Below are 144,179 nucleotides of genomic sequence, written 5' to 3'. Positions count from 1 at the left end.
TGCTTTGAGAAAGGGTCTCGTTATGGAGCCCAGGCTGGCCTCATACTCATGACAATCCTCTTGCCTCAGTCTCCCAAGTGGTGAGATTACAGGTGTGTACTGCTAGGCCCGGATAGGCCAACATTGAAAAAAAGTTTTAGGTGATTTGCTGTAATTCAGTCTAATGAAGAATGATATAGTAAATAAAAGAATGATACATAGATGACCACAAGTAATACAAAAACCTAATGTTTAAATGTATGCATTTGCTATAATACATCACACAATATTGGTGAAAATTCCCATTAAAAATGGTTATATAGGGGAAAATACTATTTTGTATTTTACAAAGAAAGAATGTAGCAGAGTAGGTTACCTGATTAATGTATGTAATATTGTAAGGTAAATAGCATAATTTTGATAACATAGGTTTACATTGACTTCTTAAATTTGGCAGACATATGAGGTGTGGAGCCTAATTCAGCATAATTAATAACTGTGTGTACTCTGAGCACATCTGCACATACAGATACACAATTACACTTTTTAAGGACCCAATTCTGCTTGTGACTCTGGGAAATTCAATTTAGAGCAAAATTTGACTATTACTGTCAAGCAAGCAATAAAAGAAAATGCAGAAATGCCATCCCAGTCAAGTAGTAACCCAAGTTAACTGTATATAAATTTAGAACAGTGTTGGCTGTGAAAGTAAGCAAATTCAAACAAGAAGCTTCTTTAGTAACAGACTGGCAAGGGTCCATCTCCTCCTCTGTCTTTCTCCTATTCTCTCTCTAGAAGACGTTACTTGACTTCCCATCTATAAACTTGAGTTCATTAGAGAAGTGAAGCTAGAAGATAACTGTCTAGAATTCCAGCTCCTTGAGGAGCAGTGATATGTGATCTCAATACTCTAACACAAAGATAAATGACTTAGCTAGACTAGGGATCACAGCTACTGCAAGGTAACTGATAGGTACAGTCAGTTACTTTCAGTTTACTTCAGAAACTGCAAAATACTGTAACTTAAAAATGACATGGGGTTAATTAAAGTATGTTTTGCTATTTACTTATAGAAAGATTTCTAGTAAGTTTTTGTTTGTGTGTCTTTTTGAAACAGGTCTCACTATGCAGTACTGGCTGGCCTTGAACTCACTATGTAGGCCAGGCTGGCCTTACACTCACAGTGATCCTCCTGTCTCAGCTTCCTAAGAGCTGAGATAACAGGCATGTGCCACCATACCCAATATTTTTTCATTTTTTGAGACAGGGCATTGGTATATAGTTCAAACTCATTTTGAGCTCACTGTGTAGCCCAGGCTGGCTTTGAACTCAAGGCTATCATCCTGCCCCAGCTTCCCAAGTGCTGGGATTACAGATGTGCTCAGTGACCTCACCCAGCTCTGGTAGCATTTTAAAGTAAAAAATACTTAGTGGATCCAGAAGTGGTGGTGCATGCCTATAATCTCAGCACTCGAGAGGCTGAGGCAGGAGGACTGCCTGAGTTCAAGACCAATATGAACTGCACAGACACCCTGTCTCAAAAAACCAAAATGAACAGTGGAATTTAAGTATTAAACATTTTCTTTACAATTTCTAACATTTTATTACATAACCTTTACTGAAAACAAAATATTCAATAAAAACGGCAGTATTCTATAAATAGCCATACAGTAATCTTAAACTTAATCTGGGGAAGAATTTGGTTCTCCAAAAAAAGTGTTCATTTTCAACCTTGAGCAAAGTTGGGTAAGTACATGAATGTCTGTGTAGTGGGAGTGCACATGTTTACCCAAAGTGTCTGCATTTTTCAGGGCTTACTCTCATGTATCATTCATCAGCACGTCTAACTTTTGTTTTGAATACTTGGAATTGAACCCAGATCCTCATACTGATCTACATCCTTGGCATTTTTTGATTTTTTGAGATAGGGTTTCACCAAGTTTAGGCTGGCGGTGTATTTCCAGTACTCCTCCCTGACCTCCTGAGTGCTTCAGATTATGGATAGGAACCACTGCCAGCATGCCTAGTTGCCAGAATAACTTTTGAGGGTACATTTTTTTTTGAGACCAGGGATCAAACTCACAACCTCATGCTTGCCAGGCAGGTTGAGGGTACATTTTAAAAATATCTTTTTAAAAGATGTTTTGATTTTATTCTGTAAAATAGATAATGAAACATGACATTTTTTATTTCAAAGATAGTAAAATCCAACAAAATCAGGCAGAACAAAGCTAATCAAGACAGTGCAGTGAAATTGGTACAGAACTTCAGAACAGGATACTAGGATAACAGTAACAGGTTCCATAGTATATCTTGTTATCTTCACAAAAGTTGTTTATTCCATCAGGTATAGCAAAATCAAACCAAAAACAGAACACTATAAAACTAATCAAAACAGAATATTGAAAAAAGCAAAAACAATTCATCAGAACAATGCAAAAGACTGAAAACACTATTGGACTTCAAAGACAAGATAGAAGGAAATCCCCCATATTTGCTATATTACCTACGATCATCCTCCCAAGACATGCTCAGACCTCTGGCCCCAGGCTTGCATAATCAACCAAACTATACAAGCATTTAATTGCTTTATGTACTCTAGCTACTATCAACTCAGCCTGTTCTCTGAACCACCTAGTTGCTAAGGGGGTGGGGGATGGATGATTATGATTCTCAGCCCGCTTGCTGGTAGACTCACTGGAGGTGCTGTCTTTTCTTTCCCTGGAAAGTGCATGGCTCACACAGCTTACCAGGAAGGCTGGCTGGTTGATTACTTGGTTGGTTCCCCAAGTCCTGGAGTGGTAGGTTCTCAGGAGATGCTGAATTTTCTCTCCATGACATATATTTATTATAAGAACCAAGTAACCTTTATTAATTAATGCTGGGTAAAAGAGTGTGTCAACTTTGAAGTCAACATAGTAAACTATTAGCCCTCATCTGTCACTGTTGTGGTTCGTTTAAAAATCTCCCCAAAGCCTCACGCAGTCATGGAGGTGGCTGAATCTAGCATCTGTGATTGGCTTGTTGTCTAGCCCTGGTATTGGCAGCATGAGTGGACATAGCCAGCGTATAATATAAAGGAGGGAAGGAGGTGTGCTTTTCTCTCTTTTGCTCTTTTACTTATGGCTGCCATGAATGGCTGCCCTCAGCCATACCACACTGCCTTGGAGCCAACCGAATACGGATTGAAACCTCCAAATACTGTAAGTTAAACAAACCTTTCCTCCTCTAGTTTTAGGTGTCAGATATTTTATCTCAACTATGAGAGAAAAGTAACCAAAACAATCACTTTCAAATAATTTTTATTTGCTAAATCAGCAACTTTTAAAGTCAATTGTATATATGTCAGAGAATCTTCTAGAATATTGTCTAAAATACAAGAAAAAATAGTAAAATTTGCATTTTGGTATCTTTTTATTTAGAAATAAGTGACTACCCCCACGAGGGGCAGTGTTGGGGAGTGGAAACCCTTACCTTCTGTTCTGATGAAGAGGACGAAAGGGTCCTGGGGCAACCTATGGGGCCCTTGTCCATGGACATCTCTGTCTCCTGTGAGAAACCCTTGGTGACCCTGGGTGTCATGGGTAAGCAATTTTAATTCCTTTACCTGCTGTTTTAACTTCTGTCCCTAAAAGTCCTCCTTCAGATCTACAGCCACAATTGGGGTTGAGGAGCACCCTAGTCATAGCTTCTTTATTCCTGCTTTGATACAACAATTTGAAGGTCAAACATTCAGCCATGAGTTTTTCACTGTCCTGCAGTGTCCTACTTCCTTACTGTGAAGAGAATTAGTGTTAAAATCAGATGCAGCCTATCATCCTACACAGTTTGCTGTCATTCATTACAAGGTATGCCGAAGAGACACGTCTAAAATCTCCCTGGGAAATCAAAAGGCTCATAGCATGGCAAGAGGGGCAGCCTTGTGTCCCCCAGTACTACAGCTTTAGCCCTTGTTCCTGAGGAACTCCTTCTTGAGGGGTACAGGTAAAATGCTATAAAGACCTAGCAAGTCCGCAAAGCTTGTCTACTCTATGTTTATGATAACTTTGGCACACCTGGCCCACTTCCTGTGCTTAAAAAATAAAAGCTACTCCTGTAAACCTCTGGAAGACCTGTGGTTCCTGTTCAAAAAAAGAGGCTTCCGTTCTTCTTCAAGCGTAGATAAGTAGAGTCACAAAAAATGGGCACTGGTAGTCTATGTGACAGCTCCTCCCCCCTTTTTGCATACTTTCTCCTGCACAGGAAGTATGGACTGACTTTCTCATACTTGAGATCTACTCTCCCAACCTAATAGTAAAGTTCTTCTTTTGGCAAATTCTCCAAGCTTTCTCCCATTGAACAGACAATAATTCTTCATGCAGACACTAGCTCCTTTCTCATCATCTCCTGACAGATTTCCTTTTGTTTCCCCAACCTAGCCACTGAGCCACAAACATCCCATGGTAACTAGCAAGTACACAATCCCCAACATGTAGGCCCCCCCAGCCCTTTTCAGCAGGAAGCAGTCATAGCGAGCCAGAGACCACCACACCCACAGCACCCAAAAAGTCATGAGGATTTGTGTCTCTCAGGGAAATGAAGCTGGAGATTAGGATGTGCAAACCAGCTGAGCAAGTGGGTGTGAACTGTCAGTCATGGAGATTCAGGAGACAAGTGCCCCTGTCCTGTAACAAGAACCAGTCAGAAAGTGCTGTCTTTAATTCTGCTGGTGAGAAGAAGTATGATTTAGCCTTAAAATCAACCTGAGGAGACGGGGACACAAAAGATGGCTGCCATTAAGCTCCCAGCCACTGTGTTTTCTTTCACATTGGCTCTCATCCTGTAGAATGCACTTCTTTTCCTACTTTTAATTGACCTGCTCTCACTCTGCAGGACACGTTTCTTTTTTTTAGCCTCTTGCATGTATCTGGATCAAGTCTTTGGGGGGTTTTTTTGTTTTAGTTTAGTTTGGCTTTGTTTTTTTTCACACAGGGTCTCGCTATGTAATTCAGACTGGCTTTGAACTCACAGTGATCCTCCTGCCTGAGCCTCCTAAGTGCTAGGAATACATACCCTGCTTAATCAGTTCTTTGTTCAGGATAGAAAGAATCTAGAAAACACCTCCAAAATGAGACCCTGGAATTCCAGAACTCCATAACACTGAATGTTCTAAACGTAAGACCATGGAACAAATTAAGATTAGATATAATCATCTGACAGTGAATCTCAGTACTCAGAACATTTATTGACAAAACCATTTACAAGAACTGAAGATTTTGGAAATATGCATCAAACTAAGCAAACAATTCAAATGAAGACTTTGATATATTAATTTATAAGGGACATCATGTGTCTGATGGGAAATGATCAGGAAACATCAACATAATCAAAACTTTAATAAATAAGCTGTACCACTAGTGAATTTACATCTATTTTGGACTGTAGTTTATCAATTGTACACATAAACATGATTTGTTACAGAAAAGTAAAATTCCAATTTGAATACTTTTTGCACATTATTTTTATTGATATAATCAGAATAAAATACATATGCATATGTAAACTATGAAATATGAAGCAATCTCAGTGGCTTAGCACATAAATTAAAGGACTTTATATTGACATCTCAATCTGGTATTATACTTTATGATAATGAATGGCAACATCCTTTCTAATAATTAAAATGTTTTTAGTTACAACAATATTAAGTAGCAAATAAAAAGACAAGGAAAGACCACAGTAGAAGGGTAAAACCTTGATAAGTTAGTATTTTTTTCTAGAACAAGAATTGAACTCAGGACTTTGTGTTTCCATGCAGGCTCTGTGCTGCTGAGCTATTTCCCTGGTCATAGGTTAGTACTTTCAGTGGACATTTTTGTGCTTTGTGTACAAAGGAGCCTATATTGTACTTTGGATCTTGAATGTCCCCCAAGGACATTCCCCCATGTGTGGAAGGTTTCATTCCTGAGGGAGGTGCTAGTGGGAGGTGGTGGGACCTCAGTGAAGGAGGTTAGGTCATTAGAGGTGAGTGCCCTTTAATGGAATGTTGGGACCTTCCTGGTTCTCTCTTTATACCTCTCCAGGAGGTATAAAGTAAACAGCTTCCTCTAGTGCCTGCTGTCACTACCATGACGTATGCACTGTCACAGGCCCCGCGCTACGAGGATAAACTCATTAGGGACTGGAACCTACGAAGCCATGAGCCAAAATAAGCCTTTCCTCTTTTTAAGTCGATTTTCTCTACTATTCCGTAACAGTAATGAAAAGCCAGCTGACACGGACTGGCATTTATATTTTGTTCTGGGTCCTGAAGACTGTGGAGCCGTCCCTGCCCATTGAGGCAGATCCTGAAGAAGATGCCACATCCACAATGAGGTCAGCGAGGCTGTCTTCCAAGTGCTGCTGCAGATAATTATCTGTAACTATCATTTCTGTCTCCCTCATTGTGGTAAACTTTTCCAAATGTTCTTTGCTAGCTTGCTGGAGCCAAATCATTTGGTTTTACACTGCTTCCAGGATCTACTCAAATCCTGGGCTGTTTACTTGCTCCACTAAAAAAAAGGGTTTGTAGCTCCAAAAGAGGATTTTTTCAAGCATCGCTGGGACAATAGAACACTTTTTCTTTGGCTAAGGAGCGCCGCTGAACCACAAACAGATGGAGACTATAATTCATTCAGTCAAATCCAGGACGGTATTGAAATCTTGCAGTATTTACTCTGTACCTGGCTTTTCTGTGTGCTCTACGATCCAAATGAACTTACTGGTCAGTTTTCAGTGACCAACTTTGCTGATGGCTTTATCTGTACTATGTATTTCTGGCCTCCTGAAAGAAGCCATGGACTGAGAACTGTGTTATTTGGAGCCTAGTGAGAAAGCTGTGAAACTTCGAAAGACTATATTATTATCCAGAATTTTTTCTCATCGGTACCAGGGATCAAACTCATGACCACATGCTTGCAAGGCAGGTGCTTATGCTGCTGAGCTAAATCCCCAGGCCCTTTCCAGAGTTTTAAGACTACACTTAAGCAGTTTTTGTGTTATCCCAACTACATCCCACCCTCTATTGTTTTAAAGGGTTCTTTATATTTTGATTTGATCTCTTGATGTTTTTTAAATACTGCAAATATTAACCCTTTGTGGATGATACACATTCCCCTCATCTACATTTTGCTTTTACTTTGTGATGTCTTTTTTTTTTTTTTTCTTTTTGGGTTTGGTTTGGTTTGGTTTTTAAGACAGGGTCTTACTCTGTAGTTAACCTGGCTTTGAATCACTGTGTAGCCCAGGCTGGTCTCAAACTCGTAACAATTCTTATGACACCTTGAGGATCCAAGTGCTGGGATTACAGGCATGTGCCACCACACCTGGCTGAAATTCATTGTTTAAAACAGTGAGATAATGGTCTAAATTTACTTATGAAAATATATGCTTAGTGAATTGAAAGGCCACTTCTTAGATAGTCTATTTCTTCTCTATCTTTTCACTTTTTTTTTTTTTTTTTTTTGTCTTTTAGGGACAAGTTCTTGATATTCAGTTCAGGCTGACCTTGAGCTCACTTTGTAGCCCAGGCTGGTCTGGAACTTGCAACGGTCCTCCTACTTCAGCCTCCTGCATGCTGGGTTTACAGGTTTGGCCACCAGACCCAGCTCTTTTCACTTTTTTGAAATATATGTGCTGTATAATAAATTCCTTTGTATATCTTCTTTTGTCTCTATTCTTCATTAGATCATTTGTTTTCTTTTATTAGTACTGCATTATTAAAGTTCTTATATGTTCATAATATATTGTGCTCTATAAAAGGACAAATTCTCAATTAATAATCTTCCAAATGTTCCTGGTGATTTTTTGATTTATATATTACTGTTACTTTTGAATCAACTTTCTGTAATCAAAAATCCTCCCAGAGTTTAAATAGTGTAATGAAATGATAGATTAACTTTGAAAAGATTTGGCTTCTTTGAAAAGTCAATTCTTTTATATTTTGTCATCTAAGAAAATTTTAACTTCTTTTAGATTTTATGCAGTTTTAGTTAAGTGTATTCATAAGTGTATATACACATATTTTTTTCTTCTGTTAAGAACATTTTGGAAATAGGCATGATGGTACACACCTATAATCCCAGCACTTGGGAGGCTGAGATAGGAGGATCATTGTTGCAAATTCAAGGCTACCCTGGGCTACAAAGTAAGCTCAAGGCCAGCCTGAACTCAGAGTGAGACCCTGTCTCAAAAAGACCAAAAACAATTTTTTTAAAAAATGAGTACTTGGAAGTGCATCTCCATGACAAAAGGCAGAATGTGAGATTTGAATTTTAGGGGACCCAGCATTCCGGGGACCCCACTGTTGTCACTGGATTGTCTGCCTAGAAGAATGGGTGTAAGTGAGAGCACTGGTGGTCATGGAGACTCGTAAGGGCCTTCTTGAGACTGGCCGGGTTTTGGGGACCGCAGCACCTACAGTCCTCCCCTGCCAGTCCTCTCTCTCCTGAGCCATCTGACTGGGCCTTAGAACCTTGGAAGAGTTTATGAGCAAGAAGATCTGGCTAGTGATTAGAGAGCAAGGACTGCCCTGGACCACTCACATCTAGTGCATTTGAATGCGGAACTGGAAGCAAAAACAACTCGTCCCTTTCCAAGCAAAAGAAGAAATAAAAGATCAGCAAAATGTGCAATCTAGGCCTTTTTCAACAAAAATAAATTATATGAAGAGAAAGATGATTGTAGCATAAGAGGTCTGGTATTGTCCAGAGGGATTGCTTGTCTACATTCAGAAACTAAGCTGGAGACCAAAAACATTGATCTCATAAACAAGGTTCAAAACAAGCTACAGTCTGCAGATAAAAGAAGGAAAAGAGATTTGTGTTAAATTGAAGTATTACAATGTGCAAACTGCCAATATTTCCATTCCAGAGGGTTTCTCAGACTTTTCTCTTGTGAACTCAGCTAGCAGAATTGAAGGACCACCACAGGAAGAAAGCTTCCCTGAATGTACAGATGATGATACTTTGATTTCCAACTTTGCTTCTAATCTCCTCCTCTTATTCTATTTCTCTATTTTTTCTCCTTGACACCTTTTAAATTTTCTGTCCTGAGGGTAAAATTGGCATACTGAGGTCTTACTTACTGCATACAACTTTACGGTTCAGTTTACTTGTTGGTTTGATTGTTTGGTTGTTCCTTTGTTTGTGACAGGGTCTATCCATGTGGTTCAGGCTGACTTTGAATTCACTACGTAGCCCAGGCTGGCTCAAACGCACAGTGATCCTCATGCCTCAGCATCCCACATGCTGGGATTACAGGTGTGTGCCATCATGCCCAGCAGTTTTAGATTTTGCCATATTATAATATATCTGGTGCATATGGTTATAGGTGGTAAATTAGTAGTTATCCTGTAATTTTCTAGACTGTTTGATGCTACTGGTATGGGCATTGTACCACGGTAGCCAAAGTGACATAATTCTTCTAACAAGTTGTTCTTCCTGGAATACTAAATCTAAGATTGCTAAGAGTCATAAAAAATACTGTAGGACAACAACAAAGAACCAGTGACTGGGCCAAGTGGGCAGAAACTTCTTTTTTTTTTATTTTTTAATTTTTTTTAAGCCAGTCAAATTTAGCAGTGGGGGTGGTGGTGGTATACCAACTTTAGTGACACTAATGTTAATAAGTTCTGATAACCCACTGCCATCGGACCAGCCGGGCAGCAACTTCTCATCACCAATCAATTGAAAAGGTAGGATCTTGTAACAGACTCAGGACCCAGAAGTCAGCTACACCTAGAAGATACCTCTGAGAAGTAGTCACTTCATAATGGTTTTAAGTACTTGCAATAAAACTATTCACTGTTGGCAATTTACAAGCATCAACTCAGGGACTAACCTAAAGAAAGAAAAAACAGAAAATGAGAAGATGCCAGGCATGCTGGCAGGAGGATTGCCAAAAGCTTGAGGCCATGCTGGGTTCCAATGACTTTAAGATCAGTCTAAAATACATAGTGAGACACTGTCTCAAAAAAAAAAAAAAAGAAAAGAAAAAAAAAACACCAAGAAAACAAGAACACACTTAAACAAGACATAACCCCAGACCTCAACCTTACTAAAGGCAAATCCAGAAGACAATGAGGTAGCACAATCTGAAAGTCACCAATTTGGACTCTCTTGGATAATAACAGTGACAGTAACAAGACAAATTAATGTGACTAGAATAAACCAAGTCATAAATTCTCAGGTAATTACAGAAATGGTTAACATAATGAAAGACATGCTTAGTGACTCTAGAACAGATGAAGATTGAAAAAAATATCTTTGGAAAATGATGCAAACCATGAATGCCCAATATAGAAATGAAATGGAATCCATAAAACAGTTTCAAACAGATATCCAGGAGATTAAAAATTCCACTGAAAATATATGCAGTGTACACATACTGATATTCTGTGGTCAAGGTGGCCACCGACCACATTGACCACAGAATATCAGATATAGAAGACAAAATTGCAGCTAACGACCATGAAAAGAAAGGTTTCTTAAAAGTAACAAAGGACCATATGAAATTCATCCAGTAGCTGCTATGTGATGCAAAGAATAACATAAGATTGGCTGGAGTCAAAGAAAAAGCAAGAAATAATACAGATCATATGAAAAGCCTGATCACAGACATCATGTCAGAAAACTTCCCTGTCAAGGAAAAAGAATTTGACATACAGATAAATGGGGGATAGAGGTTTTCAGAAAAATGGTGGAGTGGTGAGCAGCAGAGAAAGAGCCTCTCCAAGATTTGGTGTTTAGACATTGGAATAAACAACATGAGGAAGAGAAAAAGGAGGGAAGTGGGTCCCCGGGACCCAGGAAAGATCCAGAGTGAGACTTGAAGCCCATAGAGAGAGAGAGATAATCCAGGAATCCAGCAAAAATAAGAAAACCAGGTCTGCCACTGTGAGCCTGAGAAGAAGAAGCCATGTCCTCCAGTGAGCCCAGTTATTGCAGGTCCAGAGGGGAAGAAGCCATGCCCCCCGGCAGGCTTGCCACCGTGGGCCCAGAGGAAAGGAAGTCACATCCCAGGGAGGTCAGTGGGGCACTGTTTGTGCCTTCCTGCCACCCAAGAGACCTTGGACCAGGAAGCTCAGTTGCCTGCTCCAGTTCTCAGCACCATGGGTCAGGCAGCCAGTGCAAGAGGTGCCTGGGACTCAGCAGTCAGCTGATTTGAAGAAACACAGGAAAATGTCAGGACCAAAGAGCAGGTGCAGTCTTGGACCTGCAGCCCACCCAGAACAAGTCCAGGAGACATAGACACAAAAGAAATGAGAAGTCAAACACCTGAAATTTTAGAAGTGATAGCAACTGAAGTAAAAAAACAACAGTGCTTGTATTGTTTAATTTTGCATGCCTTTATCTCTCCCAGAACAAGACCAAGAATTATATAGACATAGAAGAAATTAGAAGCCACTCACCTGAGATTTCTGAAAGATAGCAACTGAAGTAAAGAAACAACTTAGGGCTTATATTGGTTGATTAACTTTGCATATCTTATCTGGTAATCAGAGCAACTATTTAGAGGATAACAATGTGCAATGTAGTAACTATTGTTGCTCTCCTATTGTCTTGTTTTTGAAATCTAAGATTGTTCTCATTGTTTTGTTTTGTTTCATTTTATTTATTCACTTATTTTTAGTACCAGGGATTGAATTCATGACCTCACACTTGCCAGGGAGGTGCTTGTACTGTGAGCTAAGTCCCCCCATTATTATTTTGTTTTGTTTTATTCTTTTTTAAAAAAAAATGAGCTATATAGTATTTGAATTAGTGATGGTTGAAAAAAAAACCTACATCAAGGCATATAATGGTCAATATTCCAGAAATTCAACACAAGAACAGAATATTAAAAGCTATTAGAGACAAGAAACAAATCACCTATAGAGGAAAGTCATCAGAATCACAGCAGACTTCATATCACAAACCTGCAACTCAAGGAGAGGTTGAAGTGAAGTATTTCAAGCCACAAAAGAAAACAACCTCCAAGCCATATTGATGAACCTTGCAAAACTGTCTTACAAAGTTGATGGAGAAATAAAGTGACAGAGAACACCTGAGGAAATTCAGGAACACCAAACCAGCACTCCAAAATGTCCTGAAGAACATTCTAGAAAGAGATAACAATGATTACAACTCCATGAATCCCAACAGAATGAATTCAACAGACAAAGCAAGCAACTAAATGGGGAAATAAAACAAGCCAACAATAAGAAGTTAACCTGAGAAGGATAACTATATACATATCAGTTATAACTATCAATATTAATTGATATTGATATTGATAATATTGATTGGTTTCAATTCATCAATCAAAAGAAATCAACTGGCAGATTATATCAAGAATCAAGATCCAACAATATTCTTCATACAAGAAAGATATTTAAAGGGCCAGGGATTTAGCTTAGTGGCATAAGCACCTGCCTGGCAAGCATGAGTTCAGTCCACAGAAACACACATTTAATTCAAAAATTAATTCATGGATTAAAAGTCAAAGAATGGAAACAACTCTGCATGCAACAGGAATCCAGGAAAAAGTCAGGGTAGTTATTCTACAAAGTGGATTTTGAACCAAAACTGATTAAGAGAAACCTACAAAAGGTCACTACATTCTTGTAAAGGGAACAATAGAAGAGAAAGAGTGCTGGGGATTTAGCTCAGTGGCATAAGTGCCTGCCTGGCCTGGCTAGTGCAAGGTTGTGAGTTCAATCCCCAGTACCAAAAAAAAAAAAAAATGGAAGAGATAACAATCATTACTATGTAAAGAATATAAAAAGACAGTTATATGGAAAACTACAGTATTCTAAAAAAGAAGATTGAAGAAGATGTCTTGGTTACTTTTTACTCGCTGCTGAGACAAAATACCTGAAGGCCAAAGTTGGGAAAGGAAAGGTTTATTTCTTACAGTTTCTGGAAGTTTCAGTCCATCCTCTGTTGGCTCCAAGGCAGGGTGGCATGGCAGGGCCACAGTTCATGGCGGCTGCAAACAGCAAGGCAGAAACCAGCAAAAGAGCAAGACACACTTCTTCCTGCCTTACATTATATCCTGGCTCCACCCCTAGGCAATTGCAGCACTCACACCCCCAATCCAAGCACTAGACAATGAACCAATCACAAATACACAATGCAAATGCATGAGGCCTGAGGGCCAATGACATAAACCATGACAAAATGGAAAGATGGAGACTCAAAAAAAAGCAGAGGTAGCTTGCCCATCACCTATGAAATGGAAATCTACTCAGCTGTAAGAAGGATAACCTTGAGGCTTTGCATGTAAGTGGATGCAACTTGAGATCATGCTCAAGAATGAAATGGTTTGGACTAACATGAGTGAATATCGTGTTGTCTCCCTAGTATAAAAATCTGAAGGAGTAGGTGGGATCCAAAATGTACAATAGATATTGTGAAGGTGGAAGGGGAGGAAATGTCTAAAAAGGGAAGGTGGTATTCATTGTTAATTTTCTATTGTTTTGAAGTCTTGTATCATTTTCATTTAGTTTGAAGTCCTGTGTCACTTTCATTATTTTGTTTTGATTGGTTTCATTTTGTTGTTTTGTTTGATTTTATTATGTCTGATGGTATGGGCAGCTATTTTGAAGATAACATGAATCATTATGGTAGCCATTGTTGATTTCCTATTACCTTGTTTTGAAATCTTATATCTCTCTTTTTTTGTATTGGCTTTATTCTGTTTCATTTTGTTTGGTTTTATTCTCTTTAAAATAAAATTTAAAAAAATGAAAATGGTCCCTGCCAGAAATAGTGAGTGGAGCAGCAGTGCAGAATCCCACCCCAGCCTGGGGGAACTCTCTTTCTTGCCTGGGGACCAAGTGGTAGTTCCCTGCCAGGAACCGGTGAGTGGAGCAGCAGCGCGGAATCCACCGCAACCTGGGGGAACTCTCTTTCTTGCCTGGGGACCAGGCGGCAGGTTGCTGCCTGGACCGGTGAGTGGAGCAGCGGCTCAGAATCCCGCCCCAGCCTGGCAGAACACTCTTCCTGGCCAGGGGACTAGGTCGCAGTTCCCCGCCTGGTCCAGTGAGTGGGGCCGCTGCAGGGAACCCCATGCCAGGCTGGCGAAACTCTCTCCCACACTTGGAACACCACTTGAAGCTCAAAAATATAGGAAAATGACAAAACAAAAGACCAAAATGCAATCTCAAACATCCAGCCCATCCCAAGAAAGCCTAGGAGCCATGTGCATGGAAGAAAACACATGCCACATAACTGAAATACCTGAAATAATAGTAACTGAAATAAAGAAGCAACTCTGGGAAGCCTTAAAGGAATTCAAACTAGAAATAATCTCTCAGGTAAAAGAAGAAATGATAAAAGAAATGAAGGAGATGCTGAACATAGCTAAAGAAGACACAGTTAAAAAAATTGGAGGAACTAAGCAAAAAGATAGAATCCCAGGATGAACAATATAAGAAACAAACAGAATACGTAAAACAGATGCAAAGAGATATATAGTAAATCAAAAACTCATTTGAAAGTTGTAAAAACCACCTCAATGAATGTGAAGATAGAATCTCAGACCTCGAAGACAAGATTGCAGCCAGTGAACAGGAAAGGAAAGATCTTTTAAAAATAACAAGAAATCAGGAAATAACAATTCAACACCTGCAAGATGATGCAAAGAGGAACAACATGAGGTTGATAGGGATAAATGAAAAAGAAGGGGACAATATAAAGGATGTCAAGAGGATATTTAGAGAAGTAATAGCTGAAAATTTCCCAAACACGAGATTGGAAACTGATATCAAGATCAACGAAGCATACAAAACACCAAATAGCTATAACCAAAATAAATCTGCACCCAGACATATAATAATGACCACCCCAGAAATTGAACAAAAGAATGGAATATTAAAAGCTGTCAGAGAAAAAAAAAACAGATCACCTATAAAGGAAAACCTATCAGAAGCACAGCAGACTTCTCAGCACAAACAATAAAGTCAAGAAGAGCATGGAGTGAAGTATTTCAGATCCTAAAGGAAAATGATTTCCAACCTACGCTGATGTACCCTGCAAAACTGTCCTTCAAAACTGATGGAGAAATAAGGTACTTCCATGACAAAGAACAGCTGAAAAACTTCATGATCACCAAGAATACTGAAAGAAAGCCTAGATACATTAAGGAAAAAACCACTACACAAAGAAGACAATTAAACAGAGCAGAAAGATAAAGATGCAACAGCAGAAAGATAACATGTCAACAATAAACCAATATATAACGGTTATAACCATTAATGTAAATTGTATCAATGCACCAATTAAAAGAAACAGACTGGCAGAATGGATCAACAAACAAAATCCAACCATATCCTGTCTACAAGAAACCCATCTATCCCAAAAGGATACTTACAGACTGAAAGTCAAAGGATAGAAAACAATACTTCATGGAACAGGAACCCCCCCTAAAAAAAAAGCAGGGGTAGCTATTCTGTTTGCAGACAAAATGAACTTCAAGCCAATAATGATCAGAAGGGATAAAAAAGGTCACTACATGCTGGTTAGGGGAAAACTTCAAGAGGAAGAGCTAACTATCTTAAATATATATGCACCAAACTCCAGAGCGCCCAGTTATATAAAACAACTATTAATAGAAATGAAAAACCAAATTAGCAGTAACACAATTCTAACAGATCTTAACACACACTGACACCAATGGACAGATCAACCAGACAGAAAATCAGCAAAGAAATAAAAGAACTGAATCGCACTTGTGAACAAATGGACTTAATAGACATATACAGAGTATTCCACCCAACATCAACAGAATACCCATTCTTCTCAGCAGTACATAGAACATTCTCTAAAATAGACCATATATTAACTCACAGAACATATTTAAATAAATGCACAAGAGTTGAAATTATCCCGTGCATGCTATCAGACCATAGCACTATGAAATTAGAAATTAATGATAAAAGATACTTCAAAATTCCCACAAACACATGGAAACTGATTAACACACTCTTGAGTAATCAGTGGGTCACAGAGGAAATTAAAGAAGAAATTAAACAATATCTACAAGAAAATGAAAATACAAATACAACTTACTGGAATCAGTGGGATGCAATGAAAGCCGTCCTCCGAGTAAAATTTATTGCACTGAGTTTCCACATCAGGAAGACAGAATGAATACAAATAAATCACCTGATGCTACACCTCAAACAGCTAGAAAAAGAAGAGCAAGTCAAGCCCAAAGCCAAAAGAAGAGAGGAAAGTATAAAAATCAGAGCAGAAAGTAACGCAATAGAGACTAAGAAAACAATGCAAAGAATCAATGAATCAAAAAGTTGGTTCTTTGAAAGAACAAATAAAATCATTAACCCCTAGCCAACCTTATTTTAAAAAAAGGGAAGAAAAAGCTCAAATTCATGCAATAAGAAATGAAAAAGATGAAATCACTACAGACTCTACAGAAATACAGAAGATCATCAACACCTATTTCGAAAACCTCTACTCTCAAAGGTTTGATAACACAGAAGAAATAGACAGATTCTTAGGAATATATGAAGTACCAAAGCTAGATTAAGAGGATGTAAAACTGCTGAATAACCCAATCTCTATCAATGAAATTGAAAATGTAATTAAGTCCTTACCTGTAAAGAAGAGCCCAGGCCCAGATGGATTCACTGCAGAATTCTACAAGAAATACAAAGAAGACCTAATGCTGGCACTCCTCAAACTATTCAATGAAATTGAAAGGGAAGTAATCCTTCCTAAGTCAATCCTGGAAGCAAATATTACTCTAGTACCAAAACCTGAGAAAGACCCAACTAAAAAAGAGAACTATAGACTAATCTCCCTAATGAACACAGATGCAAAAATTCTCAATAGAATATTGGCAAATAGGAAGCAGCAAATCATCAAGAGGATTATACACCATGACCAAGTGGGATTCATCCCAGGCATGCAGGGATGGTTCAACATACATAATTCAATAAATGTAATCCACCATATCAATAAAGCCAAAAGTAAGAATCACATGATCATTTCTATAGATGCAGAAAAAGCCTTTGATAAGGTCCAACATTCATTCATAATAAGAACTTTATAAAAAATTAGAATAGATGGTCTTTACCTCATTATAATAAAGGCCATCTATGACAAACCAACAGCCAATATCATACTAAATGGCCAAAAATTGAAAGCCTTTACTTTAAAATCAGGCACAAGACAAGGATGTTCTTTATCACCACTCCTATTTAATATAGTAATGGAAGCACTAGCCAGAGCCGTTAGACAAGAGAGAGAAATAAAAGGGGGAAAGATAGGAAAAGAAGTTAAATTATCATTGTTTGCAGATGACATGATACTCTACATAGAAGACCCCCTAAACTCCATTGAAAGACTCTTAGACATAATAAATAAATTCAGTAATGTAGCTGGATACAAAATCAATACTCAGAAATCAATAGCATTCCTATACACTAACAACAATAACACAGAGAGAGAAATAAGCCACACTCGTCACACTAGCGAGCAAAAAAATGAAATATTTAGGAATTACTCTTATGAAAGAAGTGAGAGACCTATACAGGGAAAATTATAATATACTGAAAAAAGAAATTGAAGATGATCTCAGAAAATGGAAAGACATCCCATGCTCATGGATAGGAAGAACAAACATTGTGAAAATGGCCATTCTCCCAAAACTGTTATACAGATTCAATGCAATCCCAATAAAAATACCATCAACATACCTTATACATCTAGAGAAATCACTCCTAAAATTCATCTGGAACCAGAAGAGACCTAGAATAACAAAGGCAATTCTAAGCAGCAAAGGCAAGGCAGGAGGCATCACAATCCCTGACTTGAAGTTATACTACAAAGAAACAGTAGTAAAATCAACATGGTACTGGAATCACAACAGAGCTGAAGATCAATGGAATAGATTAGAAGATACAACCACAACTACAAATACACTCAACCACCTTATCTTTGATAAAGGAGCCAAGCAGGTTCACTGGAAGAAGGACAGTCTCTTTAATAAATTGTGTTGGAAAAACTGGCTCTCCATATGCCAAAAACTAAAACTAGACCCATGTCTATCACCATGTGCTAAATTAAAATCTAAATGGATCAAAGATCCGAATATTAAAACAGAAACACTAAATCTATTGGAAGACAAACTAGATAGAAACCTTGAAGACATAGGGGTAGGTAGAGAATTCATCAACAGGACTCAAACTGCACAGGAAATACTTCCCAGAATCAATAACTGGGATCAACTCTTATTAAAAAGTTTCTGCATGTCAAAAAAAATCTCCAGCATAGGGAAAAGAAAACCCACAACCTGAGAAAAGATCTTAGTGAACTCCCCCTCAGACAAGGGACTTTTGTCTAAAACATATAAAGAATTAAAAAAACTCAGACCCCAAAAATTCAAAGACCCAATCCAAAAATGGGCTTCTGAGATGAATACACACTTCTCTGATGAAGAAATACAAATGGAAAATAAATACATGAAAAAATGTTCATCATCATTGGTCATTAGGGAAATGCAAATTAAAACCACACAGATTCCATCTCACTCCTGAAAGAATGGCTAGGATCAAGAAAACCAACAACAACAAGTGCTGGAGAGGCTGTGGGGAAAAAGGAACTCTCCTACACTGTTGGTGGGAGTGTAGACTGTTACAACCTTTTGGAGGTCAATCTGGAGATTTCTCAAAAAACTGGGATTGGAAGTCCCATTTGTTCCAGCTATTCCACTTCTAGGCATATTCCCAGAACTGAAAGCATCATACCACAGTGATATATGTGCACCTATGTTTATAACAGCACAATTTGTAATCGCCCTATCTTGGAAACAACCCAAGTGTCCATCAACTGTGGAATAGATAAAAAAGTTATGGTGTTTCTATACAATGGAGTACTACTCAGCTACAAAGAAGGATCACATTGAGATATTTATCAATAAATGGGTGCAACTTGAAGCCATACTCATATGTGAAATAAATCAAACTCGCATGTGTGAATACCGAATAGTTCCCCTAGTGTAGGAAATGATTCAAATGTATAAAAGTATGTGGTAATCATGATTCCCCATTATGTAGCCTTGAAGCCTTATAAAGTTTTCACTTATTAATTGGAATGGCTTTATTCTGGGCTGCTTGATACTATTGCCTGTGATGAAATGAACAGCTATTTTGAAGAAAACAAGACATCATAATAGCTAGTGCTGATTTAATACTATCTTGTTTTGAAGCCCCACCAAACTATGGCTCTTCTGTCTCCATTGGTTTTATCATGTTGTATCTTGCTGGATTTTATTATATGCGATAGTATAAACAAAAATTGTTATAGCCAAAGAGATAATATAGAAACCATTGTTTGTTTTCTGTTCGCTGGTTCTAAATACCCTACAAATGCTTTCATCCACTTAAATGGTTCTACATTGTCTTGATATGTTTGATGTTATCGTATATGAAGTTACATTCAAATATTTCAAGGAAAAAGACACTATGGTAACTGCTATTAAGTCGGGTTATTTGGTGGTGAAGCACTAGGTTGCTGAAACTGTCATACTTTGACCTGTATTGTTATGTTGTTATGTCCTCTTTCATCTCAATCTCTCCCTTATTCATTAAAAAATTTATTTAATTATTTTTTATTACTTTTTTAACTAAGGGGGAATAATCAAAAAAAAATAGCAGGGTATATATGATAGTAACTTTTTAAATTTCCTATTAACTTGATTTGAAGTCCTGTAATACTCCCGCTATCTTGTTTTGACTGATTCTACTCTGTGCCGTTCTGTAAGATAGTATCAAGTTTGAGGGTATAGGCAACTACTTTGAAGGCAATAAGATTCACTATGATGCCCATTCTGGTTTGACTATTATCCTCTTTTCAAGTCCTGTAATGTTTACAATGTTTAGGTTTTACTGGTCTTGTTCTCTACTGTTTTGTTTAACTTTATAATACCTAAAGAGATAGACAGTTCTTCTTAAGGAAGCAAGAGGCATTATGGTAACCATTGTTGATAACCTTGTACTCTGTTTTTACATCATGTGCTATGTCTATCCTTGGTTTTGACTGACAGCTTTGTTTTGTCATGTTTTATTTTATTTTCTTCTAAAAAAAGTAATAAGAACTATGGGAGTAATAAAACCCAAAATGTGTAAATTTTGTTGTAATAGAGCGGAAAAAAAGTGCTCTAAAGGATACAACAGCAAGTGTGTTTATGTGTGTTAAATAGATGACCATGTTAATGCTTTTGATTGGATCATTGAACACAATTGTTTGCAGTCTCACTGTTTGAATGTCCACTTTGTGTGCTTTGATCCTGTGACTTGGACCACTGTCTCTGGGATGATAGTATGTGATCTGTTAACTGGTGATTTCTTACTGGTTTTTTGTTTTTTTGTTTGTTTGTTTGTTTGTTTTGTAGTTCTGTATTTCTTATACCCTTACACTCTTTTGTTTTGTTCTTTTTTTTCTTTTTCCTTTTAAATAAAAATTTTTTAAAAATTTAAAATGAAATGATATACCTTGCTCTTGAGTAGGAAGAACCAATATAGTGAAATTGTCCACACTTTCAAAATTTTCATACAGATTTAATGTAACCCAAATCAAAATTTCAATAGCATAACTCATAGAATTAAAAAAAAAATCTTAAAATTCATTACAAACCAGATGAGACCTAGAATAACAGCAAAGACAATTCTGGACAACAGTGGCAAGGCAGGAAGCATCTCAATCCATGATTTGAAATTACAGTCACAAAGTTACTGTGATTTTAAAAAATCGGTGGAACAGATTAGGAGATACAGAAACAATTCTAAACACACTCAGCTACCTTATCTTTGAAATGGTGCTAGAAAAGCTGGCTTGCCACAAATTGAAGATTAAAACTAGACTCATGGGCTGGGGGTTTAGCTTGGTGATGTAAACGCCTGCCTGAAGGTTGTGAATTCACTGGCACAAAAAAGAAACCAAAGCAAACAAACAAAAAAACAACTAAAACTAGACTCATCTTTCACCATGCACTAAAATAAAATTTAAATGGATCAAAGAGCTAAATATTAAAATAGAAACATTAAATCTGCTCGAAGTATTGTAGAACTCTTGAAGACACTGGGATAGATAGACAAAATCCCAATTAATTCCAATTGCTCAGGAAATATCACAAAGAATCAACAAGTAAGATTTTATCTTTTTTAAAGGTTTTGTACAACATAAAAGATTTTTTCAGAGAAATTGCCAATACAGTGAAGAGACAACTCATGTGTGAAAAATAATTTTGCCAGGCGTTCCTCAGATGATGGACTAATATCTAGAAAATACAAAGAATTAAAAAAAATCAGACCCTCAAATTTAAAGACCCAATCCAAAATTGAGCATCTGAATAGACTTCTATTTAATAGAAAGTAAAAACAGCAAATAAGTACATGAATAAATGTGCAACATATTTATTTGCATTTAAGAAATGCAAATTAAAACAACACTGAGATTCCATGTCATCCCAGAAAAAATGGCTACTATCAAGAAATCAACCCGTAATAAATATTGATGGGGCTGTGAAGAAAAAGGAAACTTTCTCCAACTGTGGGGAGTGTAGTCTGGTGCAACCACTGTGGAAATCAGGATGGAGATTCCTTAAAGAACTAGGACAAAAAAAAGATCTATTAATAGAGATTCCATTTGACCCAGGTCTTCCTCTTCTAGGTATCTTCCCTAAAGATTTAAAGCATTATACCACAGCCATATATGCATACCCATGTTTATAGTGGCACAGTTTATAATCATTAAATCTTAGAAATTGCTCACACACCCATCAATGTTGAATAGACAAATAAAATGTGTTTTCTTTTGTACTAGAAATTGAACTCAGGGGGCTGGGGATTTAGCTCAGCGGCATAAGTGCCTGCCTTGCAAGCAGGCAGTCGTGAGCTCGATCCCCGGTACCGATAAAAAGGAAAAAGACAAAAAAAAAAAAAAAAAAAAAAAAAGAAATTGAACTCAGGACCTCACACTTGCCAGATAGATGCTGTGCCACTGAGCTATGTCCCCAGTCAGGATGTGTTTCTTTTGAAACAATGGAGTACTGCCTTGCCGTAAAGAAGGATACGCTTCAGAGTTGTCTATCTAAATGAATGTACCTTAAGAACACACTTGTAAGTGAAATAAATTGAACACACATATGTAAATACATTGTTTCTCTGGTGTGAGAAACCAGATGCTTAATTAAGGATGATTAATTAAAATATGTAATAGATATTGAAAAATAGTAAATATTCAAAATGGGAAGGGAACCTGGGAAGGAGAAGGAGAAAAGAAAAAGAAAAAGGTGACCAAAAAAGAGAGAAAATGGAAACAAAGCTTTTGCAAATATGTAGAGGAAGAAGAGTTAAAGGAAAGGCAGGGGAACCAGACAAAAGAATGAATCAAGTTATATCATGTATAGGTACAAATTCCCTTTGATGAACGTGATCATTATGTATACATAAAATGTGCCAATAAACTTAATAATATTTGAAAAAGAAGCAGGCTACCTGATAACAACTTCTAACAACAGAGTACTTAGAAGTGGTTATCTTTGGTAAAAGGAAAAGATAAAAACTACTTCAAAAGAAAGCTAGAGAAATACATTTGAAACACAGATAACTAATCAGCACTAGAAACAAAGTACTGTAATTCTGTACTGGTGAATGTGTTACTGTTATTGCTGTTGATCAATTGGAACCACAGTTCACATCACCTGTACCAGCACTGACAGTGGCACCTCCACTGGTACTGCTGCCATCTCAGTTCTTGGCAATCCATGCTTGCTTGTCTGACCATGCTTCATTGTGTTATTTTCTCATTCAATTTTTGTTTGAGTGTGGCTCATGTCATACGAATACCACTCTGGCAAGCAAAGTTGAAAAACATGTATTTTTTGACATTTTATCTTTCTTCAATTAATGGAAAATTTCCAAATGATAGGACTGGAGTTTATATGTTAAGTAAAATAAATAAATATTACAGTAATATAGTCATAAAAATACATTGAATACTGTAGTAGCAATGAAAGTGTGGTTCATTTTACTTCTTTAGTGGGAATTCTTACAGACTTATTTTTTGTTGTGCGTAGATACCCATAGTTTGTAGGTAACATCCACCTTGGTTGAAAGTTGTTTTCTTCTAGGAATGAAACACTTCCCTGAAAACTCTGCTGACCTTTAAATTGAGAAGTCTGCTATAATTCTAGTGAATTTAGCTTTATGAATGATTGGTTGCTTTTTTAACTGCTTTTAAGATTCTGTTGGACATCTGGCATTTTAACTGTGTGTGGAGAAGCTCTTTTCTGATTGTGGCTATTTGAGTTTCTATCTGCTTTATCAGTTTGTTCTGTTTTGGTTTTTGAGACAGTGTCTCACTACACAGGTCAGGCTGGATGTGAATTCACTATGTAGCTCAGGTTGGGCTCAAACTTTTGTACTTTCCTTATATGTATGTTAAATTCTTTCCCCATATTTGGAACATTATCCAATATTAGTCTTATAAATAGGTTTTTTTTTTTAAACCAGGTCAGACCTCCAAGATATAAATAGGTTTTTAATGCTGGTGGTTCTTTTTGTCTTCTGATTTTTTCCTAATGTCAGCTATTCTTTGGTTGTCTTTGTTGTCATTTAAAAGTCATTGGGTTAATTTTTTTCTGTTCTCTTATAGTTTTTAAGGTATCTGGGCATGTGATCACCTGCATCAGTTCTACCTTCTAGTTCAGACATTCTGTTCTGACTCTGGTCATTTCTCTTGTCCACACTTTCAGTAGAATTTTTAATCTCATGGTTCTTTTTTATAGGCTCTGTTTGTTTTATAGGCTCGTCTTTCATATTTTGTACCATTTTGTTTACCTCAGCTATGTCTTTATTAGTATCTTTTGCAAGCTCACTCATCATTTTGTTTAAATCCATGTCTGTTTAGTTAAATCTTCAGTGACTACTCCAATCACCTTATTGATCTGTGCTTTTGTCTCTTTTTTTCATCATTTTATACAGTTTGGGATTTTGGATTTTGATTTCCTCATTGTTGGGGTCCTTTGGGTCAGCTTTGTGGGAGTTAGGAGTTTTGGGAAGCATTGGTTGCTTATCTTCTGTTTCTCTTGTGGGGTTTTTTCCCCAGGGCACCTGTGTGTGTGTGTGTGTGTGTGTGTGTGTGTGTGTGTGTGTCTGTCGGTCTGTCTGTCTGTCTCTCTATCCTGAAGATAATGAGTCAATTATAATTGAAAGACTATTGCTACTATAGAGATCTCTCTAGCTAATGTCTACTTTTCAGTGTTGTGCTTCAGGAATGGGTAATTATATGCTTTGCCTTTGTTCAAAGATCCAGCTCCCTCTGATAATTTGGGAGGGAGAGGGCAGTGTAACTGGCCCAGCTCCTATATCTAATGAAATCAACTGGAGTATTGTTGATGACACAAAGACAAACCAGATATTGGTATAGGATAAAAAATAATTCATGACAAAAATGATGCCATCCTGGCAATAGTGACAAAATTAGCAAAAATAACAGTTAAAGACAAAGTGGATATTGATCTACCATAAGAACCAGTAAAAGCTATCACTGTACCATGTTTAACCATATAAAGAATGAAAAATGCAAACCAAATATTAGCACATAGTAAAGATGTACCAACTGCAATGTCTATACTACTATTACCAACTAAAAAGAATTCAATAGGCTGGGTGTGGTGGCACAATTCAGCAATCTGGAAGCTGAGCCAGGAGGATTTTTATGAGTTTGAGGTCAGTCTGGGCTACAAAATAAGCTCAAGACCAGCCTGCACTAAGTATCAAGACCCTGTCTCAAAAAAAAAAGAATTCAACAATGATAGTATGGTTACCTAAATAGCTAAAAATTAATAAAGCTTAACATATTAGTGAGAATAAAAGGTAGGGAATTGGAAAATGAATGAAGTAATAAATCAAAGAAAGCTGAGAATGAGAAAAGAATAGTGAGATGCACAAATGTAGTAAGAATTAAAAGAGAATTAATAGAATCAGATAAAAGTAACAGAAAAAAACAAGAAAAATTAAAAAGAAAAAGAAATAAAAAAATATAAAAGGAAAAATTTAAACTCCAATCTTCTAAATAAAATGACATAAAAAGAGCGAAGGAGAGAGAAAGAAAAATGAATTCAAACATTTCCTAGGTTTTTTTTTTTTTTTTTTTTTTTTTTTTTTTTTTTTTTTTGGTACCAGGGATTGAACTCACAACCACGCGCTTGCTAGGCAGGCACTTATGCCGCTGAGCCAAATCTCCGGCTTACCTCCATAATTTTTAATGAATGTTTTCTTTCCAGGGTCTGAGTACAGGAATCTACCAGATATAGAGGAGGGGTATCAAGTCAGTGCTGAGGCCTGTTTTTTTTCTATAGTCACATTTTTTAGTGTGAATACTGAATCTTGCCCTGCTTTTTCTATCAGGCATGGTCGCTTAATGGTATTTGCCCAAAAGCTGTTGTCACTCCAGCAGCTCCCAATTTCTGTGTTCTGTGCACCTCAAGCCAAGGCATTCTTCACCTACCTTTATGGCCTGTGGGTCTGTGAGATGCCCTTCCTGCTCCAGAGAACCCTCTGTCCGTTCATCCCAAGGTATGACCTCTGTCTTAGCTGAGAAATACCCTTACTCCTGTTGGTAGGGAGAAAGAGCGAACAGACCGCTGGGTCTGTGCTGGATATACGTAGCAGGGAAGGGGTTCGAGCAGACCACTGGGCTCAGTGCCAGTGCTTTCAGACCCAAACTACTCCAGAAGCTACGCATCACTTGGCTTCTCATCACAGAAGGCAGCGTCCCAGTGTCCTTCCAGACCTGAGCTGCAGCTTCTCATGGGGATCTATGCTTGGTCCATCCTTTCTCTGCAACTGTCTCTTGTGACCATCTCCCACCCAGTCGCTGTAGGAAAGTGACATCAAAAACCCTGAAGTATGGTTTTTCTACGGTTGCTGTGTGGTTCAGTCTTAAACAACTAACCCGTTCTCCAGTGGTTCCTGATTAAACCTCTACCCTGGATTTCTCCTCTATCTCTAGCCTGCCATGCAGGAGTCACTTGCAGAGTAAAAAGCTCACACTGTGTTTCCGCAGTCTACAGTAACTCTGGGCTTTCCTTAGGTTAGCAGTCCCAGCCCAGTGTGTTGTTTCTCCCTTGAGCAGCAGAGATAGGTCCTTTTTCCCAGGAGTCAGAGGGAGTTTTTCAGACTGTTTTGTTCTCCTCTTCCCATGTTGCTCTGTTTCTCCAGCTTCTCTGTGGTTTCTAGTTTTTCTGTCAATTTCATTCTGACTCCTAGAGGTCTACTTTTTTCTTAATTTCTTTTTTCCAGGTGTCTCAGTTCCAGGTCCTACAGAGGCTGTATTACTCTGCCACTAGGTATCTCATCATTTTAAATGTTTAAATGTTTAAAAATTTGTTTTAAGTTTAAAATTTTTCATGAAACATTAAAGTGCCACATGAAGTAATCTTTTTGTTCTATTTTTTATATGAAACCATCTGCATAACTCAAAAATTTGGATAAAAATTGACTTTTAATTTACTGATTGCAGAAATTGTTATCTTCCCCCTCCATGGGAAGAAATTGTTATCTTCCCCCTCCATGGGAAGAAATTGTTATCTTCACCCTCCACTTTTGCATTGTGAAGAGTCTGATAAAATTTCCTGTGTAAGGGCTTTGGAATCTCTGATTTTACTTCTATAAATTGCTTCATCTTAAAATACAGGCATGAACTAGGTCTCTTGAAATTCAGATCAGCAAAAACCTATTAATTCCATTAGGATTAACATTCAGTTTCTTTAATTTTCCTTTCCTATTCATATATTTGGTTAACCACTTTTTCCCATTTCTTTAATTAGAGTTGAGAATATTTAGAAATGAATTATTCATTTAAATAACCGAATTACTTGGTAACTCAAAATGCAAACACAACATGAAATTCTAAATTAAAAGATGGTTCAACTTGATGGAAATTGAATCATAATTATTAGACATAATTTGGCAGCCAGGCATGGTGATGCACACCTGTAATCTCAGCACTGGGGAGGCTGAAGCAGAAGGACTACTGCAAGCTTCAGGACAGCCTGAGCTCTGTGGTGAGTTGAAACCCAGCCTAAACTGTACAGCAAGACCCTGTCTCAAAAAAAAAACCCATAAATTAAAATAAAAAATGATATATATTGGCAAACATATCAAATAATTTAAAAAGAAAAAATACTGGAAGAAAATATAGGGTACTTTTATTTGATTTTATTTTTGGTACCAGCAATTGAACTCAGTACCTTGTGCTTGCCAGGCAGGCCCTGTGCTGCTGAGCTGTATTCCTGACCACTTTTTTTTTTTTTTTTTAAGAGGGACTGGTTCTTTATTTCAAAAAGACACTTGTCAATATTCAGTAACAAAACAGTTACACTGATGGTTCTTTCTCCTGAGTGGTCCCAAAGAGAGACCACAGCACAAAAGAAGCATACATCTTAAGCTAATAAGCTGCAGGATGTACACCTAACAGACATCACGGAAACCTCACCTAAAAGTGGGGATTGGGGCGGGGGGTACTTCAAAGGATCAGCACACTGCCAGCCCAATTACTGTAAAGAACTCTTCACAGCCAGATGGAGTAGCCACATACTCCAATCCTTAGGAAGCAAAATTTCAAAATAATATAAAATTTTAAAAGTTTTGTACATAGGCTATTAAAGATTTCTCCAGCACTAACTGATACAAAGCACAATGAGACGGCATCTTTAGGAACAGCAAATTCAGAGGGTGAGATGAAGGCTGAATCAGTGGCAAAAACATCATTTTCCTTTTCTTTCAAACAGGTAAGAGAGCAATTAAGTGATTATCTCAACATCAAGAGAGGGACACGTGTTGCATTCAATAAGTAGCTCAGAAAGGCATAGAAATGGGACAAAAATTTGGTCTCAGGGCTGGGGATGAGGTTCAGTGGAAGAGCCCTGGCCCTAACATGCATCCCTGGTTTCTTTTTTTTTTTTATTTAAGGAGAAAAGAAAAAAAACAGTGAAAGGGTACAAGTTATACAGATTTACAGAAAAAAAAAAGAACAGTAGGAAATCACTAGTTAATGGATTACATATTGCCATCTTAGAAATAATTGTTCAAGTCACAAAATTAAAGCTTGTAGAGTGGACATTCCAACAATGAAACTGCAAACAGTTCTGTTCAATGATCCAATAAATCTCTGTGATATCATTTTCTATCTTATACACTTAAATACACATGCAGTTATATAGTTTAGAGCACTTTCTTTTCCTCTCTTTTGTACAATGACTATTACACATTTTGGGTTTCATTGCTCCCACAGTTCTTATTGCTTTTTTGGAAGAGAGTAAAACCAAATGTGACATAACAAAACAGAATCAGTCAAGTCAAAAGGGTGGACATAATAGATAATGTAAAAACATAATAAAAGGTGATCAATAGTGGTTACCATAATGCCTCCCGCTATCTCTAATAGAATTGCCTATATCATTAGTTATAATACAATTGAACAAAACAGTGAAGAACAAAACCGATAAAACCAAACCATTGGAGACATTGTAGGTCTTCAAAAGTAGATAAAAGTCAACGAGAATGGGCGTTATAATGAATCTCATTATCTTCACAGCTGATGCCTAAACTTTCCAACCTGATACTATCCAGCAAAACAGAATAGGGGAACATCAGTCAAAAACAAGATGGTGAGAGTAATACAGGGCTTCAAATCGAGATAATAGAAAGTCAAAGTGGGTTACTATAATATATCCTGCTATTTTTTCCCTTTAATTAAATGGCTAAAAATAAAAAAGTAAATAATGGAGTGGAGATTGGGATAAAAGAGGGCATAACAGCGAAACAGCGCAGATCAAAACATAACCATTTAAGCAGAATAGTGTTTCACCACCAGATAATTCCGACCCCAAAGTAGTTACCTTATTGACTCTTTCCTTGAAGTCCTTGAGTACAACTTCGTATACTGTAGCATTAAGTATATCAAAACAATGTAAAACCATTTAAGAGAATGACAGCATTACAGAGTATTTAGAATCGACTAACAGAAAATGAACAATGGTTTCTGTATAATCTCCTTGTCTTTAAAAAGTTTTTGCTTATACTATCGTACATAATAAAATCCAATAAGATACAATCTATTTAGACCATTGGAGACAGAAGAACAAAAGCTAGATGAGACTTCAAAACAAGATGATACTAAATCAGTATTACCTATTAAGATGTCATTTTCTCCAAAATAACTGTTCCTATCATCCAGTCTTCTCTGTCTCATTTCTGTTGAGCTCTTTTTCTGTCAGTAGCTGTCAGTTTGTCTTCTTCATTTTGTTCTCTGCTCCATTCGTTGTGGCTTCCCCGCCACTATTTCTGGATTCTTTGTATTTTTCTTTTTTTAGAATATCCTGCAATACTTTCTGTAGAGTTGAATTGGTGGTTGCAAATTCCCCCAGTTCCTCTTTATCCTGGAAGCACCTTGTTTTTCCATCAATTTCCAGGGACAGTTGTGAAGGATATCTCAATCTTGGCTGGAGATTATTATCTTTCAAAGCTTGAATTATTTCCCCCCACGCTCTTCGTGATTTGATGGTTTGTGCAGAGAAATCTGCTGTAATTCTGATGGGTGTTCCCTTGTAAGTGGTCTGTTTCTTGTCTCTGACAGCTTTTAATATTCTGTTCTTGTATTGAATTTCTGGAATTTTTATTATTATATGCCTGGGTGTTGCCCTGTTTGGGTTGTAGGTTAGCTGGGGTTCTGTATGCCTCATACATCTGAGTATCTTTACCTTTTGCTAAATTAGGAAAATTCTCCTGGATTATTTCTGTGAGTAGCTTTTGTAGTTCACTTGTTTGTGTCCCTACTTCTTCTTTTATGTTCTTAATCCTTAATTTATGGCTCCTCTTATCAGCTTCTTGTCTTTGTATTATTGCTGTTTGTTCCTTTGTTATTTTTAAGAAGTTTTTCATTTCATTCTCCCATATTACAAGTCTGCCCTCCAGTTCAGATAGTCTGTCCTTAGTTTCTTTCAAGCTGTTATGCCAGTCTTGGATAGACTTCTTAGTTTCTTGATAGTCCCTTTGAACCTGCTTCACGTACTCTATGTTTTCTCTGTTTTCTCCATCAAACAATTCTCCCCTCTTTTTCTGTTCTTCCATTCCACCATCTGTTTTTTCCTGGGTGGTGCTTAGCATTTCTCTCACTATTCTGCATACTTCTAGCTTCAGGTCATTGATAACTTCATTCCTGAATTGGTCTATGAGGCTCTCTATATGGTGCTTTATGTCTATTGGTACGGTGTCCGCTATTGCCTGTTTCTCAGAATTGGGAGCTGAGGAGCCTTTCTTGTTGCTGCCTTTTCCCATATTCTCTGTTCCTTATATATGCAAGCTTACACAGGAGGCCCAGCTTCCCTCCCTGTCAGCCACAGCCTGATCGAATTGCACTGGCTAGGTGTTCCCACCCACCGCAGCACACCAGGGAGTTATGGACTAGGCAGCCTATGCGGGAGTCGCCCCTCCGGGCCACCATCAGGCTCTGGGATCTGGGTTGGGCCGGCCTACCGAGTCCGCCAGCAGCGTCAAGCAGGCCAGGCACTTTTCACCAATCCCGTCCGAGAGGGGAATGTGTGGCTGGAGTCGCCACCGCGCCCTGCTCCCGCAGGACTGCCCGAGCCCAGAAAGTCCTCCGCTGGAGTCAAACTGTGGTAGAGATCAGTTTCTCTCACTCATCTCACCACAAGTCAGTGTACGCCTCCCTGGCCATCCTGTTTTCGACTACATTCACAGACTCCCGTTCTCAGAGCTTCTGCGCGTCTTTCTCCTTGCTGAGCCGCTGTAGAGGTAGTCAGCCGCAGCGCGGCGGGAAACCCAAATCGCGGCTTCCAGTGGCGTGGGGTCTAGCCTCCACACCGAGGCTTTTCTGTTCCTGTTTTAGCACCAGGACTGCATTCCAAGTTGGTTTCTCTCAGCCCATTTTGTTCCTGAGTCAGCAGAGCATATCTTTACCGGCTTATGTCTCCTTAGTCCGCACCATTCCTGACTTCTGAACCAAGCCTTTCAGAGAGCCTCCGTAGTATCTGCTATCTGTCCGCCATGTTCTCCCGGAAGTTTGCATCCCTGGTTTCAATTCTCAGTATCACCAAAAAAAAAAAAAAAAAAAAAAAAAAAAATTTTTTTTAAGTGTCTCAAAAGTCTCACCATCTTATTTTACTCACTTATGAATTTTTTAAAAAGTAAAAATAAATAAATAAATAAAGTTGTCCAAAAATACCTTGAAACTCAAAACCTGAGCAGCACAGTTCTTGACTGGCCAGCTCCTCCTGGAATCACCTTTCAAGTTTGATTGGTACTTCATACAGAGAAGTAAGGATTTCACAGTGGCGTCTTTCCTGGGCCTCTGTTTGGCTCTCAGTAAGACATGCCCATACTTCTTTTCCGTCTCTATGGAGAGAGCACTGTGCATTAGGCTGAAAAATTATCTTCCAAAGTGAGAAAAGAATTAGACTGCTGCTTCAGAGCTGCAGAAGTATTTGGAATGTTTTACAAATGGTTGCTACAACAAAAAGTTATTACAAATATGTACATTGGCTAGGGATATAGCTCTGTGGCATAGGCACCTGCCTGGCAAGCACAAAGACCTGAGTTTGATTCCCAGTACCAAAAACCCAAAACAAACAAACAAAAAAACCAAATGTGTACATCACAACATGCTTTTAAAGACACTTTGCAGTGTGCTCACCTTCCCTAAAATGTTGTCCCCAAAGGTGCTCGGCCTCTGGTCCAGCTGGGATCTCTGGGGAAAGCCACAGACAGTCTGATAAAAAGACAAAGTGAGTGTGGGGCAGAGGCAGTGGGTAAAGAACAAAGAAAGGAGAAAGCATGGAGCAGGGTCTGGTCCAGCATCCTTTGTGTACAGAGGTAGAGGTGCTTCTCTTTAGTGCTTTTCCGCTTATCTTCCAAGTCATCAACTGTGTTTTCCATTTTGGTTATTTGATCTCTCATCAAACAGTGCAGTCTCTGCCTCCTTGAATTTATCAGTAAGAATCTTTATCTCTTCCTCATTGTTGTTCTTTCTGAGAGTACCGTCCTTCAGCAGCATTCATCTTCAGGTTCTGTTCCATTGGTCTGATCTGCTCATCCATCTCCCAGCAACAACCGGCCTGACTCTGCCAGTTCAGGTTGCTCCTCTGTGTGTTCCAAATCTCCTTCAATGACCACCAGTTACAGGCCACCTCTTCATATTTCCTGCCTGCCTCTTGTGCAATGTGTTTAGCTTCTTTAAGTTGGATTTTCTGGAGTTCCATCTTTTCTTCATCTTTTACGGCCTGGTTTTCATACTCTCTCACTCTCACCGGCCGCTTTCTCACCTTACCCCAGCTTTTGCAGGGCAGTGGTGCTCCTGTGCCTGGTCCAGCTCCTCTTCAACCAGCTGGACCCCACGGTTCAGGGAGACCACCTCTGCCTCAACCTGTTCCCCAGCCAGCCTTTCTCCCTCCACTTTCCGATGGAGGCATTCAGCCCTCCCTGCATCATCTGCCTGCTGCTGAAGAATCTTGCAATTCACAGGCTCAGTGGAGATGATTCCGGCCCTAGTGTCTACCCAACAACCTCTCAGTCTTGATTTCTACTTTCTCAGTTCTGCCATGCAGCTGCTTCTCTCACTTTTATTTTTTTAAATGAAGTTTTTCTACATTTGACAAAAACAAATAAATTTTTAAAAGACTTTAATCTGACTGTATATCAATTTTAGTGATAAACTGTCACAGACAAAATGCATAGTGGGGAAAATTTATACAAGAAGCTAAACAGTAGACAAAAAGTTCATATGAAAGGAAATACACACTATATTATATGCATTTGTCCTATTCTTGGCTTCCTGTCATATTTCAATAGCTTCCTCTATTTTGAGAAATATCTATTAGAAGAGGTCTTCTCAGTCAACCTGCAGGAGAGAGTGATTGGCTGAGAGCCATCTTAGAGATGGGACAGCTGAGCTCAGAACCCAGAACTGCTGCTGGCTGAATGTAGTGTCCCCCTCTGGGCTCAGACCCATATAAATCTCTCAGATGGTGGTGAGCCCAATACATCTGGTCTCAGGACACGTCTGCTGAGATTATCCACTACCCTGCAAAAAAGCTACGGCTGGTATGCTAGATAGATCTGCATGAATTGAGACTCTGTCTTCACAGGTTGTCTCCTAGTGAAACTAGAGAGAACCCTAGAAGTAGACTTTTTCTTTTCTTTTTTTTCTTCTTTCTCCTTCATTGTTTGATCTTGTTTTTAATATGATACTGAACGTGTTTCCAAGCCTCTTTGTGGTTGTGGTTCTGCTCTGTTCTTTTTATCTCATCCATCTCACTTTTCCTTCAGTATTCTGTACTAGTTTCCCAAAGTTGACAAGATGCCCTTTTGTCTTCGAACTTTCTAATCTCTTCCTCTTCTTCCACTTCCTTATTTTCTCTTTAATTCACTTAAAATTTTAACTCTCAAGGGTAAAATTGACATATTAAGGATTCACATGCTGCATATAATTTTCTGGTTTGTTTTAGATTTTGTTATAGAATCACAAATCTAGTTCATATGGTTAACAGTAGCATAGTAAGGGTTAGCTCAGTTTGTCACTTTCCAGGCTGTGTTTGATGCTATTGGTACCACGATAACCAAAATCAACCGAATTGTTCTAAACATCTGTTGGTCCTGGTATTGCATGACTAAGGATCACAGAAAATATTGTGGAACAATGCCAAGAAGCCATGGACTGGACCAAACAAGCAACAACCAGTTACCAACAAACTGAAGAGGTAAGATCTTTCAACAGACTCAAAACTCAAATAACTACACCTGGAAAATACCCCAGAGAAATAGTCACCACCTAAGGGTCCTAAATACTACCAACAAAACAAGCCAGTGTAGCAATTTACTAGCATCACCCCAGGAACTAAACTAAAAAAGAAAGAAAAGAAAAGAAAAAGGCACAAACAAAATGCAACCGCACACATTCAGTTCACCAAAGTCAAATAAAGGGGACAATAGGGTGGGACAATCCAAAAGCTTCCTACCAGGCCTCTCAGCAAGTGGTAACAACAAAACAATTGAATAAAGTTATAGAAAAAAATGAAATCTCTCAGGTAACTACAGAGGTGGTGTTCAAAATGAAGACCATGTTTAGTGATGTTAGACAAAATAAAGACCATGCTTAGTGACACTAGACAAAATAAATAAATAAGCAAGCTTAAGAAAATTATGGAAGCTCAGCTCAGGAAAGAAGTGGAATCTATAAAACGTATTCAAGCAGATATCCAGGAGAATAAAAATTCCATTGAAAGTATTTGAAGCAGATTAGTTCATTATGAGAACAGGGTCTCAGATATTGAAGACAGGATGGCAGTTAGCAGCCAGGAAGAAAAAGATTCTCAGAACTAGCAAGGGACCATAAGAAATCAGTCCAGAGAAGCTCCTTCCTTTGTCTGAAGGACTGAATATTTCTGCAAGCAGGGAGGGATCGCAGGTTCCTGAGGCACCTCAGCCTGTGGTGAGTGCCCAGCACAGTCTGCCCAAATCTCAGACTGTTCCGGACCCCCCAGGCTTCTGGGTGCAGTGAAGTGGAGCAGTGGGTTAGAGGCCACTACAGCTGCCTCCCCATCCCTCCAGGCTACACTTGGAGCTCTGCTGAGCTCCCGACGGATGGGTGGGCCTACACTATCCCCCGAGCCCAGCCGCGCCTAGCCATCTGCGTGCAGAGGAGGAACTGGGCGGATCCGGAGTGCCTGCAGAAGCCCCTTCCTTTGTCTGAAGGACTGAATATTTCTGCAAGCAGGGAGGGATCGCAGGTTCCTGAGGCACCTCTGCCTGTGGTGAGTGCCCAGCACAGTCTGCCCAAATCTCAGACTATTCCGGACCCCCAGGCTTCTGGGTGCAGTGAAGTGGAGCAGTGGGTTAGAGGCCACTACAGCTGCCTCCCCATCCCTCCCGGCTACACTTGGAAGTCTGCTGAGCTCCCGACAGATGGGCAGGCCTACACTATCCCCCGAACCCAGCCGTGCCTAGCCATCTGCGTGCAGAGGAGGAGCTGGGCAGATCTGGAGTGCCTACAGAAGTCCCTTCCTTTGTCGGGAGGACTGTGGATATCTCTGCAAGCAGGGAGGGATCACAGGCTCCTGAGGCACTGCGGCCTGTGGTGAGCACCCTAACCCAGCTGCGATTGAAGAGCTGTGGATCTTCCAAGGGGCAGGTGGGCGCACAGTGTCCCTGAGCCCCAGCTTGTCTGGAACTGCGGAGTTCTGAGCAGGCAGAGGAGGGCCACTGGTTCTGTAGGCCCAATGGCTTGGGGTAGCGCGGTGCCAGAGTCTCAGTAGCTCCAAACATAGAAGGGGATTTTCAACAGATCCGGAGGAAGCTTTCAAATAACACTTGAAACACAGAAATATAGAAAATGACAAAATGAAAGACCAAATTACAACCTCAAACCTACAGCCCATCTCAGGAAACCCTAGGAGCGATGTATATAGAAGAAAATATATCCCATTCACCTCATATATCGGACATAATAGCTACTGAAGTTGATAAGCAACTCCAGGAAGCTTTAAAGAAATTCAAACTCGAAATAATCTCCCAGATAAAAGAAGAAATGATAAAAGAAATGAAAGAGATTCTAAATATATCTAAAGAAAACACAGATAAAAAATTGGAGGAACTAAACAAAAAGATAGAATCCCTAGATGAGCAATATAAGAAACAAACAGAATACATAATGCAGATGCACAGAGATATACAGGAAATAAAAAACTCCACTGAAAGTTGTAAAAACCGCCTTAATGAAAGTGAAGATAGAATTTCAGACCTTGAAGACATGATTGCAGCTAGTGAACAGGAAAGGAAAGATCTTTTGAAAATAACAAGGAATCAGGAAACAACAATTCAACAACTGCAAGACGATGCAAAGAAGAATAACATAAGAATGATAGGGATTAATGAAAGAGAGGGAGACAACATAAAGGATGTCAAGAGGATATTTAGAGAAGTAATAGCTGAAAATTTCCCAAGCATGAGATCAGAAACTGACATCAGGATCAGTGAAGCATATAGAACTCCAAACAGTCATAACCAAAATAAAACTACACCCAGACATATAATAATCACCATCCCAGAAATCCATCATAAGAATAGATTATTAAAAGATGTCAGAGAGAAAAGACAGATCACTTATAAAGGAAAACCTATCAGAATCACAGCAGACTGCTCAGCACAAACGATAAAGTCAAGAAGAGCATGGAGTGAAGTATTCCAGATCCTAAAGCAAAATGATTTCCAACCAAGACTGATATATCCTGCAAAACTATCATTCAAAATAGATGGTGCAATACGATACTTCCATGACAAAGAACAGCTGAAGAACTTCATGAACACCAAACCGACCCTGCAAAAAATATTGAAAGACAGTTTAGATACACAAAGGAAAAAACCACTAAGCAAAGCAAATAATTAAACAGAACAGAAAGATAAAGATGCAGCAGCAGAGAGATAACATTCCTACAATTAACCAGCATTTAACAGTAATAACCATTAATGTAAATGGTCTAAATGCACCAATCAAAAGAAACAGACTAGCAGAATGGATCAAGAAACAAAAGCCAACCATATGCTGTTTACAAGAAACCCATCTAACCCAGAAGGATACTCACAGACTGAAAGTCAAAGGATGGAAAACAATTCTTCATGCAGCAGGAATCCAAAAAAAGGCAGGAGTAGCCATTCTGTTTGCAGACAATGTGAACTTTAAACCAACAATGACCATAAAGGACAAAGAAGGTCGCTACATACTCGTAAGGGGAAAACTCCAAGAGGAAGAGATAACTATCTTAAATATATATGCACCAAACTCCAGAGCACCCAGTTATATAAAATAATTATTAACAGAAATGAAAACTCAAATTATCAGTAACACAATTGTAACAGGAGACCTTAATACACCACTGACACCAAGGGACAGATCAACCAGACAGAAAATGAGCAAAGAAATAACAGAACTGAATCACACCTGTGAACAAATGGGTTTGATAGATATATACAGAATGTTCCAGCCAACAACATCAGAATACACATTCTTCTCAGCAGTACATGGATCATTTTCTAAAATAGACCATATATTAGCTCACAGAACATATTTAAACAAGTGCGAAAGAGCTGAAATCATCCCTTGCATGTTATCGGATCATAGCGCTCTGAAATTAGAAATTAATGATAAAAGATACTGCAAAAATCCCACAAAACATGGAAACTGAATAACACACTCTTGAGTAATCAGTGGGTCACAGAAGAAATTAAAGAAGAAATTAAACAATACCTAAAAGAAAATGAAAATGCAGATACAACTTACCGGAATCTGTGGGATGCAATGAAAGCCGTTCTGAGAGGAAAATTTATTGCACTGAGTTCCCACATCAGGAAAACAGAACGAATACAAATAAATAACTTGATGCTACACCTCAAACAGCTAGAAAAAGAAGAGCAAGTCAAGCCCAAAGCCAAAAGAAGAGAGGAAATTATAAAAATCAGAGCAGAAATCAATGCAATAGAGACTAAGAAAACAATCCAAAGAATCAACGAATCAAAGAGTTGGTTCTTTGAAAGAATAAATAAAATCGATAAGCCCCTAGCCAACCTTATTAAAAAAAGGAAAGAAAAAGCTCAAATTCATGCAATAAGAAATGAAAAAGGAGAAATCACTACAGACCCAATAGAAATACAGAGGATCATCAACACCTATTTCGAAAACCTCTACTCTCAAAAGTTTGATAACACAGAAGAAATAGACAGATTCTTAGAAGCATATGAAGTACCAAAGCTAGATCAAGAGGATATAAAACTGTTGAATAACCCAATCTCTGCTAATGAAATTGAGAATGTAATTGGGTCCTTACCCACCAAGAAGAGCCCAGGCCCAGATGGATTCACTGCAGAATTCAACAAGAAATACAAAGAAGACCTAATGCCGACACTCCTCAAACTATTCAATGAAATTGAAAGGGAAGCAATCCTTCCTAAGTCATTCCTGGAAGCAAATATTACTCTAGTACCAAAACCTGAGAAAGACCCAACTAAAAAAGAGAACTATAGACCGATCTCCCTAATGAACACAGATGCAAAAATCCTCAATAAAATATTGGCAAATAGGATCCAGCAAATCATCAAGAAGATTATACACCATGACCAAGTGGGATTCATCCCAGGAATGCAAGGATGGTTCAACATATGCAAATCAATAAATGTAATCCACCATATCAATAAAGCCAAAAATAAGAATCACATGATCATTTCTATAGAGGCAGAAAAAGCCTTCAATAAGGTCCAACATTTATTCATGATAAAAACTCTACAGAAAATTGGAATAGATGGTCTTTACCTCAATATAATAAAGGCCATTTATGACAAACCAACAGCCAGCATCATACTAAATGGCCAAAAATTGAAAGCCTTTACTTTAAAATCAGGCACAAGACAAGGATGTCCTTTATCACCACTCCTATTTAATATAGCACTGGAAGTACTAGCCAGAGCAATTAGGCAAGAAAGAGAAATAAAAGGGGGAAAGATAGGAAAAGAAGAAGTTAAGTTGTCATTGTTTGCAGATGACATGATACTCTACATAGAAGACCCCCTAAGCTTCATTGAAAGACTCTTAGATACAATAAATAAATTCAGTAATGTGGCTGGATACAAAATCAATACTCAGAAATCAATAGCATTCCTATACTCAAACAACAAAATCACAGAGAGGGAAATAAGAGAAACTAGATTATTCACATTAGCAAGCAAAAAAATGAAATATTTAGGAATTACTCTTACGAAAGAAGTGAAAGACTTATACAGTGAAAACTATAATACACTGAAAAAGGAAATTGAAGATGATCTCAGAAAATGGAAAGACATCCCTTGCTCATGGATAGGAAGAACAAACATTGTGAAGATGGCCATTCTCCCAAAACTCTTATACAGATTCAATGCAATCCCAATAGAAATACCATCAACATACCTTATAGATCTAGAGAAATCACTCCTAAATTTCATCTGGAACCAGAAGAGACCTAGAATCGCAAAGGCAATTCTAAGCGGCAAAGGCAAAGCAGGAGGCATCACAATCCCTGACTTGAAATTATACTACAAAGCAACAGTAGTAAAATCAACATGGTATTGGAATCAAAACAGAACCGAAGATCAATGGAATAGATTAGAAGATACAACCACAACTACAAACACACTCAACCACCTTATCTTTGATAAAGGAGCCAAGCAGGTTCACTGGAAGAACGACAGTCTCTTTAATAAATGGTGCTGGAAAAACTGGCTCTCCATTTGCCGAAAACTAAAGCTAGACCCATGTCTATCACCATGTACTAAATTAAAATCTAAATGGGTCAAAGATATGAATATTAAAACAGAAACACTAAATTTATTGGAAGACAAATTGGGTAGAAAACTTGGAGACGTAGGAGTAGGTAGAGAATTCATGAGCAGGACTCAAACCGCACGGGAAATACTTCCCAGAATCAATAACTGGGACCACTTCTTATTAAAAAGTTTCTGCATGTCAAAAGAAATCTCCAGCATAGTGAAAAGAAAACCCACAAGCTGGGAAAAGATTTTAGTGAACTCTCTCTCAGACAAGGGCCTCTTGTCTAAAACATATAAAGAATTAAAAAAACTCAGACCTCCAAAATTCAAAGATCCAATCCAAAAATGGGCATCTGAGATGAATACGCAATTCTCAGATGAAGAAATGCAAATGCCAAATAAATACATGAAAAAATGCTCATCATCATTGGTCATTAGAGAAATGCAAATTAAAACCACACTGAGATACCATCTCACTCCTGAAAGAATGGCCAGGATCAAGAAAACCAGCAACAACAAATGCTGGAGAGGCTGTGGGGAAAAAGGAACTCTCCTGCACTGTTGGTGGGAGTGTAGACTGGTACAGCCTTTGTGGAGGTCTGTCTGGAGGTTTCTCAAAAAGTTGGGATTGGAAATCCCATTTATTCCAGCTATTCCACTTCTAGGCATATTCCCAGAAGAACTGAAAGCATCATACCACAGTGATATATGTGCACCTATGTTTATAGCAGCACAATTTGTAATCGCCAGATCTTGGAAACAACCCAAGTGTCCATCAACTGAGGAATGGATAAAAAAGTTGTGGTATTTCTATACAATGGAGTATTATTCAGCTATAAAGAAGGATCACATTGAGATATTTATCAATAAATGGGCGCAGCTTGAGACCATACTCATAAGTGAAATAAATCAATCTCGCATGTATGAATACCGAATAGTTTCCCTAATGTAAGTAATGATTCAAATATATAAAAATATGTGGCAATCATGATTCCCCATTATGTGGCCTTGAAGCCTTATAAAATTTTCACTTATTAATTAGAAAGGCTTTATTCTGGGCTTCTTGATATGGAAATATTTGAAGCTATAGTATATGAAGTTTTATCCAAATATTTCAAGGAAAAAGACAGACACTATGGTAACTACTATTCTTTAAAAAAATTATTTAGTTATTTCTTATGTTTATTTTAATTAAGGGAAAAATTTTAAAAATTAGGATATATAATAGTAACTCTTTTCGATTTCCTATTAACTTGTTTTGAAGTCCTGTAATACTCCCACGATCTTGTTTTGACTGATTAGACTCTGTTCCATTCTGTGTGATAGTATCAAGTCTGAGGGTATAGGCAACTACTTTGAAGGCAATAAGATTCACTAAGATGCCCATTCTGGTTTGACTATTGTCTCCTTTGGAAGTCCTGTATTGTTTACAATGCCTAAGTTTTATTGGTCTTGTTCTCTACTGTTTTGTCCAACTTTATAATATCTAATGAGATAGACAAATCTTTTTAAGGAAACAAGAGACAACGCTGATAACCATTGTTAATAACCTTGTACTCTGTTCCACATCATGTGCTATGTCTATCCTTGGTTTTGGCTGACAGCTTTGTTTTGCCATATTTGACTTTATTCTCTCCCCCCCCAAAAAAAGTAATAAGAACTAAGGAGTAATAAAATCCAAAATGTGTAAATTTTGTTGTAAAAAAGAGAGGAAGGGAAAAAAAAGAGCTCTAACGGATATAACAGCAAGTGTGTATAGGGGTGTTAAATAGCTGACTATATTAATGTTTTTGGATCATTGAACACAGCTGTTTGCAGTCTCACTGTTTGAATGTCTACTTTGTATTCTTTGATACTGTGATTTGAGCAACTATTTCCAAGATGATAATATGTAATCTATTAACAGGTGATTTCTTACTGTTATGTTTTTTTTGTAGTTCTGTATTATGTGTAACCTTACACTGCTTTGTTTTGTTTTGTGTTTTTCTGTTTTTCCTCTTAAATTAAAAAAAAAAAGAAATCAGTCCAACAGCTGCTAGCTAAGACAAAGAATAAATTAGGATTGGTTAGAGTTAATGAAAAAGCAGGAGATATCATAAATAAAATTTTCCTGGTAAAGAAAAAGAATTTGACATACAGATAACTGAGGCATACAGAACTCCATTAGCTATGATAAAAAAAAAAATATTCAAGATTCCAGAAATTCAACACAAGAATAGAGCCTTAAAGGCAGGAGGCATCACAATCCCTGACGTGAAGTTACACCACAAATCTACTGTAATAAAATCAACATGGTACTAGAATAAAAACAGATCTGAAGGTCAATGGAATAGAACCACAACTACAAACACACTCAACCACCTTGTCTTTGATAAAGGGGCCAAATATATTCACTGGAAGAATAACAGTCTCTTTAATAAATGGTGCTGGAAAAATTGGCTCTCCATATGCCAAAAACAACCCGTGCCTATCACCATGTACTGAACTAAAATCTAAAAGGATCAAAGATCTGAATATAAAACAGAAACACTAAACATGTTGGAAGACAAAGTAGGTAAAAATCTTGAAGACAGGGGCTGGGGATTTAGCTCAGTGGCATAAGCGCTTTGCCTTGCAAGTGTGTGGTTGTGAGTTCGATCCCCAGTACTGATAAAAAAAGAAAAAGACAAAAAAAAAATCTTGAAGACATAGGGGTAGAGAATTCATGAAAAGGAATCAAACTGCATGGGAAATACTTCCCAGAATCAATAACTGGGATCACATCTTATTAAAGAGTTTCTGTATGTTGAAAGAAATCTCCAGCATAGTGAAAAGAAAAACCACAAACTGGGAGAAAATCTTAGTGAACTGTCCTTCAGACATAGGACTTCTGTCTAAAACATATAAAGAATTTTAAAAAATCAGATCCCTGAAATTCAAAGACCCAATCTAAAACTGGGCATCTGAGATGAATGCACGGTTCTCAGATGAAGAAATATAAATGGCAAATAAATACATGAAAAAATGTTTATCATCATTAGTCATTAGAGAAATGCAAATTAAAACCACACCGAGATTTCATCTCACTCCCAAAGAATGGCCAGGATCAAAAAAAAATGCCAACAACAAATGCTGGACTGTGGGGGAAAAGGAACTCTCCTGCACTGTTGGTGGGAGTGTAGACTGGTGCAACCATTGTGGAGGTCAGTCTGGAGATTTACCAAAAAGCTGGGATTGGAAGTCCCATTTGTTCCAACTATTCGACTTCTAGGCATATTCCCAGAAGAACTGAAAGCCTCGTACCACAGAGATATATGTGCACCCATGTTAATAGCAGCACAATTTGTAATAGCCAGATCTTGGAAATAACCTAAGTGCCCATCAACTGAGGAATGGATAAAAAAGATGTGGTATTTTTATACAATGGAGTACTACTCAGCTATAAAGAATGATCACATTGAGATAATTATAAATAAATGGACACAACTTGAGACCATACTCATAAGCAAAATAAATCAAACTCACATGAATAAACATCATATAGTCTCCCTAGTGTAAGAAATGGTAACAGTACATAAGATTTTATGGTAATCATGATTCCCCATTCCATTGCTTTGATTCCTTATAATGTTTTCATTCATTATTTGGAATGATTTTATTCTGGTTTGTATGATTTTATTATCTGTGATGGTATGAACAGCTATTTTGAAGAAAACAAGACATTATAATAGCCACTGCTGATTTAATAGCATCTTGCTTTGAAGTCTTACCAGCTTTTGTTCTTCTGTTTCCATTGGTTCTATCATGTTGTATCTTATTGAATTTTAATATGTGTGATAGTATAAACAAGTTTTTTATGGAAAAGGAGATAATATAGTAGCCATATTCATTTTCTGTTATTTGATTCTGAATGCCCTGTGATATTTTCATTCTCTTGAATGGTTTTATGCTATTTTGTTATGTTTGATACTATTGTATATAAAAGGTACACTCAACTATTTCAAAGAAAGAAACATTATTGTAGCTACTGTTAATATCAGATTGTCTTGTGGTGAAGTACTGTGTTGCTTACATTGTTCTGTTCTGATCTGCTTTGTTCTGTCCTCTTTTGTCTTAATCTTTTTTTTTAAAGAATAGAGCCTTAAAATTTATTAGGGAAAAGAAACAATCACTTATAAAGAAAAACCCATCAGAATCACAGATGACTTCTCAGCACAAACTCTCAAAGTAAGGAGAGCTCAGAGTCAAGTATCCAGATTTCTAAAGGAGAACAACTTTCATTTAGACTCATGTACCCCACAAAATCGTCTTTCAAAACTGATAGAGAAATAAGGTACATCCATGACATAGAAAGTGTGAGGAAATTTATATATACCAAACCAGCACTCCAAAGTGTTCTGAAGGACATTCTAGAAAGAAATAATAAAGAGTACAGCTCCATGAACCCCAACAGAAAGAATCCACCAAGCAAAACAAGGCAAAACAAATAATTAGATGGGAATAAAAAGGGAGCCACAAGAAACTAATGTGACAAGGATACATATCAATTATCACTATCAAATGTTAGTGTCTGAATTCACCAACCAAAAACAGACTGACAGAATGGATCAAGAAGCAAGATCCAACAATATGCTGCATACAAATAACACATTTAATTCAAAAAAATTCATAGGCTGAAAGTCAAAGGATGGTAAACAATATTCCATGTAATAGAAACCCAGAAAAAAAAACAGGAGCAGCTATTCTATTTGCAGACAAAGTGAATTTCAAGCCAAGACTAAGAGAGATAAAGAAGGTCACCACACCCTTGCAAAGGGAACAATCCAAGAGGAAGAGATAACAATCATAAATATATATGTGACAAATACCAGTGCACTCGGAACAAACTAATGAACATGGTATAGGCAACTACTTTGAAGACAATAAAATGCATTATGATACCTATTGTAGTTTTACTACTATCTTCTTTTGAAGTCTTATGCTGCTTCTATTGTTCTGTTTTTATTGGTTTTATTCTGTATGATTTTGTTTGATTTTATTATTCCTGATGGTATGGGCAATTCTTTTGAAGATAACAAGAGGCATTATAGTAGCCATTATAGATCTCCTTGTATTTTGTTTTTAAGTTATATACCATGTCATCCTTTTGTTTTGATTGACTTTATTCTGTTTTGTTTCATTTGGTTTTATTCTCTTCAAAGTAAAAAAAATGGTAATGGCCATGAAAATTAAATAAGCCCCACTACAATTGTATTGGGAGGTCTCAATACCCACTGATACAAAAAGACAGATTGAAAAAAATCAATAACAAAATACTAGGACTGGACCAAACTTTTGAACACATGGATTTAGTGGATGTCTATACTGTCCCAACACATGACATTAGAATACCCATTCTTCTCAGCTGTACACAGAACATTCTCCAAAACAGGTCACATACTGGCTCATAGAACATGCTTAAGTAAATACAAAGGAACTGAAATTATCCCATGCATACTATCAGACCACAGTGCATTGAAATTGGAAATCCATGGCAAAAGAAACCACAAGAACTTTATGAACACATGGAAATTAAATAGCACCCTACTGAACAACCACTGGGTCACTGGTGAAATTAAAGAAGAAATTAGACAGGATTTACAGTTGAATGATAATGACAATAAAACATACTGGAACTTATGGGACATGATGAAAGCCTTTTTTTAAAAGCACTATTAAGAGGAAATTTTAAAGCAGTAAATATCCATATCAAGAAAACAGAGCAAGTGTATAAAAACAACTTAATTGTGAAATCTCAGACTTCTAGAAAAAGAAGAGCAGGTTAAGCCAAAAGCTCATTTGAAGAAGGAAATGATAAAGATCCAAGCAGAAATTAACACATTGGAGACAAAAAAAAATCCCACAAAGAATCAATAAATTGAAGAGTTGGTTCTTTAAAAGATTAAATAAAATTGACAAACCCTTATCCAAACTTATCAAAAAAAGAAAAAAATTCAAATCCATACAGTTGAAAAAAATTCAAATCCAAACAAAAAAGGGTGAAATCACAATGGACCCTACAGAAATCTAGAAGATTGTCTATACCTTCTTGTATTCTAATAAGATGGAAAAATACAGAAGGCATGGACAGGTTCCTGAATGCATATGAACTACCAAAGCTGAATCATGAAGATATAAAAATCTTAACTCAATATCTATCAATGACATTGAAGATGTAATTAAAAACCTATTAACAAAGAAAAGCCTGGGCCCTGACAGATTCATTGCTGAATTCTACAAGAAAGCAAAGAAGACTTAATAATACCAATACTCCCAAACTTCTTTAATGAAATTGAAAGGGAAGCAGTACTTCCAAATTCATTCCTGAAATCAAGCATTATCCTGATATGAAAATCAGAGAAGGACCTACTTAAGAAAGAGAATTAAAGACCAATTTCCCTAATAAACATAGATGCAAAAATCCTCAATAAGATACTGATAAACAGATTGCACTAAATTATCAAGAAAATGATGCATGGAGCTAGGAATTTAACTCAGTGGCATAAATACCTGCCTGCAAGCATGAGGTCATGAATTTGATCCCTGGTACAAAAAGAAGAAGAAGAAAAAGAAGAAGAAGAAGGAGGAGGAGGAGGAGGAGGAGGAGGAGGAGGAGGAGGAGGAGGAAGAGGAGGAGGAGGAGAAGAAGAAGAAGGAAAAGGAGAAGGAGGAGAAGAAGAAGAAGGAGAAGGAGGAGGAGGACAAGAAGAAGAAGAAGAAGAAGAAAAAGAAGAAGAAGAAGGAGAAAGGAAAAGGAGGAGAAGAAGAAGAAGGAGAAGGAGGAGGAGAAGAAGGAGAAGAAGGAGGAGGAGGAGAAGAAGAAGAAGAAGGTACACCATGATCAAGTGGGATTAATCCCAAGAAAATGTTCAACACACATAAATCAATAAATATAATACCCCATATTAAGAGTTAAGGATGAAAAATTATATGACCATCTCAATAGTTGCAAAAAAAGCTTTTGATAAAGCCCAGCACCCACTCATGATAAAAACAACCCCAACAGAAAATTGGGATAGATGGTTTTTATCTCAATCTGATAAAAGCCATCTATGATAAACCAACAGCCAGCATCATGTTAAAAGGACAAAACTGAAAACTATCTCTCTAAAATCAGGAACAAGACAAGGATATCCACTGTTTCCACTCTCAGTTAACGTAGTCCTGGAAAATTTAGCAGGATCAATTAGACAAAAGAAAGAAATAAAAGGAATAATGATAGGAAAGGAAGAATTTAAACTATCGTTATTTGCAGATGACATGATACTCTACATAGAAGGCCCCTAAAATCCCCAAGAAACTGAATTCAGTTGCATAGCTATATATAGTGTCAACACTTGAAAATCAACAGCCTTCCTGTACACAAATAACAAACTCACTGAGAGAAATCTGAGAAATAATACCTTTCACAATAGCGTCCAAAAAAAAAAAATGGAATACCTAGGGATCAGTCTCCAAAGGATGTAAAGGGCCTACACACTGAAAATTATACTACTCTAAAAAAGGAGATTGAAGAGGATATTAGAAAATGGAAAGGCATCCCTTGATCTTTGGTAGGAAGAACCAATATAGTGAAAATGGCCATATTTCCAAAACTGATATACAGATTCAATGCAATCCAAAATAAACTTACAGTAGCATATCTCAGAGAATTAAAGAAAACCAAAAATTCACCTGGAATTGGAAGAGACCTAAAATAGTAAAGGCAACAAAGGTAAGACAGGGTACATCATAATTCCTGATTTGAAATTATACTACAAAGCTACTGTGATGAAAACAACATGGTACTGGTTTTAAACAAACAAACAAACAAAAACCCCACCAGACTCAAAGATCAATGAAACAGATTAGGGTACCTAGAAATAAGACATACTCAGTCATCTTATTTTTTACAAAGGTGCCAAACACATTCACTTTAAGGAAACTAGCCTCTAATAAATGGTGCTGGAAAAACTGGCTCTACCCATGCCAAAGATTAAAGTTGAACCCATATCTTTCACCATGCACTAAACTAAATTCAGGATGGATCAAAGATCTAAATATTAGAATAAAAATATTAAATCTGCTAGAAGATAGAGTAGGTAAAACTCTTGAAGACTTCGGTATAGGCAAAGATTTATGAACAAAATCCTGACTCACAGGAATTATCACAAAGAATCAACAACTAGAATCTCATCTTATTGAAAAGCTTTTGCACAGCAAGACAAACCACCAACATAGTGAAGAGACAACCCACAACATGGGGGAAAATTTTTGCCAGCTGTTTCTCAAAGGATTATTAGTGAGACCATATAAAAAATTTTTAAAAAATTAGTCCTCCAAGGTTTAAAGATCCAATCCAAAAATGGACATCTGAGATAAATACACACTTTTCAGATGAGGAAATACAAACAGAAAATAAATATGTGAGAAAATATTCAACATCACTGGTCATTTAAGAGATATAAATGAAAACCACACTGAACCAAGACATAGCTCAACAGCATAAGTGCCTGCCTGGCAAGTGCAAGGTCCTAAATTCAATCCTGGGTACAAACAAAAAAATTTAAAACAACACTGAGATTACACCCCAGAAAGAATGGCTAGTATCAAGAAATCAACCAATAACAAATGCTGGAGGGGGTGGGTAAAAAGGACCCTTTTCCACTGTTGGTGAGAATGTAGACTGGTGCAACCACTGTGGAAATCGGGGTGGAGATTCCTCAAAAAACTATGATTGGAGGTCCCATTCAACTCACATATTGTCCTACTGGGTATCTTCCCAAAAGAATTAAAAACAGCCTGGGGTTCACTGGTCATGTTACATTTGCATTACCCAGAAGACATCATACCACAGTGATATATGTGCATCTATGTTTTTAGCAGCACAGTTTTTAATAGCCAGATCTTAGAAACAACCTAAATGCCTGTCAGCTGAGGGATGAATAAAAAAAGTGTGTTATTTTTTACAATGGAGTACTACTCAACCATAACGAATGATAAAGTTGAGACTTTTATAGGTAAATGGGTAGAACGTGAGACCGTGCTCATAAATGAAATAAATCAGACATGTGTGTGTTAACATTGTGTTATCTCACTAGCGTGAGAAGCTGAAAGAAACAATATATGCATATATATGGTAATTAAGATAGTTCTACTATTGATTTTTCTCTTAGTTCATTGAAGAGAAAGGTTTGTGCTAGTATTGTTTGAACAATTAAATTCAGATATCTTGTATTCTGAGTGATTGATTTGAAGATAACAGTACGTGATACATATACCATTGTTACTCTTTAATTATTGTGTCTTGAAATTTTTGTCTTTAAAATAAAATGGATTTGGACAACATAAAAAAAAACATAGTAAAAAAAAATCACATCCTACTGCCATGCAAAAGTTCCTGCCATTCCTGTGATCTTCAGTGTATTCCTTTTAGTTTACCAGTCTGCCCACCACCTCCAAAAAAAAAAAATGAAACAAACAAAAATATATAGTTTCTGGAGAATGTCAGTGCGCTGGACCTCACTTAGCTAAGAAGTGTCAGGTGAAGAAATTGCTGAGCCGGTTGTGGTGTCCTGTCTATAGCAGATTTATGCACCTTAGCTACACAGTACGTGGCTATTTATATTAGGCTTCAGGAGCTCCAAAATACCAAAGACTGGCTCCTTTAACCACAGCAGTTTGTTTTTACATTTTGGGGGGGCTGGGAAGGCAAAATCAAAATGATTGGCCTCGATTTTGCTTTCTCCTGAAGCCTCTGTCTTTGGCCAGCAGATGGCTGCCTTGTCTCTTTTGTGTTTGGATTTTTCTTCCAGTGGGTAACCCTGGTGTCTTAAGGAAAGCCATGTGCAAACACACTACGAGATCGTATTGGATTAGGGTCCATCATTATGGCCGCCTTTAATCTTAATTACCTGTTCAAATACCCCATATCATTCTAGTATGATCTCGTCTGAACTAATTCATAAGGTCATTTTCTGAGCAACTGGTTCCTAGGGCTCTAACATATGAGTTTTGGAGAACACAGCTCAACCTACAATCATAAGGATGACCACGGGGTGTGGTGATGCTTATTTGTAACCAGCACTTGGGAGACTGAGGCAGGAGGATCCTTATGAGTTTGAGGTCAGATGAGTCTACATAGTGAATTCAAGACCAGCCTAAGCTATACAGTAAGAGACTGTCACAGAAACAAGCAAGCAAAGAAACAGAAAAAAAAAAAAAAATCACCAATGACAACAAAACAAAATCATAAGGTGACCAACCAATCTTTTACTGATGCTAAATTTTCTATCTGCTAACACAGAGATTGATACTGAATTTCTGCCATGGAACAACCACTTAAAGGAGCCAATCAACTCAATTGTACTTTCTACTTCATTTGACAGACTCATTTGAGTCTGTCATAGACTCATTTGAACAGAATCAGGCCTGCATTCTTAGTATGATTTGTCCTATCACACAAGAGTCCTAGTCTACACCTGTCTCTCATTTCTTTTCTTTCTTTCTTTCTTTCTTTCTTTCTTTCTTTCTTTCTTTCTTTTCTTTCTTTCTTCTTTCTTTCTTTCTTTCTTTTGTACCAGGGATCAAACCTGTGACCTCCTGCTTGCCAGACAGGCGCTTGTGCTGCTGAGCTAAACCCCTGGCCCTCCCATTTCTTACTGCATGACGCTCTAGTCTAGAATTCCACACACTATGACAGATCAAGGGATTCATTCTCTTGCAAAGGAGATGCAGGCATGGGAACATCAGCCTGGAGTTCACTGGTCATGTTACATCTGCATCACCCAGAAGACACCAGTGTGACAAAGAGGCAGGTCTACCTGTTGAAGCTGTGGCTAAAAGTGATAGATCAGAACTAATATTTTGAGAGTCAGGGGAATAACTTTAAGGACACAGTAAATACGTTAAGTAAATGTCTTCAACAAATTTATACAGACACAGGAATCAAGCCAAAGAAATTAGAGAATTACTGTTTCTTATCCCTACAACTCTGAGTTCTATGGGTCTATAGTCCCTGGTTCCTTAAGATGGAACACGTCCCATAGAAAGATATTGCTGCCAACTGGACCCTTTGCCTTCATGACAAAGAACCAGAAGACAAGAAGAGGGCAACCATCTCTGAAGGGCTGGTATTCAATGATCCATTTATGGTGGATGGACTATAATCAAATCGTAAAGTCTAAGAAGGGCCTGGTGACCACAGACTCTGCCTCCTCTAAGCTGAGAGTTTACATTATGTATTCAAGTAAGGAATTAGAATCAGAAAACATGGCAACCAGTGACCATAGAAAACACATTGAATAGATACACGGGAACCCACCAGTGTCAAGTATATGGCCAAGACCAGCTTTGGTATAGCAAGTACTAACTGTGCTACCCTGATTTCTTCCCTGTGACACTATTATCATCATAATAAAAAGTCATAGCAAATTTGTTTTATTTAAAGAAATACTAAACAAAACAGAAAATGGGTAGAAATAATCCATACTTCCAAAGAAAAAAATAAACAGTAATTAATCACTAGTTGATGGTTACAGATTGTACTCTTACAAATAGTTATTCAAGAGACTAAAGTGAAGCATATAAAGTGGGGATTCAAACAGTGAGACTACAACCAGTTCTGTTTAACTATCCAACAAAAACTTAGAAATATGGTTATCAATCCTATACACTTAAACATACATGCAGTTATCCATATCTTAAATTATGTTGAGATTGAACAAACCCAAGCAGGCTAATATCACTGTGAACAAAGAATAATACTATTGCTGGGTTTCACATTATGACACTCCAGGATCAGCACTGGGTACTTTAATGTCTCTTTTTCTTCAAAGTGTCTGTTCATTTCATCATGTGTCATAAGATCAGTTCTCATAAACTGTTTATAGGTTCTACACATGCCTGAGTCTTAACATGTATTTCTATCCTTTATATATGAGAGGGAGAAACAAAACAAAGAAAGACAAAACAAAACATATTCCTATAAACATATGAAACAAAAAAGACATTTAAGACCACTGTAAAAGGAGTTCTATCATAGTTCCTGTGTTGTCTCTTGTTATCTTCAATAGAATTGGCCATATCATCAGACATAGTATAATTGAATATATCAGTACATAACAGTATTAATAAAAACACAACTCTGTATGTATTATAAAACTTCAAAAACATGCAGTAATCAAACCATAATGTGTATCTTAGAGTCTTGTCATCTTCAGTATAATTGCCTATACACTCAGAATTGATACCATCAATCATATCAGTTTTGAATAAAATCTGTTGATATCAAACATACCAGATTTAACTAAGTCATGATAAAGCAGTATAAGTCATACAGGGCTCCAGAATAAGTTTATAGAAAGTTAAAGATGATTACTGTGCTATACCCTGATGTTTTTGGGATAGCTGTCTGTGCCTTCAAATCTAATGCAAGTAGACAAACTGGAACACAATAAAATCTATCTAAGCACAGTGGTGTGAGTAATGTTAAATCCTGATACACTATTAACAATACCTTCTGCCATCCTTTTTAGACTCTTCCCTTTCTCTTCCCCAGGTACGCTGTGCATTTTTGGGTCTCATCAAGACCCTTGGTTTTAAATTGGGGGGGGGGGTAACCTGCTATTAACCTAAGTGGGTCTGAACCTTCTCTCTCATAGACCCGATCTCTAATTGTATTCCTTTACCTATTAAAGCCTGTCTTTCCAACCTATCCACAAATACTGGTCTACTTGCCCCTATTACTCTCTAGTTCTCTGTCACATAGAACATTGCTTTCTCATATTTGATTTTTAGTCCATGTACTCTTTTTAATGTTAATTATATTTCCTATAAATAGCATCTCAGTGGACCCTACCTCCTGATCTACTCTACATGTGCTTCTTTTTTTTTTAATTTAATATATCAAGGCCATCTATATTAGAGCTTATAACCAATCTTCTCTGCCTCATTTCTGTTATGCTGTGTTTTTGCCATCAGTTGTCTGCTTGTCTTCTTCATTCTGTTTTCTGCTCCACTCCTTTAAGGCCTCTCTGCCACTGTTCCTGAAATCCTAGTACTTTTCTCTCTCTCTAGAATGCCCTGCAGTATTCTCTGTAGAGTTGGATTGGTGGTTGCAAATTTCCCAAGTTCCTCTTTGTCTTGGAAGCATCTTGTTTCTCCATTAATTTCTAGAGACCACTTAGCAGGGTATATCAACCTGGAATGGAGGTTATTTTCTTTCAGGGCTTGGAATATTTCACTCCAGGCTCTTCCTGACTTGATGGTTTGTGTTGAGAAGTCTGTTGTTATTCTGATGGGCCTTCCTTTGCAGGTTATCTGTTTCTTGTCTCTAACACTCTGTTCTTATATTCAATTTCTGTTCTTATATTGAATTTCTGGGATCTTGATTAATATTTTAATATTCTGTTTTTATATTGAATTTCTGGGATCTTGATTATTATATGCCTGGGTGTAGCTCTGTTTTGGTTGTAGGTGGTGAATTGTGCCTCATACATCTGAATATCATTTCCTTTTCCTATGTTTGGGAAGTTTTCTTTAATCATTTCTGTGAATAGCCTTTGTAGTTCCTTTGTACCTCTGCTTCTTCATTCACATTCTTTATTCTCAAGTTATAGATCCTCTTGTCATCTTCTAGCCTTTGTATTGTTACTGCTTGTTTCCTTGTTATTTTTAAAAAGTTTTTCCTTTCATAATCCCACACTGCAAACCTGTCCTCCAGTTTGGATAATCTATCCTTAGTTTCTTTCAAGCAGATTTGCCATCTTTCCATAGAGTTTTTAATTTCCTGGTAACCTCTTTAAATCTGCTCCATGTATTCTGTATTTTCTTTATATTCTTCATCAAATAGTTCTCTCCTTTTTTGAGTTCCTCCCTTCTTGCATCTGTGTCTGCTTGAGGGGTGCCTAGCATCTCTTTTATTAATCTTCTGATATATTGGTTTACTTGGTTAAATATTTCCCTTTTGAACTCATCTATGAGGTCCTGAAGATATCTCTTTATGTCCACTGGTGCCATGTCTGATATTGCATGTTTGCTGTCCTCATTCTCCTTTATATTTACTTGTCCTGGATCAATGTTCTCAGGGTTGGGACCCGGGGACTTTTTTGTTGCTTCCTCTTCCCATTTTTTTTTTCCAGGAGGCCCCAGTTTCTTTCTTTGTTGGATACAATTCTTCTGGCTAGGCAGCTAGGCTAGCACACTACAGTGTGCTAGTGAGTTGCAAACAGGTGCAGTGTATGCTGGCCCCTCCATTCTGGGTCAGTCAACCTGCTGAGCCTTCACTGCGTTAGTGTGTGATGCCGCTGTAGAGACTTGATTTCAGATAACCTATTGGGTCTCAGCCAGGTCATGTGACCCAGGCCTAACTCACTTCACCAATTGGGTTCAGGAAGGGAACAATTGACTGAAGTCATTGCTGCCCCTTGTGCTTGCCAGTCCTGCCCAGTCCCAGAATGTCATCCATTGGAGCCCCTTTCTCTGTGGAATGGTTTTATTCCTGTCACTCACCACAGGTCAATGTTGGTTCCCTGCTAGCTCAGCTCTCTGTTTGGCTCGCCAACCTCTGACCTCTGTGTGACTGTGTTTCCGTGAAGTCGCTGCCACACGAGTTCAGACACTGCATCGGAAGCACTGAATCTTTAGCTGTTCCAATAGTAGCACCGGGACTGTATGTTTGATTGATTTTTCTCACCTCAGTTTCTTCTTGGGACAAGAGAATTTATCTCCCTCTGTTCCGGACTCCCCACACTGTATTATGTTGAATTCTAAGTGGACTATCTCAGGGAGCCTCTGTAGCCTGCTGTTATCTATCTGCCATCTTTGCTCGATTCCCCAGTCATAGAAAATTTGAAATCAAATATGTTGAATTACAAAACATACCCCAGTAGGACAAATATCACTTCTGACTAAATATTGGTAATAAATTGAAAAGTTGCCTTACACTGACTTTGTCAGATGGTTGAAAAAATTTTCAGGGACCAGCACTTGGCTCCATACATCTGTAACCTGGCATCTCCTTTACTCTATACACCTCTGGTGTCAAATGATACCAGGATATGAGGACCTCTTCCTGGGCACTTCAAGTTGGAATGCCTGGCCACAGTGCTAGGGATACCACATAGCAGAAGCTCTGTATTCCTTGGAATCATTTCTACACTGAAATAGGTAGCAATACCTGGCCTCTACACAAAACTATAGTAATTTTTTGGCATTTTTTATTTTACCATATATATATATGTATGTATATAATCATAACATTCATCATAGGGATTTTGTGGCAGTATATGGTACATCTTGTTTCTTTAACTATATTAAAGTCTGTCTATACTAAAGGTGTCTTAATCACTGCCTTGTCACTAAACACAATATGTGTAGTTGGAGTTTTTTTGTTTTTCTTTTTTCCTTTGCTACTGACAATCTCATGCTTGCCAAGCAGATGCTATTCTGTTACTACATGCCAGGTAAGACAAAATATCTAACAACCTCAGCTACAAGGAGCAGAGATTGATGTTGGCTTATGGTTTTCAGAGGTCCCAGTCCATGTTTGGCTGGCCCCAAGGAAGAAATGGCATGGAAGAAGGGTCTGGAGGAGGAAAGCTGCGCAAAGCATGGAGGCCAAGAAGCAGAGAGAGGAGGGAGGAGCTGGAGAGAGAGAGACTCAGCTTTCCACGTCAGGTCCTCAGCGAGCAGCCTCTTCCTACCAGGTCCGAGCTTCTCACACTGCATTCACCTATAGCACGCCATGATCCCAACTCCTTCCTGCACCCCCCCCCAAGCACATGAGAGCTTCAGGGGTCATTTTTGACCTAAACTATATGACTTTTTTAGGGAGAAGAAGGAAATGAGAGGTGCATGTAGGATATTGAGGGGAGCCTCTTCTTTCATTTCAGAAAACTAGGAAGATTGATTGCCTATCAATGGTCTACAGTATTGGGGTGGAGTTTTTCATACAGTCAAGACTTCTTGCCATAGCTTGAATATCTTCCTACATTTGGGGAAATTTTCACATTATGAACTTTGCCTTCCCTCACTGATATTAGAACTTGATCACCAGTTTCTCTTCCAGCTGCAGCTAGGATGCAGTTTTGACTTTGGCCAACAGACACACCCTGAGACTGCTTTAGAGATGAGCAAAGCAGGCTTCTTATTTTGTTGGTATAAGTGACATGAGAAAGTGCAACCACGACTCCCTAATTACAGGTGGCATCAAGGGTGAAGGCAGTAGTGGCCACAAGGGTGCTGAGTCTCTGGTATTTCATGTTGGATGGAGGAGGTAGTAGCAGTGTCAAAATCAGGATAGCTTATTACATGGCTCTGGGTGTCCTGGAACTTTATCTTTAATTCCATTTCTTCAACAACCTTGAGTAGGAGTGCATAATCACCTCTAAGAGATTATTGTTCTGGCTAAACTAGCCAGACTAGATTTTGTTGTTGGCAGCAAGACGTGTATATTTAACAGATAGTGTGCTCAGTTTATAATAGCCAGAGCTCGGAAACAAATGCCCAGTGACAGAAATGGATAAAAAAAGATGTAGTATATTTATATAATGGAGTACTACTCAGCATTAAGAATGATAAACTGGGGGCTGGGGATTTAGCTCAGCAGCATAAGCGCCTGCCTTGCAAGTGCGTAGTCATGAGTTCAATCCCTGGTACTGATAACAAAGAAAAAGACAAAAAAAACGATAAACTGGACACTTTTATGGAAAATGGATGTATCTTGAGAACATGCTCACTAGTGAAATAAATAAGACACACATGTATGGGGGGAAAAAGCATATAATGTACTCACCATATAAGACAATAAAAATAGTTGGGCACAGTGGCATATGTCTGTAATCCTAGCATTTGGGATACTGAGGCAGGAGGATTGCTGTGAGTTCAGCCCAGTCTGAACTACATGGTAAGAACCTGTCACAAACAATCAAACAAACAAAACCCAAATGAAACTCAAAGCTAAGTTTGGGATGTAGAAATTGATCTGCAGGCATTGGCATGAGGAAAGAGGCCCTCTCACTGCTGATGAGAAGGTGAGATCGATTCTGAAGGAAAATAATAATGTGGCAATAGTATTGGAATACTGTGGAAGATGTGAGGAGAAAACACAGATTTTTTTCAGGAAAATATCTTTTATAGACATATTCCTGTGACTGATTCCACTTGTGTTTTCATTTGAACCTAATAAATGTACAATGACTAAATTTTTCATTAATTTGTGTGTGGAGAGTATGAAAGCCAGCATAAATGCTGTCAGTTGGGAACTGGTGGATGCGAGGTGGGACAGCCTCAGGATGGAGTAGTATTTAGCAGTTTAAAGGGAAAAGGCTCAGAATGGGAATTCGTAGCAGTAATATTAAAGTAGAGAAGCTAGGGGTGGCCGAGTGCGCAAGACTGCCACGCCTGTGGGAAAGATACGGGCAGACAGAAATGTTGCAGAGATTAGAACGTTTCTGGGGGAAGGCAGCAAGTGATAAGGCTCATGTCTGTGGGTGAGGATGTTTTAGGAGATGGCTGGTCTCCTGAGAATACAGGCTGGTAGCTTTTGCATTTCTTCACTCATTTATGCAACAAATGTCTATGTAGTCACACAGTGTGCTGGATATTATGGCACAGAAGCCATTTCCACATTTAGGGAACTTGGGCCAGGATCCAGCTCAGCAGTGCACGCCTGTTTGGCAAGCATGAGGTCTAAGTTTGATTCCTGGTAACAAAAAAGAAAAAGTTAAAAAAAAAACTTCTAAAAAACAATATACATAGCTCCTGAAAACACATTTAGGGAGCTAGATGAAAAGAGGTCACACTGAGGACCTCAAGAGAGAAACGTATTAGCTGACTGTGGGGGGAATTCAAACATTTCTGGGTAAGTAGAGCTTGTGTGAGGGAGATGTTAAAAGATAGTTCAGGGGGCTGGGGATTTAGCTCAGCGGCATAAGGGTCTGCCTTGCAAGCAGGCAGTCGTGAGTTTGATCCCCGGTACCGATTAAAAAAGAAAAAAACTAAAACATAGTTCAACAGTTACTTAAAGTTGTGTTATGAAAAAGTTTAGATACTACATATTATCCTCATAGCAAGAATGAATCATTTCAATTCTTGGTATCAAAAAAAAAAAGTGAGTCATTAAAGCAAAGACATAGAAAGTTTCTGTGTGGAGAGTTAATGGGAATTCTGAGGCACAGAGTTAGGTTTTTACATTTAGAATAAGGCAAGCCATAGCAGGTCCTGGAACAGATAGAAATGTATTCAGCTGTCATTAACCCAAACTCCAAACAGCGCTACATTCATAGTAATTTTATGTAAGTCTGGAGGTAGGCATCTGGAGGCTGATCCAGTAGCTCCATAGCGTTACTAAGAAAACCAGGTTTCTTTGTGCTTTTTATTCTATTATTCTTGGAGAAGTTGGTTCGTCCTTAAATGATTGCAAATTTGCCCCTGCCAGTGTTGGCATCGTTGCTGTATGCAAGGAACGAAAAAGAGACAAAGGGCAAGTGGGAAAAGTCTTTTCCATCTGAGATCTTTTTCTTTCTCTAATGAGGAAACATCTCCAAAGGGCATTTACTCTTGTATCTCATTGGCTATACATGCTCCTGTCTCAAACCACTGCTAAAGGGAATCAAATTACACTGACTGGTTTAGGCAAGTTACGATTTATTGCCTAAGATATGCAAAAGATTGTCAACCCTGAGATTAATGCTTCTTCACACACTTTATATATAATTAGTCAAAACTCTCAGTTTAGAAATACTGCTATCATAGTAGTTTTCCTATTGGTTCTTATCCATTTCTGATCTTAAGACTTTATCAATATAGAGACATTTTCTCATAGTACCATTAGAATCACAGCTGATGGACAACTGTGTTAATTTTCTTATTTACATAGACACAGGGTCTTGCTCTTAGTTCAGGCTAGCTTTGAATTCATTCTGTAGCCCAGGCTGGCCTTGAATTTGAGGCAATCCTCCTGCCTCAGCCTGCCAAGTGCTGGGATAACAGGCATGTGCCACTACCTCTGGCTGTTAGTTTTCTATCGCTGTATAACAAAGTATCACAAATTTAGTGATTTACAGCAACAGAAATGTGTGATCTGACAACTTACCTGAATTAAGACTTCCAGCACCATTGCTGGGTTTTCTGCACATGGTCTCGGAAGGCTGCACTCATGGTGGTCCCAGGGCTGCATTCTCATCTGAGCCTTGAGGCTTTGTCCAGGTCTATCATCAGCAGAGCTGACTCCTGTGGTTTTAGGTCTAAATGGTTGCCTCTTTCCATGAACCATTCACATTGTAGTTGTTTACTTCTTTGAGAAAAGCAGGAGGGCAGCTGTGTTTCTGTAGCAATCTCCCCTTCCAGTTGGCCAGACTAGTCTCATCAAATGCCACCTAATTGAAGTGGCGACTGCCTCATCTTACTCACAATCTGCCCATGCGCAGTCAGAGGGAACTGTAGAAGGTATATGTACCAGTGGGCAGGTATGCTGGAGGCCATTGCAGAAACTTGCCTGGACTTCTTGTATTTGTTATAACTTGGGCCCCGGTATAAAATCCAAGGAGGCAAGAGACCGAAAATTTAGGTGGCAAAGGCTTTATTTCCAGGCCTGGCGACCAGTCTCCGGGAGCCAATTTGGAGACTGTGTCCCAGAGACTGAAGGGAGGACTTTAAAAAGAGGCTGGAGGAAAAGGGTGGGGGGAGAAACAAAGAAACTTGCAGGGCCATCAAACTTGTTGACCCAAGTCTGGAAACTATTGCTGTCCACTTAGCTCTGACAATCTCGGGAGTTCCTGGTGTTTCTCAAATTACTCCCATCCTACAGACTGACATTATCTCAGAGTGGCACATCTGCAGCAATATTTGGAGAAGAAAGTGGACAGTTAATTATCCCAGGACAGCTCGTTTTCGCTAGTGGGTGCGAAGGGGTCAAGAGTTACAAGAAGCTGAAACTTAAGTTTTACAAAGATCTGATATCTAACTCATTTGATGCATACAGAACAAAAGGAAAGCACCGATTGGGGTTTGGGCCATAGTATTTCCTGGTAGTTTCTTTGAAGCTAAACAGTTCTTAAAATTTGGGGCAGGCTCATTCTATGACAGATCATCACCGGGTTGGGAGGAGGTCACCAGAAACCCAAATTCTTTATGGCCTAGATAGATAGGTGAGGGGAGAGGGAGGCAATAAGGTGCCATACAGAAGAGAAAACGGCGGTTATGTGTCAAGGTCAGGGTAAAGGGTTAAACTCATACGCAAATCTCTCTGCACACAAGCAGGTTACTTTAAACAAGTATAAATTAGTGGGCCATTCTAGTTTTCTTTAGCTCTTTAGCGGAGAATAGAGGCGCCTAACAGTGATTAACAACCCTTGTTAGCTTGTTTTAGCACAACTTCTGTAGTTTGTAGAGGGCAACAATGGTTAACATATCAATTAGGTGAGATTCTTGCAATTCTTTACAGAGGAGAGTGCTGTTCAACATATCAATTAGGTCACTTAACATATCAGTTAGGGAAAAAGGATAAAAAAAACCATTTAGTAATCCACTTTACAGGTTTGCTATAATACACATGTAATGAAGCTATTTTCTTAGAGTACAACAGTATTTGCCTTTTTTGTTTATTTATTTTTTATACTAATGACCACTAGTAAGTCTTTTTTTTTTTTTTTTTTTTTTTTTTTTTGAGATAGGGTCTCATTACCCAGATCAGGCTGGCCTTGAGCTCACTTTTTAGCCCAGGCTTGTCTCAAATTTGAAATGCTTCCCCTGACTCAGCCTCCTGTGTGCTGGTATGGGTGTGTGTCACCACATCCAGCTCACTAGTAAATTCTTACCTCTATTTTTGTACCTTTGTACCAATTACTATTTCATACATGTTTTTCTCTAGTAATTAAAAAATAAAATATTTTCATTAAGAGGCAACCTATGCACATAAATTCCCTTATAATTTTCATATCTTCCCTGGACTCTGTTATACATTTTTCATTCAAGAACAGCTTATATACTGAGAGGGGGAGAAAGATTTTATAGAATTCTTTTGAAGACACAATATAAATTTTAGCAAAAAAGAAGCAAATGTTTTGTTTACACTAACTTTCTAGTAAATAAAATGCAGTACCTTGGGAATGGTATTTATATGATAGTTTGGAGATACATAAAAATACATTCTAATTGGTACAGAAGATACAATTATCTCACAAATTGAATGACAGAGAAATATTTAAATTGAAATGTAAGTCAGCAATAAACATTGAGTTGCAAGATTATAAATTATTAGTTGTCAAATTAATTTTACAGACAGCACAAGGTCAGAGGAGAGGGTTTGGATTACTTATTGTAGTAACACTAGTTACTCCAAAACCTAGTGACTTAAAACAGCAATAACTTAAAAAAGCAAAACAACAACAACAACAATAATTTTACATGTATCATAATTTTCTGGGCCAGGAGTTCAGGCAGGGCTTAGCTGGGCAGTTCTTCTGTTCAAAGAGAACCGTCTGGAATCAATGAGTGTCACTCAGCAGGGGCAGGCCTTTCCTAGGGGTCCAAGAATGGTTCCTCATAAAAAATAAAATAAAAAAATACCAATTGAAAACAAAAGAAAGGTCCTTCACAAATCTGCTACTTCATTGCTCCTTGGCCTCTACCTCTCTGCATATCTTATCATTCAGACTTTTTAAAAATAAACCACACTGATTGACGTATTTTAAAATTTCATTTTAGCTTTTTTCTTTTTTCTTCTTTTTTTTTTGGTACTGGGGATTGAACTTACAACCTTGCATTTGCCAGCAGGCACTAATGCCACTGAGCTAAATCCCTGGCCCTTCCTTTTTTCTTTTTCTCCTGGAAATAAAATAAATTTTTAAAAAAATACATGAAAATAAACCAAAATGAGCAAGGTGTGGTGGGACTCACGTGTAATCCCAGCACTCAGGAAAGCTGAGGCAAAAGGACCTGAGTTCAAGGCCAGCCTGGGCTACAAAGTGAGTTCCAGGTCAGTCTGAACTACATAGAGAAACATTGTCTTAAAAAAAATTACCAAAAACAAAAACATTTACAATTTGGGAACACCCCTAAAACAACCACCCCATAACTGATCCTTGAGCTCTCCTGATTTCCACAAAACACAAGCTCTAACTATAAACAAAGTTTAAGCTTTTTTTTTCTTGTCAATTTGATAAAATCAAACCAATCAATTCCTAAAAACCAATTTCCTAAAAGGAAATGAGACAGGAAATTAGGGGATGGCAAGATGGCAGGCCAGTTGGGTATAGCTGTCAGTCATGGAGACCTATCCATCCCACCAGGACACATGTACAGGGAGTGGGGATTCCTGCTCTGGGGAGATTGCCAGGATCTGATAATAGTAGTAACTCAAAGGTAATATCGGATGAGTGCAAAAGAAATGCATAAGAGTGTGTTGTGCACGTGGAAGAGCAGACTGTGAACTGGAGTCTCCACTGGATGCCTTAGGAAACCTCTGCAAGGAGCTCTATTGATCTGGACCATGACTGGCTATGTGATTCTGTTACTGGATGCTGTGCCCAGTATTCCTTTCCATGCTCTTATTGTCCTATTCAGAGAATTACATGGGACATATAAGTTTTACTGATGGCAAAAAAAAAAAGAAAAAAGGAAAAAAGTTCCAGGAACCACAGAGCCCACTGCATGCAGCGCTTTCTTGCTGACAGTGGAGTTTGAGGGTAAAGTCTCTTTGAGATCCAAGCTCTGCTTGAAGCACTTGGAATTTTTCAGCCTTGATGAATATACCTGCACTTTGTTGAAACTTCTTGACAAGTTACCCTTTTGTCTGTAACATGAGAAAGCCAATTATTCCCTGGGTTTCTGGACAGCAGTAGAATCACCAGACAACTGATGAGTATAGTCATTTTAAGGATTTTATTGTTATTATCATCATTTCTACTACTACTAATAATACTAGTATTGTAGTGCTGGGGATTGAACCCTGGGTCCTTGTCCTGAGCCACATCCCTAGCTCTTCTTTAAATTTTTTATGCTGAAGCAGGACCTTGCTACGTTGCTTATGTTAGGCTCAAACTCATGATCTTACTGACTCAGGTTCATGAAATTTAAGACAAAAATAGGCTCCACTGGTTCATTACCCTTTTTCAACTTCCCTCTAAACTCTTGCTTCCTTTGTGTGTTCCAGGTATGGATCAGAGTTTTTATGATATAAAATCAAAGATATCAAATCAAATTTACAGAAGAATTTAATACTTTTCTAAGAGCCAGTATTAGTCAGCTCTTCGTCACCATAATAAAATAGCTGGCATAAAGGAAAAAGAATTTCATTCAACTCACAGTCTCGGAGGTTCACAGACCAAAATCAGGAGACTCCATTCTCTTGGCATCTTGTGAAGTCAGAAGATCCTGGAAATCCTGGAGCTGTTTTATGTTTGTTCGTTTGTGTTTTGTTTTAATTATTATTTTTTATTTTCAATAAAACGCTCGTGAAGAACCATGAGCTAGATATAGGAGAAAATGTTCAGTATTTTCTAAAACTTAAGAATTATGTTCTAAAATTTAAGAATGAATTCTAGGAACAACAGAGGCTAAGAACATAATATATTTATTGGGGGAAAGAAAGCTTCTGTCTAAGACAGAGAGAGAGAGAAAACAGATCTAGTGTCTGGCTTGGCTGAGCACCCTGCTTTTTCTAGGGATTTTTATAGAGCAAAATCAAAGCTGAGATGTGTCAATCAATAAGATCCAGGAGTATAATCACTCAGGAGATATTCATTAAAAGGGAATCAAATGGGAAGCAAGTCACATAGCAACCAAGGAATGAACAGGGGCTCTTCCTATAGCGGGTGGGTCAGAGGCTCTTCCAAGCATCCCCAAAGCGATAAATACTAATATAAAATATCAATCTCTGTTGTTTATCCTTAGGGGAAGTATGCGGGTGCATTGTTTCATCTTTTGTCTTGAGGCCTGACCCTCAGTGGATGTGTCTGTGTCTCACTCCCAGATGCAAGGTATCCAGTCTTCTGCACTGGCTCCTTCGAGGACCCAGGCCTGTCTAACTGCCTGTAATATTTCTACCCAATTTATCTGTCTGTAACAGTATCACTATCATTACTGGCCTCTTACAGTATTTTATATTTCTATTTTCTGAGTCTACCTGTGTGAATCTCTTGGGTAGAGACTCCTTACCCCAACAGGAGGCGAAATAAAACTTTCCTGGGGAGAAATCGCCTTAGAAATTGCAGATTCGTCAGGCACTGAAACACTCCAAGCTCAAATTGATTGTCTCAAGGAAATTGTTACACACACTGTCCGTCTTTTTTTTTTTTAGACAAGGTCTCACTGTGTCACTCAAACCGGCCTTGAGAGCTCACTATGTAGTCCAGGCTGGTCTCAGAACTCCTGCCTCACTTTCCTGGGTGATAGGATTACAGGCATAGGCCACCATGCCCAGGGAGCTCTTAAATTTAGTAAACAAACAGGTATGCAGTGTTGTGAAATCCCTGACCCTCTATGGACTTCCTGTTCTACAGACGTGTGAAACATCAAAAGTACCAAACCATTGCAATTCTGATTGGCCTTCTCTTTTGTTTTCTTGAGCAATGCTGGAATGCTGATGGAACCCCCTTTCCTCATACATGCTAGATAAGCACTCTACCACTGAACAATACCTCCCAGCCCTTTTCATTTCTTCCTAAGTTACTCAAACACTTCTTCATCTAACAAGGACTCAAAATATTTGTTTTAACACTGGCTTATTGGAGGCTTAACACATACTGAAATAAACTTTAATCCTTACAAGAGGTAGTAGATTATATAAATTCTAGCTTTTTTTCTTTAAAATAAGTCTGTTTTCAGAAGAAATAAATACTTTCTAGTACAGGGAGCATGAGGGGGGTTGGGTGACCAGTCCTTCAAACCCACTTGAGTTTGGTCAACATCTCAGCACCAATTCTCCTTCCCTTGTTCTGAGAGAAGCAGAAAACAAAATAATGAAGACCCAGGAAATCCAGGCAGCCCCAGGCCAGCCTGACCTGTAGCAACCTTTTCCCCACTGGAAATTTTTTGATGGTTCATAAAAATGGACTGGATCTCATGCTTATAAATTAGTCAGATTGAATTCCGTGACACATGTGCTCATTGCAAGCCCCTGAGATGACTCAGCAGCCTGTCAATCACTTCTGTCAATCTTACCTAAAGACTCAAAGCCAGGCTTATGAGCTGGGGTGCATGTCCTTTAAAAATCTTAAATCCTGGCCAGGGTTATAGAGACACAGTGCCTCCCTGGAAGGCACTAAGTCCTGGATTCTATTCCTCATACAAAAAAAAAAAATCCTAATGCCTGATACAGTTGTGTGCTGTGTGTGCTTTTTATCTCTGTTATCCTAGACATCACTGCAGTGTTTGTGTGCCACCCTTTTTATTTCTGCTGGCACTGACCTTCCCTGAGCACATCTTCCTGTGATCTTCAAGTAATGCAAATGCTAAAAACAAACAAACAAACAACAACAACAACAAAAAAAAACAGATACTTTTCTTCTACCACCACTGGATATGCACCTGCAATCCATTTCTCTAGTACACCAGAGCCTGGAATCTGTCTGTCAGATCCACCATGCAGTAACACTAATGCTTTCCAAACTTGTCCTAGACGTGACCAAAATACAGCTTGGGCTTATAGAATATTGCAGTTACTAGCTCTTCAGTTTTTCTTTCCCGTCTTCTATGGTCAATGAAAAAAAATAACCCTCAGTAACTTGCTGTTTGGTAAACAAACCATCAGAAGTTCCTTCTGAATTTAAATCACTACGGGAAAATTCTCCTGGGTGAGAATTTCCCAGCTTGCTTTATTTATTTATTATTTATTTACTTATTGAGACAAGGTCTCCCTATGTAGTCCAGGATCAAACTCAAGGAAACAATTAAGCTAGAAGTCTTTATTCAAAAGCATGCAGGAAAAAATATATAGCTTCACATCTTAGAGTTCTGCAAGGTCAGATCCAGATGTCCTACCTGATAAAGAAGGCACAATCAATTGATCTACTTAGTTGGTTAACTCTTGCTTAGGGGTACTTTTCATTCCTGGTATTGTCCCTTTGGTCATATTGATAACATTCCTCTGCGCTGTGTTCTCATAAGTATCTTCTGCATCTGTCAGTTGGCCCCTGGCACATCAAATGATCTCCATCTGAACTGAACAACAAAAATGATATGAATTTGACTGTTTGTAAGAGCCTATGGAAGTTCTGGTTTGTGATCTGAACAGGAAAAAAGAATACCATGAGCTAATGAGAGGAAGGCTGAAATTTGAATATTCTATTAAAGATTCTATTAAAATTCTGGTTTGTGATCTTCAGATGAACAGGAAAGGAGAAGCAACATGTGCTAATGAGTGAGAAGCATGAATCATGCCTAACACCTAGTCACCCTCTTGGCTAAAGAAAGTGATCCAAAGTGTGTGTGGGGGGGGCATCTTAAAATGCAATTAAGATAGAAATCACACTCTGGGTATACTCTAGGGTATAATCTAGGTTAGATCAGCCAGGATCTCCCAATAGAAACAAGCTATCCTGGTTTTCTTGGAAATCCAAGCTTACAAACAAAGAAAAAGCTTTTCTTTATTGTTAGTAAGACAAAGCTGAACATTAACAGCCATAGATCAATATATACCTTGACTTTTGGTGGAATTTCCAAAGTTAGATGCTTTTTCTTTTAGAGACAATCAACCTCTCCAAACTTCTTCCTGCTGAGCAAATAACCAACCCTCTCTCTTCTCAAACCAAAAGAAGTGACAGAGTTTGTAGATGCTGATCATGAAGGCCTGGAACCTGTTTCCTTTCCACAAGAAAAAGGACCTGAGAAGCAGAAGAAAATCAGAAGTGATAAGGCAGCTGTGGGGATCTGCATTGTCCCTCTGGGTCCCCCTCACCTCTGTGTCTTACTAGCAAGGAGCCTGACTGATCAGTACAGGAGAAATGGTGATCAGAGGCAAATAGAGCCCTCCGTCTCCTCCTGGGAGCTGGCAAGCAAAGGAACTCGTGCTTATGAAGCTCAGCAGCAGGACACATCCTACCTAAATGGAATACCGTACAAGTTCCACAACCAGTCACTGTACTTCCTCATCCGTGCCTTATAAATGCCCTGTAACTCCACTTTTGGTTTGGAGTCTCGCAGTTCACAAAACTCTTCCTTTTTGTAACAGCAGACTCTTACATTTCTTTTCTTTCTTGACCTGATTTTATTTTGACAAGGTCCTCCGTGTACCTTGGGCTTCTCACAGCTTGGCAATCTCCTCAGGGTAATAGTATTTTTCACTGGGTAACTGTCCGTTAAGGTGGAAGTGGCCAGCAGAAGGGAAGTGGATGTTCTTGTGGTTTGGATCCACAGCTCACACAATGTTACTTCAACAACATTTGCAGGCAGAGGAGTCATAAAGCCCACCTAACTCAAGGAGCAGGGAAACAGGATGCACAGTACCTCCTTCTCAGTACCCCACACAGGGCTGGGGCGGTTGTGGCTGTATTTAATTCAGCGTGCAAGGAAAGGTCAATTTAGAATAAAAAGATTAGAAAAAGGCTGTACAGGGAAGGTAGTAGTAGACGAGCAGGTTTAAAAAGGTATAGAGTATTTAAAATAGAGGAGTGAGAATAAAGCCAAAACTATCAAATATCAAGTATAAAACTGTAACGGTTTTGATAAGACTTTCTAAATGCTCAACAAAACAAGAATTATACTTCTTTCTCAACTTGTTTTCCTTCAACCACAAAGTTAAAGTGAGAGTTGGTTTCAGTTTGAGCAAGTCACTTTTTCCTGTTCACAAACAGAGTGATTCAACTGAAAAGACAAATTTTCTCTCAATGAGGTGATTTGTGGAAAGGTGAATATGAGATTAAAGATTTAAAACTAACCAGGAAAGGTCAGTCAGAGTTCAGTTTGTGTTGAGAGGTGTTTACTGTTAAAATTCTCCCAAGGTGGAGGGAAGTATTTGTAGTTAGCACGGAAATAAGATACAGGGGAGCAAGCCAGGGGCATGATTCAGCAACTGTGGACCAGGCTGTGTGAGTTTAGCAAGCCCAGCTAAGGCCCTGGGAGGCTCACGGCTCTATGTTTTAGTTTTTCAGGGTCTCATAAAGCTTTGCTCAGAAAGGTTTAATTATGAGCATTAATCGTCTGAGCAAGCAGAGGTTTTCCCCTGGATTTGTAGCTTGCAGATCACTACGTTGGTCATACTGTGTGTGTTTGTGTGTGTGTGTATCTGTGTGCATGTTTATTTATACTTGTAGCCCATGTTGAGCGTGGTGTTTAACACTTAATAGGTGCTCAATATTGCTGAATGAATTGTATCCATCACATTCCCTCAACTGGAACACACTATATTCTTTTCCATAGTTTTGTTCGTATAGTATTAAGTGGGAGGGCTGGGGATATAGCTCAGTGGTGCAGTTTTGGTCTGGCAAATGTGAGATCCTTAGTTTGATTCCTGATATAAAAAAAAAATAAGTGGAGATGAGAGCTGGGTATCGTTGCATGTGCCTGCAATCTCAGCACTGAGGAGGTTAAGGCAGGAGGATTGTTGCCAGTTCGAGACCAGCAGAGGTTCCATAGTGGAATAGGGGAAATGCTAGATGTCAGACATGCTGCGTTCATGTTCCCAGAAACTGAAGAACAAAATCTGTTTTGTTTGTTTCTTTGAAACAGAGTCTCATTATAAACATAGACTGGTTTTGAACTTACGTATTTAGCCCTGGCTGGCCTTGAATTCACAGTGATCCTCCTGCCTCAGTCTCTGGAGCTCTGGGCTTACACGTGTGCACCACCACACCTGGCTTGAAGAATGAATTCTAAGAACAATGGAGGTTCAGTATGAAAGCTTATGGGAGAAAAGGAACAGGGAATAGGAATAGCTCCTGAGAGACAGGAGGGATCCCGAATGGATTGCCAACAAGCCCCTTTCTCAAAGAAAGTCTCATGGAGCAAAACCATGAGTACCAGGTACAAGGTAGGTCAAAATTATGATCAACCAACAAGATTACAAGTATAGTGGCTTAGGTAATATTGATCCAGCGGTAGCAAGGGTGTATGGTGACATCACTAACCTTGATGGAAAATCTATAGTTTCGCTTTTAGTCTTAGTCTTAATGGTCTTAGATTTAGTAGTTTTAGTTTTAGTGGACTGAGAAGATGGCCTAGCCCTACTGAGATAAGGGGAAATCTAGGGCCAGGGACTTAGCTCAGTACCATAAGCACCTGCCTGACAAGCAAGGGAGTCATGAGTTTGATCCCCAGTACTAAAACAAAACAAAACAAAACAAAAAATTGCTTCTTGGCTTTTTGGCTAAGATTAAGTGGAGATAATGGGAAATCTCAAGGGGCTGACACCAAGAATCTCAAGCTTCTGTTTCTAAAAGGATTTTGCCCCAGATGGGACACTGTAGCAGGTGGGAGGCTGGGAGGCGGAACCAAGGGGCTCTATCTTGAGGTCACCTTTCCCACCCCTAGGCAATTTACCGTGGCATGAAATGAATACCAATGGGCTACCTGTGCATCACTAATGCCCCTTAGGCTCCACCCCAAACCTAAGCTACATGTATGCCCCCATACCACGTGTCGCAGAGAGAATGCCAGACTCCGGAGGGTCATGGAGTCTCCCCCCACATTCTTAAAATAAAAGCCACTTTTATTCCATACTTCTTATCTTTTTAGGCGCCCCAAAAATTCTATCAATTTCTCCATAGGGGAAGAAGACAAATCTGGCCATAGTGACTTTGGCTTTCTTCAAATGCGTCTCCAGCCACAGTTGTGATGGGTTCCCATTATCTGCACCAACTTCCTCCAGGGCCCAGCACCGACTACCTACAATATTGCCACCTAATTTAGCTGTCTATAGTTAAAAAGTCGTTACTTAACAATAAAAAAAATAAGATTTTAAAAAGTGATTACCTATAATAAAAAGTGACTACTTACAAAATAACTATTCCTGTCTGGAGTAAGCACAGTTCTAGTGTGTTTGGTGGTTCAGTCAGTAAAAATTTAACATTCTCAGGTTGAGGATTTAGCTCAGCAGGCATTAAGTGCCTGCCTTATAAGCTGGAGATCGTGAGTTTGATCCCTGTACCAAAAAAAAAAAAAAACAAAAAAACAAAACCCTAACATTCTTTTCTTCTTTCCATCTCCTCCTCTGTTTTCCTTTTTGACACTGATCAGCTTTGGATTTACCAATATCTAATGAAACAAACTTCCTGAGAAATAGTTTTTTTCTTTTGAGAAACCATTTTTTTCTTTTTGGTATTGGGGACTGAACTCATGACCTTGTGCTTCCTTACACCGCTGAGCTAAATCTCGGCCCCACAAATATATAAATATATATCTTTCCCCTAAGGGCCATAGTAGAGTGGTAGAGTGCTTGCCTAGCATTTGCGATATAGAGGATAGAAACTCCCAACACGCTAGATGTTCAGTACAAGTTTGTGTTCTCTAAAAATTGAAGAATGACTTTTAGAAACAAACAGTGGAGGTTAAGAATAGGACACATTTAAGAGAGAAAGAAACTTCTTCGGAGCAAGAGTCCTGGGTTGCCAAGGACTCTATCTTTTCTAGGGATTTTTATAGAGCAAATCCACAAGGTGGGGCAGGTCCAAGGTGGGGAAAAATGGGAAATCACAAGGTGGATATGAGGGGGACAAAACTATGATCAACCAATGAGATCAACCAATAAAATTACTAGTGTAATTGCTCAGGTAAAATTGATTAATTTGGGATCAAATGGGAAGCCAGTGGGCATGAATACTAAATAAGGGCTTTTCTGTAGGGGATCTATGCAGTGGCTCTTCCTGGCTTCCACAAGGTAATAGGTACCTATTTAGAATATCAATCCCTAATGTTTATCTTTAGGAAGTATATGGGTGCATTTGTTTGATCTTTTGTCCTGAGATCTGGCCTCAATGGAGGCATCAGGTGTAAGGTATCTGGTCACCTGCACTGGCTCCTTCAAGGGCCCAGCTCCATCTGGCTGCCTATGATATTTCTAACTTAGCTGCCTATAACATTTGCCCCTCCATGAGTTTGTAGGGACAGAGAGTCATAGGCAAAAACAAAACAAAACAAACCCCAATTCATTAAGCATTATTAAAGAAATTAAGAAGAAATTAGTAAGAAACCTTAAGAAGAAATTAATAAAGGCAGTTTTGCCTCTAGGTTACAGCAATCAGAATAACAAAGGAGGGGCAGAGAAGCTAGGCCAGTGAGAGGGATCAGGTAACACAAGCACGGTAAGAATTTATCAAGAAGGGTTAACAGAACACCAAAGAAGCCAGAAACACAAAAGACCAAGAAAACCAGCTCCTTGGGTTTCTCCTCAGGGCTGTAATACTGCCTGGCCTCCCGGTTTCCCAGAATAACCCGATAGGAAAACATCCCCATTTTTCTGGCTGTGATAGTAGGCATTGGGATTCTTGTCTGTTACAGGAGTCACTGTTGTGGACTAACATCTTGTAGAGCCTTGCCCTCTCTTCAGACTATTCTCTTCCATTCAGAAGATGGAACCTGGTATTCCTAGGTCTCCTTTAGTCGGGGCGAGACTTTTGGTCTCTGGCTAGGCAGGATCCAGGTCCCTCCTCAGCCTGAAGCAGTTGCTTGTGCAACCCCTTGAGAATAAGGGATCAACCTGTCTGTGTAGGGGATGAGGTAGGATAAAAGAAATAAAGTTAGCTGGAAAGGAGACAGGGAAATTAAAATTGTGCAAGTTATATTTTAAAGAGAATTTGTAGCTTCAAAACAAAAGCCCAGAGTTTTTTGTTGTTATTGTTCTTGTTTTCCTTCTGACCAAACAGCAAACCTGGGTCACTCCTTTTCAGGGCCAATGGGTCTGCCCATTCCCTTATATTTCAAAATTGTCCTCTTGGACTCATGAAGGGACCACCCTTCTGGGATTTCCCATAGAGATAACTCATTAGGGCCACCCTTCCCACCCTCTAAAATTGAGACTGAGACTAAAACTATAGATTATAGATTATTGAATTTCACAGATTTCCACCTCCCAAAACATGAAAAAGCTGGGCACCTGTAATCCCAGCACTTAGAGGTTGACGTAGGAAGATTGTGGCAGGTTTGAGGTCAGCCTAAATTGCGTAGGGAAACCTTGTGTCAAAAAAACAAAACAAACAAACAAACAAAAAAAACCCCCAGGGATTTAGAACCTGCGAGGCAAGCACAAATTCCTAAATTTGATTCCACTTCCAAAAAACAAGACAAAAAAAAAAAAAGAAAGAAAAAAGAAAATAAAATTATCTCCTGATAGACTGTAAAGGTGAGACATGATAGTCACCTAAAGGTTTTTATTTATTTATTCATTTATTTACTTATTTATTGGTATCAGTAACTGAACTTAGGACCCCACATTTGCCAGGCAGGTCCTGTGCCACTAAGCTATACTCCCAGCCCCTAAAAACTCTTTCTTAGTGTGTAAGTTATGCATGTCAAGTCTCCGAACTAGACCTCCACCCAACTAGGAGACAAAAAATCTCCCTGAACAGATCTGTTATTCTGTTATTCGTAGCTGGAGGAGTGTGGCATTCAACAGGAAGCCAGCAGTTGCTCCCACAAAGCTCAGCCTGCAGACAGCTGGTTCCATGGAAAACCACAAGAGACATGCTGTGCCTGCCAGCATCCCCTGTACCCTATCACCTAGCCTTAGACCCCTTCCTCAGAGACCCAAAATTTTGCACCTCCTGGGCAATATCTCCTTCCCCAACTAAACTCCCTTATAAAAACAAGCCCTGGGGGCTAGGCATTTAGCTCAGCGGCATAAGCACCTCCCTTGCAAGCAGGTGGTCTTGAGTTCGATCCCAGTGCTGGAAAAAAGGAAAAAAAAAAAAAAAAACAAAAACCCAAAAAACAAGCCCTCACCACTTGCTTTTTGCCCTTGGCCCAGCTGTACCCTGTCTGCAATAAAGTTCTCAGACATTGCTTGAATTGTGCTTGTCTCAGTGGTCCCATTGTGCCTCAGTTTACCTAACAGTGCACCCACATATTCTTACACACTCTTATGTATATACATACACCCATATGTTCCACTTTAACACCACTATGTTATTGCATGATATACACATATCCCCTTTGTTTGATCACTAACTCTAAATTACTTTTCTATCAGCCCCCGCCCCATACTTATCTATCATGAAGGGACTGAAAAAAATCTAACTGCCAATGCAGGCACACAGGCTAGGTTAGGATCAAAGACAGCCAAGATGGGGACAACCTTCAGGTACCACATTGAGGATGATAAAGGCACCAGTTTTGGATGAAAGGGAGCTAAAGATAAAGATCCCACAAGCATTTCACTTTTGAATACTCCCTATTCATCCCGAGTAGCTGTCTGTCATCTCTTTTTCTTCCCCCTTTCTCCATCTTCAAATAAATCATCTTCTTGTATTCTAATTTTTTTTTTTTGGTACCAGGGATCAAACTCACGACCTCATGCTTGCCAAGCAGGTGCTCATGCCGCTGAGATAAACCCTCAGCTCTTCTTCTTGTATTTTAATATCCGCTTTTTTAGTTCTGTACTGGCTCCAGGTTTAAGATCACCAGAAGACGCATTTTCCAGCAAGCAGTAGCTTGCTATCCACTCCTGCACATGACAAGTTCCACATCCGACACCACAAACAAAATAAAACCAGTAAAAAATATCTTTGGCATTGTGGCTTGCACTGGTAATCTTGCCACTTAGGTTGATAAGTGCAACTTTGTTTTTTTGCTGCTAAGCAAATCAAAGGCAGCTATTTACTTTGATAAAAAGAAAGAAATGATTTGTTCAAGCATGGCTCCAAGGAGATGGAGGGACTTTGCTTTAAATCACCTCCTCCCTGTGAACAGGTGTGTTGGGTCTTTCATAGCAAGGGACAATGGAGGAGAGAATGCAGTGAATTTTTTTTTTTTTTCTTTTTTATTGGTACCGAGGATTGAACTCTCGACTGCCTACTTGCAAGGCAGGCGCTTATGCCACTGAGGTAAATCCAATGCAGTGAATTAATAGATGTTTTCAGGCTTGTTCAACCTTTAGAGCCCCAGACTTCCCGTAGCCTAAGAAAATGAAAGTGGGTTTGACTCTTGGTGTTAGTAGGATCTGTATACTCCCCTGGGTTTAGAAGTGTGGCAGCCTTGTGTATGCCCTAGGCTTAACACAATTTGGAGAGGCCATTGTTTTAAAAATTTTTTTACTGAACAAATTTGTATTAACTTAATAAAAGGCTTTCAGCAAGAGAGAAGAGGGGTGATCTTTTTTTTTTTTTTTTTTTTTGGTCTTTTTCCTTTTTATTGGTATCGGGGATCAAACTCACGACTGCCTGCTTGCAAGGCAGGCGTTTATGCTGCTGAGCTAAATCCCCAGCCCAGATGGGTGATCTTTGAGTAAACACTTTTCTGTAACAGTCTTTGCCACCAGATACGGGGTGGGGTTAAGTTTATCAACGTCCCTGCTCCACATTCAGCTGGCACATACTAAACAGGACAAGGAAACACAGGTTCTTAAAGCATTTCCTCCGGAAATGGTCATTTTTACAACATCCTAGATAATTTAGCAATTATATATATTGGGACACAATTACAGTGTAAGAACACATTTATAAAATAGCAAACTTATAGGTATTTCATGATACAAATTAGAGAGCAATTAGAGGTTTCTGACCAAGTTTTCTGCTTTTCTACTGAATGCAAAGGATCTTGACAGCGTCCAAAGCCCAGCTGCATACCTCTGATACCCTAAGGCACCCTGGGCTAGTTCTGTAAGGAACCCTGCCCTTGCTCCTAGAATGTTCCTATATTATGATAAACAACTCCTTTGTTTCAACAAACCTGTTCAAGACTAGCCTGCCTATCATATGATTAAATGCATGTAACATGTTGTCATTTGCTGTATACTTCTCACTTCTTTTTGGTACGGGGATGGAACTCATGACCTGGGGCTTGCCAGGCAGGCACTTATGCTGCTGAGCTAAATACTATGGCCCGAATTCCCATAAATGTTAAATAAACTAAACTTTTTTTTTTTTTCTAGAAAGGGTCTTGCTATGTGGTTCAGGCTGGCGTTGAGCTCACTTTGTGTAGCCCAGGCTGGTCTGATACTCACAATGATCCTCCCACCTCAGCCTCCTAAGTGTTGGGATTACAGGCGTGAGCCACCACACCCAGCAGCTAAACTAAATTCTTTGTAAATTCAGGGCTGTTGCCTTTGGGAATGATCCTGCAACAGTCTGCTGGCCTAAATATTAAAGGCTGCCTTCTTATCTCCTTGGTGCAAAGAGTCTTCAGTTTCACTTGAAAATTTTCCTGCAACATATATTCTATATGAAATGTGGCCCATGCCTGTCTGTAATCCCAACACTCAGGAGACTGAGGCAGGAGGATCGTTATGAGTTCAAGACCAGCCTGAGCTGCATAGCGAGACCGGACTTAAAAACAAAAAACCTCCATATATTCTATATCAGCTAAAACACACATATTTGTTATTGTACATTTCAAAACTGCAAGGACAAAAAAAAAAAAAAAAAACAAGCGTTGGGGATTTACCTCAATGGCATAAGCACCTACCTGGCAAGTGTGAGGTCATGAGTTCGATCCCCAGTAACAAAAGAAACAAAGCTGCAAGGGCCTTTTTTAAAAGGTGAATTTTAGCTTGTGGCACACACCTGTGATCCCAGCATGTGAGAGTCTGATGAAGGAAGATCCTTATGATTCAAGGCCAACCTGGGCTACAAACTGAGCTGAAGGAAAATATGAACTGCATAGCAAGACTCTTGTCTCTTTAGGGATTGTGATGCCTCCTGTTTTGCCTTTGCTGCTTAGAACTATCTTTGCTATTCTAGGTCTCTTCTTGTTCCAGATGCATTTTAGGAGTGATTTCTCTAGATCTATAAGGTATGTTGATGGTATTTTCATTGGGATTGCATTGAATCTGTATAAGAGTTTTGGGAGAATGGTCATTTTCACAATATTTATTCTTCCTATCCATGAGCAAGGGATGTCTTGCCATTTTTTGAGATCCTCTTCAATTTCTTTTTTCAGTGTATTATAATTTTCCCTGTATAGATCTTTCTCTTCTTTCGTGAGAATAATTCCTAAATATTTAATTTTTTTGGTTGCTAGTATGAAGGGTTGACTTCTCTTATTTCTCTCTCTGTGATCTTGTTGTTAGTGTATAGGAATGCTATTGATTTTTGAGGATTGATTTTGTATCCAACTACATTGCTGAATTTTTCATTCTCTTGAATGGTTTTACACTGTCTTGTTGTATTTGATACTATAATATATGGAGGTATACTCAAATATTTCAAGGAAACAGACACTATGGTAACTACTGTTATGTCGAGTTGTCTTGTGGTGAAACACTATGTTGCTCAAATTGTTCTGTTCTGACCTGTATTGTTATGTCCTCTTTTATCTTAATCTTTAAAAAAAAAAAAAGACTCTGTCTCACAAAGACCAAACCAAAAAAAAAAAAAAAAAAAAGGTGGTGAGAAGGATGAACTTTAGAGTGGAAAATGGTACTTTTCAATTCTTTGGCTCAAAAATGGGCACTAACCGAGGCAGCTTAGTACTAAAAACACATGTTTTAAAACAAACTTTTGAATGTCAAAGCCCATGGCAACTTTAGCATCAGGAACAGTGCACATGCCACCTTGCTCTCCAGTTGAATGTCCAAGCTGAGTTATCAGCTGTGTCTCTAAGCCTGTGACCAGGCCTGGCCATGGCTGGGAAGGTATGTGGGGGCGCAGCTCTGGAGTCAGAATGTGCCAGGTTTCCTGCAGCAGTTCTTGGAAGGGAGTGATCCTGGAACCAGAGGAGTGTGGGTGGTAACTGCAAAGCACCAAACCTGGAGGCCTAAATGGTGTCCTGGACGACTCCCACAGGTGGTGAGGCTGCCTTGCAGGTGGATACTGGTGCGGAGCCCCGAGGGCCTCGCGGTGGACTCTAGCCAGTTCCACATTCAGAGCAAGGCTCGGGAAGCAGCGAGGCCTGCAGAGCAGAGTGGAGGCTAACACGTCCATTTTAACACGCCTGGCCCATGAGTGGCATCCTTGGGAAAGAGGGGACTCTCTCCTGCCCATGTTTTCTTAGCTCTCATCCATCACCTTCCAAGCTGTTTATTTCTAAAAGGGGAACCCCAAAATATTCCCCCAAACCTCCTAAATTTAAGTTTCATTTTATGGTGCAGGTTACAGTCCCAATTAGTTGAAAAGCTGAACCCTGAGTCTGGCCCATGCAGAAGCTGGCAAGAGAAAAAATAAAGTTAAAAGTATTTACATTATGACATAGATTCCCATTCTTTCTAATAAAGCAGTGATTTTTATGTTTTATTATTTATTTATTTTTAGGGGGTACCGGGGATCAAACAACCTTTCGCTTGCCAGGCAGGCACTTGTGACGAAAGCGCTAATTTTTAAATGTAATTTTATATTTTTAGAGATAGTATCTATTTTGTTTGTTTCTTTTTGAAACACAATCTCGATATGTAGTCCAGTCAGGCCTTGAACTCACAGTGATCCCCCTGCTTCAGCCTCTCTAGTGCTGGGATTACAGGCAAGCACCACCACACCCAGTACAGTTGGTGGGAGCATAAATGTTTCCAAACTGGGAGCTAAGGTGGGTGAGGGATACAGCATCTTCTGTGCTGCTCACTGTTCAAACTGAATACAGGTCAACATCTTTGTGCAGTTTAGGCAGCACAGGGCTGCTACTTTGACGCAGCAGTTTTTGTTTCTTGAGTTCTTGTCCCCTCCTGGAAAACTATCAGGTTAAGGAAGCAAAGGAAAATAAAAACAGGTACAGGAGGGGCCTTGGGACTCTGAAATCCTAATCCAGAGAGAACAGGTTAAACGTTCAAGGCTGCTAGGGCGGCCGTGCGAGACTGCAGGAAGAGACGGGAGAGCGGAGTGCAGGGTGTGGGGGCAGAGCGGACCTAAAGGGGAAACCGGCGCATCTCGCGTGCCCCGTCCGCCCTAGGCGGGACCTCGCCGGCGCGCGGCCCCCACCCAGCAGGGCGGCGCGCAGAGGGCGCAGCGGGCGCGGCGCGCATCCCCCGGGCGCGGCGTCACGGATGCGGCCCCGCCCCGCCGCCTTTCCCGGCCTGCGCCGCCCGCGGGCTGGCAGTGCGCGCTGGTCGCCGGCGAGGGTGCGCACGACTGAGAGCCGTCGCGGCTTCCCCGAGAGCGGCAGCCTGCGCGGGACTGGTGGGCAGCGGCCCGCCGGCGCCATGCTTCCCGGCGCGGGGCTCTTCGGCGCGCCCGCAGCCCGGCCGCCGCTGTGGCTGCTGCTGCTGCTGCTGTGCGTCGTGGCCGCGGCCCGCGGAGACCCGACGAACGGCGGACCCGCAGGTGGGTCGGGGCGCGGGCCGGAGTCGGGTCGGGCTCAGGGAGAGCCGGGGTGGGCGACGGCAGGCCCGGCCTCTGCAGGCGGCGCGGTGCCCGGGTCCTCGCCGGAGTGCGCGGAGAGGCCCGGGTGTCGCCTTCCCCCGCAGGTGTGGATTCTGCGGATGCGTGGTTAAGAGTCGAGGAGGAAAAACATCCCGACTAAGCAAACCAAGCACAGGCCCGCATTTTACGGGGCTGTGGGCTTCTTTTTTTGTTTTTTATCGTGGTCTTTGAAAACAAAGTTTTTTTTTGTGGCTGTGGTTTCTTTAACGGAGGGATTTTGTGGACAAACACTACCCAAGCCAAGTTGTTTTGCCTCGCTAGTTCTGCTCCTAGTTACATTTTCCGTTGAAAGCGTTTCACCTAACCTGCTCCCTGTGCAAGCTGCTGCGATAGTAACCTCCGGAGCGTCAGCGCTGGCGAGGCTGAGACAGCTCCACCGCCTGGAGAGCGGGCCGAGTCCGGTTGCCAGGGACAGAGTCAGGACGCTGACCTGCACAAAGGCGCTCCGCTTTCTTTCCTTGGGAACTTACGCTCCTGAGATAGTGTTTAGATTTTTTGCAACACACCGAAAAGGAAAGGTAATCAGGGTGAGATGATTCAAAAGATTTAGTTAGTCTGGGGAAGTCGTGGCGGGATGTTTCAGCCTTTACATTTCCGTGTCTTCCTTCCTAACACTTACACTTAAAAAAGAACAGTGCAGAACCTTTTGCCCCAAGCAGCGATTCTATTTCCGTTCACTCACAGAGACTCACCTTGACACTTTGAAGCTTTTCTTTCTCTCTTTTCTTTTTTTCTTTCGTTCTTCTTGTTTCTTTCTTTGGTCTTTTTTTGAGAAAGGGTTTCGCTATGCAGTTCAGGCTGGCTCACTTTGAACTCACTTTGTAGCCCAGGGTGGCTTTGAACTGGGGAGTGACCCTCCTGCCTCACCTTCAGAGTGTAGGGATTACAAGGCCTGTGCCACCATGCCTGGCTTCAAGGTTCGTTAGTTCTTTCTTTAGTCTTTTTGAGATAGGGTCTCACTATGCAGTTCAGGCTGGCCTTGGGCTCACTTTGTGGCTCAGGCTGGTCTCAAACTCACAAGGATCCTCCTGTCTCAGCCTCCCAAGTGCTGGGATTACAGGTGTGAGTCACCACACCCGGCTTCAAAGTTCTTTCAATTGAGAAATTAAAATATCTTAGTAAGGGAGAAATACTTGTAAGTGGGACTTGCCAAATTCTTTTATTATTGTTACATGGAACAATGATAAAACAAATGTTAATAATAAAACATGTTACATGGAACAAATTAGAGGAATTGGGCATGTTTATTTTCTGAAAAATATTTGTAGTGGAGTCATTTGAAATTAGCATTTAACTTTCAGAGCACAAGATTGATCAACCGTCTCCTGGTTTCTCCTCCCACAGAAACTGCCGGGCAATAACTATTTTGCATGAATATTATTCAAGTGCCTGACCTTACGTTAGTCTCGTCCTCAGTTGAAATGCTAGCAGTTTTTATCATTAACAACTTGGAAGCTGCTTAAGGGAACAGTTACTATCAGCCTACTACTTTTTTTTTCCAGTGTTAGGGAATTTATTGAGGAATCCTCATGGGGCATGGGAATGGGGAATTAGGAGTAGCTCTTGAGAAACCAGAGGGGTCTAGAGTGGGTCACCTTGAGCCTATCTTTTATAGTGATATTTCCGAGGTATCGACATTTTTACACTAAATTTATCATCAAAATTAAAATTCCTTTATATTGTTAGGTTCACTGTATTTGTTAAGAACTGGTTCAATGGGTTTTCTCTTGTTGGTCTTCTACCAGCTTTCCCTTGTTCCCCCTTTTCTGAATACTCTGTTCTCTAGCCCCTGGGGGATGGGGCAGAGGTACCCTCACCTGCTGGGTGCAGATGGTACCTGGCAACAGGACCACTCAGGAGCCATTGCACAGTGAGGAGCGTGTGGCTGCAAAGGGCTGGCCCCTTCAGGGTCCCAGCCGAGCCACAGACATTCAGACAGGCAGAGCAGAGCAGGAGCTGGGGCCAGGCAAGTAGGACAACTCACAAGGAGTTTAGTTGTGCATAATCAAATAAGTGATTAATCTGTCAGGAATAATAGGTCCTAGGTCTCTCACTAGAGGAGAAGGAATAAAAAGACAGGAGCCAAATAGAATGAACCCTGTGGTGTTAAGTCGCAGAGGCAGTATCACTGAAACTAGCACTATAAATTCTCATCTCTTTACCTGTGTCAGCATATATATGTGTAAGTGCAGCTGTAATGTGGATCTGCCATGCTTATTATGTACATGTGTGTCACCTGTGTTTGAGGGTTTGTGCATGTTTTCTTAGCTCTGTCCAGTGAGATGGAGAGTGATTCTCATGAAATGAATATGCCTTAGCATCCATACTTTGTAATGAAATACCATTCTTTACTAACAGGACTTCTGGGATATAGGACTGATTTCTGAGGCTGGGAAACCATAAGTAGATCTGGGACGTTTTGTGCCAGAAGACAAGGAGTATGCAAAAGAATGGTGACCCTTTTGAAAGGGCAGTGGGCTAAGCAAAGGTTCCCACAGACAAATCTGGGACAACTGAGCATCAAAATTAGTAATGATCCCACTGGATTATAAGTAGCTGATAAGACAGGAATTGTTGAGTGCATAATGATAAAAATTCATTAAAATTAGTGAATGAGATGTTTTTGAGGTGCAGAGTTGCGTAGTTTAAAAATAACTCCTCACAAAATTCTTAGGAACGCAGAGTGAAAAATCAGTTTTACAGTGGAGAAGGCTGAGAAACACCACTTTGATCAGATGGTGGAAGAAAAAAAATTATCAATCGGGATGCAGAAAGCTTTGATAAGATACAGTAACACAGCCATTTCTCTGTGATGTCTGCCAAAAAATGCCTCCCCAAATCTCAGTTCTTATGGAGACAGAACTCTCCTGGATTTTCATGAGTGCCCAGTCACAAAGTCGGGGCAGCCTAGAGTAGTTCCAGAGGGACGAAGGGAACCAGAGACATAAGGCAGCTCAAGGCGGCCTGTGATTCTAAGCTGGGTCTTTGGCTAAAAGATGCATTAACTGGGAGACTTGACTGGAGTTTGGAGATGAGCTGGCAATGTATGAATATCAGTTCCCTGTCGTTATTCAGGTCTGATGTCGTGGTTTTTCCCTTGTAGGAAACATATAGTAGTGTCTGAGGGCCATTGGTCATGAGGGTAACATCTTCCCCTTGCTCAGGGGGAAAAAATGGTTTGGTCTTGAACTTTTCTGTTAATTTGAGATTATTTAAAAAGAAACAAAAAGAGTCCAAAAATCTTGATTTAGCTGGTTGTGGTGGCACATAATCTCAAACCAAAAGCTTGAGGCCACCTTTGGCTCCATATCGAGTTCAAGTCCAGCCTGGACTGGACAGTGACATCGTGTCTCAGCAAAAAAACAAAAAAGAAAACCAACATGCTTGATTTAATATATGCATTAGTTTTCTGGCTGGGGATTTAGTTCAGCAGCATAAGCGCCTGCCTTGCAAGTGTACAGTCTTGAGTTTGATCCCCATACCGAGTTAAAAAAAAAAAAAAAAGAAAGTCTAAACCAATAATTGAGATGTGATTAAGTGTTTATGTCCTTTGATACCATTTTCCAAAGACTTACGTCTTTATTTTTGGAACAAGAGTCTCACTGTATTGGCCAGGCTAGCCTTAAACTCTTGGTGATTCTCTTGCCTCAGCCTCCTGAGTTGCTAGAATTACAAGCGTGCACCACCATACCTGAAAATAATTTTATTTTTAAAACAGAAACAGATTAATATGCAGAGTCTGTTTGTCCTAGACTGTAATCTTTTTTTGTTTTACTTTTTATTTTAAAAAGCAAAACAAAAAAAAAGAATAGAAATGATACAGAATTTTAAAAATAGTGAATTAACACTAGTTAATATATTACATATTGTTATCTCAGAACGAGTTGTTCAGGTTGGAAAATCTAAATGCAAAAGTGATCAATCAGTGATAGCACAAACTGTTCTTTTTAATGAACGAAGAGATTAATAGTATAGTTATCTAGCGTACATATACATAAATTTGTGTTTACCAACATACATATAATCTCCTTTTTCCTTTCTTCTATTCCGATAGTTTCGTCCTTTTGAGCACTTTCTTTCTCTTGCGTTGGTACAATATCTTGTATGTTTTGGATTTTACTACTCTTTCAGATTTTAATTTTTTATTATTTTTTGAATGCCCATCAACCACAGAATGGATAAAAAAGATGTGGTATTTTTATGCAATGGAATATTACTTAGCTATAAAAAGGATGATCTTGAGCTTTCCTAGGGAAATGGAGGCCACTTGACCATATTCAAGTGAAATAAATCAAACTCACATTTATAAATAGCATATTATCTCCCTAGATTGTAATGTTTTGATGCTAGGTGTATAGAGCTGATTTCATGTATCGCACAAAATAAGGAGAACCTTAGAACTAAACAATTTAGTATACGTGAACTAATGTAGGAGTAAAATCTTATAAAATTTTATTAAAAATAAACTTTCTACTCCTAATAAGACTTAATATTCAAGCATAACAAAATATTTTAGTAATATTAGTACATAAATAAAAGGTGTTATTTTTATTTTTATTTTTGGTACTGGGTGTCGAACTCAGCAACCTTATACTTGCCAGGCAGGTGCTTATGCTGCTGAGCTAAATCTGTGGCTCATTTTTATTTTGTTTTAATTAATTAATTTTATTTTTGTCTTCTAGAGACAGGGTCTCGCTATGCAGTTCAGGCTGGCCTTGAGTTCACTTTATAACCCAGGCTCGTCTCGAACTGGCAACAATCCCCTTGCCTCAGCCTCCTGAGTGCTGAGATTACAGAGAGGGGGCCACCACCCTGTCTAATAGATGTTATTTATTTATTTATTTATTTATTTATTTTTGTCTTTTTCCTTTTTATCGGTACTGGGGATCGAACTCAAACTCACGACTGCCTGCTCGCAAGGCAGGCGCTTATGCCGCTGAGCTAAAGCCCCAGCCCCTAATAGATGTTATTTTTAAAAGTGTTAACTTTTTGTTGGTTTGTTTGTTTTTCTAGTACTTGAAACTGAGTTCAGGATCTTGTGCTTACAAGGAAGGTGCATGTGCTGCTGAGCTATATCCACTGCCTAAGTATTATTATTATTTTTTGTCTTTGAGCAGGAGGCAGTGTTTCATAATGTTGTTCAGGCTGACCTTAAACTCACTTTGTAGTCCAGCCTGGCATCAAAGAGCAATGCTTCTGCCTCAGCCTCCCAAGTGCTGGAATTACAAACATGTGCCGCTGTGCCTGGCTTTTTGGACTTTTCAAGACAGAGTTTAGGGTTAGGCTGGCCTTCACCTCATCTTTTGAATGCAGCCATCCTGCTTCAGCCTGCTGAGTGCTGGGATTACAGGTGTGTGCCACATTTGTTTTGTTTTGTTTTGTTTTTTGTCTTTTTCCTTTTTATCAGTACCAGGGGTCGAACTCATGACTGCCTGCTTGCAAAGGCAGGCGCTTATGTCGCTGAGCTAAATCCCCAGCCCCTTGTTTTGTTTTTTGAGATAGGCTCTCACTGTGTAGTCCAGGCTGGCCTTGAATTCCCTGTGTATCCTATGCTGGCTTTGAACTCCTTTGATCCTCTTGCCTCAACCTCTTAAGTGCTGGGATTACAGGCATGCTACAAGCCTTTTTCTGGTGTTTTTAAAGTTTTTTTTTAGGAATTGAATTCAGGACTTTGTGCTTGACAGGCAGGTGCTTATGCCACTGAGCTATATCCCTGGCCCTATTTTTCAAGTTTTAAGCTATCATAACTAATTAGCCTTAGTCCGAAAGCATGGCCTTTTTATCATCTTTAAATTATACAGCTCTTAGAACCTGAGAGAGAATTTTTATTTGAACTTGAAGCCCATAGGGCTTTGTAGCTTAGCCAAAAGTGATAAGCTGACTAGAACCTGGTTTTCTGCCCTGCATTTTAGTGGTCCCTTTATTTTTTTCTCTGAAAGGCCCTCACAGTAGAGTCCTAGTGGGAAGGTGGTGGTTGTACAGGAAGGGTGGCAAGAAATGCTCATGCTTTAAATATTTGCATTTAAATTGTGCACAACAGGGCTCTTTGAAGATTTATTAAAAACCATGTTGAAGAATCAGAGTTGAAGATGGATCTGTTAAAAAGCAGGGTTTCTCAGCTTTGTGATTATTGACTTTGTGGGCTGGAAAGTTAAGAGGACTGTTACTGTAGGAAGTTTTTATTGGATTGAAAAAGTGCATGTTGTACTTTTTTTAGGCATTAAAAAAAGTTGCTGTATTATGTGAAAAATACCAGTTCCTTATTTGAACTGTTTGACTTATAAAAATTAACATAGATGATGGTATTAGAATAATTGTGTTTTCTTGACAAATCTTTTTTTCTTTTGGTACTGGTGATTGAACTCATGACCTTGTGCTTGCCAGGCAGGCACTTGTGCCACTTGGCTATGTCCCTTCCCCCCACTTTTTTTGTGACAAATTCTCTGTAGAATACAATGCCTAGCACTCTTAAAGTATTCTTATTCTTCCTATTTTCCCCATCTACAAGTGATTGGAACAGATTCCTGGAATCCAGAAATACAGTTCTAACTACACCCTTTAATAAGGGTTAGCCATATCGTGGCATAAATGCATTTGCCACAAGATCTTACTGACTACAAATTTTGCTTCATGAAGAAGTATATTCTGATTTCCAGGCCTTAACATGTATTCCTAAATTGTAATATTTTCATAATTCAGTGACATATTTATAATGCTACCTGTCAGAAAGTTACAATGAAGATTCATTAAAATTTTAATTGTGAGTATTGATAGGAAGCAATATACAGATGTGATATAATTATATTTATTTTTAATAATAACCTACACTCTTATTGGTGGATGTGTGGTGCTGGAGGTCAGATCCGGGATCTGGTGCTTGCTAAGCAGCCGCAACCACTGAACTACACTCTCAGCTTGACTGCAACATTTTATAAATGAAGTCTAGACTCTTGCAGAAATACTATAGTGCAGTGAAGAGATTTGAAGGTGTTCTTACAGAAACCACAGTGAAATTCTTTTAAATAAAAGCAAATCTTTTTTACTGTTTCTTATCATTTTTTCTTCTTCTTAGTTTGCTTCAATTCAATGAAATCCCAAAGTTAAAGTTTAAATGTGAAAATATTACCTTAAAACTTTCAGTAGCTACTGAGGCAGTTTTATTTCATGTCAAAGAGTTAGTAGCATACATTATAATCCCCCTTTCGCAATGTCTGCTTTAAAATGCAGTGTGTGAAAATGTCTCAAGTGGAGACCATTTTGATGTTTTGCACGCAGTGATCTAGGTGAAAAGTAGGGTGTTACACAGTTCTTTGATGCCAGTCTCTTCATGTGCCCTCTCCCCTACAGTGGGAGAAAAGGAATTTTTAATGTCTGCAACAATTAGTAGATGCTACTCTTCTCTTGTATGTTGGTAGTTTTAATGTAAAAGAATGCCGGGTGTAACATTTACTTTGTAGTTGGGGATGATTGAAACTTGTTTTAAGCTGCTGTATTAGCAGAGTGTGCACTACCAAAGCTGCAAGAGGGGTGATTAACCCTTTGGAACACAGCCTACTGTAGAGCTCTGTTTTGAGGTGCATGTTTGTATTAGATAGCGCTGTACACACCATGTGCAAGGAGCTGATTAAGAGAGGTCATTACGGTGACTGGGAACAAACCTTGGCCCTGACTCTTAATGTTTATGTGACTGCACTGGCCCTTTTTCTCTTACGAATTTTATGGTGAAGACATACTGTCATCAAAATACTGAGTTGGGCGTATCACATATTGAAACTCCAAGTAATTGGCAGAAAGAACTTGGATGAGGGTTCAAATTCCTGCCTTTGCATTTTATTCTTCTTTTTGTGATACTCAGCCTGATGACTTTCCTGGAACTGTTCAGGCCACATCTGCCTGTACCAACCACTATGCCTGGCAGAAGACAAGTGTTCTATTCTTTGTAACATATTGAAACACTCAAGACATACTTTTCTTTGTAATCAGTGTCAGAGATGGATTGATGTAAGCATGTCTGAAAATGCTGTGTCATAAGAAGGCGCACTCCTTCTTCCAAAGCTGCATTAGGGGAGATTAACACGTTGAAACACAGCCTGCCATGGAGCTCTGCTCTGTGAGGCGTGTGTTTGTGTTAGATAGTGTTGTAAAAACCATGCGTGAAGCTAAAGCAACAAAGGCAGTCAGCTTTCATACATGTGAGAAAAGGACTGGAAATCTAATCTTGCAGTAGGAATAACTTCCTGAACAGAGTAGTATTCTTTGAAGAATAACAAAATTTCAGATTTAATTTATCCAGTGGAAGGTTTTTACAATGCAGTCAGGGTTACAATAATGAGTCCTTTTTCCGTCCCTTCCTTGGCTGATGGAGTTGGGTTTGTTTTTGTGGGGGGTAAGGTCTGGTGCCCTGAATCAAAGGAGCAGTAAGTTGTGTAAAGACAAAAACAAAAACTACTTTGTGGACAGGGAGAGAAAAACCAGAATTTTCAAAAAGAGAAGTGGCAAGAGGAAAGGGACAGGGGCCACGAGAAGGAAGTACGCTGCTGTAACCGCAGGTAAAAACAACAGCGCAGGTCCCCGTGTAGCCCTCTTGTCAGCTCAGTCCCCAGCTGGCCAGAGCTTTCATCCGTCTTTGTTCTGTCTTTGCCTCTCCCTGTCTTTCTCTTTTGCTCACCCTTCTCTAATTCCTCAGTGTCTGCATTCATTTAAGTTTTGTAAAGAGACTAATTGTAGAATAAAAATCGCTGATGTTTATTGAGGAAAAAATTTTTTTCAAGACAGGGTCTCACTGTCACTGCACTACAGTGCAGGCTGGCCTTGAATTCATGGCAGTCCTCCTGCCTCAGCCTCCTGAGTGCGGGAATGACAGTGTGCTCCACTGTGCCTGGCAAAAATCAGAATTTTTTCAGGTAAATAAGGAACATAGGAAGAAAAGGTCAGCAGTTTGGTCGCATTGGGTGATCCAGTGTATTCTTGAATATCTTCGAGCTGTATAAGGCTTAAGTTCCTGGAAATTGATTTTCATTGCCAGCACACACTAGCATTTTAGCTGTTGCTAACTGGCTTTTAGATGGTTGCTTTAGTCTTGGCGAGGGTGTATAATCCAATTTTCTTTCTCTTACAGGTTCGCCTGGAGTGATGGCCTTGGAGAGTCATAACATATCACTAAATGGTAAATAGCGTATTTAAAATACTACAATGCTAAAATAGAAGTTTTTTTCTTTCTTTCTTTTGTTAAAATCTAAGCCACTGTTTATTGTCTCATCAAGTACCATCCCTGTTCACAGTCTGGTAGGAGATGCATACCAGTAGCTTATATAACACAGCTTGGTAGACTGATACAGTGAAGATGCTGGGCAGGTTTGCTGAGGAAGAGAAAGCCATTCCAGGGCTGCTTGGGCCAAGAGAGGAGCCTTGGAGGGGGGAGGTGAGAGGGAGGGTTTTGGTTTGCAGCTACTCTGGATGCTCTTGTCTCTTCCTGCTGATAGTCCAGTAATCTACTCAGATGGAGAGAACTCATGTGTTCACTTGGGAACCCTTCACCCAAAGCAAGTAAGGATGGTCAGTCAGTGGCAATATTATGGGAAAATAGGTAAAGAATTTTAAAATTAAACTCTGGTCTACTTTCACAGTGGTGGATTCCAATATTTCAAAAGAAATTGCAGAGTTCTTTAATAAGAGTAACCGTGTTAGTGACAATATTAAAATAACAGTTGTATAATTGGAATTTAAAATGTTGAGCCGGGGATTTAGCTCAGTGGTATAAGCACCTGCTTGGCAAGCCCGAGGTTGTGACTTTGATCCCTGGTACCAAAAAAAAAAAAAAAAAGAAAGAAAGAATTTAAAATGTTTTAAATTTGTTCATTAAATCTGGAACTAGTAGTTTTTAGTTTTTGTCCAGTTTGTAACTGTTTCCTAGCCTTAAGAAGTATTTCTCTGCTTCTGATCATATGACTAGGAGTAAATGTATGTGTGTTTCTCAATTTGAGGCCAATGGAAAGGTTTTTGGTAGAACGTGATTATGATTTTGTGCAGCTATTGTCTCCAATCCAATATTTGGAATGTATTCTTTTTATTTATTTTTTAATGCATTCTTGTAAGAAATTAACATTTCTGGGTTATTTGTTCTCTTTTTGCGGTGTTGTGTTGGTTGACTGCTTTAGAGGAAGGGCTTTCTTTTTTTTTTACACTTTTTTTTTTCTTTTTTCTTTTTATCGGTACCGGGGAGCGAACTCACGACCTGCCTGCTTGCAAGGCAGGTGCTTATGCCGCTGAGCTAAATCCCCAGCCCCAGGAAGGGCTTTCTTAAGAGAGTTGTGCGCACCGGAGAGGCTGCAGGTTCTGTGACCTGTCTGGCGGAATGGGTTGTATTCCTCCCCTGCCTGCCCAGTCTAGGAACCAAAGAGTCCACGCTCTAGGCAACAGTGACAAGTCATGTTTTGTATTTTCCTAACCTTCAGGTTGGAATATTTAGATTGTAACTGTTCTTTTGCTCTAATAATACAGTTAAAACCAGTTTTATCACCATTATAAGGAGAACAGTTGTCCATTATTTACCAGCTGCCTTGGTTGGTTGGAATTTCAGCCTGGCTTTTCTCTTTGTCACAAAGGACCCCTCAATCACAGCTTGCCCCAAGTCTGAGTAAGTGCAGAATGCAGATGGCATCTGGGTGGGTGTGGCACAGCTTGACTGCACTGTATGCCATGCACTCCCTCTTTTGCCCAGTGTCCCCCGGGTCTGCTGGTCTACTTCCCCCCTGCAATGGCAAAAAAGTCCTCTTTTGTTTGGATTTGAAGCAGCTGAAGATCTTCAGGTTGAACTTTTCCCCTACTGCAGTAGTCTTTTTGAAATAGTCTTTTTAAAAAAGTCTTAATGTGTTTTCATATGGCCAAAGAAAAGTTCCAACATTAATTTTGAAGCACTGGATCTCTGGAATGAGCCAGCAGTTGAATCTCTTGTGGGTTGCCACTGTAGTTGCTTTTGCTTCTTGTGCTTGTGATCCCAGTGCTCTGGGGTTTTGAAGCAGGAAGATCACAAGTTCGAACCCAGGCAGGGCAATTTAGTGAGACCCTGTCTCAAAATAAGAAATAAAAAAGGAAAAAAAGACTGGGGATGTAGCTCAATGTGAAGATGCTGGGTTTAATCCCTCGGTTTGTATTAGGACCCTCCTTTTTTTTTGAGACAGAGTCTGTCTCTGTAGAGCAGGTTGGCCTCGCTTGAACTCAAGACAATCATCAGCCTGCAGAGTGCTGGGATTACAGGTGTGCACCATCTCGCCTGGCTAGGGACTATGTTTATTGGAATTTAGAGTCTCACTTTGAAGGCATACTGCTGATTGTTGGGAACCGTAGCTTGCTTCTTATTACTGCCATTAAGATTTTTAATATACTTCATGGAGGGAATGCATTTATATAGTCACATCATTTAATGTGCCTCTATTTTTTTTTTTTTTTTGTTCTCGGGAATTGAACTCAGGACCTTGCACTTGCCAGGCAGGCACTTGTGCTCCTGAGCTATCCCCAGGCCCTAATATGCCAATATTGAGTTTATCATTACTATTGTTTGTCTATAAATGCTTCTTATAACATTGCTATGATGTGTCTTACTTTTTTCTTTCTCTCTGACCACTTTAGAAGTTGATCTTTCTCTTAGGTTAAAATGTTATCTTTATTTTACTGGAACATTTTAAATATATATATTGATTATATTCTCGGCAATTTGAACTTGTGCAAGATATATCTGCTTTTTCCCCCATTCCCCTCACCTCCTTTGAACCCTTCTTCTCCTTATTTATAAAAGCTTTGTTTCCATTTTTTCCTTCTATTATTTTTTTCCTTGTCCCCTTCTCTTTTCCTCCTCCCTTACTTTGATCCCAATCTTGAACATTTTATTCCTATTTCCCAATATCTGTTGTACAGATTGGTCCTTGTATAATAGGAACTCAGTGTCTCACACCAGAGAAACAAAGCAATATTTAAACACATGTCTGATTTATTTCACTTAAGAATATGGTCTTAGAGTGCATGCATTTAGCTAGAAATGGCTCAAATTTATCCTTTTTGTGGCAGAGTAGCACTCCATCATATTAAAAAACTTTATCTTTTAATATCTGTTCATTGGTTGATGGGCATTTTGTATGTTTCCAAGATTTAGCTATTAAAAAATTGCTACAGAGCCAGAGATATAGCTCAGTATCACAGATGTCTGCCTGGCAAGTACCAGGTCGAGTTCGATTCTTGGTACTCCGTCTACAAAACAAAACAAAATGAAACTGCTGCTGTAAACATGAGTATTGCATGTATCACTGTGGTGTGATGCTTTTATCTTTCGAGAAGATACTAAGAGGAGGACTAGCTGGGTCAAATGGAACCTCTAGACCTAGTCTTTTGAATAATCTCCAAACTGATTTCCACATTGGTTATTTCAGTCTACACAGCCAACAAGTGGATAAGGATTCCTTTTTCCTCCAACATTTGTTATTGGTTGATTTCTTGATAATAGTCACTCTTTCTGGAATAAGATGGAATTTCAGCATTGTTTTAATTTGTATCTCTCAAATGATCAGGAATGTTGAACATTTAAAAAATACATTTATTTGCTGTTTTTATGTCATCTAAGAAGTATCTTGTTCATTTCAGATGCCCATTTTTGGTTGGTTCTTCAAATTTGGAGAGAGTCTAATTTTTTTGAGGTTTTTTTTTTTTTGTGTATTTTGATCTTAGACCATTGTCTGAGGAATAGTTGGCAAAATTTTTTTCTCATACTGTCTCTTTTGACTCTGCAAAACCTTTTTAATAAGATCAGATCCCAGCTGATTCTTTGTGATGTTTCCTGTGCAGTTGTGGTTCTGTATATAGTCTTTTCCTTCACCATTGTCTTCAAGAGTTCTACCTATTTTATTCTTCTAGTGGATTTAGTGTTTTTATTTTCATATTTATGTTTTTGATCCATTTCAATTTTAGTTTAGCACACAGTGAGAGATATGGGTCTAGTTTTAATGTCCAGCACCATTTATTAAAGAGGACATCTTTCTTTCAGTGAAGGTATTTGGCTTCTTTGTTAAAAGATTAGGTGGCCGAGTGTATTTGGAGTTGTTTCTGTATCTTCTAACCTATTCCACTGATCTGATCCTCAGGTGTTTTTTAGGGGAGGGCCAGTAGTATACTGGTTTTTTTGGCCAGAAGTATGCTGTTGTTTTTTTTTTTTTTAAATCAGTACCGGGGATCGAACTCGTCACCACACACTTGCAAGGCAGATGCTTATGCTGCTGAGCTAAATCCCCAGTCCTTAGTATGCTTTTTTGTTTATAGTAGCTTTGCGGTATAATTTCAAGTTTCTGTTTAGTGAATTTGTTATTTTTGTGTACTGGAATGCTATTGATTTTTGAGTGTTGATTTTGAATCCAGTTAAGCTACTAAATTTGATTTTGTCTGTTTGATTGAGACAAGATCTCAATATGCAGTTTAGGCTGGCTGTGAGCTCACTTTGTAGCCTAGGCTGGTCTCCAGTTTGCAAAGATCCTACTGCGTCAGCCTCCCAAGTGCTGAGATTATAGGCGTGTGTCACCATGCACAGCTACCTAAATTTGATCCTTAAATCTACAAATTTTTCGGTGCAGTTTTTCGAGTCTTTTATGTAGAATATGTCACTCACAAAAAATGATAATTTAACTTTTTCCTTTCTTATCCTTACTCCTTTTATTTCTTTTATCTAATTGCTCTGGCATTAGCCAGAAACATTAGTTTCCAAAACTATATTGAATACGAGTGGTAACAGTGAACATCCTTGTCTTGTTCTGATTTTAGGGTGAAAGTTTTCAGTTTTTGTCCATTTACTGTGATGTTGGCTATTGGTTTGTTGTAAATGGCTTTTATCAGATAGAGATAATAAAGACCATTCTCTAACACCCATTTATGATAAAACTGTAGAGTTTTATCATAAATGGATGTTAGACTTTGTCAAACACTTTTTCTGTGTCTGTTGAGATGATCATGTGTTTTGTCCTTGGCTCTGTTCTTAGGTGTATTACATTTATTGATTTGTGTTACGTTGAGCTATCCCAGCATCCCTGGGATGACTCCTACTTGGTCATGCTGTGTAATCTTGATGATTTGCTGCATTCCATTTGCCTGTACCTTATTTAGGATTTCTGTGTATGTATTCATTAATGAGATTGGCCTTAGTTCTTTTTTTATTTCTGTCATTTCTGTGAACGACAGGTTTTTATGCCATTTGTGCTGTCTCCTGCTTTTTCATTGGCTTGTCAGTTTTGTGTTTTTCTTTGTATATCTAGAAAAGTGGTTGGACTGATGTTTTTTTTTTTTTGTGGTACCTTGCCTTTTTTTTTTTTTTTTTGGAGACAGGATCTTGCTATATGAAATATACTTTCTGTATGGTGCTGGGGATTGAACCTAGGGCCTTGTGTATGCAAGACAAGGACTCTGCCACTGAGCCACAATCCCCAGTCTCCCTTGCTATTTTTAAAGAAATCTTTCACTTTATGATCATTAAGTACGGTCCTGTCTTCTGTGTCTGATGCTTTGTGCTCACATTGACTCATTCTGCTGTGTGTGATTTCAGTGTAATTTTTAATCTCCTGGATATGTTTGTTTGTGCTTGATGATTTCCATGTCTTTCCTGTGTTGAGGGTTCATGGTTTCCATTGTTTTCCTAAGCGTCTCTATCTTTTCATCCATATGTGTTTCAAGTCATTAACCGTCTTTAACTATGGCCAGCCCCTCCCTAGTTCTCTGAGATATTGTTTCTGATTTGATTTTCTTCCTAGAGCCTCATTCATCTGCTTTGTTACGTCACTGTTACGGCTTCAGAGAGTCCAGGTGGGTGGCTTTCAGATGGTTCCGCTCATGGCCCCAGCTTTGCCATTGGTGAACTGGATGTCTGGTATTGATCTTGCTTAAATGTCTTCTGATTTTCTTTAAGGTAAATTCCTGGATTGATGCTTATAAATTGCTTATGGCAAGCAGCTTTATTGCTAGTATTTAGAACCCTTAGGAAATGACTACTTCTCAGAGGCGTGGCTTTGGGGTTTTGAGTCTGTTGCAAGATCCGGTCTCTTCAGTTTATTGGGGATGAGAAGTTGCTGCCTGTTTGGCATAGTCTCTGCTTCCTTTCCACTAGCCATAGTGTTTTTTATGACCCTTAGACAAATCAGTCCTGAATTACCAGGAAGAACAATTGATTAGAGGAGTTATTTCACCTTGGCTAAAGTAGTACGGTCAGCAATAACAATAGCATCAACACAGCCTAGAAGATGAAAAAACTGTGTTAAATAGTTATTTGCCACCTTTAACCATATGAACTAGATTTTGGTTATATAACAATCTAAAGCGATCCAGAAAATTTCATACAGTAAATGTGCCCTCTATGGCTATTTTACCCTCAAGGGAGAAAATTTAAAAGGTGTTGGGGGAAAATAGAGAAATAGAAGTAGGAGAAAAGATTAGAAGCAAGACTGGAGGACAGGGGAAGATTATTCAAACTTTGGGAACAGTGAAGACAGGAGGGAAAGAGAAGGAAGAAAGAAAGAGCAAAACAACAACAAAAGCTAGAAACAGTGTTCACACTCATCAAATCAAAACAATCACAAAGCAAAACAAAAGAGAAAAATAAAATGTCCACTCTAAGGCATATCTGTGCTGTCACTGGTAGAGAAATGGACAGTCTCAGGTTTAGATCCATGTTATTAATCCCAGAAAGTCAGCTGCAGATTTACAGTGAGATAGTAGTGGGTGTAGTCCCAGCAAGGACTTTAGTTCACTGTTGCGGCTGATTTTTGGCTGTGAGATTGTAACCCAGTGTGTTCAGCCTGAAGCACTGTGTGCCTGCTGACTTGACCTTGGTCCTGCCTTGTCCTGAGAGGGGAGCCACTAGGTGGAACCAGCCCACAGCTGCTCTGATTTCTGAGCAGCTGGTCACCCTGTCCTGTGAGTTGTCTGAACTCGAATAATGCACCTGCCACTGCAGTCTGCTGTGTCCACCGCTCTGATGCACAGGAGCATTTCTCTGTGGAGGCCTCTGGACTTCCCAGTCAGTCGTCACTATGTGTCTGCAGGCTCGGGTCGCGGCAGGGCGTCTTGGCTGAGGGAGAAAGTGCTGCCTGCCATCTCTTTCTTCTTTGCTGACATCTCTTTCTCTCTTAGCCTGCCCTGAGTGTATTTTTATTATCATGAAATACCTGAAACAGTTTGCTTAGGAAACATCAGTTACAGAGAGTCAAAGACCAAACAGTATGGCACAAGCTGTAGCCAGGCTGCCATGGCAGATGAAAGCTTGCATGTGGGAGGAAACAGTACTTCTCAGATCAGGAGGCAGAGGGTGCTGGAGAGGCAGTGCTCCTTTATTAACAACTCTGCATTCCCAGCTCATCTCTTGGGAAGGGCTCCAGTGACCTAAGGACCTCTCACTAAGCTCCGCCTCTTAAAGGTTGTACCATCTTAATACCACTCCAGCCGTAAGCCTCCAACATGCAGACCTTGGAGAGGATATCAGTATTCCACAGTGTGTCACCCCATAACTGTCTAACATCCATCATAGGAAAGGATTTTATAACACAGGGTTATTAACATTTAATAAATTATCTCACCAAAAAGTTAGAGATGGTGGTGTGAGGCACAAGATAAGGCATAAGAGAGACATCCAACCCTGATAGGTTATGATCCCATCCCTTCTTTCTTATGTTCCCTCTGTCTTTGGGACTCAAGTCAAAAGTCACATCTTGAATAAGGCTCATAGAGAAGTACTTTACTCACGTGTGTATTTATTGTTTTTATTAACTTTAATGGTATAAGTAAAACTGAGTTCATTTATTAAAATACTGAAGCATTATTTCCAAAATTGTAGTCGAGAATCTAAAATTCTCCTCTGCAATACACATAATAAAAATATGCTAAACCTCTTAAATATGTGGTTATGTACATGAGAAAGTAAATACAATTCCCACTGACTGACACTGATCGTGGCATCAAATCTGGGATGTGTCAGGTTTCTTTGTATCTGTGGCCAAGAGACTTGAGTCTTAAGGGACACAGAGATAATAAAAATGAAGCCTGAGCCTGTGCAAGCTGAGGAGTAGGAACTGGGGGCCTCTAGAAAGCTGATCCTTTTTAGGCAACAAATGTAGTGGAAGGTCTGACTTAGGATGGAAAAAGATTTAGCTGACTGCATGAAGAGATGACAAGTTGGTGTCTGCCTTAAAGGACCCTCAGTACTGTCTGTTAATTAAAAGTGAAAATAATAAAAAATGTGAAAGAACCCTGCAAAGCCCCCAAAGAGTCTTCTGATTATTCTAAGACATGGGTCCATCCTCCAGGGGGTTCAGTTACCTGCTTGACACAGGAGGCTCCAGCTGAGGTATAGCATGCATATGACCCTGGAGGGTGATGCTGCTGTGCATAGAGCGGAAAGGATCTCAGGAGCCAGGCAGTGACCATGTGGCCACGCAGTCCACGTTGAGAAAGCGACACACAGACAGCAAGAGTGTTCTGGGGCTTCCCATCATGAAGATAGTGGGTGGGGACACAGAAGAAACAATCAAAACAGGAGAAATGGCAAGAAAGAAATTTTATACTATAAAGAAGACAAAGCCAGTTAGAAAAAGAGCCTAGGAGAATTTCTAGAGAAAAACTTGGCAGGTGACTCAAAGCCCGTCATTTCTGTCTCGCTCAGTCTCCTCTTTTCCAGCACTAACCTTCAGTCAGAGTGCTGCTTCTTTCCCATGCTGCCTGTGTCCATAGAAATTATGATGGTGTTTAGTATTTACTGCCGTATTGTTTTAAAATACACATACATACCAGTGCAGTGCCCTTCCACGTCATCAGTGGGGATGCATTTCAAGGGGATGCCCAGGCTGACCCAAACTATGTATGTAGTCAGTCCTATGTCTTGAATCATAATCAGTTGTGGATTAAAAGTATTAAAAAAACCACAGAACGCACGCAGTATTTTATGTTAGTCATAATTCCCTAAATAGTACAGTGTAACTTTTTACATAGATTTAACATATTAGGTATGATAAGTGAGACGGATGTGATTTATGAAATGCAGTAGGATATGCATAGTTGTGTGTCATTTTGGTTCTGGAGTGGGCGGGTCTCAGTATGTAGTTCAGGCTACTTTTGAACTCGCTGTGTATCCCACTTTGGCCTCAACGTCACAGTGATCCTCCTGCCTCAGCCTCCTAAGTGCTGGGATAATGGGCATGCGACACCATGCCTGGCTGCCGAGTTTTGTTTCAGGTACTTGAACATCTGTGGATTTTGGGTTCCCCAGGGGCTCCTAGTGATACAGGGGAAATAGTATAACTCCCAACCTGTTAAATATCAGATTTTTGCAGTTTGTGTTCCCAAAATCAAAGAATGAATTCTAGGGGGAATGGAGGTTAAGAATAGAAAACCTTTGAGAGAGAGAGAGAGAGAGAGAGAGAGAGAGAGAGAGAGAGAGAGAGAGACACATCCTGAGAGGCAGAAGGGGAACTGAAAGTGGGATGCCAGGGAGCCCAGTCTCAAAGAAAGTTTTTTTTTGTACTGAGAATTAAACTCATGACCTCATGCTTGCCAGGCAGGCAACTGTGCCACTGAGCTATATCCTCAGCAGCAAAGGAAGTTTTATAGAGCAAAATCACGAGGTGGGTACAACATGGGTCAAAACTATGATCAGCCAACTGTGATATCACAGATACAGCCACTTGGGTAATACTGATCCAGGGGAGAATCAGGTCATGTAGCAAGCGTACAGGGAAAGAACAAGACCTTCTTTAGAAAGGAATGGATCGAGGAGGTCCTGGTCACCAGATAACTGATTATCTTATCCCCAGAGGAGGTACGTGAGCTTGGTCATTCTAATTTTATCTTGAGGCCTGGCTTTCCGAAGACGCAACGTATTTTTACTCTCTCTCTTTACTGGCTCCCTTGAGGGTCTATCCCTGTCTGAATAACTTTTCTCCATTATGCCTGGTTCAGAATAGCTGGGTGTTTGCTCATTCTTCTCATGATAATGTGAGATGGTAGTTAAAGAAAGCGCTTGGTGGCTTCTCTTGGCTTACCTGAGTTGCCAGCATTTCTGATCTTGTCCTTTGGGGCCAATGTTATGAAAAATAAAATTACTTGAGCACAATCACTTTGATGTATTGTGACAATTGATGTCATAACTAAGGCAGCTGCTAAGTGCTTAACAGGCAGGTTGTGAACACAATGTGGATACGTGGGTCAAAGGATGAATCATGTCTCTGGAAGGCAGAGTGGGATGATGTTGAGATTTCATCACACTACTCAGAATGACACCTGATTTAAACCTTATGAATTGTTAACTGCTGGAAAATTTCATACAGTATTTTTAGACATGATTGACAAGTACGAAGTAATGGAGAACAGTCACAGATTTGAATATCTGAACGGTTTGCTCCTTCTCCCACTCACGGATCTGAGCTGAGCACAGTGTTCCCTAAATCCTAACTAGTAATTGCTATTGTTGGACTTTTGGTCTTTGCTAGCAAGTGAAAAGTTTTACCATTGTTGTTTCAATTTGCATTTTGGAGTTGGTCATACTTTTGCTTCCATGTGATATGTTTAGTATTTTTTTATTTTTTAATTAAAAAATTTTTTTTGTGTTAGTATTCTTTACCACTTTTTCTGTTTGGATACTGATTTTATCTGTAACTGGTTTCTAGCAGTTGCAAATATCCCACCCCCCAAACTTCCTTTCTGTGACGCGTTCTCCTTTTGTAGCCCAGGCTGGCCTTGAATTCCAAGGCCGTCGTCCTGTTTCAGTCTCCTCCAATGCTGGGGTAACAGTTGTCCACCGTCACGCCTGGCTAAACCATAATTTTGATTATAACTACTAAATTAATTTCTTTATCAGTTGGTTTTAGCATGTAATTTGAAAAATTCTGTATTTTTTATTTGATGAATTTCTTGATTTTTCATTTTTTAATGTTAATATTTTTATATCTTTGTTTTCTAAAATAACCAGATTTTTCTATTGCTTGAACTTTAACCAAAAATTTTAAAATGATGTTCCCTAAAAAGTACCTTTTGGGTTTCAACTGATTCTTCACTGACTGACAGATTAATTTTAAGGAGAGCTAAATGTTTTTCCAATATTATATTGCCACTTGTGTTTTAGATCTCATTTGATTTAGAGCACCAACTACAGTTCATCTTAATTATATTTGTTTTTGAATTTATTTCCCTGCTAGCAAGAACAGCTTTTAATTCACCTCTTATCTCAGACAACATATAACAGTAGTGAAGAAATTTGTTTTGGGCCATGAATAAATCAAGGGAGACAAGAACTTCTTATACATTTCCTGCATTGCTTCTTAAATAGTTCTTGTCTAGAGTTCCTTATATATTTCCGGAGGCGAAGTTTTAATAAGCCTGAAACTACAGTCTAAGGTAAGATACCTTATCTATCTGGAGAATTTTACATACTGTGTTCTAGGGCCACTGTATTACTCAACTGGGCTCCCCAAGACCCTTTTGAAAGCTTGGATTGCCCTCGTGAACAGGGCAGATATCATAAGCAATATTTTACTGCTTATGGTCTGCTGGGAAAAGGCAATAAATACATAAGTAAATAAACTAAAAAGATGCCAGACAGTGTTAAGGGCAAGCAAATACAGCACGTAAGATAAGACTGGTGAGTGTGAGAGAGCAGAGTAAGAACAAGGTGTTCGTGCACCCCTGTCGAAGGAGGCTTTTGGGGGCGTGCTAAATAAAATGTACATCCTTAGGCCTGGAGAATCAGTTTTTGGGAGGAGACCTGGACCTCTGCACCTTAAGCATCTCTGAAGTTGATAGCGTGAGACACAACCCGAGGAGCGCAGGCCTTAAATGCCAGCACAGGTCTTCATACCAGCTCGTTACCAAAATAGTGTGTCATGCTCTCCACTGATGTTAGGCATTTCCAAGTGCTGCTTTGATTTGGTGGATTTTAAGGTCTCTGTGCTTGCCTCTTTTTTGATGAAATTTAGTTCTTTTAAAATCTTCTGTTCCCGTGTGAGGAGCCCACGGTGGGAAGAGAAGATGAGGGGGGGATGCATCCAATCCCACGTTTCCTGCGCACCCTTCTCCTCTTCAGTGCCCGCAGCCACAAGGCCAGCATTTTTATACAGTATGTGCCTGTCGAGTTCTACTTGTTTCTCTTATTTCTAAAACACTATTGCTGGTAAAGTAATTTAGAAAGCCAATAAAATAACCCATTTCAAAATTTGAATGATTCATCAGTGAATCTAAGGTGAGACATTTTCCTTTGCTAGCCATTTTCAGCATATGAAAGTGAAGGTGTGCAAACTGATTCAAGGTAATAAGATGGATGGAAATCAAGATAGAGAAAGCTGAAGCTAGATATAAAATTGATTTATATAAAATTGAACGTATGATGGCTTGAGACTGTTGACTTACAGATGCGAAGGAGACAGGGAAAAATAGTGAATTGTGACGGCCAGTCCGGGAACAGTAGAGGAGGCTGACTGTGGACTGGAACCTTCTGGGCCAGCGTGGGTTGCTCTGTGTAACCTGCCTTCCCGACGGCCTGAAGGAGAGTGATGATTGTCGCCTCTCAGTTTATTCTGACAACCCAGAATTCTATCCTGAGAACCAGATTTTTAGAAGCACCAAATGATGTGCTATGGCATAGTCATCATGCAGTGGGAGAGGGGAGTAGGTTGAAATTGTAAATTTTTATAAGAGTATGCGAGATGGATTTATGAGCTGAGTGAAGCACACAAGTAGGAAATAATTTATTGAACAGTTTTTGGCTAGCTGAATTGAGGGGAAGACTGAAAACTAAATTCAGGTGACACTGGACACTCTCCACTTCAGTGCATAGAATAAAATTGATTTTTCTGTAGGATGCAATACAGGGACCTAGTTTCAGTCTTTTACATGTGAATATCCAGTTTTCTGAGCACAGACGTTAAAGCAAGGCTATCTGGACTCCAAGTGTGTCCTTGGTACCTTTGTCAGCAGTCAGATGGCGGTAGTTGCCTGGGTTTGTTTCATTATCTTCTTTCATTGCTCTACATGAGTATTTTTGTATGGATACGTGCTGTGTCAGTTATCACTGTGGCTTGCTTTGTGGTCTAATTTGAAATCAGGTATTGTGATCCCTTTAATCTTGTTCTTTTTGCTTAAGATTCTTTTGCCTACATTGGTTCCTTATGCATTTCAGAATTTTTTTCTAGTTCTGTGATGGGTGTAATTTTCCTGGAGTTTGCTTGATTTATTCATTTATTTATTTATTTATTTTTGGTACTGGGGATCAAACTCATGATCTGACACTTGCCAGGCAGGCGCTGTGCGGCTGAGCTATGTCCCTGGCCCCTGGTGTGCGCTTTAAACCTGTGGAATGCTTTTGAGAATACAGTCACTTTAGCAATATGAATTTTGCTTCTCCATGACACTGTTTTCTTAGTGTCTTCAGTCTCTGTCCTCAGTGTTCTCTAATTGTCATCGTACCAGTCTTTCACCTCCTTAGTTAGGTTGATCTTTTTACATTATTTCATTTAATTTTAGTTTGAGACAGGGTCTCACTATGTAGTTTGGACTGGCCTTGAACTCACTATGTGGCCCAGGCTCAGTTTCTTGTCTCAGTTTAAGTGCTGGGATTATAGGCATGTACCATTTTAGTTTTTTTGAACCCATCTGTCAGTTCTACATATTGCAATGAACTTATCTCTTTTTAGTAAGACTATGCTTTGAAAACTATTCAGTGCAGAAAATTAAATTGATCTTTTCCATTTTCTTGCCTTTTCTGGCATTTTGTTTTTTTTTGGTTAAACAAAGAACAAAGTAGGCTTTTACTTCTGATAATATGGTTCTAGACATTGGCTGCTCAGTGGACCAAGAAGATATGAACATAATTTCTCTTAAAACAGCAGATTGCTGAAAGGTCCATGTTAAGAATTTTTAAAACTTTAGTTTTGAAAATAACAGTGTTTAGCTGGGCATGGTGATTTACACCTTTCATCCCAGCATTTGGGAAGCTGAAGCAGCAGGATCACTGAGTTTGAGGCCAGCCCGGGCTACATAGTGAGTTCACAGCCACCTTGAACTAACTAGTGAGACCTTGTCTGGAAACAACAAAACAAAACAACAAAACAGTATTTAGAGAAATGCAAATTACTACATAGTTTTAAGAATTTTTTACAGTATATTTTAGAAACTGAACACATTTTTATGCTTAGAAATGTAGATATCATGAATTTTGTAAAATTTTAAAGCAGCAGAAATTGTTACAGTTGGGCAGTATTAGGGAAGTTGAAACATTGTAATCCTGAAAAAAGTAACAGGTTGTGTTAGGGTTTAATGTCAAAAAGCTTTTATTTGTAAATGGAATTTTTTTTTGAGATAGGTTGTCTTTTTTGGGGGAGGGGGTTACTGGGGGTTGGTGATGGGGTCTCACTATATAGTTTAGGCTGCCTTCAAATTTGCTCATATAATCCCAGGCTGACTTTGAACTTTCATGGTGATCTCCTGTCTCAGCCTCCTGAATGCTGAGATCTCATGCCCAGCTCAGTTTTGCTTTTAAAACTCATTTTGTTTTTGCTTTGATGTTGTTACAAAAACAAAACAAAACTAAATAACAACAAAACACTAAAAACATGGGGGAAGATCTGTCTGGTCCTGGAAAAGGGTGATGAAGGGCCTCCAGTCTGGAAGCTCGGAGAGAACTGGACAAGTTTGATTTTCTAGAGGTGAAAGTGAGTCAGTTTATGAAAATTAATTTTGTATAAACACAACGTCCCCAAAATTGAAAAATAATTTTGAGGACAAAAGGAAGAATTTAGGAGAGTGCTTATTAGAAACAGTAAAAAACTAGCTCTTGGCGAGTATTCCAGCAAGGGGATTCTGCGCAGAAGTCCATCATGCTTTCTTTGGCTCAGCCTTACTAAAGAAGGGCAGAACAGCGGGGCTTGTTTGAGATGGGATGTGTGTAAAAGATTTCACAAACAAACTGGCTATCTTGCAGTCCAGGTCCTTTAAAGTCTGGGCTCTGAGATAGAAAAGAGCCGTGCTCTGAAGAAGAGTGTTATCTGTTCTCAGTACAACCTTAACCTTTGTATTGTGTTTACCTTTGCTTTGTACTATGTTTACCAAGCTTGGTTTAGCTGTGTGCATTACCAGGATTGGCTGTTGCCTTTTACATTTATCTTGGGCTTCTCTAATTGCCTACTTTAGTAGCTAAGCTACTACAGAATCAGCTCAGTACTAGTACTGTGAATGAATCCATGCTGGGGATCAGGAGTAGATCTCCCTCCAGTGTAGAGGTAAGTGTGAAATGCCTGTGGATGTCCAAGGCTACATGAATCCCCCACCCGAGGAGACCTGCTGTTAGAGGCCAAGGCTTGAACTGAAGGAGAGTCAACTTGAGAATCAGCCAGAGAGCAAAATTAGAATGGTAATCACAGAAAGAAACTCCTAACCTACTAGGTATCTGGTACCAGTTCCTATACTCTAAAACCCAAGAATGAATTCTTAGAACAACAGAGGTTAAGAGCAGAATCTTGTTTATTGGGGAAAGAAAGCAGGTTCCAAGTGGGTTGCTGAGATTTCTCTTTCGAGGGAATTTTATAGAGCAAAATCACAAAGTGAGGTGCATTCATGGTGGGAAAAACTATAATCAGCTATTAAGGTAACAGTGATCCATGGGGAAATCACAAGGTGTGTGAGGTGGCAAAAAATTTTGATCAGCCAAGATGATCAGAATATAATTGCTCAGGTAAAAAAAAAATGGGGATCAGATGGGGGAAGTGAATCACTGGCACAGAACAGAGCCATGGGCGGGGGGTTTTTGGAGGGGGTGGTCAGTGGCTCTTCCAGGCTTTCCCAAAGTGATTGATAGCTATATCAATCCCTGTTGTTTATCCTTAGGGGAAGTACGTGGGTTCATCTTTTTGTCTTGGGGTCACAGAATGCCCCTTTCCATAGCTGAAAAGTCAGCTTTGACTCTTGAGGGCCTGTGCCTGCCTGGCTGCCTACCTAACTCAGCTGTAGTTTAAAATTTACGAAGGTAGTGAAGTAGAAGTGAAGGAAACTTCAAGGACTAGGTGTCCCTTGGCATTATCTGATGTTCCAGAGACATCGTATGGGTAAAAACACAAGCCCTAAAGAGGATCCTCGTGCAACTGCAGAGTCATGATGCCGCAGCCGCTGGTTTTGAAGTGCAAGTGCAGCGAGGCCTGAGACCAGACGGCTCATTCTTTGAAGAAACTGACTAATAATGTAAATTTTGGAGAAGGGGAAACTGGATTGAGAGAAATGAGTTTTAAGGTTCTCTAGCGCTAAATCTGAAGCAAGGAAATTTTACAGAAATGTAATTTCAGAAGCAAATGTAAGTTGACTTGGGAGAATTTTCTCTCATCTCTAATTTTTAGTGTATTTCTGGCACATGGGCCCCCCTCAGCAAACACGCTGAAATACGAGAATTCCTACAGTTTTACTTACTTTTCCCTGTAGTTTACATATTAGGGTTTCTATACCTGGCTTTCTTTGCTTTTTGAGATTAAAGTTCAGTTCAGCAGTTTTGCAGTGACACAAGCAGCTATTTCAAGCGTGTGCTCACAAAGCCCTTCACAGGCTCTGCTTCTCTGTTTGCAAACTTTGCATCTTGTCGTTGCATAAGAAAGCGTTTTGTAAAGTTTTGAATGTGATTAAAAGTGGTAAGACATTTCAAAAGTAAGTTCTCTCTCTCTCTGAGTCTATTTTGGTCTGAATGGATAAGAAGGACTTGGAACATTGGTTTATGAATTTTAGTGCTCTCCCCCAAACTGTTCTGGTATTTATGAAGATACATTCTCTTACAATAAATGTTACATCTGTAACTATTCCAGCTTAGTTTTGCCTTTATAAAAAAAACTTGAGTGGGGGGAAGCGGTGGCTGTGGCAGAGCCGGAAGAAGCCGCAGCAGGACTCGCGGGGCCCCTAGGGACTGTGGAGGCCAGGCATACTAGAAATGGCTAGTCCCCAGTTGGTCTTCGTCTTTGCAATTTGCATTTTCTTTATTTTTTCTCTTTTTTAATTTTAAAGATAGTAAAATCCAACAAAACAAAACAGGAAAAGCCAATCAAAGCAATGCAGCAAATTGGTATAAAACTTCAAAGCAGGATACTAGGAAAACAGCAATTGCTACCATAGTGTATCTTGTTATCTTCACCATTCCATCAGGTATAGCAAAATCAAACCAAAAATAGAGCACTGTAAAACTAAACAAAACAGAATATTGAAGAAAGCAAAGCAATCAAAACAAAGCAAAATAATGGAAATAATATTGGTCTTCAAAGACGAGAAAAGGAAACCCCCAAATTTGCTATAGTGCATATTCTTCATCCTCTCAAGAGATGCTCAGACCACCAGCCACAGGCCTGAAAAATCAATCAAACAATATAAGCATTTAGTTGCTTTGTGAACCTTAGTTGCTGTCAACTCAGCCTGTCCTCCCAATGAGCAGTTGCCTACAGGGTTGTGGGGTGTGTGGGGGGTACATAGTGTTTGGTTCTCAACCCAAGCACAGGAGGGGCTGACTTTTTCTCTCCCTGGAACCCATGCACTTTGCTTACCAGGAAGGCTGATTAGTTAATTTCTTGGTGGGCTCTCCTAGTCCCAGCATGGCCAATTCTTCAGAGGCACTGGCTTTCCTCTACCTTGAACCTATGCAGCTTTACAATTTGCATTTTAATGATAACAGAATTAATTCTGGCCTCAGAAAGCTACTGTGACATCTTAGGTGTGCAAAATCAGCATCAGAGCACCAGATCAACAAGACCTTTCATCTTAGCCATGAAGTATCATCCGACAAAAGTAAGAGCCGCAGTGCTGAAGCAGAATTCCAAGATTGCAGAAGTATATGAAACACCCTCAGATGTGAGTAGGCAAAAAGAATATGATACACTGGGACACAGTGCTTTCAGGAATGGTAAAGGACAGAGAGATAGTGGAAGTCGTTTTGAGCAATCCTTTAATTTCAATTTTAAGGACTTATTTAAGGACTTTAGTGTTTTTGGTCAAAACCAAAACACTCCACCTAAGAAGCATTTTGCAAATCACTTCCAGACATGGCAAGATGGTTCTAGTAGACAGCAGCCTCATTCCCAGGAGTTTATATTAGGCAAATTCCTTCTTTTTCTGTTCTTATTAAATCCACCTGGTTGACTCTTCTTTAGTATCTTCGATGAAGAAGTTTTCTCTGAAATATTTCAACAAGTACATGATTTTGCTCAGAAATTTAATATTATTTATTTAATTTTTGACAGATTCTGAAATGCTCAGCTAGAGATTAGACAAATCGAATTATTAATTCTCTTGATTAGAAAAGGTCCTTTAAAAATATTATTCTGCTGGTTTTTCCCTCTCATTTTCCCTTAGGCTTTCATTACTACCAGAAAAAAAGAAAAAGTGATTGAATTTGCTTGATAGATAGGTTAAACTTTAAAGTTATTGGGTGACTTTGATTTTTGCAGTGAAACTTCTGCTAATTTAAAATTACATACTCTAGCATCTGTGATTTGGATTGCTAAGTATGTATGACAGTGTATAATTGAGGCAGCAGAGGAGAGGATTTTGTGGTCAATTGCCACTGAAAGCTTTGGAAAGAGATGATTTGGTATTTACTGTATCTTGCCATAGAATTGGATACTGGAAATGTTGATAGAGCTTTTGGTTAGTTAAACTGAAAAAAAAGAAAACTTACGAAATCTTGCCAAGAGATTGTTGCACATTTATGCCCTGCCAAGTGATTGATTTTATAGGATTGAAATCATAACTACTTACATCTTTTCAAATTTTTGTCTTAGTTGTTGGCACTCTAGGTGTTAACTGTGAATTTATGTGGGTTTATGTGTGTATGTGTAATTCTTCCTCTGTGTTTATCTTTATCTAGAGATTGACTAATACCTCATTCTGTTTGTAAAACCAGCCAGTAATTTTTGTGCAACTTTATTATATGCAGTATTTTTAAATCCTAAGAAATGTGTACTTTTGTTTTCAGATAAAACTCAAGTTCTGTACTTCCGACATTATAATCCATGAGTATTAATCCTATGGATACATATTAAACTAGTAATGTTTCATATAACATTGTGAGTGAGAGAAATAGAAGTGTTTACAAGCTGATAGTTTATCATTTTGTTAAAATTTTATTATGCAAATCTGCAGGCATAGAGGATATATATATATATATATATATACTGATTATATACTCATCATAAGCTATATTTCTCATAAAATTAACTTTTATAATCTGAAAAAAAAATAGTCTTAAAAGTGTCCTGTTCAGGTTTATGAAATGCAGTATAGGATCCATTTTTAATTTATCTGTGGAAAAAACTTGGTTATTTATCTCATTATTTTCTAACAGTATAGATTTTGTTGATTGGTCTGTTGGAATAGGATCTAAAGTGTATTTTTCCATTCTCTTTATTTCCTGTAAACTGGGAATTGGGTTTATTTATTCTTTTTTTTTTTTGGTATCGGGGATTGAACTCATGATATAGCGCTTGCCAGGCAGGTGCTTATGCCACTGAGCTAAATCCTTGGCCCCTTATAGTTATTCTTTATATAATTCCTTTTTTACTTTGCAAAAGGAAGATTTTATTCCTCTACTATTGGTTAGGCAGATACAATTACTATTAAGGTACATGCCTGGTTCTTTTATTTAAAACCACAAATCAAAATTAAAGCTGGCACTGTACGTCTGTTGTAAGTGCATGTGAGCATGCCAGTGTATGGGGAGTCTGACAGTCAGTGTCAGGGCCTAAGGATTAAAACAGAAGAAAAAACAGCAGAGCATCTTGCTCAACAGGACACCTGGCTGAAACCTAGGCCATTGACTCCGTGAGTAAAGCTTATCCTGGTAAGTGTGTGTGGGGCCCTGCATCTGATCCCTAGCACTACAAGGGAAATAAAAGGCTTGAGTTTATCTTGCTGGCTTGCCTCAGATTCCTGAGATCTCAGCTGCAGGCTTTGGGACTTGTAAAGTTGGAGAGTCCTCTCAGCCACCTCCTCTTTGCCAAATTGGTTGGGTAGGAGATGCTTTTTTCTTCTGACTTTTTTTTTTTTTTTTTTTTTTTGGTACTGGGGATCTAGCTGAAGACCTTGCGCTTGCCAGGCAGGTGCTTATGCCACTGAGCTAAATCGCTGGCCCTCTTTTGCCTTATTTTTGACACACTACACTTGACAGAAGACAGATTAGTAAGAAAATAAGGCAGGTTTAATCATATGGTGTAGTAGTTCATAGGAAAAATTATGACTGAAGGTGACAGTTGAAATTTGAAGCTTACATCCTTTTTTTTTAAGACAAGGTCTCACAGTGCAGTTCAGGCTGGCCTCGAACTCACTATGTAGCCCAGGCTGGCCTCGAACTTGTGGCAGTCCTTCTTCCTCAGCCTCCTAAGCACTGGGATTACAGGCATGTACCCCCATGCCCAGCCTCAAGCACTTTTTAAAAATGTGAAATATTTGTCCTAAAAAAGACTTTGTAATTTTTTTCCTTCTATTTCCCTTGCAGTGCTAGGGATCAGTCCCATGACCTCACGCATCCTAGGCAGCTGCTGTTAACCCTGAGCTATGTCCCCAGCCCTCAATTGTCAGTTGATACATAATAATTGAATGGATCTACTATGTACAGTGTGGTAGCTTGATATGTGTATACCATTATATATAGGCACAGTATTTAGTGAACAAATCAGGATAATTTGCATACCTGTCACTGCAAATTTTGTGTTGGAAACATTCAAAAGTCCTCTCTAGAAGCTATTTTGAAATACAGTTTATTGTTGTCAAACACATTTCCCATGCTTGAACAGTAGAACTTACTCTTTCTTTCTAGCTGTGACTCTGTACCTGTTAAAGCACCCACTTTCATCTTTCCTCGCTCTCAGGCTCTGATAAAAACCACTCCTATGCTTTGGAGATCGACTTTCCCTGTGCCTGATATTTTATTTTACACTTCTGTTTATTATCTTAATGGAGGGGGTTATTTAGAGAAAAACATAAATTTTGGGAAGATGAATTAGCCTCTAGGAGAATAGACAGGGGAAGGAAAAGTTGGTGACACTGTTTGTGCAGGTGTGTGGAGATCTCTGAAGTGTTACGGGATGATCTTCCCCATTGTTCCTGGGGACAGGATTTAAAGAGGCTCCAGGTTTAGTCAGACAATAGATTTGAAGAACTCAGTCCCTTCTGCTCAATTTTTTTTTAATAATACCAAGACCCCAGATGACCTTGTGTAGCTACTGTGTAGCCTTCTCATCCTAGTTCAGCTTCCCCTCTTGTTCTCTTGGTGTTATTCCTAAATTCAAACTTCCTACCTCATTGCAGAAGTCCTTTTTGGATAATTACGTATTATTGACATCATGGACTTGATAGTAATGTCCCTAAATTAATTCAGCCTTCCAACACTTACTTTAAGATGATAGATACTGCAGCCCATATCTGTGAAAAAAGAACGATAACCAGATCCATGTTGATGGAGGAATAATTTTAAACAACTGAGCCTTAAGAAACTGTCGATGGAGCACTGTTGAAAGTGTAAAAGGTTTTGTATGTTGGGTTTTCATCCAAATGTAATTTTCACTTTGTTTTCTTTTGTGACCAATAGAACATTCCAGTGAGCCGGTAGAAAAAATTGTGACTTTGGCAAGTCCTTCTGTGATGTCGCTCACCTGCAAGTTCAAAACATCAGAGAATTTGGCTTCAGTCAGTGTGAGTTGGAGAAAGGATGGTAATGAATCCGTTACGAATTATTCTCGCACTGCCGCAGAAGACACGGTGTCTACCCAATACAAGTGAGTATACGACATTGTAACCAAATCACGGGCTGAAATGAGTTCAATTCTAAGTATTTTGCTGGCTGAGCACTCTTTCCTTTGTAGCCACTTGACTGTTACGCTGATATCTTTATTTGCATGTTTATAGAATTCTTTCTACTTCAAAAACTTTGATATGGTTAAGTGTTCATTTAGTAGTGTTTTTGAGGACTAAGCCTTTATTAATATCTTGAATTGTCTTTTAGTTTCACCATTGTTGACAGCAGGCAAATGGGAAACTATTCTTGTCTCTTTGAAGAAAGAAAGAAATACAGGGGAACATTTGATATCAAAGGTCAGTATTAATAACTCGCAGAATAATAGCTTCAGAATTATAGTCTTAGATTTTTAAATGCCTGTTTCAAGTTATTATTATAATACACATAATAAAGCTGATAAGAAATTGTACGTTTTCCTTGGAATCACACAGAGGTGGCACTGCAATGGTCATGCCTTCCCCAGGCCCCTCCCTTCCTGCTTAATCTCCCACTTTATTTACTTACTTATTTTTGGTGCTAAGGACTGCACTCAGGGCTTCCGGCTTGCTACCACAAGTGTTCTACCATACCGCTGAACTAAATCCCCAGCCCCTAAACTCCCACTTTAAAACAGGGTTTAATTGAAAAGGTCAACCTGCTAGCTGTACATAAATCAGTCTCTTAAATTTACTCATCAATTTAGCCCTCGAAATTCAGAGTGTTCATGGTCATCCTTTAGAATTCCAAGTTACTATGTTCCGAGACTGAGAGAGTATGATACAGTATTCTAGATCAGTGGTGCCGGGACTTGCGATTTTAGAGATCTGTAAAATTTAGGCGATTTTGTTTCATATATTTAAACCAAGCTGGATAATTTATCCTACAAAAATAACGCACTATCTGCTGCTCGTAGGCTAGATACCTGCACAGTGTGAGATTGTACCCAGTATTAGGGTGATTGTAACAGTGATAAATATTTGTGCATCTAAATGTAGAAACAGACAGGAAAAATGTGGCATAAAAAATAAAAAGCCAGCTTGTGTGGGACCCTCACTCAGTGGGAGTTTGCAGGGACTGCAAGTTGCCCTGGGAGCGAAGGTGAGTGGCGAATGAGTGTGCAAGCTAGGACACTACTGCGACCCTCGTAAACGCTGAACACACAGGCTAAACTAAGGTTATAAAATGTTTTCTTAAGTAAGTTAACCAGAGTTTACTGTGTCTTTTGCTTCATCACCTCTTACACAACGACGTGTTTGAATTCTTGGTAAAATATGAAATATTTAGCTTAAAATACAACATCTGTACAAAACATTTTCTTTGTATCTTTATTCTCTAAGCTTTCAAAAATGTTTAAAATGCTTTATTATTTATGGGGTGGGGAACTTTGTAAAGGTTCTGGTTAAAATTTAAGACACAGACGAGCCTAGGCCTGCCCAGGGTCGGGATCATCAGTGTTACTGTCCCCTGCCTCCATCCACATCTTGTCCTTCTGGAACATCTCCTGGGCAGCGGAGCATGGAGCTGTCACCTCCTGTGATGCAGCCCACCCAAGGCTGTTCTTGCCTAGGTGTCTCTTCAGTCATAGGCCCTTGGGGAGGGGAGTTGCTTGGTTTTTTTTGTTTCAAACAGCAGATTTGCTTGTGGGCAGATAATCCAACATGAATATTGTTCCTAATAAAAGCTTCTGGCACCACGGTTGATATTTCTCCCAACTTCTAAGGGAGATTGTTGAGAGCTGCAGAAATTTTTTATGTTTTATCTTTCTGATACTAGAGATTGAACTCACGACCCTCTGCTTACCAAGCAAGTGCTTGAACTGCTGAGCTAAATCCCTGGGTGAGGCTGCAGAAATTTCTGTTGAAGTGTTTACTGTGTATTTTTGTGGGGATTCTTAATTTCCTTCAATTTCTGTTTTCCTCTTCTTCCCCAGGTGAAGTGAGTTTTTCAGCTCTGTTACAGTCTTGGGGATCACCTCTGCTTATTCAGTGCCTCATTGATAGAAGTTTTTTGTGTGGCACTCCATTCTGTGTACAAACCCCACACACAATATCATCTAAAGCTCTTTCACATGAACAAAAAGTTATTTTACTATTGACCATTAACCAAAACTTTAGAAGGTCTCTTCTCAATTGTGCAACTCAGTCTCGAGCCTCAGGAAAATGCTAATACCTTCTTATAAATTAGTAAACTGCGTTGTTCCAGCTGGCATTTGGGAAATATGATGTTTCCCTACTGCTAACCACATTTGACAGTAATTTCTCAGCGAACTTAAACTTGTCTCTACTTTTACTAGAAATTCTAAAGCCTTTCGCCATGTAAAGGAGCCCATTGGTAGCAGACTGACTTGTTCATTGCTGCTGTGATTTAAGATGGTTCTCTGCTGGGCCCCTCATGGTGCCTCCCACAACACCTTGGGTGGCATTGTGGTCGTTCCAGCTTCCTAGAGATAATACATCTTTGTATTTCTTTATTAGTTTTGGTGCTGTGAGGTAGCGTCTTACTGTGTGTTTCAGGCTGGCCTTGAGCTCAAGGATCCTCCTGCCGTAGCCTCCTAGGTGGCACCACCATGCCTAGCAAATCTATTTATATGTTTGATTTCTCCATCGGCCGAACTTGATGTCATCCTCTGATTGTGTTGACTGTGTACATTGTTTCTTAACCTCCTTTGCTTTATTGTCTCATTTACTTTAGGGAAGGAATAGCAGCACCGTGACTGTACATTCCCTTACTGTTGGTTTTCTTCCCTGTTCCCCCCCTTTTCCCTGCCCTCTCTTCCATTTGTCTCTACTTTTCCTCCCTGTTTCCTTTTCTCCTTTTTCTTCCCTTTATTTTCTTCCCTCCATCCTTTCTCTCTTCTTTCTTTCTTGCTGCCTTTCTCTTTCCTTTTTTCATTCTGTCTTCTTTGCTAATAGATGATCTTAGGCATACACACAAAATTCTAATAAAGACACCCTAGTGTTAAAGAAGGCCTTTATATTTTGTGAAAATGCTTATTAAATCTGGTGACTTAAGTGTCTCCCCCCTCTTTTTTTTTGGTCCCAGGAATCAAACTCACAACTTTGTGTTTGCCAGGCATGAGCTTATGCAGCTGAGCTGATGAGTCCCTGGCCTTTGCTTCCCTTTTTTAAATGTTCCTAAGAACACTTTAAACATTGAGTTAAAAATTTTTTTTTTCTCTTCTAGATTGCATTGTTCTCTGGAAATACTATGCAATAGTCATTCCTAGTCAAAGCTTAAGTATTAACTACATTACATTTTTCTCTTATTAGCTCATTGTAAACTAATTTTTTTGAGACAGCGTCTCACTATGTAGTTGAGGTTGGTTGTGAACTCGGGTAACCCTCCTGCCTCAGCTTCCTGAGTGCTGGGATTACAGGTGTGCATCACCACATCTGGCTCATTTTAAATTATTATATGAAGTGACCATTGTTACCTCTTACGTATAGATTATCGGAAGCTTTTTACTTTTAACCTTATAGTCAGCTTAATGCCACATATTCATTAAGAGGGCCTCTTGGTTCTTCAAGCTGATGTTAGGTATTAGGAACACCAATAAAAGGGTAAAGTTTTAAGTTAAGTCTTTCAGGAATACAAGGAGTCACTGAATATTTTCTAATTTCTTGAAGCAGTTTAACTCATTTGTTTTTAGTAGCTACTTAACATTAATGTATCTTTTAGGTATGCACTATATCCTGAAGTTAAGTATGCAATGTTTGTTTTCTTTCTTTCTTTCTTTCTTTCTTTCTTTCTTTCTTTCTTTCTTTCTTTCTTTCTGAGACACAGTCTCACTGTCCTGTTTAGGTTGGCCTTAAGCTCACTTTGTACCCCAGGCTAACTTGAACTTGCAGCATCCTCCTGCCTCAGCCTCCCAAGTGCTGGGATTACAGGCATGAGCCACCACGCCTGGCATTATGCGTTGTATCCTGAAGATACTTATAAAATTAATAAATTGACTCCTTTCAGATTTTCCTTGGTAAAAATAACAACTCATCTAAATTGAATATTGCTTGGAGAAATAATTTCATTTAAGTAGAACTTAAAGGCATCTACACAGTAACCCCTATTAAAGGTTATTTTTTTATGAGGTCAGTAAGGATTATAGAATGGCATATACTTTTATAAATGTCCTGTTACGCCTTTTCCATGTGGTTTGCTTATGGTTTTTCCTAAGAATTACTGTTTTCTTAGTGCTACAGTTAAATGTGGATGAAGGCCTATTTTACTATACATTTTATCTTGAAACTCCCCCAAAATACTTTTTTTTTCCCATTTTGCTGTAGACTCCACAAGTCAATTATGGCTTATATGCTTGAACTCTTGGAACAGTTCATCCCTAAGAGTCCCTGCTTCTGTCTTTTGGAAGCTGGTTGATTCATTACTACAAGAATGTGAAAGGACCTCTGTGTTATAGATGAGTAAGATGCAACAATGCCTGCTGACTTTATGTGTTTGGCTATTAGTGCCAGAACAGGCAAGACAGCAAAAGTGCACACTGGAAACTTACTCCTGCCAAGTTGGTGATTACTTTTCATCTGAGAAAGGTGAAAGATAAGCATTTCTTGGTAGTTGGTCAAATATTGTGAGTTAGTTGCTGAAAGTGTGCATATAATATTCATCTGTATTAAAATGTCTCGATAGAAAGTATGCAGAATTTTAATTGGTAAAAGCAAGAACTTTTTGGAATTCGTGATGAGATTTTGATAGTACCAGATGATACGACACTTACATGACTTTGCCATCTGTCTTCCTTGGTGAGTATCCAAGAAGTAAAAGTGTGGAAGAGCAGCGTGACAGAATCCGCCAGGATGTTAGCCCCAAGTCTCAGTGTTGAGGTCCAGGTAGCTCTTTTGAGTTAGGTGAATCTTTGCCCTAATACAATAATACCTAATTATCCTTCCAACAAGCATGGCATCAAGGCCGTTTTATTGTAGGTCATGAATATGCCGATGCAGATCTCCAACTTCCAGCTCCAGAAAGCTGTTACTTTCATTGGCTGAACCAAAACACACATCTTCATGTAGCCTAGCCTAAATCATTTATTTTACCATCTTTAAACTTGAGTTATTCCATCTCCAAGATGGTGACATGTTGTATTTTGTCCTGTTTCAAAAGATCAGCGGAACATGTTAGAATACACTTGTACCATCTTTATGTTAATAAATCTTTCCAAACATATGCAGTGGCAAGAACAGGTTGCAACCTCCAGAATAATTCAAGCAAATGAATGTTCTCAGAATATAGTGCATTTTATCATTCAAACATACACTGTTGGTATTAAGCATATGTACGAAAGCAGAGCAGTGGTTAGTATAAACCTAGACATTGGTCTAAAGTCAGGACAAAGGAGAGGAAAAGAAAGCAACATTTTAGTTTCATTTTCTTCATGTTAGGATTCAGTCAGTTCTATTTACCCATGTAGTCTGCAGGAAAGCAGAAACTGGCCGTAACTAGTGCCCAGCGTGGCTGGCTTCCCAGTCCTCCCAGCGGTCTTTGTGCTTTGTGTCTCTCCAGGTGGGACTCAAGAGTGTGGCTTGGATCCATGTATGCTTTGAGAACCTTGTGGCTTCAAAACAGAATCTCTGTTCAGCCAAACTGCAGCTTAATCTGCAGGTCTTCAGTTGACAGCTCTTCTAAAGAAGGGTTGATCTTTTCAAGTGAAATGTTAACTCTCAGATGCTTCTGTGTTCTCATACTTCATCTTCTAATGAAAACATCAGCTGATATACTTTTGGGACAGATATAATCAGAAAGTGGTATTCAGCCGGCGGATGGATAGTGCTTAGCGTAGCCAGGAACACCAGTCCGTGAGTGGGGTAGTAAGTCCTCCTCGCCACTGAGTGTCAGATGTGGAGATTCATCAGTCATGTCGTTGGCCATAGCTTTGCTGTAGAAATCCTTGGAAGGCCTCACTCCTTCCCCAGCTAGATACAACTAACCCGAAACCAAAGGAGAGTAGTCCATTCCTTTGTACTCCAGTCTCATTTTGGCCATTTTACTCTCAGGTAAATGTAACCCAAACCAGGAAGGGGAACAGTGTGTGCCGAGTCACATTCCCAGGTACAGAAACTGGGCTCAGCCAGTGCCCTGGAGGAGGACTAGTCAGGACACTCCTCCTCTCCGGGGCTTAAATAGGGGAATGAGGAGGAATCTCCGTGGAGGTGAATGGGGAGCTCAGCCCACAGACCACTGTCAGTCTTCTCTGTCCACAGCCTTCAGTATCTGGTGAGCACAACAAAATGGGTCCTGCCCAAAGGAAAACAGTACAGGATAAGGTGGCCTGTGGCTCACCCTAACCCAGCCTTTAACATTTTGACATTTAATCATTTTCTTCTACTCTGGAACTTGAAATATACCTGTTACATGAATAGTAAAACAGATGGTTGCTTATTTTCCTGGATCCGAGAGCCCAATTTTCCTACATTGATTATTCTTCTATCTGTCAGTGGTATGTGAATTAATGAATGAACTCGAGGGACAGCTGAGGACTGAGGATATTGAACAAAAGTAACAACTGGCTGGACTTAACAGAGCACTTGAATGAGAGATAACCACTTATTTTAATTTAAAAAAGACATGTGAGGTGCTGTGGTGCACGCCTGTCATCCTACACTTGGGGGCTGAGGCGGGAGAATCATTACGAGTTTGAGACCAGGCTGGGCTGGGTAGTGAGTTCAAGACTGGCCTGAACTGCATATATACTGAGACTCTTGTCTCAAGAAACAAGTAAATGAAGAAATAAGACACTTCAGTTGCAATTGTTACTTTATTTTATTTATGTGTGTATGTACTTAATGTACATATATATGTGTGTATTTTGGTACCAGAAGTCAAATTCTGGGCCTCACACTTGCCAGGTAGTCGCTGTGCCACTGAGCTATATCCCTGTCCATTGTCTTTTTTATTTAGAAATTAGTTTTCGGTCATATCAAAGTATTATTTGATTTTATTCCACTCTTATTAAAGCCTATGTATTGTGAATCAGCAGTTTCCTTTTTTATTTGTAGGTTTTTAAGTATGTGTTAAACTATTTTATGTATTCTCTGGTTTGCATGTTAGTGGTCTGGAAAAAAATTTTCTTTGGAACTTTAGTCTGTCTTTGTTTCTTCCTTCCTCCCTTCCCTTTTTTCCCTCCCCTCTCGCGGTCTGTCTCTCTTAGTGGCAGCATCTCACTATAGAGTGCATGCTGACCTTAAAGCCGCATGTGTTGCCCAGGTTGGCCTAAAACTCACAGCAATTCTCCTGCCTCAGCCTCCCAAGTGCTAGGATTCCAGGGATTTGCCACCATGCCCAGCTCTTGAATTTTTTAATCAGTTTATTTCTTGCTATCAGTGAGGAATGGTAACTAGGCAATCTTACTTATTTGGATAGATTGTTTGGATAGGGTTTCACTGTGCAGTTCAGGGTGGCCTTGAGTTCACTTAATGTAGCTCAAGCTCTCAGCGATCCTGCATCAGCCTCTCAAGTGCTGGGATCACAGGTCTGAGCTACCATGTCCCGCCTTTTTAATATTTTAATTAAAATGCTTATATAACTAGTTTAGCCAACGACTTGAATGTGGGATTAAAATACGGGATTTTTAAAAATAGCTTTGCTGTTCCCTGTGTGATGTTCAAGGGTAGACTAGCCTCTCAGAGATATTGTTTTTTCACTGTTTTCCTGGCCCTTATTTATTCATGGATTATTTTTTGTCATGTTATTCTTTTAACCTGTTTTTTGAGATGTACTAAGTGGTTCTCAGTTTAGAGCCTTTTCCTTATTCCTTGGTACTTAAATTCACCCTACTTCCGTTATTCTTATGGTTCTAAGATGCATTCAAGTACATTTTGAGTCTTTTTCCCTCTTTCTGTATCTATCTGTATCTGTATACATCTCTATCTGTATCTATCTATCTCTTTTTTTTCCTGGGATTTATTTTTTCTCTTCTGCAGAGGTCATTGGGCTTAGAAATTATTTTTCCACATGAACATAGTTGATACTATTAAGCGGGCTAATGACTACTATGCAGAAAGATCATGGACATTGTGAAGTATATGGGGAAGTTTAATTCAGAGAGTAATATCAATGTTTGATCCCAGCAAAAGTTTGAATTTGCGGCATTTATTGTGTATACCAAGGACAATAGACACCACGGTAGGATTGTGTGACCTATGTCAAGCGCTTTGTGTGTACCTGGGCTCTTACTGAATCCTTTACAACAAACACCATGGTAGGATTGGTGTGAGCTACCCACTTCCTCAAAACTACCTAATATCAAAGCTGTAATTCTAAGTCGTTTATTTACTGGACCCAATCTTACCTTTGTCATATCATATCATTGTCACATTGTGTTGCCTCCTTCAGCCATTCATGACTTGACCTTGAAGTCAACTCTACCTAACTGAGCTTCACGGTGGCCATCAGGGAGTGAGAGTGTCCGTCAGAAGGAATGTTTGGGAGATCTGGGTGGTCAGGCAGGCGGTCCACATGCAGTGCATTCTTGTCTGCTTCCTTATCTCTCAGGAGCACCCTAGGAGTTTCTGCAATGCTGTCTATACTCTCTTCATGGGGTGAATGCAAATTCTGATTAGTGGCTCATGCCTTTGGGTTAGGGCAAATTATAAACTATTTAATGCAACAGAAAATGCTTCCATGGTTATGAGAAGAATGGCAGCCATGAAGATTTATGCCTTCACAGGTGACACACCTCTGTCTTAGGTGTGTCCCTTTCTCCTTAGCTGTGCTTCTTTCATCCCTTTTTTGGTCAGCTCTTCTCAGGAGGAATAAATAGGGTGCTATCGGCGATCCTAGCCAGTGATTTAGGCACATTTTAAACCACAAGGAAGAAAGAGTTGCTTCATGCACTGTTATAGTATGAATCACTGAGTGACAATCCCTAAAGAAAAGTTGTTCTCTTACTTAGTGGTTATACAAATTAGAATGTCTTTTTCATTTCTTACCATCTTTTTCTCCTGGGTCATCTTTACAGTTCCTACGTCCAGCAGTACTTAGGTGTCTTTGGGTAGTAGAAGCCTTTGGGAAATGTATTTAATCTTGAAACCCATCTGGCAATTAAAATGGATCTATTTCTTACCTGGTCCTCTCAAATATAAAATCTAAAAACAGATTATGACATCTCACATCTATCAGATTTGTCAGTATGAAAACATACATTCTTCCTCTGTTGATGAATCAGCCAAATAAATGATGTTAAACCAAAGTAAAAACATAGTAAAATTAACTTAAAAATTAACAACAGTCATCTTTGTTCATAAGCCTCAATTTTCATAATGTTCTATAATGTGTCCCTCGGTCAGTCAGGAGGAACCCTTCATCGTGAAGATGACTCAGAGGCTTTGCATTGCATCGCTTGTGCTTTAGGTTTCAATTTGCTTAACCAAATTGTTCATATCTTTAAATTTAATTTTTCTAATTTCAGTGCCCACTAGTGTTGCTATTGATGAAATTCACTGCAATGAATATTAGTATATAAATTCTTAGAAAACAACGTTAAGGGTGTTTTAAAGTCTCATTTTCTTATACTGCTTTTTCTCTTAGTTTTCCTTTGTTTCTTTTTGTTTTCACTCTATTTGTTGGGTTTTCCTGGATTTGTATGAACTAAAAATTGTGCTGGCCTGCAAATGTTTTCTTATCACTTAAGATACCACTTAAAGGTAAAACTGAAGAAGATCAGTGCTCTAACAGTAACATAGTAGGTCGGAAAAGAGGTGATTTGAAAATGTGAAGCTTTTTTCTTACCTAGACCTGCCCATTTCCACACTGGTGGCCCTTGCGTTGGAGCCAGCTCACTACTGCCATGTTACTAATACCAGACACACTCTTAATATCTATAATTTACTTTGGTTTTACATAGGACTCATGAAAAAAAATCATATTAATGAGAAAATGAAATAGGAATGTATCTTCAAATAATACATTTATTTTGGTTACACTGTTTATGTAACATACATTTATTTGAATTTTTCTTAGTTCCCAAACTTGGTGGAAAAAACAAGCCATTGATCACTTATGTGGGGGACTCCACTGTCCTGGTGTGTAAATGTGAGAAGTGCTTTCCTGTACATTGGACCTGGTACAGAAGTAATGGAAGTGTACAGGTAAGATCATACTTCTTTCATTTGAAGAAAACAAAAACACCCTTTAGTGCATAAATAACAAGATTATAACAGACTCACAGTTCCTAGGATGACATATACTTGTGTGATCTTAGTTTTTTTTTTTTTTTTTTTGTTGGTACCAGGGATCGAACTCACAACTGTGCGCTTACGCCGCTGAGCTAAATCCCCAGCCCTGTGTGATCTAGTTTTTAATACGAACTTCGTAAAGAACAGTGGTAAACGGAGCAATCATTTGATGTGTCCAGTATATTTTATTATACATCTGGAGATACTCTTAATATGATGTTAATTCATACTTTGTTTTTTTAGATTTATTCTTTTTTTTTAGAAATGCATTTTATTCAAGGATAAAAAGAAAAAGCTACAACAGAATTTCAAAGCGTGTCAATTAGAGGGGGACAATGGTACATACATTTTGCACTGTCATCCCCGAGTCATCCCCTGAGCACTGGACATCTACATTCAATTGTCTGAACAGTTCTAGCACAAATCTTTCTCTTTAGAGAACTCAAAGAAATCAGTAGTACAACTATCTTAACTATTTTTTAAATATACATACACATATACATATTTTTTTCTCTTTCAACTTGTCACATTAATGTATTTAATTTCTTAGAAAGGAATTTACAATTCATTTTTAGTTGGCCAGTTTAGAAATAACACCATCAGAAGAAATCCTTTTGTCTTTCCAGAAGGTAACCGGCGAAACAGAGTTGTCTGTCTTTCTGGCTTCCGTGTCCTGAAATGTCTGGTAGAATGTAAGGTTAGAGCATCATTAAAAAAAAAATACTAAAAATGTGGTGGCTTAAAGTTAGGTCTTATATTCTATCATAAGCACCATTGGTATTTTTTGGCCTTCTGTATACTAGAAGGAAGCCAAAGTGTATATTTTAATTCTTATCTTAGAAATAGCTATTATAAGAGTGTTCAGTAAATTGTTTCTGACATTGAATGGCTGCAGAATTTCAGACATTGTCCTTTAGGGGACCTTCCTTTTGCCCTGGTGCTAATGAGCATTTAAATTAGTCATGTTAAAGGTGAGCTATAATTCTAAAAGGAACATGAGAGCCAGAATGGATCTTACAGTGAAATATTAAATTTCTTCTGAGACAAAATTGGCACTGTATAGATTGTTGAAGGATAGCAGAGGGAGGACCGACTTGGGAAGAAGTGACTGATTCTGTGGTAACATCAGCTTAACTTTTCAAGAGAACAGCTGCAGATTGTCATCATCCACATTTACACCATTGTTACTTCTGCTGCTTGTCTTGATGATTAGGGCAGATATACATAAAGGTTTTGTAGTATATAGAATTTATAAAATCAAACAATCAACTGTGACAGTTATAAATGTGCTACCAGATGAACCAATAGGCTAAATCAAACTATATTGAACATTGAGAATTTTTTTTTAATGCCAGGAATCAAACTCACAACCTCGCACTTGCCAGGCAGGTACTTTCTCAGCCAAATCCTCAGCCCCATCATTTTATATATACTTGAGTTTCTATGCATTTGCTGTACAAATCATTATCCTTTCAATTTGGTCCTAATCACTGTCATAATACGGATTGAAAAAAATACAGGCAAGAGGATATAGGTCAGAATTTAGGTCAGGTCGTTTCAGTCTGAAACCAATCAGTAGGGCCCTTATTTTCCATGTAGTCCTTTGGTTTATCAGTTCGTGAATCAAAGCCAGGCCTTCATTTGTCAGAAGCATCCCAGGCAATACTGTACATACAGACCCAGGTCATGGCGGGGGCGGGGGCAACATAATAAACTCAGATTTCTTCGGATAACCTCAGAGATTACTGTGTGCAGATTGTCATTGTTTGAACAGTGCCACTGACAGAGCAGGGAAGCCATCAAACAGCCTGAGACTAAAATTTAATTTAAAATACATTAAATGTAAGTGTTTCTGGGAGAAACCCAGAGGCTCTCAAGCCAGTTTGGAGAGGGAGAGAGCAGAGAAAGGAATTGGTATGAGAGGAAAGAAGGGGTGCAGGCCCCTGCAAGCAGCAGTTCAGGGTGGGGGAGGTTCTTTAAGAAGAACCTGCTTCTCTCTCAGCCCTAGAGGGCCGAAGATTTCTGCTCCAGTCACCGCACAGGTAACTCCCATTGTTACGTGATTTCTTTCACAAGAACGCTGAGAATAAGTGGCTTCAGGGTAGGCAGTAGATTCACTGGGTGCCTGTGTTTGTGAAAAGCAGTCCAGAATTATTAGAATGTAAAGCCCAGATTGCTAAATTCTTCTGTTTTTCATTCTCGTGTAGTGTTTACCCATAATGACCTGTTCACTTGTTTGTAGCTTAACGTAGTCAGCGCTGAATTTTTCATATAATGTGTGACATCCTGACAGCAAAGTACTTTTTCCTCTGTTTGTTACCGAGAAGATCCAAACTCTGATAAGATTTAAGGTCTGTTTTAAATAACTTCTTCTAAACTCTGACATGATTTTTTTCCAGTAAGTGGTTGTTTTCTTGGCACTGTCTTACAGCTTTGCATACAGCTGTATCAAAGAGGGCTGGTATCTTTTATTCAACATGATAGAAATGGATTTTAATGTCTTCTTCCGTTAGGTTCCTATTGATCCCGTGAATGATACTAAGTATGCTGTCACTGGAGGGAACAGCAATGAGACAAAACTCAAGATAAAGGACCTTCTGGAGGAAGACGGGGGGTCCTACTGGTGCCGCGCAGAGTTCCCGTTAGGCGACAGTGAAGATCAGCTGGAACTTGTCGTGCTGAGCTTTTTGGTGCCCCTCAAACCGTTTTTTGCTATAATTGCTGAAGCTGTTGTTTTAGTGGCTGTTATTCTGCTTTGTGAAGTGTACACACAAAAGAAAAGAAATCACCCAGGTAGGATTCTTTGTTTTAGAGGTAACACCGTCACTTAATTACGATTATGTATTATGATGTAATGTATTATCATGACTTTAAAATAATGGAGAAAATCCAGTTTATCTTATTTGGAGCAGTACTTCTGTTAGTGACGATGTTAATAGTGAGCCAGGAGTCTATATTGATTAATTTTCTGACTTCAACTTTAATAATTCTATTTATTAATTTGGTGCTTCTGATATCTAAATACCAGTTAGGGTGTGTGTTGTGACGGTGAGATATTAGAAAAATCTGTTTGGTTGATATAAAAGGTCTCAAAGATAAACAAGTTTAGGGTCGAGGGTTTAGCTCAGCGGCATAAGCACCCGGTTGGCAAGCGTGAGGTTGTGAGTTCATTACCCAGTACAAAAAAAAAAAGGTAAACAGGTTTTTTCACTTAGGTAAATCACTAAAAAATATTTTATCTAACATTTTGAGGCTTTCATTAAAAGAGACATTGTTCTGTCAAGTTTCCTTGTTTGATAGCCTGTGCTTGATGTTTTATGAGTTGAGAAACCCGGGGTCCTTTTGAGAAAATTTATCTGACATCTCATTTTCTTTCCTGATCTTGTACTTACTTAATTAATTAATTACTGAGATGGTGTCTTGCTGGCCTTAAATTGGCTGTCCACTTGCTTCATTCTCTGAAGTGCTGGTGACACAAATGTTGTACTATCACACACCTGACTTGTTAAATTATTACTAACTGAATGGCAGACTAATGAACCATCTTTTTGAAAGTCCTCCAGCACTAGACTGTTCTTGATCAGAGATTTAGATAAAGTGTGGAGTACAGATGCGGAGGAAGGCTGGAGGGTGTGCAGCTGTCTTCAGTTAAGGCGGCTTGTCTGTCTTCATTCCAAAGAGTAAAAGCCGCACAGTGTTCTTCCCTTTGGGCCAGGTCCACTTGGAACATATATGTCCCATAAAATATAAGAATCATGTTTCAATTGTCAAATTCTTCTTTTTTACACAGATGATGGAAAAGAATTTGAGCAAATCGAGCAGCTGTAAGTATTATTCTTTTATAGATTTTTCACTTGGTAAAATACAGAGAAATATGAAATTGAATGAAATGTTTGCTATTAGGAACAAAGAAGCGTAAGTGTTCATGAGGATGTGCATGGTACTTTCTGGTCATAACCTGAGGTGCTAGGGTGGATTCCTGAGTCTGGCTGCCAGTAATGCAGTATGACTTCCTGTCTTCACCTCTTTGCCTTGGTTTTTTCCTTTGCAAAATTGCCACGTAGTAAATCTGTTGGATTAGATGATATTCTAAAACTTCCCCGAGGCTTTGGTGCACAAGTGTTCAGTAACCTTGAGGAAGTATTATTTGTTTAAGTGATTCTCAAACTTGCCTATAGTTTTGATCTCTGAAGATCCCTCTTAGGAATATGCAGTTGCTCAGATTTTGCTGGATCTCCCAGATCAGAGTCTTGGGGACTTGGGTCTGTGTATCTGTATTTCTTAAAAATGTCTGCAAGTGGTTCTTATTCACTGTTCCCTTGAAGACTACTGGTCTTGAATTTTCTTAGTAATTATTTTTGAGAGAATGTTAATTTTATTGTCCTTTTAGAGGACTCTGCTCGTACTCTTTAGAGTAGTAGAAAATGTAAGGACAATTGGGAATAAAGTTGCCAGGGTGTAATTTGGTTTGGGCAAGGTGGGAATTTCTGTTCCCCCAAACCAGAGAACTGTGAGGAAAGGCTGGTGACAGAGGTGACCGAGATAGGGATTGATCTGGGTAATAAAGTCTCAGCTGTGGACCTAGAACACAAGAAACAAGGGACCTAAGCAACTGTGGCCAAGACATAATGACACACACCTGTCTTCAGCAGGAGCCACACTACAGAGCAGAAGTGGGCCAAATGTTTGCCCTTTCTGTTCATAGATATTATTCGGGCAGGCATTTTGACTCAGTTTGCAAACAAGAGGTACCTTCCAAAGGTTGCAGTCACAAAGTTATGAAGTCAGCTTTCCTCAAGACAAGGTGGAAGAGAGATTGTGTTGTGTTAGAATCTGAGACCCTTGGAGCTGACAGTGAGCTCCAGCTCTCCTGGGCAGGTCCGATGTCTGCCTGGAGAATCTGGGCTTGATCCGTAGCAACCTGAATTTGGAACTTTCCTGGTTTCTCTGTTGGTCCTCTTTCGTATTCCTGGAGTCATGAAGCATATGGCAGATACTCACACTCCCTCCCAGTTACTCCCTTGCCAGATTCTTTTCCCCAACTCAGCCTGCCCCATGTTTTTGACTATTACTTAGAGGTCACAGGTAGCAGCTGACTCTGTTTTGTGCAGGACACACTTCGTCAGGGTGATCTCTGAACAGTGGAATCGGCTGTTGGTTCTATAGTTCCTTGTAGTTACCCTACCCTATCTGGTATTTTTCCTAGAATATGTTAGAAGCCACATCAAAATGATTGCATGTAAAATATAAAGAATGTTTTTTATTCTTTTTTAAAGTTAAATAATGTGCATCATTTTCTCCATCCTTAACTAGCATATGTATCATGGAATGTGTCTCACGTTAGGGTATTTTAGTATCTTTAGATTATTAGAAGCAGTTAGAGCACTTTAAAGTTCATTTGGAGCAGCCCTGTATCCATGTTCCTTTTAGACTTACTATTAAAAGATTTCTTTTGGTAGAAAATGTTTTTATATTTTACATATAGTACCTATATATGTGTGTAGAAGAATAGGAGTTCTTTGGTGAAACTGATTCTTAAACAGAATAGTTAAATGTATACCACCAAAACACTTATTTATCTGATTCACTTGTATATTCAATCCAAATAGTCATTAGCACCCAATTTTGACATTATTGATTGGGTGGCTGAATTTGTTATCTAATGGTAATAGTTTAATGAACTCAAGGCTGCCCATAAGGTTTGTAAGGGATTCATTATGCAAAATCATTATCCTTTTTAGTCACAAGGATTTGAACCATGCATTTGTAATCTTGCTCTGATACACACTGAGTAAAGAACCGTGTGTAGTAAACATAAATTATTGCAACAGTGTCACACAAACTGGTAAGTTCCAACTGGACTGTTATGCTGGGGATTTAGCTCAGTGGCATAAGTGTGTGTCTGCCAAGCGCGAGATGGTGAATTTGATCCCTAATACCAAATTGGCTGTTACCGTTCTTGTGTGTTTTGAAACAATGCATAGGTTTTGGTTTATATCCAAGCCTCTGTTCCTCTTGGGAGAGAAGCAGTGCTCGCTTTTCATAAAATAAATCTTGTTATTGTCATGTATTGCAGCATCCATCTCCAAACAGTGTGTAAAAGTAAAGTCAGCATGTGAGCAGGACACTTCTAAGAATAGCTTGTGTCTGTATTGAACTCTTGAGTGTTATCCTGATATCCCCGCTATGAAGCATGTACTGTCTTAATTTCAAGCATTGTAAACATCTAGTGATTTTTCTTTTTGTTTTCCACATAGGAAGTCAGACGACAGCAACGGTATAGAAAATAATGCCCCCAGGCAAAGAAAAAATGTAAGTTACAGTCAAATGATAGTCGAAATAAAAGGCAAAATTTAGTATGTACAGGCTGGGTGTTAAACTAGAGCCTTTGTTTTTAGTTTCATAAAAGACTCAGTTATTTGATGTGTCTAAATGTTTTTGTCTGTACTATTAATGAGAAAATACATTGTTTAACAAAAATAATAGCATCCTTTTCCAGCAGAGAAAAGATAGCAATAGTAAATATAGTAAATATGATTTGTGTATTTTTTTCTTTTCTCACTCTGGGCTAGTTTCTTTAACAGTGTTTCATGTAACCTTTTTCCCCTCAAAATTTTTTGTATTTTGTAACTTTATCCCCATATAGTCCTATATATGTGGTGCTATGGACTAATTTATGTAGCTAATTTTCTTTATGGATTCAAAATTTTCCCAGGTCATGAGCACCTTGTTTTGGTGGGATATCATAACCTCGACTTCCCCGTACTATTTTTTTTTGCTTTCCTAAAGTGATAGTAAGGTTTTATGGAATAACAAGCACATTAATTTTATTTCCTTATACTTTATTTAACTCAGGAATCTGCAGGCCAATGAATGGAAAAGATCACATCAAGCATTGTGGGACGATGTGCGAAGACTGTGTGTTTCAGCTTTTCAGAGTGTCTGAGTTTTTGTGTTTTGAAGATGAAAAGCTTATGCAACATGTTCAGCAGTACTTCATAAATAATATATGCTATCTCAGATTTAAAGCCTTTATTTTCATTTTGTAATTATTTTATACTAAAGCAAGGTAAACTGTGTGAAATATATTGTGTGAGCTGCAACCCAGAGTAATTAATTTTATCTTGCTCTTCATGGGACATCAGCAAAACCATTTAATAATTCATAGAACAATTTAAAAAAATATTTCATAGGGCAATTATCACTAACAACCTGTTTAAAACCAAAGAGCTTACTAAGAAGAAAGTCTATTTTTGTCTTAAAAGTTTTCTTTTTCTAATTATGCTTGGTATGTATAGAAGTTTATATAATAATTTCATGTAAAGTTCATCCTTTTGTGATTTTGAAAAATTGTATCTTCATTAGGAATTGAGTCTTTGTGATTTTGTAATGATGGTTACAATCTCTACAAGTAAGACATATCTTTAATCCATAACTCATGATGTAAGGCAAGGAAATAACCCTTGTTCTTAGCCGAGCATTGTGGTGTGGTGGTGTACATCTGTAATCCCCACTATTGTAGAAGTTTGAGGCCAGCAGCTTAGTGAGACCCTTTCAAAAAAAAGGAGTAGCTGGGGATGTAGCTCAGTGGCAGACCACTTGTTTGCCTACTCTGTGCAAGGCCCCAGGTTCAGTCACCAGCACCTGAAAAAGACAACCAAAAACAAACACCAAAAACAACCCAAAGTATGCTTGTTCCAAAGCTCTGCTGCTATAATAGCAAATCTCTCAGTCTTTCCCATGTCAAGCCAAAGTACTACTTATGAGCAATTTTGTTTTGTTTTTTTGTGTTTTTGAGACAGGATCTTGCTATGCAGTTCAGACTGGTCTTGAGCTCGATTTGTAGCCCAGACTGGCCTTGAACTCACAATGACCCTCCTGTCTCAGCTTCCCAATGGAGCATTTTTGTTATTGTTTCTGTTGTCTTATAAGCCCTTCTAAGCTTGGTCTTCTCTGGGTGTTTATGTATTGAAGTCATTCTGCGAATTGTTACAGTGCAGCACTCTTAGCCAGATGCTTCTGTGGTTCATGGTTTCCTGGTGTCTTTGATACATTTTCTTAAAAATCAAGTTTGCTTGTATTCATGGCTGGTTAAGTATATAAAAATATGTAGCTGCTCATGTTGGTGCAGCAGTCAGGAGACTGAGAAGGAGGAGTGTCGTGAGTTTAAGGGCAGCCTGGACTACAAAGTGAGTTCAAGGCCACCCTGAACTGCATATGAGACTTTGTCTCAAAAAGAGCCCCTACCCCGGAAAAAATGTTATTAGTGCTTTACATAATTCTTTTGACCGAAATCCTGAAGTATTCACATGCTTCTTTTTTTATGTTTGCAAATGCCTTAAGATAGTATCTTCAAAAGTAGGTTCATGTCTATATATAACTGAAGTATTTTATAAATGAAATATAATCAAATCCAATGACATTAGGTGTGCATAGAAGTTTCCAGTGACTTTAAAGGAAATAATGGAAATCTTGCCCTAGTATACTAGATTAGGGTCCGTGGTGCTGGTGGTCCAGCATCCTGCTATCCCGCTGCTTGCAGGCAAAAAGAGTTTAGAGCAACCAAAAGCAGAGAGCTAAAAATGGCCATGAAAGATGTACATTTCTCGTGGAGTTGGGTATTATTAAAGCTTGAGAAAAGGAATTCAGTGATTTGGAAAAAATGCTGTGTTGAAATTTATACTGTGAATATTGGTAAGAATATCAGATTCTGATAGTGAAAATTACATGGCCATCTTGACAAATGTTTACCAATATTACTGGCATGAATAATAGATGTAAAATAGTTACTTGAAAGCTGCTTTTATTTTGCTGTTGCAACAAAAAGTATTCTGTTGCAAAATATTTCAGCTACACATGCACATAATGAACTAGAAAACAACTTTTAATTTTATTCTTGACCTCAGCCATTGGTTTTTTTATTCATAATTTGACAAAATTATGGGTAGTAGGATGGTAGCTAGCTTAATTAACTTAAGGAGAATTCAGGCAAAAGTGAGTCAATCCTTTTATTTAAATTGGTCCAGTTTAAAATGGCTATATATTATAACCCAAAACAATATGTAGCTCATGGGGTATGCAGCCTTCTGTTTGGGCACCATTAATTGTTTAGACTGAAGTAGTTTTCAAGCAAGAAGAATTGTTGTTCAGAGTGAAAGAATCAAATATGTATATAGTAAATTGAAATTTTAAATGATTATACTTGCTATGTATTTTTTTTTTTTCTAGCAAAGACAAGTTACTTTGGTAACTGAAAGCAGAAAAACTACTGAAACATTTAAGTTGATTTTGGCTTTTCAGTTTGTGTGGTGGACTTCTAGAAAATTATTTCAGCACTTTAATTAAAAATGGAATGCTTCCATTAACTAACTCCTTGAAGATAATAAGTGGATTAACAACCCATTGTAAATTGACTGCAAATATTAAGCAGCAGAAAAACTGAAGTAGGAAACTACTCCAAGTCTATAAACTGGACATGTTGGGAGAGTTTATCAGTCTTTTCCAGCTAATGGGGTTTCTCAGCATAATTAAACTTAATGCAGTTATAAAGTTCCTTATACTTGTACACTCAAGTTTATACTAAAATGTAAATCTTCTCCTTTTGCAGTCTTGTTTTTCCCTCGAGCATTTAATCAGACCCAAACCTAAGGGTCACTGTGATGTTTTTTTTTTTTTACTTACTGGTTGTGAATTCCTGTTCCTTTGACCTGCTTAAAAGCTCATTAGCTGGGCATGGTGGCACACTCCTGTAGTCCCAGCACTTAGGAGGCTAAGGCCGGAGGATCGCTTAACAGCTAAGGTTCTATTTTTGAACTTTAGTCTTGTCTTCTGTCTCTCAGTCTCTTGCATTGTGCCCAAGTCCTCCTTCTAAAACACAAATCTCTTTTTGCAGCTTCACGTGGCTGGTTCCACACTAACCTGCACCTTTGTCATTCATGTATCGCAGTGCACAAGCATGCTCATCTCCCCCGGTTCTGAGCCAGCCTTGACACACAGATTAGAGCCCTGGATGCTCTTTCCCTCACTTTCACACACCCTCTCAGTGTTAGCTCTCCTGATTGGATCCTGATTGTGCTTCGCTGAAGGTCCTTCATACCCAGGGAGGCAGTGATGCTCTGCATTTCTTTGTTTTTATTCCCTGTATTATAAAAGTAGAGTAGCTGGCATCCTTCTTGTTTTGTCTTTTATTTCTATGCCTTGTACCATGGGGGTATGTTGGAGATAAATTGTTCCTTACATTTAGGAAAACAATTTAAAATTTTTCAAATCAAAATTGAAAAATATTTTAACAGAAAAACAAGTTTAAATAACTTTCCTCAGTTATTTATGTGGGACATGTAACTTTTAACATCTTTAAATTTTTACTGTTCTCAAAGTTTCATGGATTCATGTAGACCTTATTTTTATCCTCATAAGCTATTGTCTTTTATAAAGAATTTTAGCAGTTTATCCTTTACGTGGTATCGAAAGTTGATATTTATGGCCCCCAGTTGACTTTTCATTTCAGCCCACCACCTTAGACTACTTCAGGGTCCAGTTCAAAATTTAATCTTAACATTTAAAAAGTTTTATTGTTTAGTTTTGATCGCTGTAAGTATGTCTTTCATCAAATTCATTAAAATGATTTGTTTGCTTATTTGGATCTTCATCTTAGAGATACTTAAATAAGTTTATGCAGAATGATTTACTAAATACTATAGTTCCCCCTAAGAGGAAGAATCTTCTGTAATTGAAAAAAATATATGCAAAGAATTAGGGACACACAACCTGTTAGCACTGAGCAGCTCTAATCAGAGATGTGTTCAGGTTTGTGCTTTGGTGTTAATTAAAAGGCACAGCACTACCTTGCAGTGTGCGCTTAGTAAATATTTATTGAATACATGAAAAATACAGGAATGCTGTAGTTTTAAAATTGTACACGTACCTGTTTTCTGCTTTCATTTTGATTAATTAGCCATCAGTTTATCCTATTTAATTATAGAAATGGAGAAGAAGGAAATTGGAACTCTTGCATTTACATAGGGTGTTTGGGAGTGTATTTAGACTATATGTAGAAAGTCAGTCACATGCCCCATTGTAACAGTTAAATTAAGGATACATTGCACTATTTGTAATGATACCTGCATTTGTTCATTGCGTAGCACATGGTAGACACTGCAGATTTCTCTTTTTTTTTGGTACTGGGGATTGAACTCATGACCTCATGCTTGCCAGGTGACACTGCAAAATTTTTTTGAAATGTTTTATCTCATTTATCCCTGCATCCTCCTATGGATAAAAGCAGTTAGCATTTTTTTTAAGACAGGGTCTCACTATGCAGTTCAGGCAGGTTTTGAACCCACTTTGTAACCCAGGATGGCCTCAAATCCTCAAAGCCTCTTGCCTCAGCCTCCGGAGTGCTGGGATTACAGGCATGCAGCACTATGCCCAGCACTTTTTTTTTTTTTTTTAAATAAATGAGAAAACTGAAGCGTAGAGAGATAATCTAGTATCTGCCTCAGGAGCCTAGGCTTAACCACCACTCTTGGGGGTCTAGTGCTGGGAACTGAACCCACGGCCTTCACACTGAACTATAGCCCGTTCTTTTTTTAATTATTAAGACTGAGGCTCTAAATTGTCAAGTTGGGCTCAAATTTGTAGTCCTCCTTTCTCAGGCTCTCAGAGTGCTGGGATTACAGTCTAGCACTACTCTTGTCTACCCTACCCACCTTCACAGACAACTCGACCTTGCTAGTTACGAGCTTCTTAGAGTTGAAGCTATCTTATCTCTACAGTGCTTGCTTTCTCTTTAGAATTTCACTCCTGTCAGTTTTATTGTACGTTCCATACTTTGGCATCTTGCGTTCTTGAAGTGGTGCTAGGGAAACAGCACATCGTTTCTTTTAGGATGCTTGCTTTCTTTTCCAGGTTTACTTGTCTGTAATTGAGGGTGATCCAAAAACTTATCGAACACTGAACATGAAAGAAGGTGCTACTTATAATTTCACTAAGACAACAGGTGAACTTGGATCTCATGGTTGCACTTTTGCACACCTTTACACTTTTAACTCCTTTCTGAATGCTCTACCATAGACAGTGCTAATGTGCAAGAGAATGATTTAAGTCTGAATGGAAGACCAAATGACAAACAGGATAACTTTCAGGGAAACACCCAATTTTAGGTAATGCAGAGAAGTAGCTATTTTTAGTAAATGTCAGTTGTTGTGTCACCATAGAGAAGTGCCTATAATGAGACCATTTAGTAAGCTTCAGGTTTTTTATTCTTACAAGTATCTGGTATGATTAAGATTTATTAGCATTTAAACATGACTCAAGTTTTAAGCTGGCAAAAAAGGGTGTTTTTACTAGCTTGTGGAATAAACTGAGTTTCTTTTGAGTTTGTGTATCTTCTGATTAATTTGTCAAATACCTGTGTGGCGCTCAGTGAATTCAGTGAATAATATCTTTATGGTAAAATTAAGGATTGTTGATTTATGATGATTGACTTTAATAATTCTTTTTTTTCTGCATGTCTATCAGTTCTCATTGATGCCTTTCTATATTGTGTAAATCGCACAAATGTATGTAAAGAATGTTGTAAAAAATCATTCTGTTGCATATATATAACTCAGAACACATCTAATATGCAATTAAACTTAAGTGTACTTTGAATTAAAATTTAAGGATTGGAAAATATATTTTCAAGTTTTCATTTGTTGAATAATTTAAAAGTGAATGCAAAGGACTAGCTAATAGAGAACATTGATTTTTTTCCTTTTTATAGACTCATAAAATATTTATTAAACAATTTATCTTTCTTAAGCCCCACAAAAAAAGTATGCCAGAGCTGTGACTCTGTATTTTGATGGATCAAACTGTAACTTAAAAAATAAATTTCAGAATGTCCCAAAATCCATTTGGAAGGTTTAAATGGCAGCTATGACTTTGACACAAATGACCATTTAAAGTGAAATTGATACACATAATCTTGTTCTGAGTAACTTTTTGTTTGAATTTGTTAGTGTTATTTTGGATTTAGCAAAATAGTTGCTAAACATAAAAATTTGTATTCTCTGAAAATGTCTACAACTATAAAACAGAACTAGTGTAATAGAACATTTTAAAGTTGAGTGAAATAGGATTTTAATATGTGTTATATTTGACTCCTACCTCATCTATATATTAAAATTATTATGTTTAATATAGAAGTGTTTGTGCCCTGAACATGTGAGGCCAATTTAAAGGAAGTGAGCAATTGTATTTTTCAGTGACTAAAAACAATGATTGGGAAGCAACTTCGAAAAATAAGTAAATACACCTTTTATTTTCTTGGTAAATACAACTAATGGTGTTCTAAAACAATCAATAAAAGATTAGCCAAATACTACTACTTTTGTCCCATTTCCACCTCCAACAGCAAATAGTGAGAAACTGGGGTCAGGGGGGTTAATACTTTCCACCCAAATAATGAAACCAAGTTGCTACTCTTTTTTTTTTTTTTTTTTATTTATTTAAGAGGAAAAAGAGAAAAACACAAAACAAACCAAAGCGGCGTAAGGGTACATGCAATACAGAACTACAAAAAAAACAAAACAAAACAAAAAAACATAACAGTAAGAAATCACCTGCTAGTAGATTACACACTATCTTCTTGAAAATAGTTCCTCAAATCACAGTATCAAAGAACACAAGGTGGACATTCAAACAGGGAGATTGCAAACAGCTGTGTTCAATGTTCCAAAAACATTGATAAAGTCAGCTATTTAACACCCCCAAACACACTTGCTGTTATATCCGTTAGAGCTCTTTTTCTTTTTTTTTTTTCCCTCTCTTTTTTACAACAAAATTTACACATCTTGGATTTTATTACTCCTTAGTGCTTATTACTTTCTTTGGGGGGGGGGGAAGAATACAGTCAAATATGGCAAAACAAAGCTGTCAGTCAATACCAAGGATAGACGTAGCACATGGTGTAGAACAGAGTACAAGTTTATCAACAGTGGTTATCAACGTTGTCCCTTGTTTCCTTAAAAAGAATTTTATAGATATTATAAAGTTGGACAAAACAGTAGAGAACAAGACCAATAAAACTTAGGCATTGTAAACATTACAGGACTTCCAAGAAGACAATAGTCAAACCAGAATGGGTATCTTAGTGAATCTTACCCTAAACTCCTACTCCTGCCTAGAAAATTGGACAACCTCTCTCGCCTGAATTGTCAGTGGAAGCAGTGAGGAACCTGATTTTCTACCTGATAGTAGAGGGTGTCAACTAAACTGGTGTCACAGAAAGCCTGCTAAACAAGGGTTTTGTTTTTTTTGTTTTTTGAGATAAGGTTTTGCCATGCAATTAAACTGGTTTTGAACTCACTTTGTAGCCCAGGCTGGCCTCTAACTCCCAGCAGTCCTGCTTCAGCCTTCTGAGTGCTGGGATTATAGGTGTGTGCCACCAGTTTCTAAACAAAAGACTTAAGTAAAATTTACTGGCTTCAGTTTAGGCTAAGAGTCATTCTCAACTTGATTGAGAAACAAAAAGATCACCAGATAACAAGATTGAACATATTCTTTAGGTATCTTGACATTTTTAAAACTATTGTCTACATGCTTCAATAATCAATTGAAAGCTTTAGCAAATAGAGTTGGGATATAGAAGAATGAACAGTAATTTTAAAAATGAAAAATGCAATAACCACAACTTTAACTAGGTTGAATAAACTTAACAGCAGAATAGGGTGGAGAAAGAATAAATTAGTGCAGTTAAAGGTAAGCAGTGTTAGCCAATCTGAGCTATATGTGGTGTCACATACCTGTAATCCTAGCACTAGGAAGGCCAGGCAGGAGGACTCAAAATTTGATTCCAGCCTGAGTTATCAAACCCCAGTCTCAAAAAGAAAAAAAAAGGATTATTAAATCTGAATAATGGGGATAATATAGACTGAAAAAAATGGACCTCTTCAGGACTCTGGGGAATTAAAAGAAAAAAATGGGAAAGTAATATTTGTGCCATTGTTGTAGAAAAGAGGAGGCTGTAAAAATACTAAATAAGGATTGAAGATTTCCCCAAAGGTGACATCATAAATGAGCAGACCACAAAAAGGAAGTCCAGGAAAATCCATGCCAAGCCATGTTTTCAGCATTAGGAAAACAGGTCATGATGATCCTGAGAGCAAGAATAAACACCTATGCAATAGTAAAAAGTAAAAATAGGGATACAATAAATTTTCTCTTGATTTTTTTTTCCCCTCATATTTGACAGTGTCATAATACAGATCTGGCTATCAATGTAAAGGAAATACCTACTAACCTTTTAAATAAGGATACAAAGGGACATGGGGATAAGGTTTTTATACTTCACTAAAGCTGATAAGATGTCCACACTAGTAAATTGTAGTATATTACAAATGGATTATGTAATACTTAGAACTACCACTAAGAGAACTATAAAACACCTGGGGAAATTACAAAGTGGAATTATAAAAAAAAATTTCTAATGTCTTACAGAAATATAAGAGAAAATAACAGGAGAAACAAAACAAAATATCAGGTTTAGGTCCTAATACTCTAAACCTAAATAGGCTTCTCTACCAATAAGGTAGAGATTGACAGAATGGATTTATTTTAATTTTTTAATTTTATTACATTTAGGTCAGTTTTTTAAAAATTTTTTTGGTACCGGATCAAACTCATGACCAAAATTTTATTTTTTAAAATTATTTTATTCATAGAAAAGAAGAAAAAGACTACAACAAAGTTTTAAGGTATGTCAATTGGGGGTAACAATGGTAAGTACATTGCACATTGTCATCCCCAAATGGCAGAATGGATTTAAAAAATCCAACTGTATGGTCTATAAAAAATGCAATTCAAATGAAGTAATATAGTAGGATAAAAGGAAAGGGATGGAGATAAATTTCATGGAAACTTTTGTCATGGTTTGGATCTAGGTGTTCCCCCAAAGTCTCATGCAGTATTAGATGGGAATTTTTCAGAAGTGGCTGAATCTAGCGTGTGATTGAATCTTGGTGCGACGCTGGGATTAAGGTTGCTGGGATTTTGGGTGGTTGATTGTGGATCAGTGCTCTGACTGAATTGATATTACCCTAATCCCAGTACACTGGATACAAACATAAGGGACAGAGGAGGTTTGACCCTCTCACTTGTTGCTTTTGCTGTCTTCTGCTGGCATGAACAGTTGCCCCCTGCCATGTGTCACCCTGCCTTGGAGTCAGCTGATCGTGAGCTGAAATCTTTACAAACTGTGAGCTACATAAACCTTTTCTCCTTTAACGTTGGGTATTGAGCATTTTGTCCCAGCACCGAGAAAAGTAACTAAGACAATTTAAAGCAGGAGTGATCATGTTAATTTGAGATGAAATGGGTATCAGTAAAGATTACCAGGAACACATAGGAACATTACATAATGATAAGCATTAATCCAGCAAGAAAATACAGATCAAACAATCGAGTTGCAAATTATGTCATGACCATAAGCAAAAGCTGATAGAACTGAAGTAGGCAAAGCCACAATTGTGGAGACATCAACAGCACCCACCCCCAACTGATAGGACAGGCAAGCAGAGGAGCAAGAGGTAAACAAGCAACATTATTAGGGAACAGCATCTGGTTTATATTGTGGAGCACTAACAGCAGAATACAGACACACCTATAGAAAATGTAAGATACATCATGTATCAATGAACATAAAAGAATTGAAATATAGAGTATGCTTTCTGAACAAAATGAAATCAAACTAGAAATCTTTAATAGATAATAGAAAAATCTCCACACAAAATATTAAGTGTATTAAAATGTATTAAAATATATACTTGTAAATAACTCACTTATTAAAGAAGTTTTAAGGGGAACTTAAATGAACACAAAAGATTATAAAATACCAAAATCTGTAGTACTCAACCAAAGGAATACTAAGAAAGACGTTTATAAATCTTTTAATGTTAGATAAAAGCTCAGATTTACCTAAGCGCCCCTAGGAAACTTGAATAACAAATCCAAAACAATTGGATTTATTTCCCAGGGGAGTGATATATGCTGTAGGGTACTTTTCCATGATACTGAGCAGTAGCAGCAAGCAAAAGAAGGAATAATGACAATGAACAGAAATTGGAAACAGAAAACCCATAAGATGAAAATCTGTCTTAATTTTTTAAGAGAATAAAATTGGCAAACTTCTAGCAATATTAACAAAAATAAATTGCCAACATCAGAAATGAAACAGGCAATGTCATTAAAGGTCCTACAGGCATCAAAAGATAATAATATACTTCCTACACCTAAATTACACAATTTTGATGAAATGGAACACTCAGCAACTATAGTAACAGCCACACGTCAAAAAACATACAAAAAATAATCCAGTACCTTAGCAACTACAAATAGTTCCCAATTTATGATGATTCAACGGACATTTTCTTGTTTTTGTTTTCCCAGACTGGGGCATTGCATGTGTTAGGCAAGCTCTCTTAAGACGTAAGTTCCACCCATGTATTAAGCAAGCACTGTGCTAGCCAAGTTTCATCCACATGTTAGCCAATCACTCTACCACTGAGTTCCATCCCTAGCCCTAGACTTCAAATTTTCTTTTGAAATGCTGGTGCCAAAGCTATACATGTTAAATAGGAATTATAGGAATGGGGGGCATGGAGAGTAGAAATAGCTCCTGAGAGACAGGTGGGGTCCTGAATGGGTTGCCTAGAAATCATACTTAGGTCTTTTCTGGGGCTAATGATACTCTTACTACTAGAAAGAGCAGCAGCAATAACTAGCTCCTCTAGTCAGCCACACAATCACAAGGGTAAGCAGTTAGTACTCTGCAGTGTACATACTCAGCATATGCTTATGGTAACCAAATTACTATTATGAAATAGGTTCTATTAAATGATTTTTGTCCAACTGAAAGCCAATGTATGTGTTTAGCTCTCTTTTAAAAAAATTTTTTTGAAAAGAATAAAACCAAATGAGAAAAGAAAAGAAAAATGGGATCATTCAAAACAAAAGGATGGACATAGTACATGACTTAAAACCACAATACAAAGTGATGTACAATGGTAACCATGATGTCTCTTGTTATCTTCAATAGAATTGTCCATATCAACAGGTACAATAAAATTGAACATAGCAGTACAGGAGAAAATCAATAAAAACAAAACATTGGAGATTAGGACTTCAAAAGAGGGCAATAGTCAAACCAGAATGAGTATCACAGTGAATCTTACTGTCTTCAGAGTGGTTGCCTATATTCTCAGACTTGGTACTATCAAACATAATAGATTCAAATAAAATCAGTCAAAATAAGACAGCAATCAAACAAAACAGATTCAAAGAAAATCAGTCAAGACAGTGAAAGCAATACAGGGCTTCAGATGAAGTTAATAGGAAATTAAAAATGGTTACTGTAGTGTATCCTGCTATCTTTGGAATAGCTGTCCATGCCATCAAATCTAGTATAAGTAGACAAACTGGAACAGAATATAACCAAACTAAACAAAGCAATGAAAGCAATATGGGTTTCAAATCATGATACAAGATTAACAATGTCCTCAGCCTTCCCTGTTTAGACATTCCTCCCCTTTCAGTTTCAAGGGTGCATTGTACATTTTGTATCCCTCTAACTCCTTTAGTTTTTAGTTAGGGAGGCAACCCATTGTTCACCTAAGTGGTCCTGAACCTTTTTACCCCTGAGCTTGGTCTCAAGTTGTATCCATTTACCTACAAGAGCTTCAAGGTTTTCCTTCCTTATAGCTGAGTAGTTCTCCATTGTATAAGAATTATGTCCTTCCAACCAATCTGCAGCTGATGGGCAAGCTACCCCCACTTTCTTTCTGGTTCTTTGTCACATAGAGCATTATTTTCTCATCCTTGACTTTCAGTCCATAAACACTCTTTCAGGTTAAATATATCTCTTATATAGAGCATCTTGCTGGGCCCTATATCCTGATCCACTCTGCCTGTGTTTCTTTTTATTAATGTATCAAGGCCATCTATGGTAGTGATTATGGCCAAACTTCTCTGCCTCATCTCTGCCATGCTATTTTTCTGCCATAGGTTGTCTACTTTTCCACTTAATTCCACTGTCTTCGCCATTCAGTGAGCCCCCTCTGCCACTGTTCCTGAAACCATGGTAATTTTTCTCACTCTCTAGAATATCCTTAAGTATTTTTTGCAGGGTGGGTTTGGTGGTCATGAACTCTCCCAGTTTCTCTTTGTCATGGAAGAATCTTGTTTCTCCATTAATTTTGAGAGACAGTTTTGCATCAATCTGGGTACATCAATCTGGGTTGGGGTTATTTTCTTTCAGGACTTAGAATACTTCACTCCAAGCTCTTTTTGATTTGATGGTTTGTGTTGAGAAGTCTGTCATGATTTTGATGGGTGTCCTTTATAGGTGATCTGTTTCTTCTGATAGCTTTTTTTTTTATTTAAAAGGAAAAAGAGAAAAAAAAACAGAACAAAACAAAACAGTGTAAGGGTACAAGTAATACAGAACTACAAAAAAAAAAACCAGTAAGATATCACCAGTTAATAGACTACACACTATCATCTTTGAAACGGTGATTCAGGTCACAGGATCAAAGCATACAAAGTGAACATTCAAACAGTGAGACTGCAAATAGTTGTGTTCAATGATTCAATCAAAAATATTAATATGGTCATCTATCCTAACACACCTAAACACACTTGCTGTTGTATCCTTTAGGGCACTTTTTTCCCCCTCTCTTTATTATAACAAAATTTACACATTTTGGGTTTTATTGCTCCCATAGATCTTATTACTTTTTTTGTAAGAGAATAAAATTAAACATGATAAAAAGCTGTGAGTCAAAACCAAGGATAGACATAGTACATGATGTAAAAACAGAGTACAAGGTTATCAACAATGGTTACCATAATGCCTCTTGCTTCCTTAAGAAGAATTGTCTCTCTCATTAAGTATTATAAAGTTGAACAAAACAGTAGAGAACAAGTCCAATAAAACCTAAATATTGTAAACCTTACAGAACTTCAAAAGAGGATAATAGTCAAACCAGAATGGCCATCAAGTGAGTCTTACTGCCTTCAAATTAGTTGCCTATACTCTGATACTTAATACTATCATACAGAGCAGAATAGAGTCTAATCAGTCAAAACAAGATAGTGGGAGTATTACAGGACTTCAAATCAAGTTAATAGGAAATCAAAAATCTTACTATAATATATCCAGCTAGTTTTTTTGATTTTTCCCCTTAGTTTAAAAAAAGAGATAAAATAATTAAATAATTTTTTAATGAATAAGGGAGAGGTTGAGATAAAAGAGGACATAACAACATAACAATACAGGTCAAAGCATGACAGTTTCAGCAACCTAGTGCTTCACCACCAAATAACCCGACTTAATAGTGGTTACCATAGTGTCTTTTTCCTTGAAATATTTGAATATAACTTCATATGCTATAGCATCAAACATATCAAGACAGTGTAACATCATTCAAATGGATGAAAGAATTGTAGAGTATTTAGAACCAGCTAACAAAAAAATGAGCAATGGTTTCTATATTGTCTCTTTGCCTATAAAAATTTGTTTATACTACCACATATAATAAAATCCAACAAGATACATCATGATAAAACCAATGGAAACAGAAGAGCCATAGTTGGTGGGGCTTTAAAACAAGATGGTATTAAACCAGCACTAGCTATTATATGTCTTGTTTTTTTCAAAATAGCTGTTCATTGCATCAGAAGCCATAATATCAAACAGCCTAGAATAAAGTAATTCCAATTAATGAGTGAAAACTTTATAAGGCTTCAAGGCCACATAATGGGGAATCATGGTTACCATATACTTTTATATATTTGAATCATTTCCTACACTAGGGAAACTATTTGGTGTTCACACATGTGAGTTTGATTTATTTCACTTATGAGTATGGTTTCAAGCTGCGCCCATTTATTGATAAATATCTCAATGTGATCCTTCTTTATAGCTGAGTAGTACTCCATTGTATAGAAATACCATAACTTTTTATCCATTCCTCAGTTGATGAACACTTGGGTTGTTTCCAAGATAGGGCGATTACAAATTGTGCTGTTATAAACATAGGTGCACATATATCACTGTGGTATGATGCTTTCAGTTCTTCTGGGAATATGCCTAGAAGTGGAATAGCTGGAACAAATGGGACTTCCAATCCCAGTTTTTTGAGAAATCTCCAGATTGACCTCCAAAAGGTTGTACCAGTCTACACTCCCACCAACAGTGTAGGAGAGTTCCTTTTTCCCCACAGTCTCTCCAGCACTTGTTGTTGTTGGTTTTCTTGATCCTGGCCATTCTTTCAGGAGTGAGATGGAATCTCAGTGTGGTTTTAATTTGCATTTCCCTAATGACCAATGATGATGAACATTTTTTCATGTATTTATTTTCCATTTGTATTTCTTCATCTGAGAAGTGTGTATTCATCTCAGAAGCCCATTTTTGGATTGGGTTTTTGAATTTTGGGGGTCTGAGTTTTTTTAAATTCTTTATATGTTTTAGACAAAAGTCCCTTGTCTAAAGGGGAGTTCACTAAGATCTTTTCCCAGGTTGTGGGTTTTCTTTTCACTATGCTGGAGATTTTTTTTGACTTGCAGAAACTTTTTAATAAGAGTTGATCCCAGTTATTGATTCTGGGAAGTATTTCCTGTGCAGTTTGAGTTCTGTTCATGAATTCTCTACCTACCCCTATGTCTTCAAGGTTTCTACCTAATTTGTCTTCCAATAGATTTAGTGTTTCTGTTTTAATATTTGGATCTTTGATCCATTTAGATTTTAATTTAGTACGTGGTGATAGGCATGGGTCCAGTTTTAGTTTTCGGGAAATGGAGAGCCAGTTTTTCCAACACCATTTATTAAAGAGACTGTTGTTCCAGTGAAACTGCTTGGCTCCTTTATCAAAGATAAGATGGTTGAGTGTGTTTGTAGTTGTGGTTGTATCTTCTAATCTATTCCATTGATCTTCATCTCTGTTTTGATTCCAGTACCATGTTGATTTTACTACTGTTGCTTTGTAGTATAACTTCAAGTTATACTACAGGGATTGTGATGCCTCCTGCCTTGCCTTTGCTGCTTAGAATTGCCTTTGCTATTCTAGGTCTCTTCTGGTTCCAGATGAATTTTAGGAGTGATTTCTCTAGATGTATAAGGTATGTTGATGGTATTTTTATTGGGATTGCATTGAATCTGTATAACAGTTTTGGGAGAATGACCATTTTCACAATGTTTGTTCTTCCTATCCATGAACAAGGGATGTCTTTCCATTTTCTGAGATTATCTTCAATTTCTTCATTCAGTGTATTATAATTTTCCCTGTATAGGTTTTTTTTACTTCTTTCATAAGTAATTCCTAAATATTTCGTTTTTTTTGCTTGCTAGTGTGAAGAGTATGGTTTCTCTTATTTCTCTCTCTGTGATTTTGTTGTTAGTGTATAGGAATGCTATTGATTTTTGAGTATTGATTTTGTATCCAGCTACATTACTGAATCTAATTATTATATCTAAGAGTCTTTCAATGGAGTTTAGGGGGTCTTCTATGTAGAGTATCATGTCATCTGCAAACAACGACAATTTAATTTCTTCTTTTCCTATCTTTACCCCTTTTATTTTTCTCTCCTGTGTAATTTCTCTGGCTAGTACTTCCAGTACTATATTAAATAGGAGTGGTGATAAAGGACATCCTTGTCTTGTGCCTGCTTTTAAAGTAAAGGCTTTCAATTTTTGGCCATTTAGTATGATACTGGCTGTTGGTTTGTCATAAATGGCCTTTATTATATTGAGGTAAAGACCATCTATTCTAATTTTCTGTAAAGTTCTTATCACGAATGAATGTTGGACCTATCAAAGGCTTTTTCTGCATCTATAGAAATGATCATGTGATTCTTACTTTTGGCTTTATTGATATGGTGGATTACATTTATTGATTTACGTATGTTGAAACATCCCTGCATGCCTGGGATGAATCTCACTTGGTCATGGTGTATAATCTTCCTGATGATTTGCTGCATCCTATTTGCCAATATTTTATTGAGGATTTTTGCATCTGTGTTCATTAGGGAGATTGATCTGTAGTTCTCTTTTTCAGTTGAGTCTTTCTCAGGTTTTGGTACTAGAGTAATATTTGCTTCCAGAAATGACTTGGGAAGAATTGCTTCCCTTTCAATTTTATTGAAGAGTTTGAGTAGTGTCGGCATTAGGTCTTCTTTGTATTTCTTGTAGAATTCTGTAGTGAATCCATCTGGGCCTGGGCTCTTCTTTGAGGGTAAGGAATTAATTACATGTTCAATTTCATTGACAGAGATTGGGTTATTCAGCAGTTTTACATCCTCTTGATCTAGCTTTGGTATTTCATATGTTTCTAAGAATCTGTCTATTTCTTCTGTGTTATCAAACCTTTGAGAGTATAGGTTTTCGAAATAGGTAATGATGATCTTCTGTATTTTTATAGAGTCTATAGTGATTTCACCTTTTTCATTTCTTATTGCATGAATTTGAGCTTTCTCTTCCCTTTTTAAAATAAGATTGGCTAAGGGCTTATCAATTTTATTTTTTCTTTCAAAGAGCCAACTTTTTGATTCATTGATTCTTTGGATTGTTTTCTTAGTCTCTATTGCGTTGATTTCTGCTCTGATTTTTATAATTTTCTCTCTTCTTTTGGCTTTGGGCTTGACTTGCTCTTCTTTTTCTAGCTGTTTGATGTGTAGCATCAGGTTGTTTATTTGTATTCATTCTGTTTTCCTGATGTGGGAACTCAGTGCAATAAATTTTCATCTGAGTACGGCTTTCATTGCATCTCACGGATTCCGGTAAGTTGTATCTGTATTTTCATTTTCTTGTAGGTATTGCTTAATTTCTTCTTTAATTTCCTCTGTGAACCATTGATTACTCAAGAGTGTGTTTTTCAGTTTCCATGTGTTTGTGGGATTTTTGCAGTATCTTTTATCGTTGATTTCTAATTTCATAGTGCTATGGTCCGATAGCATGCAAGGGATAATAATCTTGTGTATTTATTTAAATATGTTCTGTGAGTTAATATATGGTGTATTTTAGAGAATGTCCCATGTACTGCTGAGAAGAATGTGTATTCTGTTGATTTTGGGTGGAATACTCTGTATATGTCTATTAAGTCCATTTGTTCACAGATGCAATTCAGTTCTTTTATTTCTTTGTTGTTTTTCTGTCTGGTTGACCTGTCCATTCGTGTCAATGATGTGTTAAGATCTCCTGTTAGAATTGTGTTACTGCTGATTTGGTTTTTCATTTCTGTTAGTACTTGTTTTATATAAGTGGGCACTCTGGAGTTTGGTGCATATCTATTTAAGATAGTTATCTCTTCCTCTTGGAGTTTTCCCCTAGCCAGTATGTAGTGACCTTCTTTATCCTTCTGATCATTGTTGGCTTGAAGTTCTCTTTGTCTGCAAACAGAATAGCTACCCCTGCTTTTTTTTTGGGTTCCTGTTGCATGAAGTATAGTTTTCCATCCTTTGACTTTTAGTCTGTGAGTATCCTTTTGGGTTAGATGGGTTTCTTGTAAATAGCATATGGCTAGATTTTGTTACTTGATCCATTCTGCCAGTCTGTTTCTTTTAATTTGTGCATTGAGACCATTTACATTAATGGTTAGAACTGTTATATATTGGTTTATTGTTGACATGTTATCTTTCTGCTGTAGTGTGTTTATCTTTCTGCTCTGTTTAATTGTCTGCTTTGTTTAGTGGTTTTTTCCTAAATGTATCTAGGCTGTCTTTAAGTATTCTTTGCAGGGTTGGCTTGGTGATCATGAAGTTTTTCAGCTGATCTTTGTCATGGAAGTATCTTATTTCACCATTTATTTTGAAGGACGGTTTTGCAGGGTACATCATTCTAGGTTAAAAATTATTTTCCTTTAGGATCTGAAATACTTCACTCCATGCTGTTCTTGACTTTATTGTTTGTGTTGAGAAGTCTGCTGTGATTCTGATAGGTTTTCCTTTATAGGTCATCTGTCTTTTCTCTCTGACAGCCTTTAATATTCTATTCTTTTGTTCAATTTCTGGAATTGTCATTATTTTATGTCTGAGTGTAGTTTTATTTTGGTTATGGCTATTTGAAGTTCTATATGCTTCATTGATCTTGATATCAGTTTCCAATCTCATGTTTGGGAAATTTTCAGCTATTACTTCTCTAAATATCCTCTGACATCCTTTAATGTTGTCCCCTTCTTTTTCATTTATCCCTATCAACCTCATGTTGTTCCTCTTTGCATCATCTTACAGGTGTTGAATTGTTATTTCCTGATTTCTTGTTATTTTTAAAAGATCTTTCCTTTCCTGTTCACTGGCTGCAATCTTGTCTTCGAGGTCTGAGATTCTATCTTCACATTCATTGAGGTGGTTTTTACAACTTTCAATGGAGT

The 144,179-nt window shown here is 38.5% G+C and overlaps 1 protein-coding gene, 1 long non-coding RNA gene and 1 pseudogene across 4 annotated transcripts; 1 reads left to right on the top strand and 2 right to left on the bottom strand.

The window, feature by feature from the left end:
* Positions 1 to 31,726: 31,726 nt before the first annotated feature.
* LOC100730638 (tropomyosin alpha-3 chain-like) lies at positions 31,727 to 58,490 on the bottom strand (annotated as a pseudogene).
* Positions 58,491 to 58,935: 445 nt separating this feature from the next.
* On the bottom strand, positions 58,936 to 66,681 carry LOC134478085 (uncharacterized). 3 transcript variants are annotated; one of them, XR_010050463.1, is made up of 5 exons: positions 66,554 to 66,681; positions 66,011 to 66,195; positions 65,354 to 65,533; positions 62,678 to 62,841; positions 58,936 to 60,913 (listed from the first exon to the last, which is right to left on the bottom strand). It is a non-coding gene; the product is annotated as an uncharacterized LOC134478085 (long non-coding RNA). The 3 variants fall into 3 exon arrangements; XR_010050462.1 differs by lacking the exon at positions 66,554 to 66,681 and adding an exon at positions 66,283 to 66,410; XR_010050464.1 differs by lacking the exon at positions 66,554 to 66,681 and adding an exon at positions 66,283 to 66,410 and having other exon boundaries at positions 58,936 to 60,892.
* Positions 66,682 to 76,079: 9,398 nt separating this feature from the next.
* Positions 76,080 to 131,454, top strand: Emb (embigin). Its single transcript, XM_063257881.1, has 10 exons — positions 76,080 to 76,091; positions 77,226 to 77,706; positions 86,924 to 86,971; positions 108,413 to 108,599; positions 108,827 to 108,915; positions 118,565 to 118,692; positions 121,293 to 121,572; positions 122,570 to 122,603; positions 125,037 to 125,091; positions 125,635 to 131,454. The coding sequence occupies exons 1-10, from the start codon at positions 76,080 to 76,082 to the stop codon at positions 125,650 to 125,652; spliced, it is 1,332 nt and encodes a 443-aa protein (XP_063113951.1). The 3' UTR covers positions 125,653 to 131,454.
* Positions 131,455 to 144,179: the final 12,725 nt, after the last annotated feature.

This window comes from Cavia porcellus, unplaced genomic scaffold (genome assembly GCF_034190915.1).
Source record: "Cavia porcellus strain 051 isolate PalLab524CR breed Dunkin Hartley unplaced genomic scaffold, mCavPor4.1 scaffold_11, whole genome shotgun sequence".
Lineage (NCBI taxonomy): Eukaryota > Metazoa > Chordata > Mammalia > Rodentia > Caviidae > Cavia > Cavia porcellus.
The sequence above is the reverse complement of the archived record's forward strand: the minus strand, read 5'-3'. Positions and strand labels throughout refer to the sequence as shown.

Bases quoted from the DNA above. Each gene is read 5' to 3' on its own strand.
- Emb (XM_063257881.1), top strand. The intron at 86,972-108,412 runs GTAAATAGCGTA...TGTGACCAATAG, and splicing joins TCATAACATATCACTAAATG to AACATTCCAGTGAGCCGGTA. The intron at 122,604-125,036 runs GTAAGTATTATT...TTTTCCACATAG, and splicing joins TTTGAGCAAATCGAGCAGCT to GAAGTCAGACGACAGCAACG.